The following is a 144,179-nucleotide window of genomic DNA, read 5'->3' on the forward strand; positions in this document are numbered from 1 at the left end:
TTGTTTGGGTTTGGTTTTTCTCTTGTTTTATGGTTTTTTTTTTGGTTTTAAGTTTTGGTTTTTTGTTTGGTTTTGGTTTTTTTTAAACTTGTTGCTATGAACAGCTAATTTTTTGGACTTCAGTATGAAAAATACTGTGTTCTGACATTTTTCCATCCGAAGAATGGCTGCCATTCCTCTGTCACCCTTCCCCCCAGGTTCACTGAAGTGGATCAGAAGAGGCTGCGTCAGCCCAGTGCTGCCTCCTGGGAGTGGTACCTCACAGACAGACACCTCAGTTTTCCCCTCTGGACTAGGCATCACTTTCTGGGATGCGCTGTGGAGTTCAGATCAAGGGAAGAATCACACTGCATTAGGAGAAAGGGATTTTGGAGAGAGCTTGGCTTAGGGGAGCAAACAGGGGCATGAACTGAGGCATTGGTAACAAAGCACTAATAGAGAAATGCTGTTAAATTGCTATGAAACACTTGCAGTTTTTGCAGACTCAGAAGTGAAATACTAGAATTGTGTTTTAAGAGACCCATGTCAAAATACTCTTACGTGTACCTGATAAAAGCAACCATCATGGAAAAATCTGTTTTCCTGACAGAAGCTGCAGTTCTGCACGAAGTTCCTCTTCCATGAGAAAATTATTCAACCAAAAATTCCCAGGCAGCCTCAGAAAACATTTGAGAGTTGCTCCCTGTTATTCAAGGGTACAGTACTCTGCCATCAGAGCCTTCCAAGCCCTTCAAGGGCAAAAGAAACCCAAATATACCCCTGTAATCAACAGTGTAAAACTCAATTCAGTGGCAACGACTGACGTACCTTATCCAAAGCACAACTACAGAAAACCTTAGGTTTTCCTCTCCCCAGATTCCCTTCTTTACACAGAAGAAAACCGTGATTAAGACCAAACAGGTTAAGTGGAATCCCCTCCAAATCCTTCTTTTGAAGCCTACATTAATCATCAAGCCTTCTCATTTATTTTGGTAGAATGGTGACATTATACAGTTACGATACAACAGCTAATCATGCTGGACTCTCTACTTGGGCTCTCTGGTACTCTGCTGAAGTTAGAAATGTGATTCAGAGGCAGCTCTCGAGTCACCTTGCCACTCTCAATCACACAAGCGTTACTGCATATTCTGCCTATTTGAAATACCACAGCAACGGTGCATTACAAGAGGTAGGAAAAACTTCCGGATGGCATTTACAGCATTTAAAAGAACTGCCAATTTTCTTTCCTGAAAAAAAAATATTTAGCTTGCTCAAGATGTGAAAGTTCTTTAAATAAATAGAACAGCCAACTTATTTAACAAATTACAAACTTTGATGAGCAAATTTTTGTTATAGTACCTGCTAAATTTCCTAGTAATGCCAAGAGTCTGTATGTATGTACAAGTTTGAATTATACAGAGCATAAAACTTTCTAAGTTAGAATATGAAAGGAGACACGTAAACCAAACAGTACATCACCACCTAAGATACGTAGACAACACTTTTCTATGAATATCTGAATGGCTTTTATAAACTGGTTTTTAGGCAGATGATCATTGTAGGTCCCTTCCAAATGAACTATTCTATTCTACTTTAACTGACTTCTCTCTCATTCATGTTCATCCCTTTCTTCTCCTGAATGGCCACTGTTCTGGAATTTTTAGAAGAAATTATACATTTGAAACAGACACTGAATGCAGAAATTGCACTCAGTGATCCTAGGAAGGAATTACTGAAGCAATGACAAACATCTAACACATCTGCAAATTTCCCATATTTATATTCAATCCACAAACAGGTAAAAAACCCAGTAGGTAAAAACAAAGCCACAGCTCTTCAAACAGGAAAAGGAGGCTAGCTTTCACCAATTAATTTATTATGTCTTGTGTATCTTAAAGCACAAGTGGTATTTTAGTTTCATAGCATGCTTGCCTGAACACAGAATTAATCATCAACATAAGGTATGGAACGCTTAGATTAAATGTTGTCTAGGCTCCAAAGGTAGAAGATTCATAAAGGTAAAAATAACGACCACTGGACAGAATACAGTCCTGGCCTCATTCTGAGCGAATATCCTTCTGAATATCAGCTGCCTTTGGAACTGAAAACGGCAATGTCTATAAAACTTTACTACAAAGTAATGCAAGAGATGAACTGGTAGATTGTCACAGTTCTACGAAAATATATAAAAAACTGTGCAGAGATATTTTATAGGGAAATGGACAGGATATGTTTATATATACTTCAGCTTTATAATTTATTGCATGTCTGCTCAGTGTAAGTATACAATAAAGGGAAAGGATGTTTCCAGTTTAGCAGACTCACAAAGCCAAAATGCATGAAAATAAACTGATCCCTGAAAGTCTAGTAAATTTTTGCCTACTATTATCTGTGAAATATATTTGTCAAAATATTTTCTATTTTGTAGGTATTTTCACACAACCTATTAAATGAAAATATTATGGATTGCTTAGAATCAATTTAACAATTATATCCTGTATATTATTAAAGCATCAAAGAAACTTTTAAAGGTATATGGTGCTAATGTTACCTGTTGACTGTTTGACAGCAAAGGAAACGCAGGCTCCACAAAAATCTAAGCAAATGCTGGACAAATCAGGAAAGGTGGATCCAGTTCACAGATGTTCTTTGCTATCTAGGCCAAATCACTGAATCAACCCACTGCTGTAGTCCCTTTCTTTGGGTGCCAAGAGTTGCTTCTGTGCTCACGTAAGACAGTGAGAAGGCCATAAATACATCAGGCCTTGCTAGGGAGATGGAGGCCTTGTGAATTGCCGCCATTAACAGCGGCAATTTTAAGTTCTTTAACGTAAGTTATTTATATTACTTTAAACAGCTTAAGCTTCATGTTCAAATGGTCAGTGAAAAACCACCAACATTCAGAGCTACCAAGACAAAAGTTAATTAGCTCTCTGGTAAGATAAAACACAGTACTACAAACAACACAAAAGGCTTCCATGAGCGTTCATTTCGATTTCTTTGTAAGCTCCCTTTGCCAAAGGAAGCACACGTTTAGCGACCATTCAGGCAACAAGGGCTGTTACACCCTTGTCAAAAGCACGTTCCAGTTATACACACCCAAGCACCTCTGCCAAAACCGGCACCCCTCCATACACAAAATCTCCATTGTACGAGGTTGGGTTGGTGGGACTTCTCATTAGTGAAGTAGAAAAGTGCCTGGGGCTTCACAAATTCAAACTAATGAAACAATAGGTCTGTTTCTACCATATTGGAGGACTGACATGTGAGATTACAAACCCTATAGTTTTAATCTTATGCCTTTACTTCCACAAACTCTCCACTGAAGGTCTTTCCTGGAGCAATTTATGTTTGCATCTTTGGCATAGGAACGTTCATCTGAAAAGCCTTCCTACACAATTAAGAATCGCAGCAGGAGAACCAAGGAACAAAACAAGACTGTACAGCTCTACAAAGTGACATGTACAGCTCTGTCCACAGACCACGCGTTTTCCTGATTTGTTAGTCAGCTCAGGCCTACGTGTGGAACAGACTGCACAGATGTTCTTGGTTGGCAATGTTTTCTTAAAAATGCAAAGTGAAGTGGCTGGCTCCGTTCCTGATGCACAGTAACTTTCCAGGCTGTGAGAACATCAGCAGCCTTCAGTGCTGGGATGACCCCACTCCTCTCCCACACAGGCTGTCGACGCCAGCCCTGGCCGCTGCCCCTGCTGTGCCCGCTCTACTGCTGAGTATCTCAACCTTTGCAGCAGAAAATGCAAAGTATAATGTTTTTTTTTCCCTGACTGATGAATGACTTTTTATAATTACTGTTACCGACCTTCTCTGTTGAAATACATTTTCAGATGCAGTACACCTAAAGGTTACAGTAGATATTAAAATGAATCAAGTAACTAAACAATGGTAGTAGGTACCGCACTTAAAATAACCATAAGACAATAAACAAATTACAAACTTCTAAGAATCACCGCTGTTATCCTAGATTTAATTCCAGCCCCTCTGTTATGAATTTTGCATTTTATAGTGTGCAAAATTATAGAGTGATTCAGTTATCTGAGTACATAATGGCCTTCCCAACCTGGCAAAGGCATAAAACCCTCAAAAAAAAAATTCAGTATACATACTTACCCATGCTGCTGCTGTCATTCTTCCAATTTGCCAGTCGAATGACTGTGTGAAGACTTCAGAGCAGCCAGAGGATTAACTGAAAGAGAACAAAAATATGTTCAGTTTACTCATAAAAAACCAAACAGGTGCAAGAAGACAAATGAAAAAAACACTAATTCCATGAATTCAGGCACACTTGCTAGGAAAGTCTAAGATAATTAAGTATTTCAGGATTAATATCCCCCTCTTCCCATTCATTACACTGAAGGCTCTCTGGTATCCATTTCCTATTCACAGCGGTCAACAGTATTTCCCAGGACACACCATTCAAATATTTTCTTTTCTGCTTAGACCTTCATACACCGTGCCTGCTGAGAATCTGGACCACAACACCTATTTGCTGGAAATGTATCTAAACCATTTTATGAACAGGTTCAAATACACTCACTTCCCAAAACACAGAAGCCTCTCTTATCTCTGTCTCATTTTCTCTTCCTTTACCATTCTCTCCAAATAAAACTTTGCTGTTGAAGTACGGAGGTCTAAAGTTCATGCTTATATTAGTAGTTGCCTAAACATTAGCACTGGGAGAAAAAGGAAACCAAAACCAAAACCAAAGCACTCGCAAAAAGATGCCAGACATGTATAATGCAGAAATTGGGGAAGCTCTGCGCTCATTTCCATGTGAGGAAAGGAGCGGAACGACAAGTCGTCTTTGTATCGCTGGAGTTCAGCGAGTAGGCTGCTACTGGTTATTGCTAATCATATATCTAGCAACATTAGCACATAAGGTCAGCAATTAAACCGCTAAGGGAATTGGCATGCATAATCTAGCTTCACGTTAGGAGCTATTAACCACACAATTTAAGATACGAACTATGGAATCACCCAAAATGAGGCAAAAAGGAATGTGAAAGACGACAACCCTGATATCACCCATCACCCAGTGCAGACAGGACACGAAAGCATACCCTAACTGCCTTTGAAGAGTAATTGTTTGGGTAATTATGTTTTAGCTGCAGAAATGTCTGTTGAAAGAAGCCCCCGTTTTCAAAGGTGAGCCTTGTCTCCCACGAAGCTGAGCCAGTAACAGCCAGAGCTCCTAACTGGGGGTAACAATACAGCAAATTTGCCTTCCTTTTCCCCCAGATCCCCAGGCTCATTCATTGTAAAACAGTTCTCTCCCCAAGGGGCTTCACACTTTGTTATGATTCAGTGTGCAAAATTCACAGGCAAGCGATTCACAACCGTGCTGTCGAAACTCTGGAGAGTAAGAATGAAGGGGGTAGCAGGGATGGGATGGGCGGGAGCAAGGCTCTATGCTGCGTGAACATTCCTCCTCCAAAGAGACTAACATATGAACGCAAAAAGCAATTCTTTTTTCTCCTCTCTCCATCCCTCGCTGCATCCCTGCAATAACCATGCTGCTCCAGTGCAGCCTTTTGAGAAACAATCTCTCTAGTGAGATTCGCATCATGTGTGATGGTTTTTAATGCTGCTGAAAACTCTTGGTAGCAATTCAGTATGTCTCTTTGGTCTTCCTTCACCAGAGAGTTACAGTCTTACCACAACCAGAAATGGCATTAGGACTCCTGGTTTATCTGCTTCCTACCTAAACAAAGTCTAAATGAAGCTGTTGACAGAATTAAAGCACTCAGTACAGCCAGCTGCAGAGAAGAATCCTCACCACCGAGGCACAAGTAATTATTAGTAAATTATGACTTTATTCTATTGCGATCTCCCTATTTCTTGCTGGAGTTCCATCATACGCATGGTGATTAGAACATACCTGCTTAAGTTTTAGGTTGCTTATTTTAATAATTGAAATGTTTAGGGTCCTTTAAGGAAAATTTATTTTCTGTCTCCCAAGGAGAAGCCATAATATTGATGGATATTGCCTTACACTCATTTGTAAAACGAAATGCAGCTTTTGCAACTTTCACTTTGATTCAACTTCTACAGTTTACTTTATGAGAAGTTTCAAAAGATAAGCGTGTGTTACAGAGATTTGTGTTCTGCATCTGAAAGCTCCAACTACACTTTCTAATTAAAAGCCTTAAGTGACAAATCCATAGCTATAAAAAGGAACCCAATAAACGTAGCAACATCATTTTACTGAAGAGCCAGAACCCAGTTACCTGATGCAACTTTTGCTACAGACTGAATCTCAGCTCAGAGAATGCTAAATATGTCATGTTTTTTGGTTTTTTTTTAAATGACAGTATTAAAAAGAAAATAAATTTCCTGATTCAAACAGAAAAAATAATGTAGGGTCAAACACTCACAAAACTCTACTTTTTGGCTTTGTCAGTTGCCTTTCAAAAAAAGAAAGCCTACTCAAAACATTCACTTTTTTTTTCCAATTGTATCTTCTATACTGCCACTGAAGCCTCTGATCTGAAAATTTTATTAAGTTCGCTGATGGGTGGTAAATGTTTTCTATAAATACCCCTCTCATACTTCCATACCATTGCTTAAAAAACCCAATACGGGACAGAGACTGAGAAGTATTCCTGAAGCTGTAGGCCAGGACCGGCACCACAGCCAATGCCTGCGAACATGGGTACTGCTGCCTGTTGAAACTAATTAGCTGCTCCCGGCCCTGCCTGGTTTCTCCTCCTAATCCTCCTCATTGAAAGGGATTGCCTGGCTATGGGCACGCTGCCTGACAGGGAACAGGGCCGGGATCCTGCGGCAGGGCTGGCTGCTGCGCTGCTGCGAAGGCATCACTTGGAAACCTCGTTAAACTGGGAGGAGGGTTTGGGGCAGGGAGAAGGACAGTGCATAACTTCTTGTGCTTTCCTGCTCTTCAAGCTTCTCCATCAGCCTCCCCAGCCCCTGTCCCCTCTCCCACCCCATCCCTCGCCGCTTTTAGGAATGCAGCACAGTGTTAGATGGGAAAACCAAACTGCGGAGCTGAAGCACCAACAGGCAGGGATTCAATTACTACTTACCAAGCCCTCCACATTACAGGGCTGTAGTGAGGAAAATGACCGCTAAATTAAATGATACCAAGTGAGTACAACTATCCTACTGGAGGAAGGATCTTAACAGTATAACAAAAATACCAGAGCCCAGCTAGACAATTAAGTAATCAGAAGGTGCTTGTAGTTCTTGCAAAACACAATGTAAGATAAAACACCTGCTGACAGGTCTGTTGCAAGTCTTTTCAGACCCCTCAAGCCTTTTCTACAAGTAGTTTCTAGCGAGATCTTGTTCTGGTTGTTGGGTTTCCCCAAGTGGATTGTCATTTTTTGGAGCCACCTTCCTAGCCATACCAGATACACTTCTCATTTACAGTTCACTGAGCTGCTTGGTTGGTTTGGTTTTTTTGGACAAGTTTCTGCATTGCCCATGTTATCTGTAAATAACCAAGGCATGCTAAGAACTTCAGTATCACATCATCTCTATTGCTAAGGTGGAAGGACAGCAGAATATGAAAACATCAGCCAAGTTCTCTGGGAGAAATATGCTAAACCTCAAGCACTGTGTAAATGAAACATTAAAAACTATTGTTGTCTCAACTAAATACCTACTTACATGCACAACTTATCCACAGGTTCAAATAACTTTCATTTTTCAGCTCACAAAGAAGTGCCTTTCACATTCATAATACAACACAAAGACAAATTATTCAACCTAAAAAATCAGGCACTTAAGAAAAACAGGCCAAAGGATGTCAGAACATGTTAGTTGCTTTTCAAAAGTTCATCAGCCCATCTGAAACAGGATGCTGTGGCTGAATGGCCAGTACCAGGAGCTTCAGAGGAACCTCAAAGGGTTTCCTCAAGACAGCCAAACAATAAACCACACAATAAAATCTCCTTTCTTAACCTCTTGTATTAAAAACTTTTCAGGAATGCAGTCGCAAGATTACGTGAAACTTCCTTTACTGTTTTACATATTATATACAGTTGATGATTACTTAAGCCGCTTATCTATTTGTGAAGGTAATACAAGCGGAACATCATGCAGAGGTGATATTTTCATGAAGTCTTCTATGCTTCTGATCCCTCTGACTCTTCTCAACATTTTATATTATGTGGAACAAACGTCTGGCAATGCAGGAGTTTTGCTTATGAACCAAGGCACTGAAACATTAAGATTCTTCCAAATATTTTGAGCTTTTTAGGCTTTGCTTTTTATTTGTAGTGTTGTCACGCTGGATATATAATGGGATATTCTGTCTATCTTTATGAATAAGCAGACTTAGAAAAAATCTCACTAATCTCTTCATTTCAGTGAAATCTTGAAACAGCTAAAAGTATGTGCTGGGGAAAAACAAGTAATTTCCTTTCAAATAGATGTTAGGTCTCCCATTCAAATGAATATCTCTACCTCCTGTTATGGGAGAAGGAGCAAATGGAAGGGCCCCCTCTTGGCTTCACAATAACAAATGACAGAGACCTTTTCATATCTGTTCTTATTTACTGCTTCTCCACAGTGAACCGTATCAATCTTTTCACTCTTTCATAAAATTTTTTCCTCATCCCTAATCTCGCTTTTTATCCCTCCCTGGTCATTATGCTTTAATCTGGCAGAAAAACTCATTATGAACTAGATGAAATGACTCGGGAGTGCACATTTTAATAATGTGAGAGCAGAGGCTTGCACAGCTTACAGAGAGATGCATTATGCTTCCTCATTTCTACATCACAAATAGGTATTTTTAGAGATAATTTAGTTCAGCATTACCAAACAAGGCACTTTAGCCAGGGCTATAAAGGACACCAGAAAAGATGCCTGAATGTCAAAAATCTGTGGCATCATCCTCAATCTAAAGCAGTCAGCGGGGAAACCTGAATGTGGCGTACTTCATCTTCACCCCAAAATCTGCCTAGCTATTCAGGGCAAAAAGGGGATAAAAGTAAAAAAGTTTCTGCCTAGCTACAAGAATTTGCAGTCTCACTCGATGTGGTGTCTTTCTGGCAAAAATCTTAGGAAGCAATATGAAGCACTTCTGCATGCTTTAAAATCTGCTTGGTCTTCCTTGATTTGTTTGCGCACATCCAGAAGATCTGTCCTAATCAAGCTGATCCATAAACGTGAAAATTTACAGAGGTAATGACTGGCACGGACACATCAACCTGCAAATGCCTCGATCTGGGGAAAATACAGAGGATTATCAGTGCTAGTTCGAGGGAATAAATAGCAGAAGTGAAATCATTAGAATTAGGGCAGTATTTCCCAAAAGCACAGGTAAGAAAGGAATGGTTCTAAGGTCATCAACCACTGCAGCAGGGGAGGGAGAAGAAAATTAACATATTGTATAACACGGAATTTTTGAGGACTATTTTGCCGTAAGGCAGCTTAGCCCATTCGCGAGATAAGGACAGCATCTTGCCTTTGAAAAAACTCCTGCTGATAAAACCAAGAGCTGAAATCAAGGGGCTAAAGAGCACACTGAAGTGCTTTACTGAGTAGGAACAGACTTGTGCACGTGCCTAAATGCTTCACAAAACATTTGTTACCGTTGACAGGGACTGAAGATTGCATAAGTAATAAATAAAGTCCTTTGAGTATCGCCTAGAAACATGCAAGCAGCGCACTGTGTTTATCAGTGATCACATTCCAGATTGGCTCTACAGTTCCTCGTGTTTCAAGAACCAAAGCCATCTCTCAGAACTGGAAGAAGGTTCAGCCATCCTGAGGGCACGTCCTGCATATTTCAAGATACCTGTTTGGTTTTTTCCCCCACCCCTCTGCTACCACCGAACAGACCAAAAGAAGGTTCTAGAAAGATAGAAAGGAGGCAGATGTTAGGTCATTTGAGACCTTGGCAGAAAATTCATCCTCATCATCCAAGCGCATTACTTCTTAACCATCCTGACAAGATGGTTCCTATCGCTAAGCATGACTGCAAGAGCTGAGACCCAACATGGCAAGGTGCATCTGACCTTGAGGCTTAACCTTCAGTATGCTATCATCCCTCCTGCCAGTTGTTTTGACAACACCAACATTTTGGACACTGTCATCATTCATGATACTTCACACAATTACATTTTTTTTCTGCTATAAGCTTTTTGTAACGTTAAGTGCCGCTAAGATTTGTTTTCTTTAAAGGAAAAAAAAGAGCGCTCTGTATGAACAGTAGCTTCATTTAGACAGAGATTACCCTCTCTGAATTTGTAAGAAGATTAGAGGATAAATATTAATAAGATTAGTCTATATGGGGAAATTAAAAGGACCTATGAATAACATTGCTCTGTATAATTTAACACACAGATCTCTCATGCTATTAAGTGAATCTGATTATGTATAATTTGCAAAACTGGAGAAAATGAAATAATCAAACTGATTAATAAATGAAGTTGGGGAAAATTATCTGTTCCTAGCTACTTGTTCTGTTATACCGAAGTCTGGCATCTCCAGTACTGAAGTGCACAGGTGCCGCCTCCTCCTGCTACAAACATTTCATTTATGTTTTCCCACATTAAATAAAGATGAACATAATGTAAATACTACCAAAAGAAGTAAACTATATAATGGTCCAGGTCGAAATACAGCTCAAATACTCCATTCAGTGCAGTGGAGGTAAGTCACGGGACTTTTTTTATGTAACCCAAGGTGCTTGAGAAGGGCTATGTATGACTCTTGAGCATAGCCATTACAGGATGGTACCCTGGCAACGGTACCTGTACGTGAGCTCTTCAGAGCAGAATCACACAAGCTCAGGCGTTCACTGACTAAATCCAGGTTAGCAGTAAAACAGACCGCCACGTATGCCTAGAAAACTGAGGAGCGTCTTAAGAGAAGGGGACGTCTATTTTCTTTACAAGGTATTGACTGTTCCAGGCAACAATTAAAGTGTGCATGACTACAGCAGCAAGGAAAATGAGAATTTTTCCATTATCTTCATAATGATTTTAATTTCCTGAACTTGGTTTGCATTTTATTTAATTTACTGACAGGCACAATCTTCAGTGATGCAATCTTCATGCTTCTAAAACTGAAGGAGTTATGCCAGTTATGCCATACTCTTTACTACAGATTATTTATGAAGAGTTTCCCTTTCATGGAATTTATTTTCTGCATGAAAGCAGATGAAAATTTAAATCTGGAGGGAAGGAAACAAAATAGGTAAGAAAAATATTACCGTTTCAGCTGCCTTTATATCCTAGACTCATAGCACTAGCAGGATCCCTCAAACACTCCAAGCAGGTCCATTTACTAAGACCCATAGCAATCGGAGGGTCTTTAAGCTAGAGCAGAGCCTTCGTATCACAATCTTCTCTCTAAAAGGCCAGATTCACCCTTGCACACTTCCGGCATTTCTTCCAGTTGGGACCTCCTGTAAACAGGTCATCCTGTCAGCATGGTCACAAACCAACAAATTGGAGACCGTACAAAAAGGCAAACATCTACCCACAATTGCCACTGTTATTAAGAGGGATTCATGCTCTCCAAAGAGGCAGGTGCCCTTTACTGAGTACACGTTGCATGCCTTGACATACCAATATCTTCTAAGTACATAAATTCTATGTACATAAATTCTTTGCTGTAACACATATAGATACTGGCCTCTATACTTTTTCTAATACCTATATAAACTCCACTTAAGAAGGTATTACAGGAGCTCATTTTTATGTAAGATTTAATGGCACAATCTGGAAAAGATAGCTGCATGCATATATACACACACACATATGCTTTTCTTAGCCCGGATGAGATCTTTGGCTTTCTAAGATCCCATATACAAAGGCACAGAAGAGAGCCTGCTTTAGAGAAGTCTGCTTCAAATGCGCTGTTGTCTGTCTGTAGAAAACCTGCCTGGTTTGTTACAGGTGGGTATTGAATGAGTGAGATGAGGCCAAGAAGGAAAATGGTGTCTTGCTGTGAAGGCAGTCATTGAGCTATGAAAACAGCGGGGCGGGGGGAAGGAACGGTTCAAAGATCCTTTTACAAATGAAACTTTTCACTGAAGGCCACACGAGTTCTTAGTGATATGGGTGCTGAAATTTTAAGTGGGCTGCTGCACAAGTGAGCCTTTGCTCCTGCAGAGCTTGCTTAAAATATTTAACAGTAACTTTCTCTTGATAAATTATCCTGGAAACTGCTGTATTAATATTAGTATTTTTCCCTTGTGCTTTGCATATCAGAAAATTAAATTCATGAAGCACTTCCATTTCATAATTGCTTAGTATCTTAGCAATTTCATAATTGCTTAGTATTCTAATAAGTCAGAAATCTGCAAACATCTATGAAGAGTATTATGATCTCAGAATATAGCAAATAGTTTTTGAATATTCGAGTAAGAGCCCACTTTGAGCTAACAACTGTCAGTTTAGAGTAATGCTGGTCACTTTTCTGGTGCTATGCACTCAACAAGATGCTAGAGCTATTACAGAAATAAGAGAAATATCATTGAAAAACATCTATGGAATGTGTACCTGAGGAGTTCTGCAGTGTACTGGTCCTCTATACGCAGGAGTTGTCTACATTATTAGTTAACAGTATCTGGGTTTATAGGTGGAGCTCTGAGGTTGCAGGAAACTTTCTCATTATTTGCTCAAAAATGCTGAAGCTGAATGGGAGAGGAGGAGCAAGGCTGGAGGCTGGTCACACTAATCATGACCTAAGCCATAGCCAGGTAGATGGACATTTTTTCCTTCTTCTCAGTCAAACTAGACAACTTCTTTCTCACATTCTGACAGCATCCCTTATATAAAGTCCTTAAAAAAGTCTAATCATCACACAAGATGTTAAGCTCTTTGGGATACATACCACGTTTTCTCATTTACTTAGGCTCTGCAGAGTGCAGGCTCAACGAGGCTCAGATCTTTGCCGGCATCTTTGAATGTCACAGCAGTACTAACAGAAAATGCAAACAAAGTCACTGCATAAACACTAACATGCAAGCAGAAGAACGGCCCTGGCAAAATGAAGCCTCATTAGCTATCAGCAGAGATGGGGAGAACCTACTACTCAGATTGAAAGGGTTCAACAGTTTTCAACAGTTCAACAGTTTCAACAGATGCAGCAAGACATCAAAATAGATTCTCCAGAAACAGGAGGGAAAGAATTACGCTGCTAATTCGGAAGTAATGCCAGCGGTGAAACTGAAGGAAGGTGATTCTCCCTCATTGAAAGTACTGTTAGAGCTCTATCATTTTGCCAACTTTGCTTCTGAGGAAAGGTGCTTTTTTGTTCTAAAAGTTCCTGGGAGAGGGTAAAACACAGCTTTCTGGGGATATGAATGCAAAGACTGAGGATAACTGAAAAGATTTTTTAAAACTTATGTGTAATCATGGCCTTGCTGCAGTTTGCAGCAGTAGCCTTGCTGTTTTCCAAAGTGTTAAGCTCTCATTCAGCGACACGAGAATCCTCACTGATCCCTTAATAGTAATGCTCTAAACCTGGCAGAAAACCTCATACCCCTTCAGGAAGCAGGAGATTGATCCAGCCATAGACTAGACTACCCTGATCGCCACACTGTGAAGAACATACAATAAAGGACAGAGAAAGCGTGCAGGAGCTGGCAGCTGCTGCAGTCACACCCAGCTTACAGAAAGAGGATATGGCCAAGGTTGGATGCCATTCTGCCCAGGGTCTTGAAAGGATCTCCTGCTGCGGACTGCTCACGTTTCCACACCTGACATAATCTATGCTTCTCTCTCTCCCCCCTGCTTCGGGTAAAGTTTTGCTTATCTAAAGGCATTTATATCTTGTGTGCATAAGCCTAGTGCATAAAGCAAAATCTGTTCAGCACCTTCCAAACCAGAGAGTTTCAGAGGACAGGGGAGCCAAGAAATAGAGGAACACTCTGCCAGCCTCTAGTGAAAAGGAGGAATGATAAAGAAAAAGGACAAACCGGCAGGCATTAACATGTTTGTTTTCATGAGTTATTTTACTTAGCTAGAAATATTTCTCATAGGCATTGATGCAATTATCACAGAGCAGAAAAGAGCTTGCCATTTATGATAATGTATGGAATTATCACTAATCACCCACACATGCGTGGGTGAAGGCTCACCCTAATCAAAGCCAACAGCTTCCAGCATTGGGGTACAAAAGCAAAGAACCTAGAAAACTGAGGAGGGAGCTTTACATAAGTGCCTGCTCCAAGGTATGAGCTGGGAGAAGCTGTTACACGGTCACCGATATGCCAGGAGACTGTGTTAGCTCTCAGTGCCGCATGCCCTCTTGCCAAGAGCCGAAATAAGACAAGCTGTTAGCAAGTCTGGTATAGTTAGCTAGAGCAGCGGGTGGCAGGGACCAACAAGGTATTGCTAAAAAAAAAGCAGGTCACCACACAAAACCCGACAGCTTAAACCAGGCTGTGCTACCCAGCAAGCTTGAACAATCCCAAGCTGGAGTCAAGCGTTAGCACAGAGGCAGAAGAAACCAGCTGGTCTAAGGCTCGTCTGAGCAGACAAAAGAGCACTAAAAGCATTATAACCGAGGAACACAGCAGTGCATGCTGCTCTGCCTACCAGGTTACAGTTGTACTGCGGCCCTTCGGTATCACTCCTGTTTGCCAAGCTAACCTAAGCATGCGAGCATGGGAGATTAACTCATTGCCATCAGAATGTGTGGTTAATTTTCCTCAAGTTTCTAGACAAGAGCTCAGCTAATGCGGTCACAACGGTGACGCTCAATCTGAAACAGCCTTTGGCTGCTGCACACCAAGCGCTAGCAGAAAGACCACCCTTGCGAGTACGTTCAAAGCACCCAACCAGCATTGTTATTTTGCTGGTTCCAGCTGGAGAGCTGAACTGAGTAATTCTGATAGGAAACCCTGGACACCAAACCTGTTCCTGGTGCTGAGGGCCAAGGCCAAGCAGCAGAATATAAGACAGGACTGAAGGAGAGTGCAGAAGATACATATTTTTAATTTTATTTTCCCTTGAGTCTTAAGCCTAGCTTTAGAAATCCAGGCATTTCTCAGAAGATGGTGACTTGGTGTCACAAACTCACCTAGTGCCTGCCTACAGAAGGATGCCACAGCTTTCATCACTGTTACCACTTCTCATCCTTTCCACTCATTTCTGCTTCACCGCTGAGGGAGCTGGTGAATAAATTAGTTCCATTTTCAAAACTAGGCTGTGTCATTTTTCTTGAGTGTTAGTTCCTAACCGTATTTTCCTCTTTCTGATACCACTATCAATTTCAGGCCGATACTGAAATCAGAGGAATACAGAGAAGCCCTCTTCACTGAAGTCAGTGAAGCAACAGAGATGTATAATCAGAATCAAGCCCATTAAATACACAAGATCAAACTTTGCCTTTCCTTTGTGTCTCCTGAATACAAGGAACCAGGTGGAGGATTTGGAGTGTCTAAAGCAATGCTCTGGTTCAAACACAGCCCTGACAGAAGCAAAAATCCACCGAGTTTATGGAGCACGAGAGGTCAGTTTTGCTACTGAGACCCACAGCTGTGGTTTCCAACATCCTTTTTGCAAATCCCCAGGTGACTGTTTTCAAGGGATTCATAAAACCTGCAAAAGCTGAGGAAAGGAAGCAATGTTCGGGGAGAAGGTGCAAAAGGGTATGTGCACATCAAAACAGGTCAACAATTTCTGATTGATTCAATTTCCTCATTTTTTCACAATTTCTGTGAAGGTAGCAGCTATAAGCAACAAGTATTTATGTGTAAATATATTTATATTTTCCAATTATTTTTAGATATATTTTTATATAGACATTATACTTTTAGAGTAATATATATTTATTCTGCTATTGTTTTTCCCTTTGAGAGGAAGGCATATCCCTAACCCATTGGACAGCAGTGTGGCAGTCATTCAGAGCGAGATCAATTCAGGATTATTACAGTACACAGCTACAAGCAATTCAGCAGTTTGATATTACAAAGCCATGCAGAGTTAAATTAATCCCTAGCCCAGGAAAAACGTTCAGTGCAATCAGGAGCTGTAGCTTGGAGTCGCTGCCAAATCCTATTCCCCAAAATGCTATTCCCTCCAAGTTCAGTGATTCCACGTGACTTTCCTCCAGATTCGCTCGGCCACAGTGAGAGTTCAACAGTGAGTTTTCAGGTCTGATCCAGTTTATAGTTCAGGCATAACATGGTCAAAAAATTAACTGCCAGAGGCCAATACAAAAGCAGAGCTCTCCTTCCTTACTTTGGTTTCTGTCAAGGAAATACAGCATGAGGGTATTTCCTGCAGCAGTGTTGTCAGTTTGGAGGTCATCAGTAGCAGCTTTTGTACGACTGCGGCGTAGGCTGGAAGCTGCATGTAGAGAAACAGCCGTAAAATAAGACAGGATTTCAAAACTTAACATAGGGCATAGAAGCAGTTCACCAAAACAACGTTGCTTTGGTTTAGTTCTGTGTGTGTTGTTGGAGTTGTTTTTTTTTTAATAAATATTTCTCAGGAGCTGCATGTGAACTTTTCACCACAACTGAAATTAGCTTTTTTGAAACTAAAGCCATTCTTTTACTCTACATAATGAAGCTGGTACCAAATAGGTCTGACTGGACTAAAGCCTGTCACCTGAAGAAAATATACAATATAATGACATCCAACAGCAGCATTAGTTCTTCTCAGAAGCTCGGGCCACAAAAATAAACTGGTTTTAGTTCAAACATCCTTCACACTGTTTTTCACAATTTCACTTGTATTTCTTTGCAGACATTCAAGTCCACTAAAGAGTAAATGAATGAGGAGTCTGACTCTGCTTTCCTGAGTGCAGACCTTATGCCAATGTTAGTCTAGACCAAAATCTAAAAAAATCTCCAATCCTCTTCAAATACTGCTCACGCCTCCTCTGTGACTGACCTTGAGGGTGACTCAATTTTTGATGCAATCAATGCTTTTTATGCTGTCAGATGTAATGACAACATAGCTACAGTGATGGTACTTGCTGATGGGTGACGCAGGATTTGATTTGCCAAGACAGACACATTCCTACCGCACACCAGCCCGCGATCAGAGTAGGTAATATGAGCAAAGTAAGCTTTCCAAATCACACACGCAGCAAGCAATAGCAGACAGAGGACAAACTCTTTGTGAAACTTTGTTCACAAAGCCAATGTAAGCCCACAGTCAGAGCTGTGCTACATGCTACAGGAGCAGTTTGGCATCCAGTCCTGGAACAGACCTAAAAGGCAAAAACCTTCTACGCTGATAATATCAACTGAGGCGTTACACAGATGAATCCCTGGTTCAGTCATTTCCCCTGCTCACTGGGTCTTCTGTGGGGGAGGCAAGGTTCACCTCTGTGCACGTCACGTACTCGTTTCCAAAAGGTAATGCTGAAATCTGACAAGTTCAAAAGTGAAAACAATCCAAAATGCACGTTTTCCTCAGGCTTCACTGTGACTGTCGTTACATTGCCAAGGAACTTCAGTTCTACAGCAGCATAAGCGTCACCAGTTAGAATAATTACAAAGGTATTAGCAAGGCCACAGGCAGCTCCCGATGAGTAAAAAGATACTGATATTGAAAAAATGGTTCTGTTTGTCAGTCAAATTTAGACTTTGCATCTTGTATAATCCAGCACATATTGAGCCGGTCAGCATGTAAAATGGTATGTGACAACCTGTAAGGGAGCATGTGATTGATTACTGTGACATGCCAGGGCAAAGGCTGGGAAAATGTAGGATTTTTGGATGTGTTGTGTGTGCCTTAAGTCTGAGCTGCCAAACTTCTCAGTCCTTGGCAACTTTATTTCCTTCTGAACCTCAAAAGATGAGTGTTCTGTTATGTATGTCATTTGTTAATTAGAATACTTTCATACACTTCCCCTTCTCAAATGTATTATGCAAAAATCTGCATAGCTCCTCGTGCCGTAGTGCACCTGAAAATGCAACTGGTTATCATTCAACAGCATCATTTTCAGCTAACACCGTGTGGCTGTGGTCACTGACCTCTACAGTCAATACTAAGGAGAAAGGCCTTCCTTGAACTATTACCAAATACTTGTCTAAGTGTCTGTACAATTTAAATGCCTACCTCAAGAGAAATCCCATTTAATGGTCTGTCTGCCAGGTACACTGTTTAAACAGCGGTTTACACGTATTTCCATTCCTTCCATCACATGACACTGACAATTAATTCACAAACATTTGCTGCTTGTAACAGCATTTGAAACAAATGCCAAGAATAAACTGTTGGAGAATTTCAGCAAAACAGCACCGAGTTCTAATTAAGACAAACTAATCAAAACGACCGTTTGCCTTATAATAAGTTGTAAGTTGTGTCTTCCCATTTAAAAAAGCTGCCTCATGGGAGAGTGTGGAGAAGACAGAGCTGTCCCACGGCGTGCAGCTAAAGGACAGGCACTGACAGGCACAAGGCATAACACGGGAATTACCGTTTTTCACCGGAGAGTGGCCAAACACTGGGGCAGAGGTCCAGAGCAGCTGAGGAGTCTCCTTATTTGGAGACATCCAAAGCTCATCTGGCAAAGGTCCAGAGCAACCTGATCTACTTGGACGGCCCTGAGCAAGCGGTTGGACTAGGGGCCTCCAGAAGTCTCTTTCATCCTCAATTGTTCCTCAATTCTGTGATTCTAAATAGAGCTGGGAATAGGAATCCAGAGAAAGACTGTATTGATTCCTTTATTCCCTCTTCCCAGTAAGCACCTGAAGCTAGTTCACAGAAATGGACACCTTCCTTCCAGAGCAGGTTTGAGTCAATTTGCAAAACTATTTTTCACTCCAAATACTTTTATAAAATATACGTATATGAGGATGGGGGCAAAAAGGGGACGGGACAAAGTCTGTACATTGTCAGCATTGAAGTAAGACTGCTTACACAAGACTGCAGCTCACACTGAAGTGAAACCAGAGGACAGAAATGGAAAGAAAATATCTTGGAGGAAAAAAATCTGGTGGAAATCTGATGAGAGTAGATTGGTAGTATATAGAAAGCAGTTACGCGATAGCTGTTAATAAAAGAGAAGGCCTTTCTGGACTAGTTTTCATACACAAAAAAAATTAGTACTCCTATTATTTGACTATAGACATGAGATGTCTATACAGTATGAGACATGGACAAAAGTGTATGGGAAACTCCAACATTTTAAACTGAATTATCAGCGTGAATTGGAACATCAGGCCCTACACGTTGAATATGTTGTCCTAATCAAGCCTGCCTAAGGATCAGCCTTAAAATATCATCAATTGCCTATGAGTAGAGAGAAGTGCCTCTCAGGACTTTAAAAGCCCCATTCTGTGAAATATGGCTCCTCAAACACTTTCAAAATAGGCTCCAAAATAGTGCAGATCTTTTAGAAGTATTTTAGGTGCTCCTGAAATGTAGGCAGAAGTAATACTTCTAGCACTACCATTCAATACTTACTTGGACGATTTTTTAAGATGGGTGATTTGTAGAAAGAGCTAAAGCTTCTCAAATAACAATAATAATTTAAAAAATATATCGCCACACCTAATATCGAAAGCCAATAGACTTTGTTAGTCCAAAAGCCACCACCCAGAGATAGGTCTAGACCTCTCTGCAGAGCCTTGTTTTTCTTAGTCTTTATGTTTCGACTGCTTAAACATTTCTATAGTTGCCACTAAAATAATCATATTTTGTAGTATGTTGCTGGTTAGTGTGTGAATCTAAAGATTCTTGTAATTATGCTAAGGTTCACAAACCACAACTCAAAGCTAACATTTTTATCCCACCATCTACTATTTTCTTACTAGTCGCAAACAACACAAATTACAATACACTCAAAAATTTGCTGCTACAGACAAAACCAAATACATACTGTAAAGAACACAGCATGAAGGAAAAAGGCTAAAACCCATCTCTTTGGTAAAACGCATTCCTTGAGGATAACGCTGTCTTTCCAAAGGTGAAGGAGTAAGCACAGTACTTACTGAGCTGGGCAATGACAGGGAAAAGTAAATGAAAGGAGAAGGTAGCTTCAGCTTCTTTTAAAAATCAGTGCTTTACCTTTGCTGTCTCTGGCAGGGAGGAATAGGGAATAACTATAGCTTCTCAGAACAACATAATGGAGACTTAAGCTCAAGTCAACAGCACATCGGAGACCTTTCTAAAAGAAAGACTAAAATAAAGTATGGGGGATTTTTAGCTTAGTTTTCCTGGGACCTTCCTCCATTTACTCTTCCAGCAAATTCTTCTTTTTCCTTTACTCCTCTTATTTTTCAGCACACTAGAACCAATATAAGCATTAAATATTACTGGCAGGTGTGAAGAAAGTATAACTTCAAATAATACAGTTACTTTCTACAAACACGATGCCTTTCCTATGCCTTCATTAAAAAAAACAACAAACCCAACAGTTCCTGACTGCAAATGAATGAGCTGACAGAACATACGGCCCCGGTCTGAAACAAGAGATGGCGGCAGAATAAGACAAACACCCTCTTCATTAAAGTAACTCCGGCACCATGACTGGGTTACTCTTTTTGTAAAGATAATGTTTACTTGCTGTGTAAGGAAACACTGTCCACACACGGTCTGTACGCCACGTCTACCCAGCAATATAGCTCAGCTCACGCCTGTTACAGGCACATCAAAAAACTCTCAATAGAAAAAGAAAGCAACTTTCAGCCCCACTTGAAATAATGTAGCTTAATCTATATACTCTCCACTGTATAATCTAGCTGAGAACAAACAAACAAAAAATAGCCACGGAATTGATCTTTTCCTGCTGTTGCTACTTCAGTGCTATTGTCCTTTTAGTGAGTTTTGTAACACCTCTGGAGGCCTGAGCAGCACATTCCTTTTCCAGCAAGACCTCTTCAGAAATCAATAGCGCCTATTCAAGGGATTTATCGCGTGATTCTGCAAAATCCTTTCACAGCGACTTGCATAACTTGTTAGGGAAACTGTGTGCAGCATTATCTTTACAAGTGCTCGTCTAAGATTTCAGAAACAAAACAGTCTATGAAGGGATGGTACTACAAGCAGCACATAAATATCTAATGAACTGATGTCAGATTTTAAGATAATTTTAAGAATGACACAGTGGGGAAAAAATTTTTGTCTCTCTGGCCTCGGGAAGGGCATTGCCACATAAAGGCAGAATACCACTTTACGTGACTGGGAGTACTGGATTCTTTATTATTTTAAATTCAGTGCCGCTGTATCAGAGGAAGGATGAGAGAACAGTTAGATTTCTGATCAATAGCTGTCATCAGCAAATTCTCAGTGCGATGCAACTGGAAGGGATGGATCTGGTAATAAAACATCTAATAATTTGCTCTACTGAAGAATGAAACATGACCCAAGCCCAGCAAAGTCATGGTTAAGCCCCAATTAGAGCAAGTATGTAAATCATCTTAGTTCATAGGTCCATCTGCAGCACTTGGAAATGTCTTCCCAGCCCAGAGCTGTTACTGCTCTGCCTCTCTCTGATTGCTGACAGTCCCTACAGGAACTGTTACTTAACGTTCACTGGGCAATTGAATGATTCCAATACTTTGAGCACAGTAGTTGTGTTTTAAGGTTATCTTTCAGACACCTCCAGGTGACACCGCAAAGCACAAGCACAGAGGTAAGTATAATTTCCTCGTTGCTGTGAGGACAAGTGATCAAGTGCTGATTTGGGACACACAAACCACAGGGTATCCAGTATTAACTGTCTCAGAGAGTACTGGACAGGCAGCTCTGTACAAAATTGTTCGCTTTTTCCTCAAAACTCTTTCCCCCAATAGTCAAACAGAACGAGAGAGTTCACAGAGATCCATTTGTGAACGTAAAATACTAAATAACCTGAGAGCAAAGCCTGTGGCAAACCAAATTTAGGATTACCCAGCACGGACAGCATTGTGTTCGCTACTAGTGAGATTCAGAGAGAAGAAATCATGCTTCCCCAAAGGCAAAGAGTGTGCTTGCAAACAGGACAATGGAGTTGAGTGTGAGAGTGTCCCAAGTTTGCCTTGGCTTTGAGATGTAGCCGCCCAAATATTTCCATATACGAGCTTCTGGAAGAGTGCTGGAGGATCATTAAACACAGGAAAAGCCAAACTTCACTATAACAGTTCTAGTATTTAATCTTTAAACAGAGAAACTCAAAGTGACCATGGCAATGGAAAAGTAAAACAAAAAAATCTGTACACAGCTTTCTGTCTGCTTATTGTGTCCTCAAGACGACGAGCGCTAGGGCAAGGTCTGCCCAGTCCACTTCAGTCCCCAGGAATTTCTTTCTCCCATTGATGAGGCCAGACTCTGCTGGCCCCACCTGAGCTGCAGGCTCCCAGGAGGGCGCTGTGTCTCCCTTGCCTGCCACCTCTTCCCTTTGAGCAGGACCAGCAGTTCAGCTAAAGAAAGTGAAGACCTTGCTCTCTCCCTTGAAAAGTCTGCATGTCGTTGGGAACAAAGCCGGGGGGAAAAACCCCACCCCACTGCTCCATAAAAAAACCCCAACTGCAAGCATTACCCACCATCTCAAGTACATTTAGGAAGCATTTGGTTTAGAAAACCAAACTACCATTATGAAGTATTTATGGAAGAAAGAAAAATCTTTCTTTGGAGAAATAATATTTTAAGAGATAGTCACAGTCGGAGTAAGAAGGCAGTTATTTATGTATTTCTGATAGTAGTTTCTTGTGCCCAGTGGCAATGCTGATTTAACATGTCAATCTTTATTGTTCCTCCCCGATCTCATTTGTTAACTTTTACTGATAGAACTAATCATTAATTCACTTCAGATCATTATCTGGAAACCATTTTAACGCAGCAAAAAACCCTCCAGGGGATTGAAAAGCACATTCTTCCAAGAGTTTATCTAATTATGAGAAAAGTAACAAGGATAACTCAAAGAGACCACTGGCCTGAGATGTTAAAATAACAAATTAATAGGCTGCATTCAGAAATATAGAATATATTGATCTTTGTTCAAGTATTAGCATCCAGGGAACTAAAGCATATGAAAGTAAATCATTATCGCTTCTCTTGCAGAATTCTTAAGGAACAAAAAATGATTAATATTCTTCGTTGCAGATGTATTTTTAATTACATTTAACATTTTGGGACTATCCCCACATACATTCATTCCAAAGCACTAAAGCTTCATAGTGAAATATAGTGGAAGGTGAAAATTAAAAATAGAGAATTAAACATATGAAGGCACTGAATAGCTACAGCATTCTTCTTTCATACTCAGTGTATGCTAAGGAAACTGTTACAGGCTATCGCTGTTACTGCCTGATACAAAGGCTGCAGAGACACAGACGTGCATTGCCTAATCTCCCCATCTTCCTATAGTGGATGGAACAAAAAGGATTGTATAGAACGGCATGGCAGAAATAACATTATGCAGATGATTTTAGGGAGAGAGAAGAGTGGAGTAATCGCAGTTTGTCCCTTAACACTTGCACTTGCTTTCACAAAGGAAATCTTTAAAATTCAGTACGTGTTGTATTTGATGGTGTTGAAAAGTAATGAACTGTAATAATATGTGCATAATAAATTTGACATGGTCAGGGGTTCAATCAAAACTAAACTACTGGCTACATCACTTAGCAAACAGTCTGTATATATCTAAGAGAATTCACTCATTTGGTTCATTACCTAGTCAACAAAACTCTCAGAGAATGAAATGAGTATAAATAAGAGAATGAATCATGCAAATGTAGCATCAGTGAAATGCACACACCTAATCAGTAAATTGAGTCTATTTTTTAAAAGCCATATACAGCCAACCATTGCTACCCTCTTTCTTAAGTCCTTTGCTCAGTTTTGTTTAGGGTACTTTTGCACAATGAAGTTGAAACAAGTTATTTATTAAAGATTTTCATAATCTCGATTTTTTTCCTTGTTATGTTTGCTATAAAAAGAGCAGGGAGATATAACCAATATACTTGAGTTCTGTTCTTTACAGCCAACGTTACTCTGGCTACCAGTTAGAGCTATAAAACCATGTGCACACACGGACTCGCTGGCTGGCAGGAAAAGCAGAGCATAGCGACCCAGTCTTTTTGGAGCTAATACGATACAAAATAGGTCTTGAAAGGAGCTCAAGAGATCAAGTTTATCTCTCAGCATCAGAAGGAGGGCTGGAACCTCTCTGCTAAAACCATGAGTGATGTACGTTTATCTAACCTCTTCTTAAAGGCCTCAGGGGATGGAAATACCACAAGTGTCACCGAAAACCTATTCCCAACCTATCCCCATGCTTCAATAATCTTATCACTGGAGAGTACCTAGTCTCTAAATCCACCCTGCTGCTCTTCTTCCAACCCTTTATGTACAGCTACTACACAGTTTCCACCTCTGCCCCACACTGTTGTTACAGATGCCACCTTTCCTTAGCTTGCTTATGAGAATGCCACAGGAAAGTGTCAGAGCTTTCACTGAAGTGAAGCTACAGCATCTTACATTTACGGGTTCTTCCACAGCCACAAGGTCTATTAACTGTCATTGTCAGTTTGACATGATTTCTTTTTGACAAATCCACATTGGCCGCTACTTACCACTGTATTATTTTTTAGTGCTTGCAAGGCCTGAACATTTGTTCCAGTATTTTTCTGAAGATGGAAGTTAGGCTGGCTACTCTGTCCTGTCCACGCTTTTTTTTTTTTTCCTCTTATTTTTCTCCTCTTTCTTTCTCCTTTTTCTATGATAGGGTTTATGCTGACAACCTTCAGCCTTCTAAAACTTCACATATGTTTCTTTTTCTTAAGGGCCTAACTCTAAAGTATGACAAGAAAAATCAACTAAAGCAAAATAACAAAACCTAAAACATCAGTTCCAACCCCCAGCTAACTGCATTTCCTTTAAACCATTCTTCTCTGAAGTATGCACCAGCAAGCACCCCTTTTAAAGGGCCTACCACACAAGCCGTCTGGATTTATATTTCAACTATTAAGCTGCAAGACAGCATATCTCTAAGATACCATCTTCTTTTGAGGGAAGGCGCATTTCTCTGTTCCTTGATGTCAATATCCATCATTGGCAACAACATGCCATTAGCTCCAATTATACACAACAGAAAACCAGACATGTAGTATGTTGAAGTCTATTATTCCTTTTGAATACATAATACAGCTGAAAGAGTTTCTGACAATGCCACTTCCAACTTAAGCATCAGATGTGGTAATCTTACTCCTAACCTAGATGACATTTTACATCATATGTCCTAGGGTCAGTTTGATCAATGAGAGTCCTACAGTGTCACTGACAAAAGAGATTCGTGATTAGCAACAGTGATTTTGTTTCAAGACCCCAGAAGTCACTTGAAATACACACTTATATCCACAAATAATCAAAGACTTTTCTGCCTCTATTGTTTCCATTAAAGTGACAGTGCCAGGCAGCTACAGGAACATTGGAGAGTGAAAGCAGAGCAAAATGGTCTCTGGTTATAAATGACTGACTTGCCATATTACTGCTTCCCATTAAATTACTTCACATTTTTAATCCAATTTACATTATTTCCGTTGATGAGTACATCACTACAATTGAACATGTTTAAATGACAGTGTTTAAAAATAACTTGTAAAGAAAAAAAAGTGGTGGTTGTTGTTGGGTTTTTTTCAACTATTGTTTCCCAGCAAAGACACAGAGATACTAGCCTAAATAGCTTTCTGAGAGTTGTATAAACTCCCGTAGTTTAAGTCAAGAAGTATGCACACCGCTGCACGGTAAGCAGGGCATCAGCCACAGGGATAAAGAGAACGCTGTGCTTCCCTGTTTTCAAGCATCCTGTACACTCCTGCGGTTGACTAGACGCTTGCCCAGGGCAAAGTCTAAAATTTTCTCAAGCTTTGGAAAAAATAGATTTCAAAGTAACATACTGCCTTAATGATTTTTTTTTTTAAGAAACAAAGTCTTTCCAAGATATGAAACAATGTAAAATATTGTATTAAATGAGTTTAAAGACTAACGTCTCAGGAAGAGGGAAACCTAAATACTCACTAAAAACACTAACATAAGCAGAGAGATGCACAGCAACTCATTTTCTGCCAGTTTCTGTAAACCAAAATAAGCTTTACAGCTGTGTAAAGATCTTGATTAAGCCATGGGGAACAAGGTGAAGTGTTGTAGCGAAAGATTAGTTCCTTTGTGCAGTTATACTAATAACAATTTAAACTGTGGCTCACTGTGCACAGATGATGCTGCTTTGACAGAACCAAGCATGGAATTTATTAGGGGCTTAGTGAAATGCCAGTCAAAACCAAAGTGACAACAACTAACTGACAGTCGGGAGATTCAGCTCACTGCTGAATGCTGGGGATGATGAAACCACATGCAACTTGAGATGGCATATTTTGATTATGAAATGAAAAAACAGGAAAAAAAAAAAAGCCCCAGAAACTAACATGCCCTGGATAATATAACATCTATGTCATAAACTAAAAAGGAGTTAAGAGATGTACCAAGACATGCACCGAGGCAGCAAACCACACCAAGGCTAGTATTTTAGAGCAATTTGACTGGTCTATCAAACAAGATGTCAGGATCCTATCAAGGCTTCACAAAGCTTCACAAAGAAAAATTGAAAGGCTTGAAAAAAAATTATATAATCTCAGAGCTTTATTTCCTTCCTGTAGTTTCAAAATATATGAGAAAGTAAATAACAAAGGACTACTAAAGAAAAGATTTGAAGAGCTAATAAATGCTGAAGATGTCTGAGGACACTTGGGTCAGCAAGATGCTTTACTGGGGACCAAAGAAATTTTTGTCTAGGATGGTTCCATGAAGTTCGGTAAGCGATCAGTGATCTGACCCAGGCATTAGTTTCTTCCACTTCTAGTATGCGTAGAAGAGGAAAGCCTGCTCATATACAGATCCAGATCCAGAAGGCCTCCAACAATAATGAAATCGTTCTACATTGCTTTTCAGAATAGGTTGTTTTCATGCTGAATTTTATCTGCCTCCCCCCAACACACACTTTATCCATTAAGCTAGTAGGAAATAGTTGCACAGACTTTGCTTTTGACAAACAAGAAACACCTCCGTCCAGCTTGCTCAAATTCCCTAATAAAAACGGGCCTTCTGTAAAGAGGCCAAACCAGGAAGTTTCTGCAGATTTCAAGAAACTGAAAAGGGTGATTAAAATGGAGATTGCCCTGTGGCCTCTATTGCCACATGACCCTGTACATTAATAAGCTTGTTTGTACAAAGCGTAACACAAAGGATGTATAATGGCATTATTTTCTTCATCACCCTCTGCCTCCTGCCTGCTCACTTTCCTTGCCTCTATTGGATATTTATGGCACTTTTAAAAAAACCTAAGGTAGTAACTTACCTTCTCCCCTTCCATCAGCGTTCAGCGTGGATTCGGAGGTAGCCAGCAGCACTGGTTTTTGCCTGCCAGCAATACTTTTTATACTGCAGACCTAACTACGCTAGCAGAAAGCTGCCAGGTACTGAAAGCAGGAAGCTTTATGATATGCTATGGAGACAAAATACAGACACCAAATCCAGGTCTCATTACCTTTGTATTTCTTAAATCCGGAATTTATGTGACGGGTGCAAGCACTTGAAAGACAGAAGGGCCTAGAGATGACTGAGTGCCCTGACCCTGTCACTCTTGGCCGGTCAGTGTGGGGGAAGGGGTTCCTCACAGGACACTCTCACTTACGGCCTAACCTGCCCTGTTAAATGCAGCTCTGAAAAACCTCGCAGGTATTAACCTTATACTCAGCACAGCAGTTCAGTGTTCTCATCTTCTCTGCCTGTGAAGGTGCTAGAGGTAGAAGAGAGTAATCTGACTGAAAATTTCCAGAAAGGATAAAGGACAATGCCTAGGGACAATATTTTATAGAAGGCCCTGAGCTGGAAGGGACCCACAGGGATCATCGAGGCCAACTCCTGTCCCTGCACCGGACACCCCAAATTCTTACCCTGTGTCTGAGGATGTACCTTAAGCTGAGTGCTGATAATAAATACAGTTTTTGTAAACTCTACAGAAAATATCTTTCCACAACTTGAATTGAAGCAATGACAACCAGTGCAGGGACTCAGTGCCAATGGGGATATTCACTGGAGAGTTTTGACTCTTACTGGAGAGTATCAGCTTCCATGGGAGGATTCATTATGAGAAATTTAAAAAAAAAAACAAACAAACAAAACAAAAACCAACAACCAGCAAACCTCTTTTTCAGGCCTGTGATGTAGGTTTCAGCCCCTCACAACATTGTCAGCAAACCTACTAGTCAAGAACAAAAGACAGCTGTTACTGCTCTCCTTCAAAAAAGTACACCATTTATCAGACACTGGCAGCTCCCCTCCTCTCCTGGATTTATTTTGTTAAATCTTACTCTTTTTTCAGACTACATCTAACAAAAAGCATTAACAGCACCCTGCAAAATACAACATCATATTTCTAAAGAATACAAGACTGCAAATGCACTATAAAATAACCAAAATTCATTACTACATACTGTGGTTATTCCAAGGTTGTTTTCAAGCAGAAGACGACACATGACTTGCCAAGATTTTTCAAAAATACATAGTTAATATTTAATTGTCTACACAAAAGAAACAAAAATTGTCAGTCAACTGGAGGTCCTCAGAGATACTTAGATGCTGGAATCATCATGTATAGATGCTTGAAGATTTGATGGCTTATTATGTGATTTCCCAGGTCAAATGCTAAGACTAGAGGATCTCCTTTCCCTCATCAGCTGCCTAACCTATTGTACAACCGTGGCAGATCGCTATTATCCTGCCTAGCCTAAACCGCTTCTCTTTGACTCAGCACACTGTACTAAGCCCTATACTTCCACGGGGCTTCCCACAATCTGTTGAAAAGGAGCAGAGGTAACACTGTCCCAGAATGAAACTCTCTCAGTTTTGCTGGCTGATGTTCGCAGCAGTAAATCCCAAAATAACTGGACTGGTGGGAATTTTTTCCAGTTCTGTCACATTTGCTTCCTCCCCATTCAAACAGGGCTTTTCTAAGAGCAAAATCATTCAGTTGGCAGAAATTTCTACATGCCCTTTTCCAAACCAGGATTTCCCCATACGCCTATCACTGTCAGGGCCTAGCAAGCGTGTTGGCTGTCTGTCAGACAAACATGTGCACAAAGAAAACAGTGTCCGTGACTCAGTTTTCCAGAATGCACACTTGAATCATTTTTCTAAGAAAATGCTGTTCAAATACTACGATGAGCAAAGGATCCCCAATAGATGTTGACTTGGCTCCAAAAATAAAGTTAATTCTGTCTTAAAGCTTGTGTTGGCACAGTGCAGCAACTGTGGAAATATGAACAGTTGCTAAATTTTAACCCCCAGCTTAATTATCTAAACAAAATTTAATGAATACATGATGAAGACAGTATCATGCACTGATCATTATTCCTTCCTCCTCCGTTTTCTGTGGTCGCACTGGGGATATTCAACAGTCATGGCATTAACCAGCTTAAAAGAACAGTATTGAGAAAAGTTAATAATTTTTAAAAAAAAACAACAAACAGACAAAAGAAATATACAATATGATAATGGATTTGAGAGATTCAGCATATTTTCCTGCAGAATTTAAACCCTAATTTTGTCAAAGATCCTTTGATATTACAAGTCATATAAACATACACAGCTCCTCTAGGTATATGTGCAAATAAAATAAAATTCAATTTCCAGAAATAAACTCCTTTTGTTTTCCAGCCCCAGTATTTTTTCCCATTCTTGAACGCTCCAGAGAGCCACAGGTCCAATGGCACACTGAATTGTTATGAAGAAAGAAGGTACCTAACATGAACTTGACAGTAATAGCTATGGTCTGACTAGAAAGAACAGCATTTGCTGAATAGCTAAAAATTAAAACAAGTTCCACAATTAATAAACCATGTATCTTTGAACTGCGCTTTCAACATTTTTGTGGAGTTTGTTTTAGAAGCTAAGCCATTACACTTGGCTTAATGTATTTTAGAAAGCAAAAAAAAAAACCTCATCACTTTTTCAAGGGTGTTTTCTAATTCAATTATCAATCGCCATTAGAGTATCTGCATTGGCACTAACTCCGATGAGGAACTCCTGCTAGCGACAACTGTACAATCTCCCTCTCCAAATAGGAAACTTTTTTAGAAAACTTGGGATCATTATAGAACCAAATTCTGCCTTCAGTACTACTTGTAAATTACCTCGCACCTGCTTACAATGCACATTTTAGAGGACATGTAGTGATATACCTTCAGTGTAACTAAGGGAAAAAGGAAAAAGGAATACAAGGACTCTTATTTTGGAAACAGTTTTCACTGAAATTCCCATTTTAAATTAAGGTTGGGTTTGGGTTTGTTTGGGTTTTTGTTTTTGTTTTTTGTTTGTTTGGTTTTGTTTTGGTGAAAAATGCTTTTTCACTTTGCGAGAAGATTAAGGTTTAGTAAACTATGTATAGACCATAGCTGCCTCTAATGGAATCCATAAATTAAAAAGAAAGAGGGCCGTGCAGAACAGCCCAGAGGACCAGTGAGGACCAAGCCTGAGAAACACCCATTACTGTAATTAGGAACAATAGGTTTTATAAGCTTACTATCTTTTTTTCCACCAGAGCAACAGTTCATTTGTTCAAGTTTAATGGTTTATTATACCTTTAATTATAACAGTCATTCCCATACCACTTCTACTTTGTAAAATTATCTCATATGGTGGGTGACTGAAATATTTACTCGCAGAGGAAACACTGGCTGAATGAGATTTGGGAATTTATTGCTGTGTAAATGAGGTCATGAAAGCCTCAAGAGCTCCCTGCAGGATGACTTTATAGTAGAACTACAATTTTGGAATATACATGCGGGTGATAATTCTAAAGCCACAGAACATTAGACGCAAAATACTGACATGGGATTTTGATGGAAGAAGCTGGTGAATTTACTAGAAAGTAAACAGAAATAAACTCTAGGCAGATTGTCTGTAATTACTCAAGATACCAAGAGAATGTATTTTTGAATCACATTATGACAGAAACGTTTAGAGAAATATGTGGATACTTATAAACAAACGTTTAAAAAGCCTTCTTCAGACACCAATTTCTAATGTAGTAAACCTTCAGGTTTGCTTTTCTGTCGCAGAAAGCTAGCTGGAGTACAGGCAGTGACTCCATGTAAAGCGTGAGCTCACAATTATAAAAATGATAGTCTTTTGCTATTGCTGAAGAGTCACAGGAATTCATTTCTCAGCTTACAGAAATCTCAGCATAACAAATTAATGCAACAAGCTAATATAGCGGATCTGGATTTGTGGGACATCCCAAAGGGAAAGCAGGCCTTTCTATTCATGCTTTAGATGGCAAATATCCTTATAACATCTTGTGTCCTTCATTGCAGGCAGCGCTGCTTCTGAGACTCAACAAGACTGGAGGAACTTTACCCAAAGACATGAAGGGCTACCTAGGCAAAGCAGCTGGGACTCTTCTCTGTATCTGGATGGGTGGGTTTTTTCCCCTCCATCAAGATGATACACCTCAATCACATGATTATTTACACTTATAAAAAAATCAACATAAACCTTCATTCTGCAACTTCCTTGATCTTAAGGAATCCCTGCCATCTCTTCACAGGTCAGGAAGAAATTGTCCCCAACTACAACAAATCCTCTGCAGGGAAAGTTCATCTTGTTATCAACAGCGTGCCCTGGCAGCCCAGAGGGCCAGCCGTGCCCTGGGGGGCACCGAGCCCTGCATCGCAGCCGGGCGAGGGGGGGATTGTCCCGCTCTGCCCCGCGCTGGGGCGGCCTCACCTCGAGCGCTGCGGGCAGCGTTGGGCGCCGCAGGACACTGGGGGTATAAAGGTACTGGAGAGTGTCCAGAGAAGGGCCACGGAGCTGGGGAAGGGTTTAGAGGGGAAACCGTACGAGGAGCAGCTGGAGTCCCTTGGGTTGTTCAGCTGGAGCAGAGGAGGCCAAGGGCAGCCTCATGGCGCTCTGCAGCCCCCTCCCGAGGGGAGGAGGAGGGGCAGGGCTGGTCTCTGCTCTCTGGTGCCCAACGCCAGGCCCCGAGGGGACGGCAGGGAGATGTGCCAGGGGAGGGTGAGGCTGGGCATTAGGAGAAGGTCCTTCCCCCAGAGGGTGGTGGAGCCCTGGCACAGGCTCCCCAGGGAGGCATCACGGCACCAGCCTGGCGATATTCCAGAAGCACTTGGACACGGCCCTCAGAGACACAGTGTGAATTTGGGGTGTCCTGTGCAGTGATGGGAGCTGGGCTCGATGGTCCTTCTGGGTCCCTTCCAGCTCAGGGCATTCTGTGATTCTGTGAAATGCTAGCTGGAGTTATGTTCTAAGCCCTCCACAGAGAAAATTTCTGCATCATCCTAATCAAATCACTCCCCCTGCAGATTAAGGTGATTGACTATAAAAATCTGAGCAGTGTTCCATTTTAGTTAGAGAGCTCCCACTCTTTTCTTTTTTTTTTTTTTTTTTCCTTTTGCCTATGACAAGTTTCCTTCAGGGATAATGTACCAAGGAAAAGCAAAGAGTTATAGAGAAACAAAGGATAAAAGCAATATGGGGAAGGAAGAGTTGATAGAAAAATAATGACAGCAGACAAGACGACACAGATATATGCCTTCAAGTTCCAAGCTACACTGGACAAGAGCTCATTACAGCTTTGCTGATGCTCAGCTTAGGCGCTCTCTCTTTTGCACGCACACCAAAGCAGCAGACCACACGGCCCTGCTGAAAGCAATCAAACAGAGATAACTAAGTGCCTTTCCAGAACAACACAACAACAAATGCTGGGTGACAGAAATGATTAACATAGTCTTGAAATACTTGGAATAAGTTAAGGACTGTGAGGAGAAAACTAAGGGGGATCTAATTGCTGTTTTCAGCTACCCAGTGGAGAAGATAGAGTTTGGCTCTCCTCAGAGGGGGGTAACAGAAAAATTGTAGAAAGGGAAATTGTGGCTTGAGCATAAGGGGTAATAAAGACGAAGTCCCCAGTGAGGGCACTGGGACTAGTTTGCCCAGGGGCATGTTAGAGTATCCAACACTGGAAATATTCAACACTCAGCTGGACAAAGCCTGGAATAACCCGGTCTACATTCAAAATCAGCCCTGCTCTGAGCAAGAGCCTGAATCTCCTGACCCTCAGAGATCACTTAAACCTTAAACTCTGTGACCTGAATAGGGTGCTTTATACTGCTGATGGAGGGCTAGCCCCACTGTTTTCTGTGTGCTGCATGCAAATCGCATTAGAGGGAACAAACTCCTATCTTCAGAACAAACTAAGTGGTCCTTACTGAATCCGTGTGAGGTTTATGCCTCTCCTCTCTCTTCCTGTCTTTCCTCTTCCCTCTTTCTTGCTGTCTCTCCCATGCTCATAACAAGGAAACGAGTTTGCCTGTCAACATCTAGATGTCTTTTCTGTTCTGGGGGGGCAGAATGTCATTCCAATGGATTACTTTAATTCTTTGTCTCTCTAGCAGAAAGAAATGTTATTGCAATAAATACCAGTACATGTATTCATTAGTCTAAAGGCACAAGGTCACTGAATGAAGTGAACCAATGATTGAGGGACAGAAATGATATATTCTCCTGCTGCTGTTTCACTGCTTGCAAATGAGTCAGCAAACATGACCAATTATTTTTAAGTGACATCAATGACAATCTCTTAACAGGCAGTGCAAATTTTAATAATTAATATGAGACAGTAACACAAAATAAAGGATAGGAGAGATCCTTAAAATACAACTAATCCAAGTCTCAGTTACACTAAGGACTTGTTGGCTACCAAATGAATGGAAGACTAGACTCCAAGTCATTAATTGTCTACTATCATCTAAGAGATGCCCCGTTCTCACCCATGTGTTACTCCAGATAGGCTGCCATCATCTTCACCTCCACCCTTGTCATTTGCGGCTGCCGTTGGAAGTGCTGCAGCAATTTCAGTGGAAGTCCAACTCTTTGAATGCCCATGGCATGTAGTAACTGCTTTGGCAGGCCCCCAGAATTTTCCAGAAGTACAAAGCTGACATTGAAATAAAATGCTATGTAACTATTTCTTTATCAGGAAAATCCCGAATGATATTTTAAGGGACAAAACAAGGTCATCTTACTATTTCAGGGGCATCTTTCTATCTCCCTCACTTTCTCACTCGATGTTAAGGGTTTCCTGAAAAAAATCTACAGATCCTATGAGGCTGTAACAAAAAACCATAAAGGATTTTCCAGGGTATTAATCAAATGTGGTTATTGTCAGTGTGTCCTGAAGAGAGAGAGACAGTAAAACAAGGAAACACTCCTTCTAGGCACATTACACAAGAAGAGAGACACAATATTAAAGACAACTGAAAACTGAAACATCATAGAGGAAAAGCATAGATTTTTTACACTACACATAATTAACCCGAGATGCTCGCTGACCTAAAGGATCAGTAAGGTCAACAGCTTAGTAAGACTTAAAAGGAGGATTAGCCATTTATATTGGTGCTAAGAATTTCCACGGTTGCTTCTGATAATGTTAAACATGTATAAAGCATATTAATCCATATGTTTGGGGTATGACACAGCTGCTTGCTGCCAAGGGTTAAGAAGGAATGTGATCACCCTGAGCAACAGTGATACTGGAGTAGGCAACCCAATTTTTTATGTTAATTAATTGAAGGGCTGGAACAGATTACATTTCTCCTCTCATTAAAGTCTATTTCTTGTCAGGGTGTTGTATCTTGGTGAGGTATAAAAGGGTTTGCGAGCATCACTGACATTGCAAGTTATACTTATGGCAATCAAACGGGAAAACGCACCATGCAAAGTACACAAATGATTGTGTGGACTAGGCTAGAGGAAGGTGAAAACAGGAAGTTGTGACTGAATAATTCTTTCTAAACTTGTTTAAAAAAAGAACAAGTTACAAAATAGTATGGAAACCTTCTTAGCAAGGACACCAAAGTAACAGACTATGTTGTCTTGATGAGAGCATTCAAACCGAGAGACAGCGCAAGTGGCTTTCCAGAATAATAAGACAACAAAAGACAATGCGGGTGAAATGAATTAACACAGTCTTTGAAATCCTTGGAATACATTAAGGACATCTAGAAGCTGACAAAAAGGAAACTGGAACTGAAGTTGTAACACAAGCAGACAGGCATTTATCATAGAATCATAGAATGGTTTAGGTTGGAAGGGACCTTTCGAGCCCATCCAGTCCAACCTCGCTGCAGTGAGCAGGGACATCTTCAACCAGATCAGGCTGCTCAGAGCCCCGTCCAGCCTGGTCTTGAATGTCTCTAGGGATGGGGCCTCCACAGCCTCTCTGGGCAGCCTGTGCCAGCGCTTCACCACCCTCAGTGTTAAAGATTTCTTCCTTATACCCAGTCTAAGTCTACCCTCCTTTAGTTTAAAACCATCACCCCTTGTCTTGTCACAACAGGCCTTGCTAAAGAGGGGTGAGAAGAGAGGTTACGAGTGAAGACTGAGGCAAAAAATTGTTGAGTACCTCAGCCTTCTCCTCATCTGTTGATACTAGGCCACCATTCTCTTTCATCATGGGGGTACGCTTTCTTTGACTTTCCTTTTCTGGTTCACGTACCTATAGAAGCCTTTCTTGTAATTCTTTGCATCCCTTGCCAAGTTCAGCTCCAGCCATGCCTTGGCCCTCCTGAACCCATCCCTACACAAGCCGGTAGCATCGCTATACTCTTCCCAGGATACCTGGCCCTGCTTCCACTGCCTGCGCAGTTCCCTCTTGCTCTTTAGTTTGACCAGCAGGTCTCGACTCAGCCATGCTGGTCTCTTCCCTTCCTTGCCTGATTTCTTACACCTGGGAACTGAAAGCTCTTGGGCTTTATGGAATGCATCCTCTAAAGATCTGCCAGCTCTCTTCTGTTCCCTTGTCCCTGTCTATTACCTGGCTCAAGAAGTTATCCTCAACACATTCTAGGAATCTCCTGGATTGCCTACAGCTCACCATGCTACTTTTCCAGCAGCTGTCAGGGTGGTTGAAGTCCTCCAGTAGGAGCGCAAAGCCTCCTGGAGCTGGAGGAAGAAGGCTTCGTCAGTAGGCTCCCCTTGATCAGGCGGCCTGTAGTAGTCACCAACCACAAGGTTCCCTTTGTTGCCTCTGTCTCTGATTCTTACCCATAAGCTTTCGACCTGTTCATAGCTTTTCTTCAGGGACAGCTCTTCACACTGTACCAATGCCTCCACCCCTCCTTCCTTGCCTGTCCCTTCTGAACAGCCTGTAGGCATTGATAGCCACATTCCAGTCCCACCAGGTTTCAGTACAGGCGACTAGGTCGTAGCTTTCTAGCAGCATGGAAGTTTCCAACTCCTCCTGTTTGTTTCTCATGCTGTGTGCATTAGTATAGAGGCATTTCATCTGGCTGTGGGCTGTGCCTCCTTACTGGAGCACCCCCTGATACCCTTGAGGTGTTTCATTGGAGTTTCTTTGTTGGCTCCTACTACCTGAGGAGCTCCCAGCTCATCACTGCAAGACTTGGACTGCACTGCAGTGCCCCCAGCACTCCTATGGGCAACAGATTGAGGGCTCATACTGGCAGCCCGTCCCTCTAACCATAGTGCATTGTCCCACGGTTTGTCACAGGCAAGCCTGATATGTTCCCCCCTCCCCCTTCACCTCTAGTTTAAAGCCCCGCAAACTCTTGAGCGAAGACCCTCTTTCCCCTTTAAGAAAGGAGTCTCCCATTTGATGCCAGCAATCCCAGTGCCGTGTAGGCCATCCCATTGCCAAAAACCCCAAAGTCGTGTCGGTGACACCAGCCGCGGAGCCGTGTGTTCCATCACTTGAATGGAACAATAATACAAAGCCTTTCAACTCAGGAGGAGAAGTAGTAAACACATTTTTCGCAATTAGCAGCAAATTCCAGCAAACTGGCAGTCATACAGCACAAAAATGTAACTTCCATACTGAGTTGTTCAAGGAAAAGAATAAAGCTAATTCCTCTAACATCCAAGAACACTAGCAAAATTCCCTAGACCTGTGTCTGCGTGACAGTGGGAAAAATATCACCACAAAGGCTGGGCACACTTACTAAGAGAACAACAACAACCAGAAAAAAAAAAAAAAACAACATGGCAAAACAAGGCTTATTTCTTATGTCAGAACAGTGACATTAGCTGTTCTCTCTGAGGAAGGGCACTGCTTCACAAATACATGTATAGAATCACCTGGAATTCCCTAGATGGAGTTACACTGAAATGTATGTGCACTGAGAGAAAGGTTCATTAGTTGTTCAGCATGGGAGAGCATGGGAGAGCATGCACAGATGCCATCTTTGGATCTGACCACAGTTTTGGCATAAATGGCAATTCTTTGGGGTTCCAGCTGCTGTGGCCGCAGCCTGCGCCTCTACGCGGTCACCACCCACAAGAAGGGCTGGGAAGCCCTCTGGACTGTTCCTACGGGAGGCTGAGACTGCGCAGGGGAAGAAATTAAATGAGAAACCCTTACACCACTTTGAGGCGACTTCCAAGTTACAGCTTAAATTATACAGGAAAAAGTGTCATTGAGCATAGCAAAAGATAACCGGCATGAACAAACGAATCAAGAACAAACATCAGTATCATCTCCAGATTCACTTTGGAGATCAAAAGAATACAAGTAAGGAGTCAGTCCGTCAATCTACACATCTCAGCACTGACATATGTAATAAGTTATTGCAAAAAAAATAATGGCATGCATTACTAATGCAGTAGAGAAATTTGCTAGCTTATACAAGAATTCATCATGAAAAATTTCCTTAGGGCATGATTATATTGTGTACGTGGCCTGGATTGAGTCCTACTGAATTTGTCAGCTCATCTCTTTGGGCAGAAGAGGCCTACTCTGTGTTCAGACCCCTGTGCCGAAACAGAGAAGATGAATAGCAAATCCACTGTGGCTACTGACAAAGAAGTTGACAAAGTATCTGATAAATACTGTTAGCATTCTGCTAAAAATTCACTTTATTTTTGTTACAGCTGCTGCCTGAGGCTCTTCGACACACACTGCTGGCTGGATTCAAACGGCCAGTGGCCGTCAGTGCAGAGAGGAAGGACAGAACCAAGCGACAGCCAATGCTGTTTAAGCCAGCAATGGGGGGAAATCGGTGTCTTGGGAATTATATTCCATTACTTCCCCTCATTTTGAGGGGCAACTCCGTAAAGGTTGAAGGTGGCTCTCAGCAATCGCTACAGCTGATTTTTCTTGCCCTTTCATAGTAATGGTTAGGTTGAATTTCAACTACTGTATCCCATAAAACCATTTAAAGTTCAAGCAAGCCCAGGGAATCACAGCATTAAACTTCAGAGGGACCGGTGCTTTCGAGGCCTGAGTGGGGGTACATTCCAGCTTGGGCCTTTAACAGTTTGGACAGGAAGACTCTGCAGGTTTGAACCAAAAAGTTGAGCCATGCTGCAAATTAAATACCAATATATCCTTTTAAGAGGTCAAATTGTAAGAGTCTATGTGCATATTATTTATACCTGAGCATATGCAAAGGGTGGAAATCTACTGGAAGCAATTAAAAGTGTCTAAAGACTTTTTAAGAGGAATTTCTGGGAATAGGTGTAAAATTGAATTTTTTGATTGATCCCAAGACCTACAACAATCTCTTACCTGCAAGCTCGCTTAGAAATATAAATGAAAATATTGGCATGTATGTTGAATCCACATCAAAACAGTTTCTTAAAAAACAAAACAAAACCCCAAACCCACCCCAAACTCCCATAGGTCTGGTACTTTCTTTCTGCAAAGAATTGCATGGATTAAATCTTGAATTTAAATAATATTCAAAAGTTACAAGAACGTTTAAAACCACGTTACACAGAAGTTTTCAATGCAGTTCACACATCTTGTCTCCAAGTGCAGCTAGTATCCAAATATACAGGAAATCGTGCCGTTTGGAAATGACCTGCTTCCTAAAGATGTTTCTTTGTAAGCTCCAATAAATAGAGGTTGGCTAATCTTCAGAAACATGAAATACTTCTCATCTTACATCCCACTGCTTAGCCAGGTTAAAAATTCATAGTGTTATGTATTTCCATTCCTTTAGTTCTTTCTCTCAGAACAAAGGGATTTCAGCTGATAATAAGTAGTATTTTTTTTAAAAAAAAAGGAAGATCTACATTATAATACAAGATACACAAGAGGTTAACTGGCTATAAGCCATAAAAGGCAAATTCTACCCAGGGAAGTGGCAAAAAGGCAACACGTGGTGGGCTTCAGCTCATCTAATTTTAGATTAACTCAGTACAGGGGTCTACATCTGAATCAGTCTTATTAACTGGATTAACTTTATAGTCAGTAAATACAGACTTTTTAAAATTTATTTTTTAAAATACTCCACAAAAACCACGTCAACCTTGTAAGATGACTCATACTCTACAGGCTGGCATTTTCGCATGAATCAACACAGGCTGCAGGATGTGGGAGCAGATCACTATCGTTTAAAGTCAATTATAAGTTGTACCTTTAAATAGTATTGCCGTGAAAGTAGAAAAGACTAGTATAAATATTGCAGTCACTGCACCACTCTGCCTTCTGCTTAATTCAGAATTTATCCTCATTCACTGTCTTGTGAGATTGGCTGCACTAAAACAAAACCTCCCAGCCAGTGACTTTGGAAAGCTACGCAAATTTCCATCACTACAGTCACTAAGAAATACTATCTCTACAGTGCAACAGGCCTTTTATCAACTATATGATTGGTTATAGGTTAATTACAAAGTAACTTAAAATGAAATCCTTTTAATTTCTTTGCATAAAAGACACCTTCCCTTTTTACCCAGCAAAGATTTATGAACTGTTGCAACAAAAATAATTATTAAAGCAATTAGGAATCCTCTATGGATTAAAATCTCTGGAAGTCTCTGTAATCCTTCTGAGAGTGAAACACGTTTTCATTGTGTTGCATTAGTATTCTGACTCTTAGGCATGAAAAGAAACCTTTAATCTCCTCGTGCCCTACGGATTCATCATTGTATACTGAGAGTTAGAATGGCCTCAACCTGTCTAAGCATTTTAAGACATATTAGTGGATAAGATAACCTGATCCCGAACCCTGACTTTTCTTCATTGGTATTTGCAATCAGCACTAGCAGGACAAATCCACGTACAAGCTCTATCAAAAAATATACAGGAATATTGCTCTTACAGATCCCCCGACACAATTATATTCAATTTCTGTTTAGGATCCTCGGGGCCACCTGATGGGTCCCCTCCCAATATGCAGTTCCCACTCCCTGCTCCGACTGAGGGGAAGCCTCTGCAGCTATTCACCCAGGTCAGTTTTTCCACCGTGTGACTAGAGGGAGGTCTGCCAGCAGAAACCTGGGTTTGGTCCAATAACTGAAAACATCTTTTAAAATGTATTACATGCCCTATACCGTATCACGATACTTCACACGCAGAGGTGGTGACAGCTTCACTTACGCTAACCAGTACCTGAGCTGGTCCCCCTGAGGACTGCGCCCAGGACAGCTGGGGGCTTCTTTTCCCAAAGGTGTCACCTACAAAGACGACTCAGAATTTAATCCTAGCTCAAATGGTTAGAAAACCCACTCAGATATGGGCCATGACAAGTAAGTGTGTAGATGAAGCCAGTGCTTAATTCCTGATGTAGAAGCGTAACAGCACAACCCAACAGTTGCTCAGGCAGGCAAAATACTACCTCAGGGGAAGCCTGCCCATGGACAGCGCAGGGAGCGATACAGTGACCCCCTGTTCTTCTGCAGGTTGCACGCTGTGGGAAGAAGGTCCGCGTACGCATCTACCCCCTTCAGACTATTGCACATTTCACCTGGAGGCATGGGCACATCACAAAACCCCTGGGAAAGGGTGTAAAGTGGAAAGAATTAGCCTGCGTGTCACAGTGTACGTTACACCAGATGACGAATGACAGCAGGGGAAATTTGGCTTCTAGTTGGAAATGCTGATCACAGTGTCACACCTAATAATCATCCTTGTTAGTGGAAAATTATCAAAATAAGCAGCTTTCCTGGCATTTCTGAGTCAGGTCATTTTCAAGTGTCACTGTGTATTACACTATAGGAAAAAAAAATATCACTCTCCTGATAATTTAAATCTTTTCTCCAGTCTTTTGCGAATCTAAAGAAGATGCAAACATGATACTTAACAACTTCCTACGAAGGACAAATTTTTGTTCTCTACTGCTAATACGTTGGCACCGGCAGCACGGGGATGCACAAAGTCAGTGCAGCACGCCCTAGTGTGTCTGTTCAGCGGCTTCGTGTCCCATCCTTGTTAAACACTACAAAAAATGTATCGGTGAAATAATTTTTAAAAGACACATCTTAGGATTCATTCTCAGTATACGATAGACATAGGTGATTTTTACTGACTCTCAGGAGAAGCTATACGTATGTACCTGAGGGCAGAATTCAACAGCAACACCAGATCAGAAGAATGAGTTTGAGAAGCTTCCTGTGAAACGATACGAAAGGAAGAGTAAGAGAAACAAAACGCCACCAGGCTGATATCTGTACAGGTGTAAATACAGAGGCAGCCCCTGAAACCAACAGCTACCCTATAGTGGAGAAGGAGGCTCAAGGACTGTAAAGAAAGCTCATTGAATAATAAGCTCCTAACGGAATTGATGGGAAATGCCAGAGTAAATTAAACAGTGTTCAGGGGTATCAAGGAAAACAATAAACTTAATAAAAACAACGTCAGATGCCTATAAAGCAACTGCACGGGGGAGATGAAAAATTGAATATTCAGTCTGTACAAACAAGCCATGAGCCATCCCACAGAAGCACTTACTCTTTTTACCTGAAACGATCAGTCCTGCAGATACCGTCAGTGAAACACCTGCAGCTAGCAGAAAGAAACCGCAACACCTCATCCCACCATCCACCATAATTTCTGCACTTGCCTTCCCTGCAGGCCGGGATGACTCACTGGCTACCCCAGCATAACTGCCTCAAACGATGTAATAGAATAAATTGTTTTGAAAGATGAATATCTACTAAGAGATTAGTGAAAGACAGGTACCGCAGTCGCCCCAGCCTTCCCTCTCTCCTCTTTGGCACAGCCCAGCTGCAAGCACCGCCGCAAACACGCACGCTCCCACGTCTGTCCCCCCAACAGGAGACACATCCCACCTTGCCTTCTGCTCTTCCTAACCTGAAGGAGCCTACGACCCCTTCCTAACCAAGTGCTGGATTGCCCATTCTTCCGGGAGCGCTTTGGGAACAATGAAGGCCTTTTGGCAACCAGGTGGTTTTCTTCTGCCATGTTTTTTTTGCAAATAGAGTAAATTCAAGGCCTAAATAAATGAGCTTCAGACGTGTCACATAGTTTAAGTATACACCCAAGGTTAAAGTCAGCATTTGAACAGAAGTCCTGGTTAATTCCACAGGGAACACAATCGGAACTCCCTGCGCTCCTTTTTAAGTAAGTGCTGATCTCTCGCCCTCCTTCTTAGGTTTCCCAGGGACAAAACTAATTTATTGATGAGTGACATGTAGATGTAGAAGAATGGTTTTATAAAATACAGAAGATGCACCAAAACAAATTGTTGAAGTGCCTATTACATAAAATGAGAAAGTACTGGTTAATAATTAATGTAATAATTAATATAAATAGTTAATAGCAGGCTCAAGTCATGGCCATAATTTTTGCTTTTATTCCAGTCAGTCAGACACTGTACTACACATTTAAAAAATAAACAGCCATTTACATTTTGCTTTGTCACTAATCAATCCTATTTAACTTAAAATAGGATTTAGAGAATGCAATCATTTTACTGTGACAGAGCGGTCACCCATCTGAACAGAATCGATTAACAATACGACAAAACACAAAAGGCTGCAAATGTTCTCCAATCATCACTATTAACTGTGCAGCAAGATGTAAAACAGACCCATCAACAGCAACACACTGGCATTAATGACAGCTTAATGAAAATGCAAACTCTGCACTGCGTACTGCAGTGAATAATTTGGAATTACAAAGTATGACAAATACAGCATATAAAAAACGTGTTCAACATCTGCTTCAATGCTCTACTGTGAGATGATGTGTAACTTTTGTTATAAAGTAAAACTAATAATTTATGCAATAGTTATATCACACTGGGAATCTATGAAAAATTTCATTAGAAATGGCAAGGGCCCAAAACCATAATAACTAAGTAGTAATTAAAGTTACTTGATTAACTTATTTTCCATTTACAACTGCATTTCATCTCAGAAGCTTCGTGACATGTGGTCTTGGAAGTTTTATTCCTGAAGAAAATTGCAGTTGGGCTGTTTCTTCCCTCTGTGATTTCGATGCCAAATTTCTCCACAAGACTTTTCCAGCTCCCAGTAACTGCTACAACAACCTGCTCCACGGACACTGCTTCCTCTTCTCTGCCTTTTGCCTCCGATCCTAGCCTACCCTCACTATCCTCTCCGGCATCTCATGCTTTTGCCTCTCAAACAGCTTTTCATGAAGGAGGCGGAGCACCAAGCCAGTAGCAAAGCAGTCACAGTGCTACAGGATTAGGGGTAAGGCAGAGGATACCTAGGAGTAAGCCTGTAAATGCCACATTTCCACAACGTGTCATAGCCAGGACGGGGAGGCCAGGGTGGACCGCAGCGCACAAGCACAGAAACCAAGAGAAATGCAACAGAACTTCACTGCAGAGAAAAGATACACCATATTTTGGGATTTTTTAATGCTTGCATTGGAGTTAAAAACCAGATGCATCGTTTCACGTTCCATTTTAATGCAGTCACAGCCAACAGGAGCACAGGCTGCCCAGAGAGGCTGTGGGGTCCCTTCCCTGGGGACATTCACCCCCCGCCTGGACGCGGCCCTGTGCCCCTGCTCTGGGGGTGCCTGCTCACGCAGGGGGTGGGATGGGGTGGTCTCCAGGGGGCCCTTCCAGCCCCGCCAGTCTGGGATTCTGTGATGTAAGAGATGACTGACTTCACTGAAATCTCAGAGTCATCTGCAGTAAACAGACAATTCTCATGTTTCCAGACCAACAGCCAAATGTATTTTCCATGTAAATCTTACATGTTTATGAAAAATATAGGCCCACAAATTATATATTTACAGTTATTCTCATTTCGCTGTGTTTCTTTTACATACAAAAGTTCTCATGAGGCTATGCTATAGCATCAAGTTTTATTGCACCTGGCCATCTTCCCTCTTCTGTGTGGCAAGAACATCAAACTTCCCGGCCCTTCTGCAGTGGCTGGCTTTCTAATGCTATTGGATATGTAACACCTCCTGTCAGACTTGACTGGGCTCTGTTTCACTCCTAAAATACACTTTCTGGGTGCCAGGATGGCCAAACACAGCTACACATACTTCCTTAAAAATCAGGTTCTTTACACAGAGTTCTTTGTAATGGCTGAGAAGGTTCCCTGTTCCATTAGCCGCACTTTCGGAACGACGGGCCAGCACGCTAGATGGTCCGCTCCATCAATGTGGGAACAAGTGTGGCAGCCTTTTGACCTGCGTGTCAGAAGTTCATCCAAGAGTTCCCAAATCTCCCATGACAGAGCAGAAGAGAAATTAATTTAAAAAATACCTGATAGCTTTCCTTTCAGAAACAAACCAGTGCATTAGATTGGATCTAAACAAAGGGAGAAACAATTGTGTTCTGCTTATGGACATGGAAAGACCAATGCCAGCACGTAATATAAGGGCGTGAGACTTGTTCACACGAAAAGCACAAAATGATCATAAGTTATGTCTACCAAAAGTTACATTCTAGTAATTTTATTTTTATCTTTCTTGAATATGCACAATAAGTTCACACAAACGTGAAGACATAGATAAGAGACTTCCCCCTTGCAAAAAAAAAAAGGCACACAGGAAGCTCACCTTGGACTTCATATTGCCAAATCGAAAGGAGGTAGGAACTTGACACGCTTGCCATAGATCAGTAGTTTCCAAATTTTTGGAGAGAACACTGTGAACTCTTATTCATGACCACTTTTTCATGAAGCTCTTGCTATCATCAAGGTTTTAATGAAAATAACAAGAAATTGGTTTCCCCTGCAGACCAGCTTTGAATTTCTTTGTTCAGTCTCAATGACTGCCCTTTGGGAATGATTGTCTTTAATAGTTAGAATAATATAGCAGAGGTGTTCAATATGGGTGTCAAAATTTAGGCAATCAAGTAGTCAGCCTGATTTTCCAAAAGGCTATGTACTGACAGCTCATTTTGAAGTTACTTTTGAAAAACGTGGCAATTTTAGGTCAGATCAATGGAAAAAAGGCCAGTTTACTCCCATGGAAACAGAATCGGTCTTTATTTAGGTACCTGCATTTAGGCATCTGTGACTGAATGTTGTTATCCTATGCTTAAAAAAAAAAAAAACAAAAAGAGAGAGAAAACTGTAGGAAAATACCTAAAAGCTCTATTAAATTTATTTTGTTAAAAGGATGATGGTTGCAGTACGATATAGTCCAAGAAAATAACTAACAGTCAATTAAATAAAAGTGTCCAAGATAGAGAATGTAAAACATGCATCACACTTTCTAAAAGGCTCTGTACTGAATGCCTTCACAACCTTCCCTGCCACTGGACCAGCTTTTCTTTGACACTGCAGTACTCCAAGATCAAAATTGACCCTACGTACCCCACTCATCATGCAAAACCTAGCTCCTTAGTTTCAGAATTTTGCACAGACAGGTTATGACACAGAACTGTTCAAAACAATACATTCTAGCAATAAAATCTATTCAATTCCTTCTTGAGACAGAGTGCCATGTACTAAGGTATGACCAGAGGAATGAAACAATCTTAAAAAGATTTTAAGAAATCTTCTTAAAAGAATCTTAAATTGTAAAGAAAAAATCTGTCTTGTTTAAGACAAAGTGGTTAAAAGTCTTCAGGTATCTCGGTCTCATTAATCTGGAGACTGGCTACAATTGCCAGTGTGAATCAGACAGAGCTTCACAAGCCACAGCGTTTTTGCGGGAGACGACAGCCTGGCTGCAGACACAGTCGTCTTTTCTCTGTCGCCTAAGCCTAAGCAACAGTTCCCAAAGACGCAACCCTCCATCGAGGTCTGCTCAGCGGGCCGGATAACTCTGCCTCACCTGCAAGCCTTACGCTACACCTAGCAGGGTATACCCTGTTGGCTGCACTCCTTCAGCTGCTCCCTCATCCCAGTGAGACCAAGCTCCCAAAGGCTGTGTGTTTTCCTAGGCTCTTCCCACGGACAACGCAGGAAGGCGGACCGGAGCAAGCGGGAAGAATGGAAACATTCATCGTGCTTCAGCTCCTTACCTAGTAGAGATCTTTTGTGAGCAAGGAGGACAGGTAGGCCACTGCAATTACCTGCCGTAGTTAATTCCTCCTCTGAAATATTCTGCCTGAGCTCCTTCTGCAGAGTTACTCTGTTGCACAGAAGTCAGAAGATGAGAAAGGGAAGAGGCACTGATGCAAAGAATAGAGCGATACAGCCACTGGCTTGAAACGCAGAAGCACAACATTCAAGACACAAAGTTAACGGTAAGATTTTCAGCTGGGAGGTGAGTTAGAGAGTAAGGCTCCTTTAGAGACAGCAGGGCTCTGCTTGAGGAATCTCTAACACAAGTCCGTACCCATCCTTGCTAGGACAAGCCACAAAACACCGGCACTCTATAACTGGAGGGAATTTTCAAGTATCCCAGCAGAAAGAGATTTACTATTCTGGTTTGCTGAACAGCTACTAATGGGCTGGCCAGACCGTTATCCTCTAGCACCAGAACCAATCAAATTAATAATGGAAACAACATATTCCTCAGATGAAGCACTTAGCTGAAGATATTTTGCAGTCTGAAATAAAGAATGCTTCATTAAGTTTTTAATGAACATATTTGGGCCAAGTCTTGAGAAATACTGAATATTTTTACCCAGCATTTGCAATTAAAATTCAGTCCACGTGGCTGGTTAGATGATGTGCTATCCATTTCTGCTCCTTGCTGACTGACAGAAATAGTTCCAGAAGAAACTTGTCAGTCAGAGAAACTGGTTTGGAAATGTCGGAAGTCTCTTTGGTTCCCTGCCCCTCCAGCCCATCCACTAGGTGTTCAGGATTTATCGCTGGGAGGTTTTCCTTCAGCTCAGATGCTAACATAAAACAAGCAGGTGTTTGTTGGCTGTTACCATAGCAATAGCAGGCAAGGAATTTTCTGACAGCACAGCGCTTGACATCGTGTTGCCTCTTTAGCTGGCTAACAAATGGCTGATTAAACAGCCAATCCATATGGATAACTGACTTCGTAACCGCTTGACCCAAATCCTAGTTCATTACGTGGGATAGAGTGAGGCGGTGGGGAAAGGACCTGTCCCAGCACAGCTCTGCTGCAGGAAGGCACGATTCTTATTTGGGAACCAAATGAACAGCGGGAATGAGATCAAACTCCTGTATCTGCACATACTACTTGAGTGAAATATACATTACATTCATTATGATATACACACACAGAGGCACACAAGGGGGTGTTGAAATTGCCATGTATCACAAGGCCAAACGCCTTTTGGAAAGAAAGATTTCCTTGATTGTAAGATGGGCTCAGTCCCCTCACTGATCCCCTGCTGCACAAGAGAGACGAAGAGTGTTCTCTGCTGGCGCCTGCAACACAAAGTGGCAGAATGGGTGCAACTTTTCTGCTTTGACCATCTCAGATAACGGGATCCTCCTCTTCACCCTCACACAAAACCGCCCACTGCCCTGCTGCCCCGCCAGGAATCACACAGCCATCTCCTCTCCGATTGCTACGCACTGCTAAAGCCTTTTGCTGGGGAGAGGAACGAAAGCTTTGGCCAGGCAAGTGGGGTGACGACTAGGGGGTGCTGCCCACTCTGCCTCCCAGGCTGGAACGAGGATGCCATACAGGTACTTCTGAGGAACACGCGGCTGCAAATGAAAGCTGGGGCGCAGGGGGAACGTACAGCGCCGTGGAAAAGCACCAGGGGCGGCAGCAGCACAGGGAGGGCTTAAACCAAGTTCTGTAGATACTAAGATTGATGTCTCATGACTTCAGGGGTTTTTTTGTTGTTGTTGTTGCTGGGGTTTTTGTTGTTTTGTTTCACTTTTAGAATCTCACGTTATTGATGCATTACCCTCTGCTCGGAGGCACTGCACAGGCTCCCCAGAGGCAGCCTCAAGGCTGAACTGAAACCTCGCTTAAGTCACTGAATGTGCTCTATTGCCATGCAAAAAATGTCCTCTGCCCTCTTCCACAGCAACAGTAAAATATACTTGTCACCACCTCATTTTCCACCTTAAAACAAAAGAAGTATAAGCCGCCTGCAAGAAGTAGGATCTGTGTAGGGACAATTTATTTTATGTTCAGGCAGGGTTTCAAGGAATAACTCACAGAAGTGGGAGATCCATAGAAGATTTCATCTTATTTTCATCTTCTTACAATCTCATCTTCATCTTGCTTTAAAGATTCCTTCTGTCCTTCCTTGCTAGAGGTCACGCTAGCAAGCATCGGCTGGTGACACTGCGATGAGGTATATATAAGGGCTACTAAATCACAAACGTGGCACCTCTACTCACTAGCACTCTGCTGGTGTTAGAGTGTATTATATTAGCAGAGTGTCATCACTCTGGTGATGAATTAGTGTGAAACACCAGCTGAAAGGACTTTCCTGCTTGGTGTACAGCTCTCATACTCTCAGCAGCAGGAGGAACAGCTAGAAATATGGTTCATGTAAATATTCATACAACCATTAGCACCAAAAACTAGAGGTTGTTTTTTGTTTGTGGTTTATGAAAACCAAATTTATTGAAGTCAACTCCCGTGACTGTCAGTGGTCATTTGTAGTCCCTGTGAAGCTTTCGAGCAGCATTCATATCAGACTGTTAACGTATGATCCAGTTTGCCCATTTTGACTTGGGCCTATGCCAGACTAGACCCAGCATTCAGGCAAACTGAGCCATCACACTGCCTCCAGTCCAACCACAGTTCACAGGAATTTATGCATACAAGTCACATTAGCCACAAAATGACTCACAGCTGCAAAACATACCAAAAAACCTTTGTGACAGTTGTCCACCTAGATGACTGTAGGGCAGAACTTTAAAATATATTGTTTATTCCTTAAAATTGAATTATTTTGTTCTGGATGGAGGTTGGCTTTGAAACGTTTTACCATGCAAATGTCTGGTGTTATCTGTTACAAACCTAAACTACTTCTCTCCCCTCGAGTTTGTCTTTACAAACAAACAGAAGGACTTTGCTTATACATGAAATCACACAACTCTGCCATTTACTTTGAAAAAGGTAATAATTGATACCAGTTTGTTCAAGAACACCAAGTACTTTACAATCTCTCATCAGTTAAAACACTCATATTTAAAAATAAAAACAGGAAACCAGAAATTGAGCACCTCAGAGACATGGCTCAAACCACGGTCAGGTTTAGGTGCCAGGAACTACAAAGTCACAAAATTAGTAAGAACAACATCTTTAGCAGCTTTTAGCCTTGTTGGGTAGCATAACATGTAGAGATATTTCAAAAGCTGAACTTCAGCCACTTCAATAACTCTAAAAGGACACTAATGAACTCAGATTTATGCTTACATTTCAGTTCTACACATTTTAAAAATGCATATTTTTCTGTTATGTGTGTTTCTGTCTCAACATTACTTTAAAGCTATGAAAACACTGCAGAAAGTGGTTGACCCCGAGCCAACTCCTTCTATGTTATGTTCTGCCTACAATTATCACTGCCAGTTGTCACAAGTGTCGTTTCTGACTGGTCCTTCAGAAGGTTTTCATACCTGTGAGATTACTGTGCTGGCAGCTGACCCGTTCTTCCCCGGGAATGTTTTTGTCCCTGAAGGTCAGAGACTCCATTTGAAGAATTTGTAATGAAAAGGCATTTGAAGAATCAACATTTCTTGGTGCTCCAGACACATTACTCCCCAGACCTCTTGCTGACAGCTAGTATTAAAATCCTGAGCTGCCTCTCTTGTGTCAGGCAATTGAGAGGCAAGGCAGGCTCAACAACCAGTACAAGGAGGAAGAAGCAGTTTTGAAGGCATTAAAAACCTCAGAAAACTCTCAAGAGATTCTGACTATCAATCAAAAAAAATAAATAAAAAAAGAGAGGTAGAAGGTTTCAGACAGGTTTCAGGCCCGCTAATACAAACATGTGAGAAATGCTAACAATCTGCTAACCCACCATCTGCCAACAAACGTGGGTGACAGATCCAGGAGGTGGAAACAAGGGTGAATTTCATGAGACACAGTAATTTGGCAAGTGAAATATGAGTTAAATTGTGATGAATACCTATGTCTGCTTCTGCCCTTCCTTCCTTGCATTTAGTCACCCATCACAGTATGAATGCTTATGCTTGTTTGTCTCTTGAACCATCTTGCAAATAAATGGTCAGAATCACAGCAATGCAATACTTGTCTAGTTCCTTCTGTACAAGACGTACCACCGCTGTAATCCTTGCTCGCAGAACTAACCAGGCATTTCTACCTAAACATATATTAAAACTTCACTCCTTACAAAGAAGCTAGGTTTTTTTCAAGCACTTACATTTCAAGAGTTGAGATCAAGATTAAAAAACAAAGACACAACACCAGCCTGACCAGCAGGCACACCAATATCCCAAGAACACAAAGATAACAAACACCACCTCTGACAAGTGACAGTATTTATATCCTGCTACAGTGCAGTACACTGAGAATCTCAACAGAGTCCTTCCAGCAGGATTGCAGTAGCATGGTGTTCTGTCCTCAACGGGGAATAAAAAAGAAAGACAGCAAGCATGCCTGTACAATTTAACACTACTTGTAACCCAATCTACTTGCTAACTGCTGATAAAGGGATGTCCCCACGACTGCCTCCTTCCCAGCAGCTCCACATTTTCCCAGAGATTAGCTTCTGTGAGCCAATCCAACAGAAAAGGAATTATGCCAAAAATTCCCTTGGTCAGCTTTTCAGGAAGTCAGACAAGTGCCAGTGCAAGGAAAGTACTGGGAAACGTGTGGGATGAAGTCTGGACTGCCTCTTCAGTGGCAGCTGTAGTGGCTCCTCAAGCTACACCCAAAGGAAGCAACACATCCGAGAGCGTCTTGCCCTGAGACACATTCTTTCCCAGCTGGACTTATCTTTTCCAGTGCTTTCATCTCCCTTGTTTCACAGGAAACAGCTTATTCCTACCACTTCAGACCACTTCCAACAGGGAGACCTCAATAATTGTACACACGACCAGCAACTTCATACTGTCTTCATACACAGCAAGGAGAAAAGTCTAGAAGTCTAAACTGATTGCTCAGTTCCACTGGATGTTCGGCAATCCTCATGCAAAGCTTCCAAACACCATCACGACCTACTTTGTCTCAACATTGCAAGAAACGCCAGCATGTTAGCTCCGCTCTAGCACACCCAGCTCACAGTGAACCCATACACTGATATCACTGATCTGAAGAGAAAACAAAAATCCCTCAGCCTCAGCCTTACCCTCACCTCCTGGGTTTCACGCACCATCTTGGGGACCATCTACTAGGTTCTCTTTTTGAAAGTCATTCCTCTAGATCTCAAAAAAAAATGTAGGTCATCTGGTTAATCTACCTTCACTGGGCCCCCAAGCCAGGAAGCAACTCAAAGGTCTGGCCTTCGGTGTCTGTTGTCAGCACACTTGCCTTGGCCACTCTTCTGCCTCCTCCTATTGTTCGCTAGATCTGCTGATCTGGATGAGAGGCGTCATCATCGTCGTCTCCCAGATGCTGCTGAAAACCCAGAGGACCAAATGCCAACTTTTCATCCCTGAACTATTTCACAACTTCCAGCCACATGTAGAATGACTTTCTCTACCAGCAGTCAAGAGGTGAGATGGGAATTTCCAACAGCACAGCTTTTGCGAAAGAAATTTAATCAGCAGAGATTGAGAACTTCAGCAACCAGAGAGGCAGCTTCCAGACAAGAGGAGGACAGAAGGTTTCAGGGACAGAATGCAAACTAATTCAGAAATGGACGTGCATGTGCACAGGGGTGTGTGTGCGTGTGCACGTGCTGAGCAAGATGGGGAGAGGTGGTAACAGCTTCTTCCAAAGCCACTAAAAAGAACACCTGAGGCTGTATCAACTCATACTTTAAAATATACTTCTGACAAAATACAAAGGTTCAGGCCTTCAAACAAGTACTGGGCTGACAGCATCTGAAATGCTGTAGCTGTTCTGGTTTTTTGGATCAATTTTTAATTTATATCTCCTCTAACAGTCATTCTAAGAGGCATTTGTAAATGAATTAACCAATAAACCAAACTCATACTAGTAATTTATTTCTGTATTTACAAGCAAGATAAAGTGTTTAAGGTGCCATCTGAATTAATAGTATAGGATTACACAGAGATTAAAACAGAAAAAGGAAAAAATGAGAGAGGAGGAAACGGTTTTGAGAATTTATGAGACAAGTAATTCTTTTCATCTTATTCAGACTAACTTCAGCTATTACTACTTTTCTAGCAAATAGAAACTTCTCTTGATGCTGTACCATAGTGACTGCCAGTAAAAACACCTTCTGACACAGCACAACGCTTGTGCTGCTGCCTCCAGCAGTGCCATAGATAAATATTGATAATTATTACCAACGATGGAGGCTGCAGAAGCAGCAGCAGTTCATGCTTTCATCCTTCCCTTCTCAAACAGGGGACCCCAGCATCACACCTCAATCTTTCTTCCCACTGTGCACCCCAAACTTGGGCTCCAGCTTCCCAGCCCTTGTCTTCTCCTTTTCTCTTTAAACGTGGCTCTGCCTCCTCAGCCTCAGCCTCAAGCCTCCCCAGCCCCAGATCTTCAGAGCTTTCTCCCTCCTGACTCCCTGCTCCTTCACCTCTGCCTCAAGATCTGAACTTGTAACTGCTAATACACACAATGGAAGCCACTGGTTGATGGCAGTTTAGAGACATCACCGTCACAAAGAGGTGTCTAAAATGGGAACAGAGCTGTTTGGGAAAAAATCGAGGCTTAATTATGTTTACTGAGTAATTGGCACCAAAACCTATGAAAATGCAGCAGGAGCATTCATACAGCTCCAAGCACAATTCACCTCCACTGCCAAAGAGGACTTTTGGACACATCCCTAACATAAATTCATCATTATTATCACTAATGCATTTAAATTGCCTTTTATAGCCTCAAAGTGGCTCAGTAAAAATAAATTAAACATGAGCATATTTCTTACAATTACTTTCTCATCACATTGCTAATCATATTCATTCTAGTGAATAGGGTTATTTGAATACTCTTAGTTACATCATTGTATTGAAAGAAAGACAGGACAAAAGAAATTTTCATTTAGAACTGGGAAAGCCATACAAAATGTATAATTAAGTATTTCACAACCCCTCACTATAAACAGGAGTAAAAACAAAATGATGGGTGTTTACTTGTCGGAGTGTTGTCAAAATATGACAGCATTTTAATTAAAGACAAAAAAAACTGTAGGAAGAGAGAGTTGAAGGAAACAGTAGTATAACATATTATGACTAAAAGAAATAGAAGATATATATTTGCAGTAAATCTTTGACTATAACATCATATAAAGTTCTAAAAAAATTCAGCAATCTCATTAATCTGTAGCTGCAAGAACTACTCTAATACTCCCAAGTAATTTTCTCTTCCACAAAGACCTTCTATTGGGTCATTTCATTATATATCACTTCATGAGAATTCAGTTTTCTGCCTTTGTAAAAATAAGTTCTCGTAAGTGCCTCAGACTTGCTGAGCATGCACATAAGATGCAATAAATGCACCAGTCCCCATGCACAGGTGCGAACACACAGCACCTGCACACCAAAGCCACCGACACACCACTCTCCGCCTGCCTTCTTCATTGCAAGCGCTGCGTGCAGATCGTGGTGCTGAATTTGTGCCATCAGAATCATTTCAGTGCCTGTGGATTGCCATGTCACGCCTGGCTGAGTGAAAGCAAAATTAGATGGCAGAGATAAAGCCAAACAACAGAAAATATTGGAAGCATAACTTACTCTGTGTATAAATCAATAGTTCAGAGTTCGATCCAGTTTGGAAAAAATCCATTCTGCGAATCACTATAGAGGTGAAAATATTGACGGTGAACTTTGGCCGATGTCAGTTAATGTAGTGCCATTTTCTTTGACATCTGTAACAGCGTAGGCACAGTCTGATGTGTTTTAAAAAGAAAATACATGTTCCTACCTATGCGATTCACCAACGGCACTCAGCAGATATCAGAAAAAATTTACTGCAAGTTCAGAATGCTGGTTCCAGCCAGGAGCCTGGACTCTTTGATGTTTAGGCACTGCACACAGCTTTGACAGCCAGGCTGGCTGGTCACTCACTCATTTTTGTTGAAATCCACCCTCACCAGTATAGCACGTGCTGACCACTTACAGCAGTCCTAACAAAGTCTCAAATACCAAGAGAAGAGACTTATTCATGAACTACATAAGCAAGAAGTGCTAAAAGAGGTGTTACACCACCAGTCAGGTTGATTCATTTGTCCAACTTTATTTAGGGACAAAATAAACATTTTTTCAATCAATCTTCCACCAAAAGTTACATCTGCTTCCCACGGGGCAGTCTGTCCCAAGACAAACAATGCCACTTAAGCTAACTTCAGAGAGACCTTCAAGTAAGGTCCTACAGAGTTATATATTGGCCCTACTTCTATCCTAAGTTTTGCCAACAGCTTAGGTGCTGGAACACAGGATATAGCAATGGATAGCTCCAAGCTGGGACAGACTGCAAACAATTTGCAGCACAAGAACAGAATTCAACATCGTAGATCAGGGAAGCGATCTCAAATCAAAGAGATGAAGTTCAATTTTAAAAATAAACAAACAACAACAACAACAAAAAAAAACACCAAGAAAAGAAACCTCTCAAGAGAATAATCCATTTGGGAGGGAGGAGCCAATGCCCACATATACTACGGGCTTGACTGTGAATCTCAAAGATACAGTAATTATTCCACTAACAAAATGAATGCAGGGGAACAATATGATGTTGACAAAGGCAATGCTCAGACTGTGGTGCACTAACAGAAAGGTTGGGTACCCATTCACTTGCTCTACCAGGGCCTTAAGAAGCCATTTTAGAGCACCACACTGCTATAAAATTAAAAACCAACTGGATAAAGTCCAAAGGGACCATCAAGAATAACAAGATGGTTAGAAAGCGTGATTAGTGACACAAAATTAGGATTTTAAAAGAAGACAATGATTACCAGCATTCTTGTAACCTTCTAAGTATTTTAAGAGGGCCATAATCAGTAGTCCTCTGAGTTAACTATGATAAGGACAGAGGAAAAGTCTCAATATGCTTAAATATGAGCAAGGAAAACCTTGTTAAACCCAAGTGGTGAATCTCTCAATCCAGAAAGGTGGTGGGACTTCCTTTGCTGTAAGATTTTTGAGAGAGATTATATGAAAACTCATCACACACAAAAAATCTAGGACAGAGCTTCTCAGCCCCCGGTTTACAGACTGCTGGCATCTGCACACATTTTTAAGGGGTCTAAGGGCGCTAATCGAAACAGTCAAGCTTGTGAGCAATAGATTTACTGCAGTGGAATACACTTCTGTAACAAGAAAATGGCTGGTTGTTGGAAACAGAAGAACACCTGGAAATCCATGGGGTAGCTCATTTCCTGGGGTTGTACTTAACCTTTTTATTAACAAAGAAGAGCACATTGAAATTCAGAGAAAGAAAATCGGAGACTTTTGGGCCAGTGGATACTCCTGATTCTGATGACATCCAGGAGAATTTTCCTTTTTACAGCTATTATACAACTGTGCGTCAGGAAGAAAGAGTCATGGGCTGTTAAGCAAGCAGGGACATTTGTATGGTTTTTATAGCATAAGGGAGGATTAAAGTCCATGTTTCTTCTAAAAATTTAAGCCCTGTGTTATTCAGAGAACATGTTTCTTCGCAAGCCATTTCTACTCTCCACTTTATCCCACCCCTTCAGTATTTTTAGAAAACAAAGTCTCAGGAAGGAAAATCCTATTTGTCTTCCGTGCCACTGCAGACACTGGAACTTTAATGTGCTACTTTCTACAGGGAAATGGCTGAGAAAGAGACAGATGGCCCATTTTGATGGAATAGAAAACAAAAGCTCAGCTCTTCTACCTGAGGAATTTTCAGCATCTGAAAGTCAAAATATTTAAGCTACAAGACTTCTGAAAAATGAATGCAAACTAGGAATTTTCTATAACATTAAACACCGGTTACCGTGAACACAGCATTTATGAACATACAATCCAAGCATAAAATGGAAGAATGAGGGTCAAGGTGAGGAAAGATCTTGTCTGACTGAACAATGGGTAAACAGATCTAGATACCAAGTGGGAGGGATGACAGCGAGGTCATTAGACCTTTCAGCGTGTAATAGTGTTTTTAATCTTACAAAAGATTAAGAAAATAAAGATAGATTTAAGATCTAGATTTTCAACACTAACAGTTTTTACATCTCATAAGTAAGACAACAGTCCTTCCAGCGCCTTAGCTGAGTTTCTGCGAGAGGATTCACTAAGCAAGGACCAGGGAGCAGGCCCTGAAGTGCCACAGCCTACGTATAGATTCTTCTGCGTATACAGCCCTGATGGTCACGAATGGCGTTAGTGCTGGTTCTTCATTAGGCCCCCTGGACCTGAAAACACAATCTTAACACAGCACCGGGAAGCCAACGGTCAGCGCTGGCACCTCTCGCGTGGTTTCCTGGGCCTTGCCTTTGCCATGTTTCTGCCTGGAAGATGGCAACTACTTCTATGATTTTTATTTATTATGTTTCGGGTACCTTAACTGCAGATGGCATCTTTAACAGGTTTCTTTTTTTGGTTTTGTGCATGATACAGCTCCATCTACAGTGAAATGCAGCCTAAACTCAACTGAGAAAACCACAGGTTAGGGTGGTGCATTTGAAGGCTGCTCTCACAAAGCAGAACATATTTATCAATTGTCGGGGTACTGCCACATAAAATACGAGTAAGCATCTGTATCTGTTAAACTTTTGACTATTCATTAAATACATTAAAGTACACGGATAAAACTCCTGTTTTATGAGAAAGATTTGCATTTTGCTAACAAAATCATTTCAGACCTGCAGTGAAACAAAAAAAACCCCCACAACCCCAGCGATAATATATTATGTGCTGAAATTTGTTCAGCATACCAATCCCGGAAAGAGTGCCTTTTGTTGGTAGCTTAGCTGAGCTAAAAATTTACTTTTCAAAGAGTAAACCATACAGGTGATAGATTGGCAATGAAGGGAAAAAAATCACGGAAGGAAAATGATGGATGGCATATTCTAGCAGGATTACTAAGAAAAGATTATCCTTCTTCAAAATGTCTTTGTTTTCCTTGGATAAATGGAGAATGGGAGCCAACAATTAAAATATCAAATCAGAGATTTTGCTGAAAGATCCTATTGTCTTAAATGCTTTCTTATTAGTTATTAATGCTGAATATCTGGAGAATAGCTTTCAACAGGAATTTTGGGTAATACTGAAGACAATGATAGCGAGTGACACTCGCTAATAAAGATCAGTTGTGAAAACATACAGTCTGATTCCCTCCTGCCTAAAATGACTATAAGAAGTTAAATCCAGTACAAAAAGGTTATATAATAATTCTATAGGTAAATAATCAATGTAAATAACCACTCGGCAGACATAGCAATAAAAACAGCTAACGTGACTTGATACTTTAACGAACCAAACCACATTGATTAGGAGAACTAAAGCTAATTTGGTTTATCATTTTGCTTTGGCACCGAGGGAAGAACTGAAAGACAGGAATTTCCTTTCCACTCACACCCACCTTCATCAAAGGGCTAGAGAATTTGATTATTCCCCTAGAAAGCAGCTCTCAGAGACCGACTGCTGCACAGCATAATCTTCCTGGTTGTATCTTACGCTGGACAATTATCTCCCATGTTCACTTCCCCTACCTAGTACAGTTTGGCGCTTCTCTCCCTCCCTGAACGCATCTGCGGCCCCTGTGAAGAAAAAATGAGGATCCTTCATCTGGCCTCCCTGCACTCTGATTTCTGATTCAAAGGACGTTAGCAGGTAGCAGACCCTGCTCTCAGTTTGCTTGGCTTGCGGATGGGGATGGGACGGACAGAGAGAATAAGAGTCCCAAAAATATGTAGTTTGAAAACTGCAGCCAAAGAACCCCTCTCTTGCAAGCTTATGATGCCCTTTCAGAAAAGTTCCTGCGCCCTTCGTATAAGGCTTTGTTTTTCACCACATGCTTAAAGCCATTCCGTGAAGCAACATAAACTTCCTGCATTTCTCCTTTAGGTTTAATAATTTTCCTGGAAACTGCAATTTGATATTTATAACTACACATACCAGACGTGGCAAGAATAATGGGAGATCCCATTTCTTTTAAGTTAATGGAGCTGGTGATATAATCATGTCATTAACCAAGTCTGGCTTCAGCATTACCGTCTCAGCTAGAAAAGGAATTACACTGTCTCTAAGTCACGACCTGGAAAAATGCTACACAATTCTATGCTTGTTTAAGCTTTACTGAATGTATTTATACTATATCTAACTTATACTAAAGACCTGCATGATCATGAGTATCCTCTGATTTAAAAAAAAAGATTAAATTTTGAGAAACTTAGGTATTTCAGTCTTTCTGATTTTTAATACTTTTCATTAAAAAATAGATGATTCTGATTTTGAGACTCGCTGGAGACTTGGAAGATAAAATCATGAAGGCTGTACTGGTTAAGACCTTTGCCTAAGACTTCTAGAGGTCCTGCTCCATCTCGGACTCCTGTGTGACCCTGATTCTACCGATGTCTCTGTGTCTCTGTTCCAGCTCTAACATGAAACCAGCGCTCCCTTACTTCAGGGGAAAATGGTGAGGATAAACTCACATGTGCTACATTAATGGATGATGTCAGTCTACAGGAGATGAATATGGGCGGTTTGCACGCGCTAGCTGATTTCAGGTCACAGGACCTTAAGGTGACAGGCATTCCCAAGGGTGCAGGACTGCCATCGCTTTTCCTAGGAGAGTAAATCAGGATGAAGTGGCACAGTAAATGACAAATCAGGCAGCTTGCAGACACCAGCTGTCAAAAAACAGAGACTACAACCTTGTCTCAACCTGCACGTCAGCACAGATGGCTTAAATGCATGCCCTAAAATGGTGTCCCTTTACCTACCACAGATACACATCTCTGAACAATTTTTGTAGGTTAGAGATAATATTGCTGTATTTTGTTCAGACCAACGCAAACATTTGGAAGCAAAATTATCTGAGGCACTGTACATTTGCAACACTCTGCAAGTATAATTTCACTTTTCTTGGCTCTTGAAACTGCATGCATTATTTTAGAAAAAAAAAATGAAAAAATAAACATAGTTCCCTAGACTACAGAAAAAAACACCCGTACAAAGAGAAACCAGAGGCAAAAAGAGCTTCTAAAGTTCTTGTAGCTTCAGCCTAGACCAGATAACTTCCTTTGCCTTGCAAATTTAAATTACTTTGAAAAAGGTTAATTGTGATTCTTTCCGTAATCTCTGGGGTTTTGCTGTTGACGTCAATTGCAAGCTACCAAGTACTCCTCCACAAGCAATTACAAATTGCAATAATGTCTGCTCAGGCTTAGATCAGACATTATCTATATTTTCATCTTTTTAATTGTACTATCCAATAATATTGCTCTCATTTTTAGTTAGAATGCTGTGTTCCTTAGATCTAGACTATATTACAGTTTCATAGTTGGCCTCCCCTTCCTCAGTTCGCTGAAAACTATTAAAAAGAATAAAAAATAACTACAGGAAGAAAATGAAACTGATTCCCCATTTTTTTTTAAAGGCTATTACTTTTTAATCCAGAATAAAGTGCTGTTTACACAGTTTTCAAGCATTCTCTCATATTCACACAAGAATTCTTGGAAGATTTTTGTTTCTGCCATTCTTTCACTTGGAGATTTCCTTTACGTTGCCCTACTCCTAATACCACAAGCTGCCGATGAATTATCTCGAGGCCCTTCACAGGCAGGCTGTTGCACAGGAATAAACGAGGAACCTCTGGACAGCCTCGCATAAGAAAAAAAAAAATAATTTCATCTGGTTTACGCCAGTCTGTCACTTAAAGGGCACCCCAGACCCCAAGTGTACCTAAAGATCACCTTTAACCTTCCAGCAATATGACAATACATACACACCCATTATGAGATTATGCATTTTTTTCCTCTCTACTCACTACATTAATTTAAAATTATTTAACATCTAATGTACTTTCAATTAATTTTCGTCTTTGCCTGTGCTTTTTAAAATCCTCTGACCATACTTATTGAAAACATCTCTTTTTAAGCCATCCCTTTGAGAAATATTAATGCTCCCACGTGTGTCTTATTCAGGACTTCTGTTGACCTTGTGACTGAGAAAATCTCTTTCTTTCTCTACCAAACAAAAGCAGACTTCTAAAATAAGAGATTATCTTTTGACAACATCAGAATATCTTCAATTCCATAAAGACAGGAATAAGGAAGCCTATATAATTTATTTTAATAGGAAGCTTGACAGAGGCTGAAGTATTCATTTTTATTGAATAGAAAATATAAAACTAGCTATACACTAGAATGAACATCTTGGGAAGAAAAGCAGCAGTCTGCCTCTCTACTTACTCTCCTTCTCCCATCTGCCATTCTAAACTCCTGGCAGGTGTTGTCTGTATTAAATCTTCAGGCCTTTACACAACACTTAGTCCTGCATTAGCAACCCTGTGACAAAACCTTCCCCACGCAGCCATTCCGAGCTATCCTCTTAGTCCACTGGAAGCACTCCTTGGAATAGCTCAAGGTTGAAGTCAGAAAAAACTGGCCCAAGTGAAATTTATATAGCTTTCCGATCCAGCCTTTGAACTCAGGCTGTGGCTCAATAATACCATAAACCCAGCTTTAGGGCTCCTTGTACTTCATCAAAAGTGCCACAGCTGTGTAGAAGTACCGATCTGGAATAAGCTCACCTGCTGACTGGGCACAAACTCACTCTGCCAGTTCAGGTCTGTTCAAAAACTGATGAATGGTTAAGTTAGCACCAACAGGCTTTACAAAGGATTAAGCATCACCTGCCCACCTGCAGCCAGAGTAAAGGAATAAAGCCAGCACAAACTCCATGTCAAGTGCTCCAGCTAATGTGAAAGAATGGCTACCACGTGCACAACCCTGCTTCTGATCAGATTTGTTTTGCTGGAGGCCCTGCCAGTGCACAGATCCAAATGTATGATCATGGAAATCAGAGAGAGAAAAGCTTCTCAAGGGAAATTCACCCAGGATCAGCAAAATGGTTCTTCTGGACCTCAGCACCCCGGATGTACGTGGGAAGAACCTTCGTTTGCACTTCAGTTCTTTGGCATCTCACAAAGGACAATGATAGGGACAGAAAACTGAAGGAAGATGTATTACGTGGCAGCCTGCAAGGCAAAAGCACCATGAGCCCAGGAACTTTCGACATAATTTCTCCCAACAGAGCAGTTCACTTGGGACACAATGACCTCCTGGAAGAAAGATTTTTGTCACCGCAGCTGCTGCCCACACAGACTTACTGCTTCTCTGGGCCTCTAGAGGCTTCATCTCAACAGAAGGCGGAGTAAGATCAAGGCTCAGTTCAGGGTAAGTTAAATCTCAACAGACGGAAGAAGTTGAAGTGATTTGTTAAAGTTTCTAACATTCAGTTTTCAGGTCATACATCATATCTTCCTACACTCCACCCACTGTTTAAGAAAAATATATTAGTGAACTTTAAATAATAAAAAAATCTCTGGCCTAGCTTCTAGACATGCTTTTGAAGTATTCAGATCACTGGATTATTTTCAGTTTTAAATTCTTTGTTTCCCAGGAATAAACCAGTTGTTGACAGGCCTTAAACAGGATGCGGACAGGAATCACATTCTAGGGCGAACCGGCACAGGGTCTGTCCTTGGGAATAAACCAGCATCAAACGCAAGTGCTCAGGCCCTGCACCAAGCCCACAAAGCACAGCTACAGCCACAACACGCATGAATTTTAAGAGATTAACTATGTGTTCTTTATGTTCACTATCTTCTGCCTGTTATTTTACTAATTTTTGTACAGTGAATTACAAATTTATGACCTGCACACCTAAAGCGAATCGGATTCAGGTAAGTCCATCAACTTACATGCTTAATAATGTATTCCTCATGCAAACCAGTCATTTCATTTTACACGTGCCTGCGTGACTACTGCAGAGGAATAAAACAACATCTGTTCACAGCAGTACTGAGGCAAAAGGTGGTTTCATGAATTTTCTCAGCATTCCGTGGAATGAATGTCCATCAGTTTACATGCATGGTGTGTTATTACAGCCTAAGAAATTCAGCACTTATTTAACTGATATTGACTATTTCATATATACTTCATACTACCAACTTGAACAAATAATATTGTCTACTTCTATTTGATTTAAAATCAGATTTTAAATCCTTTCCTTGCTCTTAAATTCCTTCTGAAGTACTAGAGCAGAATTTTTCTTTCAAATCTATTCTGTGGATCTTTAAACCGTAGTGCAAGTCTTTTCCCATACTGCTACCTTTTTTTCATGCAGAGAATTGCCATTACCATGATCGTACATTACGATGATGTTTATACTACATATCTCATAGGTCTCCAAGCATTCTTGTGCAGTTGTGTCACCAACTGAGAGGTGCAAAGAAGGCAGTTTTACTGCCCTGCTCACAGCAAGGGCTTCCTCGGCCTCCCTCACACCAGCACTGGCAAACACCCGGACCATGCTGAGCTAGCTCAGGGATGTAAACGAAGAAAAAACTAATGGCCCCCAAAAAATGTGGTTTCAGTGTAGCAACACGCAGCAACCAAGTGCTGAGGCAGGCTTGCACTGCTGCACTCACAAGTGAAAGGGAAAGGCAGAGACATATAGATTAGTTAGGCTTAAACACAGGTATATAACCACACCTAAAGAGCCCGTACTGGCTGCCAGGGTTTCCTGTTTAAAACAACAGCATAAATTAGACTTCCCCTCATCAAACAAGGATGCCGTGTAGCGAATCACTGTAGACATTTACAAAAACCTTCTAGATAACTGAGCAAGAGCTGTTGGTCTTCTGTTGCAACTGTGTTTTTCAGATTCAGTGCTCTAGAAACGATTACCAACAGTGTGCTGACCTCAAAAGCAAAGCCATGTTTGTGAAGAGAGATCGCATCTCTTTTTAGACCCACTGACACAAAAGACATGCCAGTGTTTGGTCATCTAAGTGCCTTGTCAGGTGCAGAATGGAAAAAGCCATCTTCAAGTTAAATGCCTGTCAAGAAAATTACTCTAAATTAATTATGTGTCTCAAGTAGAGAAATCCGAGAGAAGCACATTGGTAGCAGCAGTGAAACAGGACTATGTTGGGGTCAGAGATTATGCAGCTGCGGGGAGGACAGACTGGTAGCCAGGGAAATGTCATTAAAGTCAGGAAGGAAAAAAGAATATTAAGTCTATATTGCATCATGTTATTCTGTACATAACTGACAGCAATTCTTCATTAGTATTTCAAGCCTTCTTTAGCAATCAGTGAAGTGTTAATTTTCATTCTCTTCCATACAAAGAGGCTAGTTTTCAACGACAGGTTAACAACAAATAATTTAAAACTTGATCAAGGCTTTTTGATTGCCTGCGTAGTCAATTTGGCAACTCGAGAAGCCGAAATACAGCCCTGGCAAGGTTGAGAAATCCTGTGGTTGCAGCAAGGAATCAGAGAAGGTGCAAAAGCAGCCTATAATGATCTAAAAACAAAGGCAGAGGAAACAGCTTCAGATCAGCCCATCAAATACAATTATACCGCACAGAAATCTGAAACAAGGCTTGGCTCGCCAGGCTGATACTGCAAGGCCATGCTGCTTTAGCATGCAGGCTGGAATCTAGGAATCCACACAGTGTAAATGTGCCTTTTGTATTTTACAGAAAAAAAAAAACCCAAAGGCTCCAGGCTCAATAGTGTTGAATACCTGCTCCTCCCAACAATTTTAGTAGAGGTTGTCTCTCAAGATCTGTCATCAAGTATATAAACTATTGCTACATCACCACTGGAAAACCTGGCGTATTTTGTACCTGCTTTGAAAAGTATTTTTCCTATGCTGCATGAAGATGGGCTCACCAGTGCAACCACTTCAAATATCCACCTTCCATTACATTGAATTTCAGGTTGTCAGAAATAGCCAACACGATTCACCAAGGGAAGATCATGCTTGACCAAGCTGATAGCCTTCTACAATGGTGTGACAGGCTGGGTAGGTGAAGGGAGAGCCGTGGATGTTGTTTACCTTGACTTTGGCAAGGCTTTTGACACTGTCTCCCATAACACCCTCATAGGTAAGCTTAGGAAAGGAACGTGGCCCGCAGGTTATCCTCCACCCTAGTGAGGCCGCATCTGCAGTGCTGCGTCCAGTTCTGGGCCCCCCAGTTTAAGAAGGACACGGAACTGCTTGAGCAAGTCCAGCAGAGAGCTACAAAGGTGATCAGGGGACTGGGGCATCTCCCTTATGAGGAAAGGCTGAGAGACGTGGGTTTGTTCAGCCTGGAGAAGAGAAGGCTGAGGGGGGATTTCATAAATACCTATAATTATCTGAAGGGTGGGTGTCAGGGGGATGGGGCCGGACTCTTTTCAGTGGTGCCCAACGCCAGGCCAAGGGGCCACGGGCACAAGCTGGAACACGGGAAGTTCCCCCTGAACATGAGGACAAACCCCTTCCCTGTGCGGGTGCCAGAGCAGGGGCACAGGCTGCCCAGAGAGGCTGTGGGGTCCCTTCCCTGGAGACATTCACCCCCCGCCTGGACGCGGCCCTGTGCCCCTGCTCTGGGGGTGCCTGCTCATGCAGGGGGTGGGACGGGGTGAGCTCCAGAGGTCCCTTCCAGCCCCGCCAGTCTGTGATTCTGTGAGTTCAAAACTACAGCCATACTTCATTGAGACACTAAGGATCTAGTCTCTGCTACCTCTCAAGGCTTTTCAAGCTATTGTATTGAGAGCTGGTGCCTTCTCCCAAGTGATTCATGCTTCATCCCTTCATAATAATTTATGTTTAATATATACAGGATATCCACTGACCGACTAGCAGACACATTCATTTCTAGTCTGCCAGGATGCATCTTTTAAAGGTAGTTTCAATACTCAAAATCAACATCTTATTGGAAAGGTAAAGACTAACCATGACATGTACTCCAATATTCTGCTTAATTAAAAAATCTTGGGATTTTATTAGAAGACTTCAACACCTTCTTAATTGTGAAAGACAAGAATGGTTGCTTTCTTTTATATGGTCAGAAATAATGCTAAGTTTTCCATATCTCTTTATACTAAACTATGCTTCTCTGAGAAGCTGAACATACAAGGATATGAAGTTTTTACACACAAGCACACCCCCATTTTCTCTCTATAAATAGCAAATTGTTCTCTCAAATCAGTCTTCTCTCTTTTCATAGAGTCTCTGGACATAATTTTCTCTCTTCCCCATCTTTTAATAATGTTTCAACCAATTTTAAACTCACTTGCAAGACTTTTTCATGGCTTATAAAATCATGTGTACAGAACTTGAATTTTTATGGGTCTGCAAAATAACAATATCTAGGACTGTAAAATTGGCAACTGTATGTAGTTAAGTGCAGGTCTGTATTAATTACAGCTAATCTTAATCAAAGGCAATAACTTTCTACTATTAACAGAAAATTAAAGATGGGAAATTGACACTGATAAACCACTGCTTAGTTTAAAACTTCATTTAGAAAAAATTTAATGTGGGAAGAGAGAACAGTAACTGATTTTCAAGTCAGTTTTAACCTCAAAGCACCAAGCACTGCATTGGTGTGGTGCTTTTTATTATTACTTATCTTGGCTATAGCAACTTTACCCTGCTCCTCACTGCTTTGTACCCAATCCCAGTTAGCAGGTAAACACTAGCAATACAAAAAGGCCTATGTGGATGATACAACAACTCCTAATTGTTTCTTGTCTAGCATAGTTCCAAGATTTTGAAATTAAATTTATAGGACAATCTCTACATCTTTATCCATGAAGACAAATTCTGAATGTGTCTCTGGATTTGTGTATGTTATAAAATGTATTTGCATATTAGACCTAATTCAACAGTAGCAATGGCTCAGCAGACCACTAATGCCTGACAGGATTTAGACCAAGAATCAGACTGGTGGTGGTGGTGTGGAGTTAGGTTATGTTGAGATCACCATGAACCCTATAAAGAAGTGATCCTGAAAAGAAAGAAAGGACTCAAGTAAAGCTGAGGGAAGAGAACTACTCTTGGGACAGGAACAACTCAATGTGCAAATACCTGGACAAGAACAACTGGAAAGACAGAAGTTTTGTAGAAAATAATCTAATCTTTCACAAACTCAACGTCGATCAGCCTGCTGCAACACTGGGAGGATCCTTCTGTAGGACTCATACTTTCCCCTCTGATTTTGCAGGAAAACACTCAAACAATGTGTCGCTGTGTCTCAGCTGGGAGATGTAATTACCAGCAAAGGGACTGTACCTTCTGTAACTGCCTTTGGCAGCTCCTGAATATTCAAGTACTGCTGCTCTGTTTCAGTGCAAAGACAAGGGGCAGGGCTGGGGGGGAAAGCAACCTTAAGCCCACCTATTTGCTTTTGGCCCATTTCAGTTGAAGTCATTCATGAGGTGAGAGGCGATAAAGTACTTTTCTAAAAGCTTCTTGACTCTGACTGCTCGAGTACTTTTCAAGCCAGCTCCACGGAAGAATCAAACATGTAACCTGGAATCAGCATTTTGAATTCCCCAGTTTGGCTTTATATTTAAGTGGTGTAAGAGTATTCATACAGGCTGTAGTAACTGCTCAGAAATGGTTTGAGGTTTGGTAACCTCTGCCTGGGAAGATTTCAAACGCAGGCTGTCCTCCTTTCCAACCTGTATGACACGAGGCATGGAGATTCAATGCACTCCAACCCCTGGGCCAGTTCACCACACTGAAGTGTCTCTAGGTACATATTACAACAGGCTTGAAGTTGTACTAAACGTTGGTCTAGACCTATTGCCTTTTGTATTTCCTTTTTCAAACTATCTGCCTTTTTTGGATACATTTCTACATGCTATCACTGACCCAAAAAGGATAAGAAAATAGAAATAGTACTTTGAGATATATTGTAAACTTCAGGAGGAGGTCTCTGAACTGAACATTACGTTCTTCTCCCTAAAGCAGTTTTATCCCAACCTAATTACGATACCATACCCTACACTGAGGACTTAATTTTTCTAGCATGGTGGTTCTCTGCATTAGCTGTAAAAGACTTCTCTAGAGATTTATCATGAAGATCAGCAGTTACAAGATAACTACTCACAAGTTTGTAGGTAATAACCTTAAATGTACTGATGTCATAATTTAAGACTATGACAGATGCCTCATTCACATTTTGGTTCTCTGTGACGTGTATAAGGAGTCAGCACTGTTCCCACACCTGTGATCCACACGCAACATACAGCACATGGGAGCTCCGTAAGCCTTGTACTCACTCTACTCAGCTGAACATCCAGGCTTTGCCTACAATTTGAGATGCCAATTGGCCTCAAATGACTCATTATTCACCTAAGTATGGTTAATTAGCAGTAACAACTTCACTGAAGTGTTAAACAGAGACATTAAAAATGAATATTTACATTTACTGTTGAAATTCCAGGTTACATTGACGTTACATAACATAAATAAAGAGGGAACTGGATGTATCTCACTGGGGATATACCACATATAGCTTCACATATTCTCACACGTTTTTTCTGGGAATTCAGAATACCATAGAATCATAGAGTCATTAAGGTTGGAAAAGACATCTAAGAATATCAAGTCCAACCGTCAACCGTACCCCTTTTTCTGAAGGCATCAAGACGGAAATAGAACTGCACAGGCAGAAGACAGAAAATCTGCATAATATACAGAAATATACAGAAATAAAGCAACCCCAAAATAGGTCGGCCAGAATACTTCTGCTTGAAAAAAGTCTCTGTGCCCCATCCACCTTGAACTGACAAACTGCCGTTTTGCAGCAGAACACATGGACCTGCATTAAACCTTCTGAGTAAGGCTAAAATTAGAAGGGTTCTTAAGGGGAAGAGGGGTTATGGTATCCCAGAACGGCACATTACTTCTATAACCACAAAACACTCACTTTGAAGTGTAAGGTAAATGCTTTTACTTGGATCTGTCCCAACACCATGCAGGGAGACTTACAGTTACAGACGGATTCTGAATTCGTATTCTTTCATGATGTGTGTACTTTCTTCTAGCATTTGTATTTTCTTGGTTGGCTTTAATTAACTTCTTTCTATGCTCATAATCTTAGAGAGGATTTTCTCTAAGCTCTTACATCTCTAGCCTATATTAAGATATTTTAAGCTTTAAATCTTTAGTACATTTAATGGATTTAAACCATTTTAGAAGGACGGAAAGTGTACTAGCAAAATGCACCCAAGCTGAACATTTTCACACAAACTTTCTACTTGAGACAACTTAAGTTATTTTAAGATAGCCTAGTAACTCCTGAATGGGTCCAATCACAACAGAAATGTACTTTTTTTCCCACGGAACAAAACGTGGCAAGCTGGGAAAGAAAAAGATGGGGAGCATGGAGAATGGAACAGAAACAGCTAATGCAAACTGAAGCGTAAAAAGGCTGCTGCAAACAGTATACAGAAGGTCGTCTTCAGGGAAGGAGCTTCCCGAGTACATTAAATTAAGAGGTTGAGCTATCAAAACATGCTGGGAAAAAAATGAATATGATAACACAAACATAGCTATAGTGAAAGGTAGTAGTTACAGGTGAAGGTTTGAAATGAAGTGCAGCCATTTAAGAAAAGCAATGCTTCTCTGTGGTACTCGACGGACCTGGCTTTAAAAATTCTTCTCCATCTGTATTATCCATATTTCAAAATATTTGTTTTATCTACAGTGACAGAGCAGGTTTTTCTTCTACTTGCTGTCTAATACATAGAGCGTTAAAAGTGTAACCTTAAGAATTACCTCCCCACCTGGAAATCAGTCCGTTCAGAACACAACAGAAGTCATTTCTAAAGATAACTTTCTCTTTTAATCTGCTACTTCAGGAGGACTGAAAATACGGTCCCCTACTGTCTCTGCTCATTTCCTCTTTTTTCCCCACACAGAGATCTTGAACTAGACGGAGCAATCGGAACGGTGTTGGCACCAGCTGAGTGCACGGCATGACAGGCGCAAGTCTTCCTGTCCCAAGTGGGACAGGAAGATGATGTGTATTTTGAGGATCAACTCCGTACAGCTTTTGGAGCTATACTCACCCTTCAAGCAATAGTTCAAGTTCTCCTCCTTTTGAAGAAGCATTGCTCTCCTTTGTAAGTACACTAAGGCTTGACTAGCTCTCTCTTACTTCAATATTAACATAACTGGAGGAGCACAAGCAACACTGAAAAGGGAGTTTAATCATCTACCATTCCTGCTCCCTGAGCTAACCACAGGCACAATTCTTGACTTTCATCCATTCATCTATCATTTAGAAAGGAACTATCAGTTTTGTGCTCAGCCATCTGTGCACCATGAAAAAAATCTGCACTAGACATCTTCCTGACCTTAGCTTTTCCTATTTATCACCACCAGGATCACTGTAATCAAAATGCTATGTTATGGAAATCATAATGTCTGATTTAAACTGTCACCTTTTTAAAAAGTAAATTACACAAGCATTATCTTATTCGTCTAATAATTCTATGAATTGTGTAATTCACACATTTGTGAGTTGTGTAACTTACACCAGTGCTGTTCTTGCAAATGCATGCAGAATACCCACCCTGTAACTGATATTACAGCGGTCGGTGCTGACACACGGAAATAAAGCCATGGACACCCTACGTGGCTGTGTCAGAGACGTGGAATATGGTGAAGCTCCCTGTTCAAGCTTCATGTTTCTGTTATTTGATAAGTGTTGCCTGTTACAGTAATTCATTTGAACAAATAAATCCCTGGGTAAAATACCACTTCCCGAGAAGAGACTTCTTACATTAACACAGTAATGACTAGGATGAAATCTCTCTGTATATCATATAACGTGGAATGAAATGAATTGGTAGAGGATACACACAATAAGTAATCTCAGTTTTTGAAGTGCTGTGAGTCTGCATCTGCTCTTAAAAGACATGTTAGATTCCCAATTTTAAGAAAAGTAAAAATCATGTGTTAGTTCTCCTGATGCCCTCAGATATCAGCTGGAATCTAAATAGATAGAAAGTACTGACCCACTGTTTTCTGCTGATGTTGGTAAAGCTCCTGTCTTCCAGTGGTATCACACTAAGTCTGCAAGAAGCAAAAAGCCACTGCTCCGACACCACTGCGGGCTTCGCGACATTCATTTGCAAGGACTCAGATAGGAGGCAGGTGCTTCAGCCTCTGCTCTTGAAATGAGCAGGTGCATCTCAGAGCAAGGCGAGCACTGACAACCGAGAAGCCTATAACCTGCACAGGGGCTGCTACTTGAAAGGACAAGCTTTAACTTCCAGTCAAGCTTGTGGCTGGCTCTCTATGGTGGAGGGTAGAAGGAAGCATAACGAACCCCCACTTATATGGCCTGCCAGCCCCAATTTTGTTTCTCACAGTGCCTTTAAACTACTTCAGCATTCCCTTCCTTCCTTCTGAAAAGGAGGTAGAGATGATGCCATTCTGCCCTGTTTCAAGTAGATTTTTGAATGGGTCCTGAAAGCTTGCTAGTGTAAAAGCAATATAATTTGCCCTCTGGATATTCAGAGTCAGGGCTTTCAATCAGAAAGACTTGAAAGCTGTAATGTTGTTACTGTATTTTCATTTTAAGATCTCATTTAGCAGATGTATATGATTTTGCTCTGAGGGACCCCTGGGCTGACTCAGCAACCAAAGGAAAACTTCGTTACTGGCCTTCTATGCTGCCACCTAAAGTTCCTAAATCTGGAAATATGAGCAAGCTGTAAGCACATATAATTTCCACAGTTACTGTGTCGCATATTCACACCAGGGGTACAGGTAAATAGACACAACAAGGACAACCAAAAAGAAATTGGAAGTAGATGTAGCATCTTTGACACTGACCGTAGCTCTGACCCATCCACAGCCCCACCAAAATATTCCTTTTCCCCAGTGACCTGATGATTATAGTTTGGACCAGATGACATTTCAGGGTCCCTTCCAACCTGGGCTGTTCTATGACTCCATGACCTGACGGCACTCAATATGTGGCTGGGTGCTCTGGTGTACTGAGAAAACAAAAAGTTATTCTTGTTCTGAGACTGTTGCTCACCTGCGCAGCAAACAGTTTGCTCAAAGGTCTTCCAAGACTTTTCTAGTGGCCTGTCACCACCCTCTGGAGCAGTGTTACTTTTTTGCTTTCAAAGATATCTGCAGGGGCGTCTAAAAGCAAATATCCAGTGAAAGGAAAAGAAAGATGTGTAAAACTAGCACATTTGCATTGCAGTCTGGATATTTTAATTGGCCTTTTTTAATCCATAAGAGGTATTCTTGCAAATTGCACATAGCTCAAAAACCAGGCATTGGGTGCAGCGTTTATTTACCCTGTCTTGTTTTGTCTGCTTCTATATCAAATCAACAGCCTTTCCTGACATCTCTGTAGCTAGTATCTTCAAATTCACATCACCCAGTGATATTTGTGTTACCTTATTCAAATGGTAACTGTGGGACCAGATGCCTGTAGGAGCCGCTCCCAGTGACCGGTGAATGAAGCTTCACGTTACCAAAGCCACATAATTACAGAAAAGCAACTGCTGTTTGAAAGAGAGGCGATCTGTGCGAGCCGATCTTGTGCTGCAGTTTTGCGGCACACAGGCATGTCTGTGTGATCCGTGTATCTCCTGCTGCTCTCTTTCCATGTCAACATCCCGTTTCCAGGACTACAGTTACCAGAGGCCCTCAAAAGAGCTGGATAACTTTCACGCTTCACCTTTGGTTGGAAAAAGGTCCCAGTGTTCTTAAGATGGGAGTCTTTGCAGTTACATCATTAGCTATCCCTTGTTACATGGAACGCAGAGTGTTATGAGCAGCTACCATCAGTTTTACATTTTGTGCTCACCGTAACACAAGAGCTGTGAGACTGTAGCTGCGTTAAGAAGGGCACTTCTGTGTCTTCAACACTCGTACCGACTCTTCCTGGGTTTTCAGCTGCTAGCTCGTGCCAGTGCACCCCACTGATGTGGTTAGCTATAATGATAACCTACGTCTGTAAATATAAAAGATGTTTATAAACAACAGCTGTCAAGAGTATGCTTTTTACAGTGCTGCTGAGTAAGCACATCCAGATCGCAAGCGTTGAAGGTGCCCCGCCGATGCCTACCTCACACTCCCTTTCAGCAGCGCTAGCGCTTGCACTGCAGTGCTCGGCCGCAAGGCATCGGCGACGTGTCTATTCCCCAGCACGTCACAGAGGGCTCATTTCCCAGCAAAGCTACCATCTCTCCAGAAATACCCTGATGCAGCAAGCGCTCCTGTCGCTCAGCGAGATGCGCACACTGTCACGCCCGTGGAGATGCAGCTCTCACCTGTGGGGACTCCATCAACTGGAGAGATTTGCTGATCCCCGCGAGCCTCTGCTGCCACCCCCACGGCACCCAGTGCCAGAGGCACGCCAGCCTGCCCTCTGAACCCCCATCCTCCCGCCTTCAGGCACCCCCGGTACTCAGGGCACTCACTCCTACTAACAGCAACCAGTTTGAAACTGGAAAAGTAACCAGGAAGCTTACCAGTTTTTTCATGTTGTCGGGAGGCAAACAGAAGGAAAAATAAACTTAAACTACTGTTTCGAAAGGACAATTCACATGGGAAAAATACTGCTAAGAAAGAAATGCAGTTTTCTGCAGGTGTCACTGGAAATATTGTGCTATTAGAGAAGCTGACAACGTATCTAGACCAGTGCTTTCTGACACCGCCGGAGAAGAAAGGTGTGTAACAGAAACGGAAAAGGTTCACAGAAGGGTAACAAAAACGCCACAGATATTTAGAGCCCTTCCACATGAGCGCACCTCTTTCGCTTTGAAATTTTAATTTAAATAGCGAGTTAGCAAAATTGATTAGCCGTTCTTAGCCTTCAAACAAAAGCACTAGTGCGACAGATGAAATTAGGATGTAACGCCGCATACGGCCGATAAATGGAATCTTCTTCGGGGAGTGCATGATTTTCTTGTGAAATTCTGCGCCACAAATTATAAACGAGATATAAAATGCAGCAGAATTTTAAAACTAAGATATTTCCTTGTTACACTATTCTAAATAAAAATAATCACAAAGGACATTCAGAAATAAATCAACAGGGCCTCCAGGCTAAGAAAAATGTCATCAAAAGTCACATCATTACGTAATTAATATTTTATTTTCTATTTTTTTATTTTAATATCTTTGAAACACCTGACACTTTCCTGCTGTCACAGAGAACATCCTGGACTACAGTGACTTATATTAGGCACGGTGCATCCAAAATCTTTTGCATTATTCAATGAGAGTCACAACAACGCCTTACACTTTCCCAGCTAAATACAGAGCTGACACACCCCAGCCCAGAGCGTTTAAAAGGACAGGGGAGCGGCAAAAGTTCCGGGAGAAGGAAGAAATTCTATGGCCCCTGAGAAAGATTAATGAGTTTTTCAGTGTAGCCATGTCTTGGGACTAGTCAAAATCTGTGCTAGGAGTAGATTTTTCTTGCCATATGAATAACCTATTTAACTTCTCTACACCACATTCGTGAGGTGAACCGATACAATGGACAAACACAAGTAAAACTGTACACAACCAACGAGTACCCTGCTTCACCCAGTGACAGACAGGCAAACGGAGCAACTCGCCGATCTTTGGACAGAAATACTTGTTTCACTGGGAAGTGCTGCCTGCTCGGACTCTCACAAGATTAATTAAGCAGCGTGCTGGCACACTCTGTTTTGGAGGGACAGCTGAAGTAGATGTTCTTACAAAAAGAGATTACCAGGAGTTATTTTCAGAAAGCAGTGAGATTGATTCTAAAAAGCAAATGTGTAAATTATAAAGTGAAACTAAGGTAAGTTTTAGTGTGGCAAAAGCTTGTTTTTATTTTTGCATATTTTTGTTACATACACAGGAAGGTAAAAAGCCTCAAGCCCTGCTGCATGTATCTACCCAGACTTCCAGCACACGTTGGGCTAGGAAGTCCACTCTGTAGGAAGGCTAAGATTAAAATTCACAGCTGTCCAAGTGTTTGTTTCTTGAGGTGGGTTTTAAATAAGAAAATTGCAACTGCTCAGACAGTCTTCATTTGTCAATGCTCTTCTCAGAGATCAAACAGTCCCAAGATCTTACAAGAGTACGTAGCAAATAACGAACATACTTGCTTACTATAGACCTCAACCCCATTGACTTCCACCCCTTACAGAAAGGGATAACAGCTCCCATCACATTCCCTGTGCACGCTGCCATCTGTCAAGTGCTAGCTATGGGCTAACATTGGCTTTCCAAAACTTTATTATCCAGTGCTGCTAATTATCCCTAATGGAACTAAGCAAAATGAAGTCTTTTTTTTAAATTGTTTTTATTTGGACATTACTTCTCTTGAACAGATTTTAAGCTGTGGGCAATGCTGTTCTCTGTTGTTCTGTTCTTTTGCTGAGCTCCCACTGGTCCAGTTCTATTGTTAGCAAAGCAAAGCAAAACCACAAGGATCATTGGCTAGACCACTTTATATAGCAAAACACAACTTGCATGTCCTGACGGGAAGTGCATCCAATCACCTCTAGGTTTTCTGTATTGCTGTCTGCTACCAAATAGTTTTATTTTGCTCAGCTCGCCTTTCGGAAATAATTTCTAGAAAGCTTTTCACTGAAATTTTGCTGCCAGACACCAGCATTTATTTCCTCCATCACTTCCTAATAGTTTATTTAACTCCACCTGGTTTTTGTTTTGTTCTTTCTTCTTCTTCTTTCAGCACCCCGGCTTTGGTGGGATCCTATAGAGCCCCCATTACAAATCTAGGAGTAGAGAATAGGATCACGAGACCCTTTACAGGTAGCTATACAGAGGCCAAGAGAGCCAAGTGGCAACCCGTTACCGCTGTGCAAGCCATTACTCTCCTTGGACAAGCTGGCACTGCAGAAGCTTTCACGTACCTCTGAATGTGGTGAACGCCAGTGTTGCTAACTGTGTTTTTTTGCCAGATCCCACCTCTTTTCCTCTCTGTTCCTTCTCCTCCCTCCCCACTCAGGTTCTTCAGAAGATAACCTCACCCTGTAGGATAACTTGAGTCAACAACGTCACTTTTTCTGAAAGGCAATTATAATTATACGTGAGAAAGAATGACCAAGTTACCAGAGAGCTGATGAAGTTCTAGACCAAATCAAACCAGGATGGGTTTTATCTATATATATCACCTTCTCTTTTTTGGGATAAAACCCAGATCTCAGAGGAGTCAGAGGAGAGTTCAAAAGAAACAGAGTTGAGCTTTTGCTCTTGACCATAGTTACAGCCTGTATCATAAACACACTATTACTTGAACCTGCTTCTACATTAATATTTAGCATTTCTGACCTTCTCTTACATCTTTGAGCACTTTCTACGTATTATCCAAAATATTAATTGTGATGGGATCTTACTTGTTAGCTTTGTATGGGAAGGCATATACACATGTTGTTGACTAGGGCACCATTCATCAGACTGCTAGGACTTAGGGCAACATTTAAAAATTTGAAAGAACATAAGTAAAAAAGGCAATAAATGGAAATGCAGATAATTGAATGGAAATTAAAATTTAGATTACATTAAAGTTGTATGCAATCTGAAGTGTATTACGTTCTCTCTAGGGAGAAAGGAATTTTGTATCCTAGTACTTGTAAATGCAGGAATTACAAAACCCATGCTTACACTGAATGCCAATAGAGAAATAAAGAATGGTATCCATTCAGAGAAGTACAGCCAGAAATGCTCGATGAAATAGTAGAATCTAAACAGAAAAAATATCATATTTCCAGCATGACAAAAATATAGACAAATAGTAATGTATCTGAAAAATAAGCCTGTAGATTTGGGGGGCCTTTTTTAGCACACACTAATGTTTTACTTTAGAATGAGAGCACATCAAATTTCACACGTCCCTCTAATAGGCTTCTGTGTCCTTATTCCCATTTGTGATACGTTGATCAAAACTTTTCCTTTGAGATGTTTCTGTAAATATTCTTTCCTGAAGTACTCCTAAAGATACCTATAAAGATGCCACAGGTACCACCTACTTGCAGGAAATGATACATTGGCTTCTCATGTCCATCCTATTTAAGAGTCCAAAAAGTAAAACTTAAAAGCAAAAGAGTTTTTCAAGAAAAATTATTATTTTGAAAACATGTTCTTTAAAGCAAAGAGAATGAGGTCTTAAGATTATTACCGAGATCTGTAGGAAACTGTCAGTTCAATATTCCATGAGTAAAAAATGCAAAAGAAATTAATTTTTAGAACACTTAGAAAAGGAAGGATGGACCAAACAGAAATCATAAAGTCACTACTTATGGTTCTGGTCCCCCTTACCTCGACGGGGTGCATCAGAGCTGCAAAAAAAATAAAGGAAAAGGGTGACTAGAATGATCAGAGATAAGAAACTGTTTCTGACCACGCAATGATTAGATCAGCATCCTTCTGCCAGGAAAACCAACGACAGAAGGCTATAAAATCGTGTATGGCACAGCAAATAACTGTCACGGATCGCCATCTCTTCTTTCATGTGAGTTGGAGGATATTAGAGTAAACCAGTAGATGTCGTTCCTGATTATGTTGTCTGAAAAATTCCAGCAGGATGAGTTAGTGAACTGAAGATCATCACATCTCCAATTTTAGATTAATGGGATCTATATAGTTAACTCCCTGTATACCTTAATGCAAAGTGCCCCACAGCGTGCAATAACCCTCAAGAACTCTCATTGCTGACCTCTAGTAACAACTGTCACTAACTGGACAATGGCACCTACTTCCAACAGGCAAGAAGAAAGAAGATACGCAGAAGATGCAAATAAATTAAATTCCTGGGAATTTACCTTTATTTTTCAGACTGTAATCTAGACATTTCAATTCTTAAATCTGAACAGCCTGATGGTAGATTACGCGCCTCCAGGGTGCTAAAGAAAAGCATCCTGAAGTTCCACTCTCAAACATAATTTTCAGATGTAACATCCACATGGCTAGCAAATTCTGCCTTGCAGGAGCAGGAAGAGCAATCCTTATCAGAATGCCGTGAATTGCATCGGCCATCCTATCGACGCCATTCGGCCTGGGTCAGTGGCTCTCTTGGTGACACTTATATTCTATAGGAGTGCAGCAACGTGACCTCCGTGGCCAGTGAAGCTCTCCACCCCTACAGATGCGTCCTCTGCTAGAACACAGATGTCAGTGTCGGCGATACTGGATACTCAGGTGTCCAAAGCCAGATCTTTAACCGTCTGGTACAGCCAGCCTTTGACATCAGATTTCCTAACAGAAGCCAGGCTATTCCCAGCAGTTTAACCCTCTAAAGGACTTCCTCACTGACCGCATTAATCTCACTAGCTGAGATACAAGTACACTGAAGTTTCAGAATAAAATTTAAATTTTTATTTTTTTTTTTCCATCAAACTACTAATCTGCTGGAACTAAAGCTACCTGCAGGATTTGGGTTAGTCGGGATATACAGCTTGCTCCAAAAGAAGAGAAAGCTTGAAGACATTTTCTGAAAATGCCACAGCATCTGCCACAGAAGTGTCCCCATCCCCAACTCGGAGCGCTCAAGCAGAATTTCTTCAGGCATGTGCCTGACGGATCAAACTCACTATTTTTCATTGTCCGACCCTGGATACATGGAGGAAGGGAAACTGCAAGCAAGACAGATTACATGACTTCAAACAGCAAGCTGAGGCCCTTGAACATGGAAAAAGTCCTCTGCTGTGCAGAAGGTGAAGGAAAATTAATGGTCTCAGCTGGAGTTCTGTGATCTCTTCCCATCTACTTTAAGGCCTATTCGCAAACAGTTTCACTGCAGCTTAAGCTTAAAAGGTCGACTTCTCACATAATCTTAGCTTAAGGCTTGGAGTGTTTTAGTTCAGCTTTGAGCTGGGTGAAGGGACATAATTTCAATTTCTTACCACCTAAAGTGCCCTATTATCAGATTAAATGCAAAATATAAACAGCAGTACTCCAGTGTACGCTGACTTGACTTATGCTTTGTGAAAATTCAGAAAGGCAGAAACCAAATGAATGTGCAGGGGCATATTAGGAAAGAAAGAACATAAAAGAAATTATTTGTAATTCCCATTTTCTGCACTTAGATTCTTACAACTGTAACTGGATTTTTAACCTCAAAATCATGACGCAGGGAAGGGTAACAGATATTTGAAGGGACTGCTTACAAAGAAATAAAGTTATAATGAAGGTTATATAAACAAACTGAAAATTTTAAGGAGACTAAGTTAAGTAATGCAGAAAAATTTAACGTAGCTGGACAACTTACTCGACTACAACTACACCAGTCTACTGCAATGCTACTGTTCACTAGAGCATCCAATTAAAGCCAGCTTAAGTGGAAAATACTAATACACTGTTATGGGGGAGAAAAAAACCCCAAAGCTCCCCATAAATCAAACATGCTCTCTCTCACATGACACAGTTTCCAGGATCAAATGCCAACTAAATTTTAAAGCACACATTTCCCAAACAGTAAATTACACTAGGCAAAGGACACAGCCCAACTCTTTAACATGAGTATTCAGAAAAGCTTTACAAATACATTTTATACCCACAAGACAAGACTTGGGAAACCCCCTTTTGAGTGCTCTGGCCATCTTAACTTCCAGGCAAGGTAAAAAACACGGTCAAGCCTGCTCATTGAAATGTCCTGAAACAGCTGCACAACAGGCAGATAACTGTGGAACTGTGATTTAGGGTATCTCCCAAAATTGAATGTACCATAGGCAATTTCAAATTATTTTCTGTTGGCATAGTAATAAACAAATAGTAACTGCTGATGTTAACCAGGATTTCCAGGAGGAGCCAGTGACCAAGGGCAGAAAGATATGAGGGATGCTACACTAGGGCTTATGGGACTCGTAGCTCTCCCATTCCCTCCCTTCATTAATCCATCCGCACCAGCCAGTCTGATCTCAATGGCTGGACTGGGCTCTGCCCCTAACAAGAACCTGTGCTCCGGCTCCCCGTGGATTAGGCAGTCAAGGAGGAAGCAACTACTTCTCAGTCAGCAAGCTGAGCACGGAGTCAGCTTCAGCTAAGCTCCTCCTCCCAGTCTCCCTGCTCCGGCTTCGTCTATTAGGACTCTCCAAGCTTTAAGATTTACTCAGGCTCTTGCAACACGGGGAAGAGATCTTAGATCTTAACTTCTTACTTCCCTACTGTGCCTCAGTGACGGGGTCTGGGCAAGTCCCGTTTCTTTCCTTAGCTTTCTGAGCCTCCTGCCTTTGCTGATATATATCTGTAAACAACAAAGGCCGTGCTATAAACAGACCCACATTTTCTCCTTGCTCTCAATACTGAGTAATTCCAGACTTTGTGAGGCGCCAGGCAGGGGCACAAAGCACAGGTACTAAAAAGCTGCAGTGGTACTGGGGAAAAACAGTAACACAGGAAGCACATCGGTGCAGCTGCACCTTCTGTTTCGTTAGATGTAACGACGTCCCGTCAATGCGAGCGCAGGGCAGGGGCCGCAGGACGGCCGCTGTGCAAGGCAACACACAACAGGCCGGCTGCTGGAAGGCAGCCGAGTTAGAGACCTTGAGAAGCACTCACGTACACTTTGTCCACACTAACTCACGGCAAGCGGAAGCTGAATTCACTTTACAAGGGGATTGTAGAACACACTTAAACTGACCAACTAATTCTCTGCAGGAGTTGTGTTGTACGAATGCAAGGCATTTTGATTCAGACAAAGAAGTGAGAAGTACACCCCCTCCAGTGATATTCTCCAATATCCACAAAAAGATCCTGAACCCAGATTTGGAGACGCGGCTGACCAGCTGATTAGTTACGGTTCTGCGCACCACAGTCTCGATGGTATCCTGCTGATTAGAGACGCTGCTGAGCCCAAAGGCGCAGCCTCCTGTGCCTCCAACGTGTTTGCACGTTCAAGAAACGGAGCTAACTTTTTAATGTGTTTATCTTCAGAAAACATACAAGGTTACACCCTCCATGCATAAGAAATATGTGTATGATCCTTTTGTGAACAAATTACATATATAATATACACATATTTGTATGCTTGGTAGCAAAATGTAAGTTTGGCTGATAACGTGTAGACTGTCTCCAAATTATTCTTTACTTATAATTAAAAGGCTCTTGAAAATCATGACCACACAGCAAAGACTGAGTGAATAAAAAGGACGTATGTTCTTGAAATGTATCACCGCAGCTGCAGTTAAACTATTTAGTTGGACGGTATCTTGCATGTTAATCTCTATTTTAAGATATTAACATTGATGAAGGAGATGGAAACAGTAACAATCTTAATTCCCCTCTCAGTAAGTCTGAATCTAGAAAGGATTACCATGAAGAGTTAAATATTATTTTCTGGTTCTATGTCTCATGTATAAATTCATGTCAAAGCAAAGAGCACAAGTTGGGAGGACATAAAAAGATAACCAGAGCCTCCATCAAATATTGTGTTTGTTTATTGTATCATTTAGATTAAGATAACTTTCTCGTTGCTGTAGCACTACAGGATTGTTTTCTCTTCTAGGCTGCAACAGGCACATACTGACTGCTGACTTTTAACAACAGGCTATTGAATTTTGAATTGAACAAAACAAAACCAAAAAATCCTGTCTAAAGCTGGCATGAAATTAAACCACTCAATGTAAAGCTGCTATGACATTATAATTTGTGTTGTAGAGATCCGTTCACCAGAAATTTCAGCTGCGGTGAGCAAGACCCTCTGGGCTTATGCATACAAAGCAGTTGTTGTGTCACCTGTTAAGCTTGTTGTATTAGGCTCACAAGGAAGAACAAACTCGTATTTTACCAGCTTTAAGCTGGAAGCCAAGGATAACGTTCATTTTTTCCCCACAGAGCTAAAAGCACATTCAGAGCAAGATAATGAAACGACCTAGTGATCCGAGAGCTGTTCACACGACCGCCTGCTGTGCAAGAGCACTCTAAAGAAGAGAGAAGGTAGGATGCGGCGTGGTGAATGGGACTGGAAGTACAGTGCCACAAAAAAAAAGTGACAAAAGAACAATTAAAAGTGTCTGCTGTAATGTTTTTTTGGTTTTGCTTCAAGGGACCGGACTGGATCATTTCTTCTGAGATGACATATTGGCCCTTTAAGCCATAGGAAACCTGGGGAAACAGACTTTTGCTTCTAGAGAACTGCAACACTGGAACAAAGTAAATCCTTCCGGAGTTGTTGCTGACGGCCACACAGACCACCCCACTGCAAAGTACCGTGCGAACTGCAGGATGAGCAGTCTGCAGCGTACTGCTTCCCCTTTTCCTAACCAGCCAGGGCGGTTACGGGAAAGGCAGCCGGTATTATCACCCGGCTCCTCTTTTCCAGAACTGTTTGCCTGCTGTCTTCTCTTGAAAGGGTAAGACCAAGATGCTCTGCACTGACCTTCCCATTGAGAACACCGGGACACAGTACAGCCCAAAGCAACCTGAAGGAGGCTCTGCTACTTCTTTCTAAATTCTGTTGGTCTAAAAAAAACTTTGCTACAGATTTAAGCGAGCTTAGTCTAAAGGAAAAGACAAAAAAACCCAAACCTGACTGAAGTATAAGATATTTATGGGACTGAAAAAGGCAGGTGAGAACGGTTGTACTTTTAGGAACAAAATGAAAAATGATGAGCGTAAAGACTATACTCAAACCGAATCTGCCCTAATATGAGGAAGGAAAGCAAAAAACCAGTATCCTCAGCTAACCTGGCTCCATTGCAGATACACAACCTCAGTTAAATCTAGTTTTCAAATATATTAACCGTAACCACACGCCAGAGAAGATATATCCCAGAAATGAATAATTGATCTACACATTAAAGCAAGATATCCTAGTAAAAAAATTATTTTAAACACGGAGCACCCAAATACAAGACTTTTGTTTCTGGTGTTTTCTGAAACCTCAAGCCATCAAAACCATTCATTCACAGAAAAGACATTGCCAACATGAAAAATGCTTTGAACCACATTAAAAAATAATTACTGTCTTTACATCATACATAACTGTGGCAGGCTGACCCTGGCTGGGCACCCGGTGCCCACCAAAGCCGCTCTGTCACCCCCCAGCTCAGCTGAGCAGGGGAGAGAAAATATATCAAAAGGCTCGTGGGTCGAGATAAGGGCAGGGAGAGATCGCCCAGCAGTTACCGTCACAGGCAAAACAGACTTGACTTGGGGAAATTACCTTAACTTATTAACATCAAATCGGAAGAGGGCAATGAGAAATAAAATCAAGTCTTAAAACACCTTCCCCCCGTCCCTCTCTTCTTCCCAGGCTCACCTTCACTCCTGATTTCTCTCCCTCCTCCCCACAGCGGTGCAGGGGGATGGGGATGGGGGTTGTGGTCAGCTCATCCCACGTTGCCTCTACTACTCCTTCCTCCTCGGGGGGGACTCCTCACACTCTTCCCCTGCTCCAGCGCGGGGTCCCTCCCACAGGAGACAGCCCTCCAGGAACTTCTCCCCCTGGGTCCTTCCTAAGGGCTGCAGTTCATCACAAACTGCCCCAGCGTGGGTCCCTTCCAGGGGGTGCAGCCCCTCAGGAACAGGCTGCTCCGGCGCGGGTCCCCCACGGGGTCACAAGTCCTGCCAGCAAACCTGCTCCAGCGCGGGCTCCTCTCCCCACGGGGCCACCGCTCCTGCCGGGAGCCTGCTCCGGCACGGGCTTCCCATGGGCTCACAGCCTCCTTTGGGCACCCACCTGCTCCGGCGTGGGGTCCCCACGGGCTGCAGGTGGATCTCTGCTGCACCGTTAACCCTCACGGGCTGCACTGGGACAGCCTGCCTCACCATGGTCTTCACCGCGGGCTGCAGGGGAGTCTCTGCGCTGGTGCCTGGGGCGCCTCTACCCATCCTTCTTCACTGACCCTGGTGGCTGCAGAGTTGTTCCTCTCACATACTTCTCAACTCATCTCTCTGGCTGCAACTGCTGTTGTGTAGGGTTTTTTCCCCTTCTTAAATCTGTTCTCCCAGAGGCACTACCACCATCTCTGATGGGCTCAGCCTTGGCCAGCAGCGGGTCCGCCTTGGAGCCACTGGCATTGGCTCTATCAGACACTGGGGAAGCTTTTAGCAGCTTCTCACGGAAACCACCCCTGTAGCTGCCGCTCCACTACCAAAACCCTGCCACCCAAACCCAACACAGTAACTCCTGAGAATGCGTTCTGCTACACGGAACCTTCTTAGGTCACGTACTCTTGCTTCAACAGTACTCACTGATCCATACAAATCACACGCTGTCAGCTGCCTCACTGTGAGCTTTCAGCAGTTACAGGGAATTATTTAAACTACACTTAGGATTATCTACTAAATAACTGAAGATGATAAACCATTTGGAGTGGGAGGAACCAAAAACATAATGAAAATATGTATCAAAATCTGCTGTGTCTCCCATACAGTATTTCACAAATGTCCAGTTGTACCTTACGTCTTACAGGGACCGTGGAACCTCTTTCGTGTCTTCACATGAGCTAACTCGCACTTTATTGAGCATTCTTACGAAGAAAGCCTGGCATGCCTTACATGAAACGAGCCCAGAAACATATCTTTAAAAATCACCTCACTGATCCTTCCTATAATACTCAGACCGGTGTGCATGTGGGCTTCCCACAGAAGGGAGATAAATCAGTAATTTGCCTTCACACTATATAAAACTCATCCAGATCTGGATTGATATAATAAGTGACTGTATTTTTTTCTCCACTACCTTACAGCTGAAACAGGGAAAAGACATTCCTGCTTTTAGAAAGGCAAAATAATGCAATAGCCTAATATGTAAATTTGGTATTTCATGCCAACCTATGGCATCAAAGCTGCGGTATGTTTTTTTAACATGCACTTCTCTTCGGGGCATTTCCTTTGAGTTTTCAAAAACAGCCTACTCTTAAGCATCAAGTTAAATAATAACTGAAAATCTGAATGTATTAAGTGATCTATACTGAAAGCTGTGAAAATGTGTCTGGACAGGATTAATTTCTATTTCCTAAGAAGGAAAAAAAAAAATTATCTATGCTATCTCTCAGTTAGTCAAAAAAAGAAAATTATGTCACCAATACGAACAGTTTCAGCAGAAATTAATTTTGAAAGTGTACATTCAAACAAAAACAGTGATATGTTATTAATTTTGACAAAAAACTTGATCGTTTTGTTATATTTAGTTCTGCTTACAGTGTTCACACTTTTCATTTAAATCTTTCTCTGCGCTGTATGAGAAGCCGAGGGACTTAATCTTTTTCTTTTCTTTGATTTGAATACAAAGTGAATATGAGGTAGCAAGAAATTTTTAATATTGTTGATATATATATATTAAAAAAAAGATTTAAAATGTTCTCACACAAAGGTTGTGCCTCACCTCACCAGGTTTCTGTCAGCCAAACACCCTTTATCATCAATCAGCCTACGTATTCTTGGTATCCAGCCTAGAAGAGATGACCTGCACTATTGAAATACTGTTCTTTCCAGTGACAATAAAACTAAGAGAGCAGATACATATGTCTACATCACAGATATCTGAAGCTTGATGAGATTAATGCAGTAGCAAACATTACATCTGAGGAAGCATTAACATCTGTCACCTGATGATAGCGCAAATTTAAACATACAAAGGTGCAACTCTGCCATGACTGCTGCGGTCTGGCACTAAGACAGACATCCACGTTTCCCCTCCACGCCCCAAACTTCCTTCTACAGTCAAATGACCAGGCAGCAGCAGAATGTTAGATCATCTCATTGATCAAAGGGGGAAAAACCAGAGGATTTCTTTCTGGGTTGTTTGTCTTTCTGTCAGATCAACGGCGTCAACCTACCCGCGGTACCTGTACAGTTGCTGCATCTGGAACAGAGTGGGAACACACAGCTGGGAATTAGAGAGGAGAAGCTTTCAGCTAGGTCAGACCAAATGTACACCAGTTTGCTAGGGCTAACTATGCATATTAATATTAGCTACTTGGCGAGGAGAGGTTGTCCAGAAAACGGTCAGACAATTTTGGTTCTCACAATACTGGGCTTTGCAAGGTATCAGCTCGGGCTCGTATTTCTATTTTGCCCTATTCACACTCTCTCTGTTTTGTCTTGGTAACATTTTGGAGAGGTCTTATACTGAACAGATGATTTCAGAGAGCTGGCAACAGAAGAAATGAGATTTCTGCCTTTTCCGAAAATACTGAAAAAAATGTATGAGGTGCTTTCTCCTGGCAATGTGAAGGGCGGGTTCCAGCAAGCAAACAAAGAGCTACAAAGTAGAGTTGTTATGAGGGTAAGAGGAAGCTTGCCATTAAGCTGTTTCCATTATGGTATTAGCACTCATTTTTAGATCTAAAATTAGGTTTCAGTCTCCTGAGAAATTTAACATGACCTGCATCATCTTGAATATTTTGGAAGGCAACAAAATTAACAAACCGCCAGTAGCTTGTACAACAGGACTTTATTTCATCCTTTACATGCTCCAATACTTGCTAGGATCACAAGATTACTGGAAGTTAAATGTAAGGAGTGAGCTTGCCATATGAAAACATCTACCCTCAGGCAGACCTTCTTATAGTAGGCTCATACATACAACAAACCAACGCTCAGCTTTCTTGTACAGAGAGAACTTCATTCACTGGCCTACATAGCTCAGTTCTTTTCTGGTTTTGTAATATCTGAGGAATAATCCGTTGGCTTTGGTAGGCATAAAACTGTAGCAGATGTATTATGAATCACCCTACTGACTCCTAATTATGTCTTTCCTAACTTACAATTTTTCATATGAAAGATTAAGAAGTAATCATTTGAGGAAACTGTTGCAATGGAGTGAGAGGTGTCTACAGTGCTCCAAATGATTATGTTTATATCATCTTTAAAATAAGAATGAAAACTGTTTTATCACCTGCTGTGGGTGATTCACATTCCCAAATCACTGAAATCAAGACATTAAACTATCTTTCTAATAAAGGGACTTTCTCTTTTCCTTTAAGAACGAAGAATTATTTTAATGCATTTAATTTTAATAAAACAGCACAGCAGAGCTATCAAGAACTCCACTGGTAACTACTGCAATCTAGTGGCAAACACCTAGTTAGGTACATATCATTAAAACTAAAACATCCAAAAAGGCTACATCATAAAGTCAAGAAGAATTATCAGCTTGAGAAGCAGGACTTGATTTTATTAAAGAGCATCGGCTGTTGTATCTAAATGGCTGTTTGGACTCATCTAGACTTAAAACTCCACTCTGAAAGGAAAGTTGGCTTGAGTCATTTCTCACAGGAGAAACTGTCCCAAATTAATCTCATTTCATCTGCAGAAATAAAACCTCATGAGTTTGGGAGAAATCTGAGAAATTCCTTCTTTTAGTTAGATCAGATTCCCATCTCCAAAGCAAAAACAAATCTTACAGACTCCTACGTATTTCTCCAAACATACGGAGTAGCTCGTTTCCTGTAGAGCCACGACCACAGTACTTCACCTCAACAAGTATCTGTTTTACTCCCCCACCTTCTGGTTTGTCTGTTTAGATGGAAAACAATCTGAGCAGCAGCACATTTCCACTCTGGTACAGTAAGAACCGTCACACTGTGTAAAGGCACAGGTCCCCGCCGCCCAACCGCACCGCTGGCACTGGCCAGCGGCGAGCACCCGAGGCAAAACACAGGGCAAGGGCATACCCAGAATTACTGTTCCCCGCTGCCAGCAATCTGTGGCTCGGGGATTGCTGAAGCTGAAGACAGGACGCACAGACCGCTGCGCTTAGTATTCAACTGCACGTGCTCTCTACAGACATCTTTCACCTGCACGTCATCCATGAGCATGTTTGACCTCTTTGTACGTTTGTATTTTAGGCCTCCAAAACATCCCATCATGTAACTTAACTATGACAAGTCAAAATACATGGTTTTTGTTTGTTTGTTTTAAACTACCTGCCTGATAATTTTACAAGGTTGCCCTGATGCTTTAATTCCAAGGAATAGTAAGAAACTATTTTCTAGTTATCTTCGCCCTCTCCCCTCACCATGATTTTCTAGGCCACTTCTATCTCTCCTTATTCAACTTTTTTCCCGGGGCAACAAACAGCCCAGTCTATTAGCTTCTCCTCCACCACTGTATAGAAGCTGTTATATGTTTTTCTTAGTCTTCTCTGCATCTTTCCTATCTCTGCCCTGTGACCTGGATGGCCAGAACAGTACAAGTACACCATGGGATTGGGTAGCGGCACATGGGATACACAATCACGTTTGCACAACCTGATACTGTAACTCATTATAATGACAGCTTTCAAGCAAAAACCACCATCATCACATCCGCTTGCTAGGCACTGGGGGTTTTAACATATGCTGATGTAACCCACCGTTTCCCTGCTTTGCTTAGAACCAAAACAATACGTTCCACACATCACACAAGTGTCCTTACTAGATATGGGCTCCAATTGGACAATCTTTTATGCAAAGCTGTTCAGCAGAACGCAACACAGATGTAATGGGGAGGAGATATTGGCAGGATGAAGAATTAATATACTTACTTTCAGCACCTCTGTGCTGGTAAACTTCAGCCCCAGGAGAAACCAGAAGACAGGCATATGCAAATGCCACAACCTCTTATTTTGCAAAGTGAGTGGAAAGACTAACAGATTATTTTGACTACATGAATTTCTAACAGCAACTAAAACTCTCCACAGAAACCGTGCAGAATCTAGAGGTGATAGCAAAAAGATGACTCCTTTTATTCCTTATGAATTCCATTTATCTCATGTTTGGTCCTCCCAAAGGCACTTTCCTTTGACAAAGTCCTACCTTTCAAGTAAATAAGAAAAACCATAGATAACAAAGATAAAAGAGAACTGCTTATTCGCTATGGACATATGATTAGAGGAAAACTGTGTGTCCTGGTGATATTCCTTCTGGCCTCACACTGCCACAACTTCCTAAAGGAATTACAACTGCTCAACACCATCTTCTCCTTCCTTTCAGTAATTTCTCACCTGCTTGTTCTTAAAATATGTATAAACCCTGAAAATACACTTAGATAGTAGCTCTGCGTAACAGAAACTGCCCAATATTCTTGTTTCATGGCTTTGATGTGGAAAGCACCGTTGCCAATCCCCATTCCCCTATTCTCCCTATCTGTAACTGCTTCATTTTTTCTTGCAGTTGTTGAATTCCAATTTCTGCAAGTTCTGTTGGACAAAAATAAATATTAAAGGCTACAAAAAAGATAAGCAGGCAATATGGTTCTGCTCTCCTCATGCAAAAAAGCTCAGACGTAGGAAGTCTGCATCCTCCAGCTTAGTGTCACAGCACCTCCAAAAACTGCTTAACTTTGACCCCTGCTATGAAATCGCCACAGCTGAAGTATTAGGTTCAAATCATTGATACCTATACGAATCAGCAGCTATTGAGTAGAGCTGTGCCATGAGAGATATGGGAACATCCAAGTTTTTCAATAATTGATAGAAAGCAGAGTTTTTTCAGGTACACGAAGCCTATGGAGCACAGGACAGAGGAGGCACAAGTCTTCCCTATGTTCTGTCCTCAAAAAGCTTCCCGCAGTACAGAAACCTCTCTGTGATTCCACCCATGATCGCAGTTAAAAACAACATACTTGAACCTCAACTTCTCTTGCTAAAATAACAGTCCAACAATAGTGGCTTTGTATGCCTGTGATCACGTCAGAGAGCCCCAGCAGTTCACAGACGTATTTCATACTTCTAGTAAGCGCCCGCTGATGCTCATTTGCTCTCTAACTTCACACATGCATGTACAAATAAGCCATACGAAGGCTGTGGTTGAGAAGGAGCAGACGATATATTCTTCACAGCATGTCTAAGCTGGCAGCAAGTAAATCAATGTTATAATTTAACGAGGCTGCCGTTTCATTCCAAACAAGTTCAGCTGACTTTGGTTCGCATCTGGCTTAAAAGAAAACTTCTACTTCTTTTGTTTTGCTATGCAGGCACAAGTTTAATGAAAATAAAGTCAAAATGGTGACGTACATTAGTGAAGCTAAGAGTGAGTAAGATAGCAGTAAGTGAGAGGAAGCGTGGAGCCACAGAACAGCTAAGCCATGAAATAACTCCTAGCAGTAACATAACTCAGTCATGATTTTAAAACAGACAGAAACTCCTGAGGCAGCAGCAAATAAATCAAAGAGGCTACAAGTTCAAAAGCTAACTCTGTATATATGATTCAAAGACTGCACGCTGTCAAGTATCAACAGTACGTAGTATTTTTGCGATAATCTGGCCAAAGGGTTAATGTAATAAATGGTGACAAGCTCACACAGTCAGTATGATGAGAAATATAGGCTCAGCTTTGGCCTTAGATGCATGCCTGCAACTCTCATTAACGTCAGGCAGACCTAGATGCATGTGTCTGCTGTCAGAATTTTGCTCTCAGACGTTTACCATCAGAAAGCCTTTTGAAGCCCTTTCCTTCATTACTAGTCAGCCTTCCACCTCAGCAGGCATAACCAGAGACAGCAACTTCCTTAAGCACTCCGGGAAGCTACTGTCTTCATTTATCTACACAACTTTATCGGGCTGCTTTTTTTAGTATGCGTGGATTTAGTATACAACAATACACCTGTTGAGAGATTTCATCTTCTCCACAGTTTTCCCAATGACACTTTAGGAAGTTCCATAACTACACAACGACAATTCCTACTCAGCAGGAGTGCCGCAGGGTGGTAGAAGGGAAATGATCTTCCCACCTTCCGACAAGTACCTCAGCACTGACAGGGACAGCACGCGACCGTGGTACCTCCGCCAGGGCTACCGCATTGTTAGAGCGATTTTTCTGAAGCTGCAGGTGTGGGCAGCAGAATTCTGAGAGGTAATAATGTCCAGCATAGTATTGCCTCGAAAATGGAATAAACTTGCCAAAGACCAAGCCAACAAGGCATTAGGCTGCTTACTGAAGCCAAGGCAAGAGCGAGATTCATAGTAAAGAAAAATAATAACAAGATATTTGACAACTAGTTATTTGTGCCAGCGTGTTCTACACACTGCTTCTAGCCTTCAGGGATCTCATTGGCTCGGTTACATACTACAGCGTACTAAGTGTAGTACATGACATAGAGCTGATATAAATTAAAAAAAAAAAACCACACACATGAAATTTGCTAAAAATATCTAAACTCTCCTCCAAATACAATATGGGTTTTTTATTCTTCTCTTAATTAAGTTGCCTTTGTTTCCATACAGTGGCACAGTGCTTGTTAGCGAGGAGCATATTTTATTATATCCAACAGCCCACATACAGGCTTCTGGTGGGCTGACCCTGGCTGGGCACCCGGTGCCCACCAAAGCCACGCTGTCACTCCCCAGCTCAGCTGGGCAGGGGAGAGAAAATATATCAAAAGGCTCAGGGGTCGAGATAAGGGCAGGGAGAGTTCGCCCAGCAGTTACCGTCACAGGTGTCGTGGTTTAGCCGGCAGCTCAGCCCCACACAGCTGCTCGCTCCCCACCGGTAGATGGGGGAGAGAATCAGAAGGGTAACGCTTGTGGGTTGGGATAGGAACAGTTTAATAATTAAAATAAAAGAGCAACAACAAAAATGCAACGGAAAGGAAAACAATGAGAGGTGCGAAACCCGGGGCAGGGAGGGGAACGGACCACCAAAACAACCCACACGTGACGCAGCCACTCACCGCCCGCCGACCTGGCACCACCAGTCCCCAGCCGCAACTGCCCCCTCCCACGCCAGCTGCCCCGTTAATGTACTGGTCATGGCGTCACATGGTACAGAATGAGCATCCCATTGGCCAGTCGGGGTCAGCTGCCCCGCCCATGGCCCCGCCCCTCCCGGCCTCCTGCCCACGTGGCAGAGCAGGGGAAGCTGGAAAGTTCCCTGACCACCACAGGCACTACAGTGAAGAGAATTAACCCCTCCTCAGCCAAAACCAGCACAACAGGCAAAACAGACTTGACTTGGGGAAATTACCTTAACTTATTAACAATCAAATCGGAAGAGGGCAATGAGAAATAAAATCAAGTCCTAAAACACCTTCCCCCCGTCCCTCTCTTCTTCCCAGGCTCACCTTCACTCCTGATTTCTCTCCCTCCTCCCCACAGCGGTGCAGGGGGATGGGGATGGGGGCTGTGGTCAGTTCATCCCACGTTGCCTCTACTACTCCTTCCTCCTCGGGGGGGACTCCTCACACTCTTCCCCTGCTCCAGCGCGGGGTCCCTCCCACAGGAGACAGCCCTCCAGGAACTTCTCCCCCTGGGTCCTTCCTAAGGGCTGCAGTTCATCACAAACTGCCCCAGCGTGGGTCCCTTCCAGGGGGTGCAGCCCCTCAGGAACAGGCTGCTCCGGCGCGGGTCCCCCACGGGGTCACAAGTCCTGCCAGCAAACCTGCTCCAGCGCGGGCTCCTCTCCCCACGGGGCCACCGCTCCTGCCGGGAGCCTGCTCCGGCACGGGCTTCCCATGGGCTCACAGCCTCCTTTGGGCACCCACCTGCTCCGGCGTGGGGTCCCCACGGGCTGCAGGTGGATCTCTGCTGCACCGTTAACCCTCACGGGCTGCACTGGGACAGCCTGCCTCACCATGGTCTTCACCGCGGGCTGCAGGGGAGTCTCTGCGCTGGTGCCTGGGGCGCCTCTACCCATCCTTCTTCACTGACCCTGGTGGCTGCAGTTGTTCCTCTCACATTCTCACTCCTGTCTTCCACTGCAATTGCAGAGGGTATTTTTGTTCCCCCTTGTTAAATATTAGCACTGTCTCTGATGGGCTCAGCCTTGGCCAGCAGCAGGTCCATCTTGCAGCCAGCTGGAATTGGCTCTATCAGACATAGGGGACGCTTCTAGCAGCTTCCCACAGAAGCCACCTCTGTAGCCCCTCTCTGCTACCAAAACCCTGCCACCCAAACACAATATGCTGCTCAACCAAATGATGTGTAGGTGCACTACTATAAAGAGGGATTCCTCATGATTTGAGCCTACTGCTTTCTACGGCTAAAAATCTTTTGGCAGAAGGGTTTCTAATCATCCGGAGGCTGAAATACTGGTGTATGAAAAAAAAAAATCCTATCTAATCCTCAGAAATACACCCAAGCTTTTGAATAGTCATTGTCTTAATGCTCAGAGAAGGAAGAGAACATTTCATAACAAACTCTACCCTCCAAGAACTGTTAAGAGAAATATTTGCAGCAGGAAACTTCAGGATGAAGGTAAGTAATAAATATAAAATGAAGCTAGAACTGCAGGGGAGGAAATAAAACACCTGCAAATACAGTAGATGGGAATTATGTGCCTAAAGAAGTGAACATTCGTTATAGATTCTTTAAACGTTTTCTTCTTTCTGTGGAAAAAAAACACTGCAAAAGGTCATACAAGCCAAGAAACATTATCCCTGCCCAAACAAGTTTGAATTTTTATAAAATGAACTTTTACATGATCTCCAAAAGAGACCACTGTCATAATTTAGTCTCACCTCCTGCCTAAAACCAGCCAATTTCACCTCTCATTTGTGCAGTGAACACACAAAACTATAACCTGCTGTTGAAAAAGGCCCCTCTCGAGAGAAATTCATGCTTGAGTGAAAGACTCCAAGTGATGGAAACCAAACCACATTCTCTAGATAAGCTGCAACTGTTATTACTATCATTGATAAAAAGGTGCATGTTACTGCTAATCCATTGGTCTGGATTTGGCTTCCAGAGTTCCACAACACCATATGGCATTATCGAACAATCCTCTCTTGCCACAAACCTTCCCCATAAATCAGGGGAGTGTGTGTAGGCAGTGATTGAATTACTTGCAATATTTACTTTGGGTGAACTTCATAACTTGAGCTTTCCAAGTGTCTACTAATTCTGGCAGGTCTTTTCAAAGTAGGTATTCTAAAATAGAACAACATATTTCACCAACAGCTTCATAAACACTTGCACAAAAATAATACCACCTTGATGTTTCTACACCATCTTTCTAGTGTTCAAGGATCTCATCTGCTCAGGTAGGTATTGCAACATGCTAAGCCTATGTTCAGTTAAAACCCCACTACTTCTCTCACTAATTTCCAAACGGTCCCCTATTTTGAAAAATACTTTTTTTTCTTAGATGTATGGCCTAAGAAGTCATCTTAGGCTTTGAACAACGTTCAAACATGCTCAGTGATTTAATACATATGGTGTCAAATGAGTAAAATCCAAAGATAATTAGATGCCCCATTTGCAGAACAGACTCCAATAGCCAGACTGCAAAAAGAATCTGAAATCTCAAAAGAAGGAAGGATCTGAAGTCCCTGACCACTAGACAGAAGCAACCTATGCCATGCCAGGCATTGCCATATGGCAGCACCCCGGGAGCCTGGCACATGTGCCTCCAAGCACTTTGATCCAGAGCCCAGAAGTCTCTCTGAAAAGCTTCTGTTATTCCAAAGCACTATGCAGTGATTAATGTTTTCAAAATAAATGCCAGCTACCAGAGGAGTCAGTAGGAAGGTACTAGGACAGAGCATTGGATTCCAGTGACTATTTCCATGTTTACTTCTGAGTTTTCTAGGCAGATGTACCAGAAGAGCATGGTCTAGAAGCCAAGATAACTCCCCCTGCTCTCTCATCCCTGCTTTCCAGATGAAAGCCCTGCATAGCATCTCCTCATTGCCTCCTCTTTTACCAGCCATGTGCTCTCTGGGACATGACTTTGGACATCTTTTCTACACTGATGCGTCGCTCTAGAAGCACCATGTCGAGTGCCTTTTCCCCACAGGAAGCTGGTTCTACCGGCAACTTCCAAGGAAGGAGGACATGTAGCTTTCAATTCGCTTAGACTGGGGAAGGTCACACAGTTCTTCCTACCTTCTTTCCTTCTTCCTTTTTTTAACAAGACAACAATTAAAATTGGATTTTGTGAAATGTCATGCTTCAGGTTTGTCTTGCACGCTGAGCACACTCACCGCTGCAGCACTTTTAGTTGACTCCCCCTCTCTCTTTTTCAATAATCCTAACAGGATAAGGCAAGAACTGCCCGAGAAACTACAACTTCAGCTGCCTGGGGGACAACTCAGAAAAGCACCCGATGTGCGGTGAACATGCGGATCAGAATTCTACACATCAGTACTTAAAACATGTCTGTGTCATACATTAGGCTTTCTGAAACTACATTAGCAAGGGGCAAAATGTAAGGCGAGCAACCCTTTGATCTAAGCCAACTTTAGGGAAGACTTAAATGCACGGTTTTAAGGAAAGATTTATAGAGATAAATATAAAATTACTCTTGGTAAAATCCATTCATGCTAGATTCATCTAACAATTTTCTTCACAAAAAAAAACCCCAACCAGATTTGTTCACCAAGAGACTTGCAAGATTTTTGTTAAAACTGGAAAGATGAGATGTAAGACAAGAAAGTAAAAACATGATAAAATGATAGATGGGAAAAAATAGTACTTAATTAAGAACTGTGACGTAGGTAGAAGCTTACCAGAAGATGTCACGGAATAAGCTTATTTACATGGTCTAAGATCTGAAGCATCAGCCAATTTAACAGAGCGATTCAATGAAATCTGTTACAACCAAAATGGCAACTTGGAGAATGGCAAGGGTCACCCAAAACTTACAGCAGGGTTGTACGCACAGATGGGATTTAAAGCAAATCACACACCAACAGTTTAATTGTGTGCACATGCACGCGCGCACATACACACAGAGGTTAACTGGTAATTAAAATATCCCTTTTCATGAGTTTCATTAATTACTCACTGTTATGTGCTGGCATTCATCAACGGCCGGCCGGTGAACCTCGCAAAGTCAGGCCTTTGAGTCCTCATGAAATTATTGATGGACAATCCTTCAATCCTCGCAAAACCTACCCCGAGAGGCGTCCCAGCCCAGGGGGAGATACTGGGTCACACCGCTGCGATCCCGGAGCGCTCAGAAGGCCTCCCTTTCGGGTCACTACTTATAGGATCTTGGGATGACTGGCTTTGGCCAGTATTTCCCATTCTGGCCACAATTTGTGCTGAGCCATTCAGGTACACAATTCAGGCGGCCGAATGCCCAGGTGTGGCCAGGGGTTGCCTGGCGCCCGAGTCACCGCACTTGTGACCAAGAGAACAGCACAACAGGGCTTATCCCGAGGTCTCAAGTGGCCTGGGCCGGGGCGGGCTGCACCACCACAAGGAAGTTTTCTTCTTGATCTTCTCCTATTAAGTGTTTTCATTAATTACCATGGCCTAAGAGGAGGGGTACTTAAATCTGCTACGATACAGACATAGAAGTCACCCTTAGTGTTCTAAGGAATACTGTTGTGGGACAGGAAATCTTTGCTGTTACAAGGAAATGGGGTAAAATGTAGTAGTTTAAAAAAAAAAATCAGGTCCTTAGGAGTAAGGAATGATAAATTCTTTTGAAGAAACTCAGAGCTCAACAACTGCAAACAGAAAAGGGGAACGAGATTTCAATAAACTGACGGTGATATAGAAAAATAACAACTTACCTTGTTTTATTTTCACAATACCATGTTGTAATGAAATAAGATCTCTGTCTTAGAACAAAATCCCCCAAAAGAATGACAGTCTGCCTTGTTAATGGTCCATGACGGACTATTTAGTGGCGCCAAGTTTAAGCAAAACTAGGGTAAAGATAATTCTGGCAGGGGGAAATCACGACCACCTGGGACTCAAAGACCACCCACTCAAGAAACCCTCCGACACAAAAGGTTACAGAAGTAATAGTCTCAAAAATCACAGTGGGCACGTATAGTCATTTGCATGGGAGGCGAAGAATTGTAACCAATCATTTAACAGAATGGCAATGAATCCGTATTAGATTATTAATATCTTGTGCACAAAGAACTGTTAGTTTCTACCTACGGGGTGCAGGTTTGTACCTGGCACCCGTACCTGCACATTTACGTAACAAAGGAAAATACCTCGATTCTGTGTGTAAATTGGGTGACGCACACCGGGTGGAGAGCCCCAGGCTTTTGGGACAACAGTAAATATTTCTTGCTTTCCGATTGTTTCAAAATCATGAAAGTTCACGTTTAGATATTCTGGTGGATAGTTATACCAAAAACAAAAAAGTAAACACTGAAGCCAGGAAGTGAAGCATCTCGGAGCTCTGCATAACACCTGTTTTAAGTATAATGCATATTTTTAAAAGTAACAAAATTGCAAAAGCTGTATTCTTTAAGAAATTTTATAAAATTATATCTGTAGCCATTATTCATCCAGCCCTTGAATCATTTAATTTCCTCCCGAAGATAAGTTATTTTGACCTGTTTGAGAGCATTCCCTATGTACAAAGAGCATACCCTGATGAACCCGATTTCAGTGGTGCTTCAGCTGCATTCCTAATAATCTTTTCAATATTCCTTTATTTTTAACTCTCTGCTCACATAGGTACTCCAGTATTCTTCATGCAGAAAATAAAATTGTGTAGATATACTTGGAAAGTAATGCAAACCTTTACAAGTAAGCTAAATGCTAAACATGGTTTGTTTTTTAACAAAGCCAGTACTGACAGCAACGACCTCTCCAAGAGTCCTCGATATTTTAATCACTCAAGCGATACTGACTGACTAGAATAAGATTTAAAACTTTCAAACACAGGCCACGACCCCCCACATCTGCTTTTGGTTGACAAAGATGTCCTTTCACATGGAACTGCAGAATTGCCATCCTGCTGTGTTGCTGTATCTATCAATGAAAATATCCAAATACTAATCATTAGGCCTATCTAATAGGATCCAAACTTGAAAACACTACTCAGATTCTTAGGAACCGGTCTTAGGCAGCAGTTACAAACCCTATGGAATGCCTAGGAAAATGAAAACTCTAATTATTTCTTGCTTTTTTATTAAAAGTGTGTTTAACATACATAAAAAAACTCCACACCACCCCCAAACAAATTAAGAAACCCACTTTTTCCTGGGGGAGCCATAACATGTTTATATTTCTGTATAAGCTTTGTAGTATGGAGAAAAAAACAGCACTGTCAACAAACGGCATTAAATGGTACGTACAGATACTAGGCATGGCGAATGACCACGCGCTCGGCTTGCTGACAAACACAAACTTCATCCAGTGAGTAAATTCCGTGGAAATTATACCTGCCTCTTCCATTACCCTTCCTCTACAAATCCCAACAAATACTGGTATTTATTCTAAAATAACACCCAGGGGGAAACACCTTAAAAAACAAGAACAGGTTAGAGGCGCTTATAAACAGAGCTGATATTTGTCTATTGCTCTTCCCATTTCAGTGGTTCGACACCGTAGCCGTTACAAGCCTTTTGTTTTAAAAGTTATAAAGAACCACACAAAAGTATTTTGTGACTGACTCAACGCGGCTGCGAATATACTCAGGTGTTAAACAATACACTGTATGTCTGAAGGACTTTTTTTATTGTTCAGTATAGCTTTTGTCACAGGAATGTACCAGAAGTACTGTTCCTTTCTTAACGGGCTATGGATATGAATGGAGCTTGAGTAATTAGGCAAAAATACTTTTTTCTTTAATCTCTTAAAGGTGATTTGAAAGGCGTCTCTCTTTTTTCTTGTTAAAAGTGGCAACACTGAAATGAAATTATGCGAAGGTTCAACAGGATGTAATTTTAAGAGTAAGAGGACAGTAGAGTTAAACCGCTATGGCAGCTGGCTTGTTTTCCTCCTCAGTTTCTTCTCTTTCATTTTCTTAAGTAATTTTAATAACCGGCCTTTTTAACCTAATTTCCTAGGGATCACGTCCTGGCTATGAATGGAAACTTTAAACAGCATTTGTTTCAAATAATAATATTTAATTACTTTCTTCTTTTACTTACACAGCAAAAATTTCAGAATTCACAGATTTTAGGAAATTAGTTCATTTTAGGAACTACCAGTCTCCTTCCTCCAGCCTTGCTGCAAGGATTGTAATATCACAATACAACTTGCACTTTGCTAACCTCAGCTCAAGCAAAGAATGAACATTATGAGCCCTTTGGCATACTGGCATGCTGTCAGCAGCACATGCAAAAAATGTTATTGAAATCACCGAACTGTTTATGAAATAATTAGAAGCTAAATATTGTCTGCAGAAATCACTGGGGAAAAACTTTATGTAATGGATAAAGACAATAAAATGGAATTGTTCATGGAAAATTAATGACCAGAAAAGAAAGAAAAAAACAGGTCAAATAAATTACTAGCAAAGAACTATTTACCAGTTCAAACCATCGCAATAGGGAAAGAACAGCAATTACAGCAGTTGCTGCTTCAGGAGATCAAGCACACATACGACGTGGAATGTTTTAGTTTATAGATTGCATCTATTACAATGTGTCAGAATAAAACAGATAATTGTTAATCCCCATTTCCGCAAACATTTAATGTTCAACCCTAATAAAAGGACCTAATTAGATTACACTGATAAATGCAAATCTCTTCAAAATAGCTGTAAGCAAATGCATGAGAATAGATGGTTTCCAATGAGACTTGACAAGCGGAAAGCAGATGGCAACGTGGAAGACTTCAGTTCTCCTGTAAGCCACGTGCTATAAAAGCTGAGAGATTTATGTTTCAGGTTTGGTAACCTTCGCCAGTTAAAAAGATTTTGTATCATTTGAACAAAATTACCATAAACAATTAAGCGATACCGTGCATGCTAGCAGGATACTATGGAGTTGGTTTAAAAACAGTTCTTCAACAGATGTTTTGTCAGAAAGATAAAAACATTTGAAGTATTGGAAAAAAAAACGAGAAAAATATTAGAAATAATACAGCTGCTTGGATATTCACTATGCTATCGTGGCAAGCTGCTTCTGCCCTTGCAAAAAACTACACCTATGAAAACACACCCTCTTCCTTACCTCAACACAGATTGACTCCCTGTAGCAAAGGCTTACTATCAGAAGCTGATCCTTGCCATGTTTATTTAAAAGGCATCCCTGGTTCTTTGCAAGCATGTTTCCTATTTGGTGAGCAAGGGAACAGACAAGTGTCTGCTAAACTACCAATGTGAATTTTTAATGTAGACTTAGACATGTATAGTGTGGGAAAAAAGGAATACAAAGCGGAAGAAATTGATGATGAATTACATTAAGAAGCCCAAATAAAATATGAGACAAGTTTTAACATAACTCTGGCTGAATGAGCATTTTCCCGCCTGGAAATTACAGCCAGCAGGACATTCAGCCTTGTATCTTCAATGAAACAAGAAGTAAAGCCAGGAAAGAAAGCTGCAAACATTGTGAGCCATCAGAGGGTCTCTTGGAGCGCCTCTGCTTAGCCAGGATACTGTCAGAGGACTTCAGCTGTGCTCATGAAGGGTTCAAGTTTTTTTGACTGTTGGCATTTAACTGAAGAGCCAGAACTGGCTGGCTATAAGCTGCTGGACGGCTATAAACAAGGCAGGAGAGGTGGCGGGGCAGCCCTGTACGTTAGGGAGTGTTTGGATTGTGTAGAGCTTAATGATGGGGATGATGGAGTTGAGTGTTTATGAGTAAGAATCGGGGAAGGCCAACAAGGAGAATATCACGGCGGGAGTCTGTTGCAGAACACCCAACCTGGACGAAATATTCTAAAAGGAGCTGGGAGAAGTCTCACAATCGCTCGCCCCTGTTCTTGTGGGGGACTTCAACTTACCAGATGTCCTCTGGAAATACAGCAGGGAGGAAACAGCCTAGGAGGTTCCTGGAGTGTGTGGAAGATAACTTCCTGACACAGCTGCTGAGGGAGCCGCCTCGGGAAGGCGCTCGCTGGAGCTGCTGTTTGCAAACAGAGAAGGGCTTGTGGGTGATGTGACGGCTGGAGGCCGTCTTGGGCACAGTGATCACAAAATTATAGTTTTTGATTCTTGGAGAAGTAAGGGGGGGGTCAGCAGAACTGCCACCTTGGACTTCTGGAGGGAAGACTTTGCCCTGTTTAGGGGCCTGGTTGATAGAGTTCCTTGGGAGGCAGCCCTGAAGGGCAAAGGAGTCCAGGAAGGCTGGGCTTTCTTCAAGGAGGAAGTCTTGAGGGTGCAGGAGCGGGCTGTCCCCATGTGCCTGAAGACAAGCCGGCAGGAAAGCAGACCAGCCTGGCTGAACAGAGCTTTGGCTGGAACTCAGAAGAAAAAAAAAAGGAGAGTTTATGGCCTTTGGAAGAAGAGGCAGGCAACTCAGGAGGACTACAAGGATGTTGGGAGGTTATGCAGATTAGAAGGGCAAAAGCCCAACTAGAAATTAATCTGGCCGCTGCTGTAAAAAAAAATAATAAATAAAATAAAAATGCTTCTATAAATACATCAGCAACAAAAGGAGGGCTAAGGAGAATCTCCATCCTTTACTGGGTGCAGGAGGAAAACATAGTGACAAAGGATGAAGAAAAGGCTGAGGTACCTAATGCCTTCTTTGCCTCGGTCTTTAATAGCAAGACCAGTTGTTCTCTGGGTACCCAGCCCCCTGAGCTGGGAGACAGGGATGGGGAGCAGAATGGAACCCCAATAATCCAAGGGGAATGGCTAGCAACCTGCTACACCACCTAGACACACACAAGTCTATGGGGCCAGATGGGATCCGCCCAAGGGGACTGAGGGAGCTGATGGATGTGCTCACGAAGCCACTTTCCATCATTTATCAGCAGTCCTGGCTAACCGGGGAGGTTAACTGGAAATTAGGAAATGTGACAAGAGAGCCAGGAGGAGGATCTGGAGAACTACAGGCCAGTCAGCCTGGCCTCAATACCAGGGAAGGTTTTAGAGCAGATCATCTTGAGTGCCATCACACAGCATGTACAGGACAACCAGGTGATGAGGGCCAGTCAGCATGGATTTAAGAAAGGCAGGTCCTGCTTTACTAACTTGATCTCCTGCGACAAGGTGGCCTACTTACTGGATGAGGGAAAGGCTGTGGATGTTGTCTGCCCGACTTTAGCAAACCCTTTGACACTGTCTCCCACAGCATTGTCCTAGAGAAGGTGGCGGCTCATGGCTTGGACGGGGGTACTCTTGGCTGGGTAAAAAACTGGCTGGCCGAGCCCAGAGAGTTGTGGTGAATGGAGCTAAATCCAGTTGGTGGCTGGTCACGAGCGGGGCTCCCCAGGGCTCAGTGTTGGGGCCAGCTCTGTTTAGTGGCTTTATCAATGATCTGGATGAGGGGATCGCGTGCGCCCTCAGTGAGTCTGCAGATGACACCAAGCTGGGTGGGAGCGTTGATCTGCTGAAGGCTCTGCAGAGGGACCTGGACAGGCTGGATCGATGGGCCGAGGCCAACTGTATGGGGTTCAACAAGGCTCAGTGTCAGGTCCCGCACTTTGGTCACACCAACCCCAGGCAGCGCCCCAGGCCTGGGGCAGAGGGGCTGGGAAGTGCCCGGCGGAGAAGGCCCTGGGGGTGCTGGCTGACAGCCGGCTGGGCATGAGCCAGCAGCGTGCCAGTGAATGACAGTGAGGTGCTGGAGCACATCCAAAGAAGGACAGCAAAACTGGTGAAGGGTCCAGAATACAAGTCTGATGAGGAGCGGCTGAGAGGGCTGGGGGGGTTTAGCCTGGAGAAGAGGGGGCTGAGGGGAGCCCTTCTCGCTCTCTGCAGCTGCCTGAGAGGGGCTGGAGTGAGGGGGGGGTCGGTCTCTGCTCCCAAGGCACCAGGGACAGGGCGAGAGGGAACGGCCTCAAGCTGCGTCAAGGGAGGTTCAGATTGGATGTTAGGAGAAACATCTTTACTGAAAGAGTTGTCAAGCACTGGACCAGGCTGCCCAGGGAAGTGGTGGAGTCACCATCCCTGGAGGTATTTAAAAAGACATGTAGACGTGGTGCACAGGGACATGGTTTAGCGGTAGACTCGGCAGTGCTGGGTTAACAGTTGGACCTGATGATTTTAAAGGTCTTTTCCAATGTGAATGGTTCTATGATTCTACGATTCTCACTGGACAAAGACAAAGTGAAAGAACAAAGTAAGGAGGGAGACAGTTCCACTGTCTCATTGCAAGGAATCCACAGCAACGTGCTCACTGTCAAAACAGCCTACAAGGCCAACGCCTGTGTCTCTAGGTCACATTTTTCGGTCTATGAGGATCCAAGCTGTGTTTAGAAAAGCAGGGCTTTCTCATGCCTTGTCACACCCCTCCAGCACCTCCCTTCATCTTGAGCTGGCAAACGTGCCCCCTTAATGCAGAACAAGACCTGCACGCCTGGGACCCTGCAGGCTCTTCCACCTGTGCTTGCCCACAGATGTGTATGCCTATCAGTTTCAATTAGGTAACTTTCATCCTACTTCAGAACTGAGCACCTTCTGCTTGATCGTTTCCCACCCCTCAGTTTTTGCTGCACCTATTTTGCCTTTCTAAACACCTCTCAAGGCCTCAACCCCGAGTAAATTGCAGAAACTAATCAGAAAGTAAAGGTGAGCTCTGTCCATCCTTCCACAAGCTACCCTGTCTCTATTTTATTTCCTCCCCCCCTCAGTTAGAAAACAGTAAGACTGTTCAAGTTTTGATCCAGTAGTTGGAAAATTAAGCAATTAAAGCAGACAACATCTGTGGACAATGATTTATCAAACATTGTTTCAGGAACCAAAGTGTAAATTGAAGCCAACTTCAAGAGCTGGAGGCTTAATATATCTTCTGGAAAAAAAGAAGAAATTAAGAAGAGAGAGAGAATGAGTCTTCACAGAACCTAAACCTCCTGGCAATTAGAAATGGGAAGATATTTATAGGTATGATGAAGAACAAAGAAGAAACCATCAGAGCAGCCTAGAAAAGGGATCATTTCAGACAACTAATTTTATTTTAAATGAGTACATTGTTCCGCAGCGATTAAGAAATACACCATTACAGCAACAGTCTAGTGATTTGACTTTGTGTATGTCAGTGAATTTAAGCTATGTGATCAACTCCTGTAGCACTCAACATTTAAAAGTGTTTTTGAGGCAAAAATACAACGTTGCTGGTAAACAATGATACCTCTTATAATCAACAGCCAATGTGAAGGTGATTTTGTGTCATCTTGATAAAACAATTAGTCACAGACTGCTGACAAGTTTCATGAAGAGCAAGTTTTATTTTCTCTTCTGCAAAATTAAGAGCATTAGAAGGAATTAGCGCTCCTCACTGATCTTATCAAGGATTATATCAATATTTGAGTTTTTTATATCAGCAAGCTCCTCATCCAAAATAATGCAAATGTTGTACACTGATCAGCTTTTAAGGAACAATGAAGCAGCTTGAAATACCAACAGTAAATGCTTGCAGTACTAAACGTGTGGTTTTGATGGTAAATACAAAAAGGTTTCTCAGATGACAGCTGAAAGATAATTATAATAATGCTCTATCTGATACAGCTTTCTAAGCACATCCCCTGTTGACAGAACATGCATAGGTCTCACTGAAGGCCTCTGAGAGGGATTTTCCCCTTAGAACAGAGCAGAACAATAAACAAGACATATTGTGAATGTGTTGCAGGTCCTGCAATGCATCTGATTTCAGCCCGTTTAAAAGGGATTACGTACTGTGGCCGCTCTTCGAGGAACAGTCATGGCACTTGCCGCACGTTACAGCTACGGTGATTGCCCGCTATCAACGCTGAAATCGCTGCGGAAGAAAACCCGCATTACTCTCCAGCCTGGATAAGCTCTGGTGCAATACAGGTCACCGCAGTGCACCGGGCAGCTGAGCTCTGGTCAAGGAGCGAGGCAGCAAGAGAATGGGAACACAAAACCTCGACGCCTTCTCTTGGGCGACCTGAATCACCTCCCAGTTTGACACTCATGTCACAGGCAAAGCCCTGTATTGGGCTACGCTGTTACAGACCCGTTTTGCGGATTATGCCTAGCGCCAGCTGCTGTGACAAGAGGTATCCACCAGGAAAAGACAGTAAGTGTTATGGCAGAGGGGGAAGGAGTGCAACTTCCCGCACTTTCACCTGCACTGCCCCGTCTCAATGCTCCTGTAACGCGCCCCTTACCACAGAAAGCTGGGAAATTATGCATAACAACCGTGTTACTATAGAGGATGCTATCAACAAGAAAATAACATGAGGATTACAGCTTTGCCTTCATTAAAAGAAAAACTACTGAATTATTTGGATATTTAATTCAAACTACAAAAGTTCCTGGCTTTTGAGGGAGTTGAAGATTCTGGTTATTATTTCCAGTTTGAAGCGTTCTGAATGGCACACACACTTTTTACACTAGTTTTGTAAAATTACTTATGAGTTTGAGAGCTTCAAGCCAATCCAGTTTGGACAGGAACTCCTATGCATTCCTATTTACCAAAATTTCATTTTTCCATTTTAATCAAGTGCTTGAATCAAACTTTGTAACTCCTTACTTTGGATTTTGCAAGTAGTTAGAGGTACTGGAGATGCAAGCCAAAACCATAGCCATCATGTGTTCCTTGCAAACACATAAATTAACCCTCCTCCATATAACGTGCATATTGTTGTGTGGCCTGTCCCAGTATTTTCTCCTAAAGTAAGACAAAACTGGAGCGCTGAATTTTTGGCACGACCATAAAGACTTTGATACTTTTACACACTTGCGTGGAGGTAGATCCAAGGGCAACACACCCAGACAAGAACAAGAGCAGAAGTCCACCTTTAAATTGAGATACAAACATCTTCCAAAAATAGCAGTGTCACTTCAGGTCCTCCTTTTGGCCGTTGCGCTGTATGGCACGGGCCCCACGCCACAGAGTCTGGGAAGAGCTCAGGAGCAGGTTTGGAACCAGCTGGGGAGGGAGGCAACCAGAGCTGGGTGGGAGGTGCGGCACCCCAGAAAGGCAGCGAGAGCTGGGCCCCGTGCTCCAAACCGACACACGGCTTCACCAATTCGATCACAAGTGACACCTCACCTTTTTGAAGGGCAGCAGCTCCCAGCTTCTGACGAGTTCGTACCAGGACACACCACGTTAATTTAGGTGAATCAATATCCAGCACCCACCTTTGGAAAGTTGCCAACCTCAGCACAGTACAGTTAACTTTCCTTCAGGCTTCTCTAGCGGGTGAACTGACAAAGGAGCTGTTGGCACAGCTTTCAAGGGACCTGCGTGTAAATCCCCCAACCGGAGGAAAAGTCCTACAGTCTTTGATTTGGCCTTTACGTTATACCCAAGTATAAAAGTGGCTGCAGCAACTTCTGTGAAATAACTCCTAAATGATGCAACTGATAAACAGAGTCAAGGCAAAAATACATTGTTCTACAGGACGCATGTTTATCGTAAAAGGGAAGCCTTTACAAAGTCATCATATCAATATCAGTGAGATACTACTCAGACAGCAAATGAATACAAGAGTCTTCTGGCAAAGGAACGAGAAGGCTTGCCTTAGAAGCGATCTCTTGCAGTGCACAAGGTTGCGTTAACTTCCCAGTAATAAAATTCTGCTGAGCAAAGGCAATACACAGCAAAACCCCTCTTCTTGAGGAACAGTCCTAGGCTTTTATCCTATTTTGTATGTGTCTCTAAATTCATTGAGATAGCGTCACCGGATCCAAGCAAAAGCAAGCATGCAGAGTCAGGACAACTGCAGAATTCTTGCAGAACCAATCTCTCTCACACAATGAGGTTTCTACATGTAGTTTCTCATCTTGCTCACCTAATGCACGTGGCTTAAAAAGAAAAGACCGTTGGCGCTGTTCATGGCATTCCTTCTTAGCATCGCTGCTGGTCTTGCCTTACTGTATGGCGCACACAGCAACTTGCACACACCGCCTCACTGCAAACACTGCTGCGTGCACATCCTAGAAGACTGCAAGAGAACTATCTAGATTGTTATGAACAAAGCACAAATGAAAGCTCCTCAAGAAACAGCAGAACCGGGGTTAAATGAAAAATCTGTGTTGGTAATGAAGACGACCCCTCCCAGCAGTACAGCTGAGGAACGTGCTGATGTTAAGACCAGACATTCTGCATTCTGGCCAGAGCACAGCACTGATGGACGCCCCGGCATCCTAACAACAGAAGAACGACAGCAAGCCTAGCAGAGCACATCACATACACCGTTCTTTTTCCAATAAGCAAAAAAAGACACCTATTTCAAAAAAAAAAAAAAACCCTACAAAAAAAGAACAATAAGAAACCTAAGATTTATGGAGACTGAAGAATGCAAAACCCTGAAGCAAAGCACCATCTCCTGTCAACTACTGACTCACAAGCAACACAAAAGACCACTGCTGCCGGTCCAGAAGAACCCCAGAGACACGACACGGGCTCGACCGCCAGCATCCCTTCCTCCCTCCGTCACACACAGTCAGTCCCAGGTGGACCACTTGGGCAGACGTGGTTCAAATGCTTGTGAGCGTTAGGAATGTAGACCGATGAGAGAATGAGTGAGAACAGGGAAAATAAATCCGTTTAGAAATTCCATAAAATAAAATCACTTTCCCTTTCCTTAAGATCACACGATTAGTTTTGTCATGATAACTTTCTAAAAGAACGACTAGGTTCTATTTTATATGTTAAAAAGCAAGCAACTAAAATTTTCTCACTACCTTTGAGGCTTGCAAGAAACTGATAAACATGTACTTTCACTGTAAAAAATTAAGTTTTCTGAGTCTACTGTGTCTTATGCATTTGCCTTAACTGGGCTGATTTTAGCCTCCTTAAATTTAGTCTAATTTTTTAACTTGGACTTTTATTTGTTGCAGAGTTTCTCATAAAAATCTGCAAACGAATTACAAACTGTGGTTAATGAGCTATGCATAAACCTTCTCTTTTCCTTTATCATTCTTACCATCTGCTTTGGCTGTTTTATTATCAGCCTGTAAGCTAATAATCTATCTCCCTTCTTTCCTATCTCACTTGGAAAAAAATAATGAAGAAATCCAGAAGAGGTTTTTAAACTCCCCATTTTCTCTGAGGTTTCCCTGAGTGGTGCCCCATGGTCCAACCTGGGTTGTGCTCCCATGTCCTCCTCTGCAAAATCCCAATCTCCAATTCCATTAAAAAAGCTCATCAGAGTTCCAAACCCCACCCCCAAGAAAGCAGCACTACAGCAATTGCAAGGTTCAAATCAATCTGTTTTACCCTAGTTCCTCATTGTTATAAAGCAGTCCTATCACAATCTTTCTTCACTACAGTTTTGATGTAAAATATGACTACAGAAGACTGCAGAGAAAAATTTGCAGTATTTATGACCTTTCTATCCATGTACCAGAAAAGTGTTCAACCACAGCCTACTTCCTATTCACTACAAGTCTAATATATGCTTTGATAGAGATCTTCCTTCTCTTCCAGTTCGGGCCAATAAGTTACATTTTGGTATGTCCCATCACACAAGTACCATTTATATGGGGCGTTAATCTAATTAAATTAAAAATTCTCTCATTTTGTCTAAAAATATCATTAAAAACATCAAGCATTCTCTTCTGCACTAGGCTCGTACTGCATTTCCATTTGCTGTTGAAATCGTACCCGGTGAACTCGCTTCACTTCACTATTACCCCTTTGCACACACACCTGACTCAAGGGAATTCGCTATACTCGGAGTTACACACCGCTATTACAGGGCTAGTCTATGTGGAAAGAAAATGTTTCCAAACAGATTTTCTGTGCCTACTCATTACATAGCTAATCGTTGCCTTAAAGTGGACCTCAGGAAGCTGAGCTAATATTTTTAATAATAATCTCAGGGGAAAAAAAATACAAGGACCCTGTGTAAAAATGACAAAAAGTGCCCCTGAACACTGTTAGCTCCTAAGAGGAGCAAGCTACATCATCTTGTCTGTCTTCAGCTAAAAACACTGAAAACTGATAGGACAAGAATGAGAAAGAGGACCCAGCCCTTTAAAAATTGATGAAACAGCCTTTGAATTCACTGCTATAAGAAATACAGTCATTACTAGGCAGGTTAAAGAATAGCGTCATCATGGTCCCTCCTTTCTAATTAAGCCACTGTTTTTGGAACTAAGAGTTAGATCACATTTGTTCTTCTTTGTAAGGGAATAACTGACTTGAAGAGAAGTTGGAAAAGCCAGCACTAAGAACTAGGCTTTATTTAGATGAGTGTGAATTTGTGAAAAACTATCACAAAGTGAGCAACAAACAGTCAAACGCTAAGCTGAAAAACTTCTTTTGCATCCTCCGCGTATTTCCTAGTAGAGCTGCTGTTCTACTGTGTAAGCTCTATAGAGACTTTAATCCACTTCACTCCTGAAAAGGGGCACGTGAGTGAAATTATTACATTTTCAAATGCAAGCTCATGGGAGTATAGCCTGGTGCTGAACACTGATACTGAAATGAGGAAAAAAAAGAAAAACAAAGCTTGGTTAGACATTCTGAGGTCCCCATGTTTGCCTCAGGCATGCTACGTACAAAAGGCGCCTGGCAGGCTTTGTGTTATGAGGCCATGTATTTATTCGCCTTAGTCAACTTGGTTTTCTTACTTTCTTGTGCTCTGACATACATTATAGTACTTCAGCAAATACACAGTACATGGACAAGGCTGGCTGCTTCCCACATTTTCTGATTTATTATTTGTTTTATAAGCCAAAAACAAGCCTATGTGAACAATTTGTATTTATTTTTTAATTTACTCTCAGTACATTCCTGTGAAAAAAAGAAGTTTATCTTCCCAGGTAGGTACAGAAACAGAGTGCATGCACCTTATTCAAGCCGCACTGAAGTCCACAGAAAGACCGGGGACAACATTCATCTCTCTCAATTGCAATGATTTAAAAGTTGTCTGGTCTAAGGTGGTTGCAGAGGCATCCGCAATCAAACACAATTCTGTCTTCGAGTAAGATTCATTGCTCTCTGCATGCACCAGTCTCTCCCTGTTGATTATAAAGAGGACCCAGATGGGTAGTTTAGGTCAGGTATCCAACTTTTAAGACTGCTGCAGTTAAGTGAGATCCACTGCTATTGACTTAAATGGAATGGATTCTGACAGAAAGTAAAGCCACACAGGATTCTATGGCAAAGTGCCATGATTTCTGAATCTCCAGTCCTGTACCTTAACCAGTAAAGACTATCGCTCTTTGTCATAAATGAGCTTTCACCAAAGCAGCACGCAGAACAAAGGCAGAACAAATACAAGGGCAGAACAAATACAAAATACCTCAATTAATTAAAAAAAGGGACAACTAATATACAGATTGGCTATATTTCTTCTTCTAGAGTCATAAACATCTACTACTTTTGCCTCCTAATTAATCTACATTTATATTGTGTCAAGTGAACTATACACAGTTCGTAAACGAGGCACCAGAACATCAGGCTTTCTCCTGGCCGCTGTTATTAACACCTGGAGGTAGGTCCCACCCCTGAATTTACAGAGCAAATACTCTCACTGCAATTGTTTTCTTAGTGTCAGAACACTTATACCTATTTGCACCATGCCAGGTAAGTTGCAACTTAGCAGTAAGCAGTACCGCTCCTGAGACTGACTAGCCCTGACCAGTCTCAATAATTAGCCGTGGGCCAGAAGACCACGAGGCCCTTTTCCAGCCTGTTTTTCCATACCAACGAGAATGCAGGCTGGTATAATTCATATATCGCAATACTTTGGTTCAGAGAAGGGCAGGAAAACAGGAAGAAGCAATGCCTTCCAGTTTACATACTCCATCCCCCCAAAAAACACTGAAAATCACAGCGAAGGGCAGCTCCGGAAGAAATCGGCAGTCATTAGACAAGCTCTGCAACTCTTTACAATGGTGTATAGAAAGTTTTCACCCAGGACAATCACCCAAGCGAACCATAAAGAGAAGGCCATAAACATCAGAGATTGAAAACGCTGCTGGGCGTTCAGTGACTGACCAATGCGGTTTCCAGAGAAGCTCCTACGCCTGCGGCACTTTGGACGGAAGGGTGCCCTGTTCTTGTTTCGCTCAGAAAGAGAAGGGCTCAGTTGAGATTATGCTTGTTTTTTAAACAGACCTGAACCCTGTCACAAAAAAAACCAAAACAAACAGGCAACCAACCAACCAAAAACCCACAACACAAAAATGTTCCAAAACCCAGTGCTTTTCCATGCAATCACACCGCTCATTTCTCCAGCTCAAGAGGAGAGTTTAAGCTCTGATTAAGTAGGACACCCTTATAGCTATTGATTGTACAGGATCTATAATTGACATATTTGACTGTCCTATCTCTTTCTCATCCAGTTTTAAGGTCTGTTGTACACTAAAAAATCTCAGGAATAAAGCTGTCACTTCTGTGATCTCATTTGACACAGGTTTTCCCTTGCTTGTTGTTTCATGCTGCAGTTCTGCACTGCTTTTCCCACTAGGCCCTTTAACTCGCTTCCACCCAGCTCAGCTTAAAACACAGCTGCTTAAGTACGGAAAACTTTGAAAGACACCTTGGAAGCAGTTCAGAAGCAATCTTTCTGCCATCAAATTTTTGCTAGTAATTGAGAGTTTCAAAACTTCTCCCTTGTCTGGATATATATAGTGCACCTGTACTAGGTTTTAGTTCAGATAGGATTGTGGTTTGAGGGGAATCCCCTAAGTGCCCCACTTACCACATGCAATTCACACGAGGAATGGGTCTCAGAATGCATGAACTGAACTTATTTTGGAGGTATTCAAACCAGATGCGCTTCCTCTGCTGATGACACCAATTCAGTCTAAGGGCTCACAGCAGTGGTAGCCCAAAGTACACCTCCCCAAAACGCTGTGGGTGTTGGGTCCTCAGCACCAACTGCCTTGCTCTACAAACAGACGTGCTCCCGTGGCACACTACTACACGCCAGTACGGACACAGGCAGTCCTATCTTTGCTTCCTGGCTTGGAAGTTATTGTCCTTCCAGAATCTTGCCACTTTTAAAAGGCAGGAGGCCGTTCAAATGCTGCCCTCATTTGCCTGGTTTGTTCCGACAGAGAGAGGCGAGATCTCATCCACTCCCCAGTACCAAATTACGGGCTATGAAATATTAGCCTTTATTATTTTCCTCAGGAGAAAAATACTCCTGCAGAGTGTTGAGGAAAGAGAAATGAGGCTGCCTTCCTCTTACTAAAATAATTAACGACGGAGCTCCAGGCTTGCCAGCCAGCCCAGCTACAACCGGAAAAAATAACCAAACCAAGTACCGACACCCCAGTTTTGTAGTACCAGCTGTGGATATGAGTGTCCAAACAATGAGGTTCAAAGGAGTGACTGATTCTCAGAGAAAAATGTGCCAAGCTGAGCAAGACCTTGGCAAGGTCTAAGATGACAGAACTAAGAAAATTCATGTTAAAATATACCGCTTTTAATATTTACACCCTTAACATGAAAAAATCCCCACAGTCAACGGAAATTTTAAATGGAACTGAAGCCATAGCAACCATGTGAAGCCAATCTTTAACCTCTCTGGTCTTGAGTCACATAATTATAATTGTGTTAAATGCGATGCCCTTTGATTCAAAAATATCACCATTACTGTAACGGAAAAAGTAATTAGTTTTTTTAATTAATGAGAGACTTTAAAATGCACGAAGGGAAGCATTAACTTGTTTTTCCTGAGCTATTAAAATAATTGTATAAAAATATCACATAAAGAAGTCACATCACATCATACATCTAGTCCTTACGGCTCTGCTAGAAGCTATGCTTTAAGGTACTAAACACAGATATTTGCACATCACGAAATATTTAATCATCCAACTGGACAAACTACATGCTTATCTCTGATTCACTAAGGATAAATAAAAACTACGGTTAAAAAAGCAGTTTAACACAGCTAATGGGAAGAACAGTGTTACTGTAACACACGCCTCATTGCACCTGGCACCGCTGGTTCAACCGACAGCAGCCTCAGCACAGGCTTGCGGAGCAAAGGGCTACATAATAGGCGCCTATTCTCACAGGATTTTAGAAGCCTACAATGCATACATTCACATCTGAATAATCTATAAAACTGACACTTCTAAAGTCCAATATATTTCACCTATTTAGACAGGGAGCATGGGACTACACATTAGGCCACAGAAGCATCTATTTCTGTCCACTACCTGTAAGGGAACCGCATATCACTAATCCATGCACAAATGCTTAGACACAGGTAGTAAGGATTAATAAAATGGTCCTTTAGACTGATTCAACGATTCAACAATCTATACTATTTCTTGCAAATTCTCTCTCCTAAATGCAGATCCTGAAAATACTCTGGGTGATTACAGAAACAAAAGTAGCTTCAGAATCATGTGGAAGGCTTTACAATATTTTCAGGAAGTATTTCTGGCTAAAACAGAGATTAAAAAGTGCCATGGTCTGCTTGAGGAAAATAATTCTGTAGAGTAAGCGAGGCTGAAAATAATTTAGTTGCAAGTATGGCAGCTTAGTTTTACAGAATCTCCTGCGTGGGACCAAGTACTCCCTGGTGTAATGTCACTGAGTTCTATGTCATGATCTTACTTTAAAATATGTTGGTTTGGGGTTTTATTGTTTGTTTGGGTTTTTTTTTTTCTTCCCCAAAATGGGCTGAGCAATTCAACGGGCGTACCTACGGGTACAAAAGCTAGTACAGACTTATTCACTGAGCCCAGCCATAGGCAAACACTTCTGCCACCGCACCATGACCTATCCTAGTAAAAGAACTGTCAGTGTTTTTATCATTTTAAAAGAAGGAACATCTACTCTAACACTAATGCACCATACAACTCTCTTAAATTCAATAAGATACTTGAAAGGCTCAAAAATCAGAAAACAAAAATACAATAAAGATTCCATAGCTATGGTACAATTGTACACTGCTAAAGGTTAACAACGCTGCTCTAATTTTAGAAGCTAAATCAGAAGCTAAACATTTATCATCAATAAAGTACTTGTAGATGCTCTCTAACTGAATTCATTTGCCTGGAGAAAAGTGGAGAAAAAAAAAGGAAGAACAGAGGACTACAGGTTAATGAGGTATTTAAAACAAGAAATAAGAATTCATGCTTCTACTTGCATTCTCTAAATTATTTTATATATTACAATACATTGTGTATCACAGTTCTGGGTCTCCAATTCTGAGACTACCCCTATGACTTAACATTGTAAAATCGATCCTGGCAAGTCTGTCAACAAGGGAGAAAAAAACCCAACAAATTGAATGTCATTGATTAAACCTGTAAACAAGAGGTTTTGCATTCCTTCAAAACACAAAACACACAAATGGAACTCAGCTGCCACAGCAAAAAGAAATAAGACATGAAAATAAGGCCTTGCTTCAGTAGGTGTATGAATCAGGCATATTAAGCAGATATGCTATGACACCGATCTTAGACTTAATGCGTTTGTGTATGCATCAATGACAGCAATATTGTATACTCTTCTGCTTCAAACAAAGCAAGCTTCACTGTCCTTAATCTCCAATTATACTGCTGTCCTCTCCCTCGTCCTATAAAGGAAAAATAGACTAGATAATTAGAGTTTTCAAGAACTTTTTCAATGAGTCTTGAAAGTTAAAACTTTGAAAACGGGACATCTAGTGCTTGTGGTGCTCCAGAGCACATCAACAGCCCTCCCACACTCAAGAACAGAAGGACAAGGAACAGCAACTAAATCTGCAGAAACTATACTCAGATGCCTTTAATATCCTAAAGTGACCCTACTCAAGGGAATGTCCCCCTCGCTAAAGGCAGTCATGATTTCAGGGCTGGAAACTCAATGTCAAACTGAACTGTACAGGTACCACCCACTTTCTATCTAAAACAGTGGTCTAGTCACAAAACGAGACAAATACAAAAAGTCTGCAGTAAGTACTGCAATTAATCTGTTGCCCGCAATGATTATTCTGTGTTTGTCCATGGAGAGACCAAGCGTTCACTGAGCAAGAATTCCTCATTTAGTCTTTTGTAATCACTGAGTCTCTAATAACACAGATGCATCCTTCATGAGGAAGGGAGGGAGGGAGGAAGGGAGGGACAGACGGATGGATGGATGGATGGATGGATGGATGGATGGATGGATGGATGGATGGATGGATGGATGGATGCATGCATGCATGCATGCATGGATGGATGTGTCCCACACATATGCCTGCCTCATCTAGACATGCTGTTGCAGGGTCATAACTGGAGCTGTGTGGTTTTCAAGAAGTTTCTAAAGGACAATCAAAGAGCAGCATTTTTTCAGACTCTACGAGCAGCACTGGAGCATTTATTTGGAATACACACAGCCCACAACCCTCAAAATCTTACCAAAGAAAGTCTGGGAGCTGATGAGAAACAAAAGGTCCCCAAACCACCAAGCAATCAGCACAGCCATTAACCTTCACTTCAACAACAACCACCCCAAAAGCGCATCCCCCCCAGGTTTTTCCCACTGCAGAGGCGGCAATGCATGCATAATCACATCATTAGAACAGCCGAGTTTCCTAACTAATTCTTCAAAGATTATGTGTGATTTCCTCCTAGTTCCCTGCAAAAGCCTTCACACATTATATCTGCAAGGCTGACAGGCTTGCTTGGGGGCTCACAGATCGTTACCTGCTGAGACCAATGAGTTTCATTCGGACTGTAAAATCACTTGCAAATTCGCAGCTGGCAGAGGGTCTCCTTAGCTTCCCCCTCTGCTGAAAGCAAATACGCTGCCTCACAGAGGTGAGCACACCCATGTTATGAAAGACTGCACGACTACAAAACACTAAATGGGCAACTCACGTTCCTGAACGCCTGGTCTCTCTATAGCCAAACACAGAATAAAGCCAACTGGAAGCCGAGTTATTGGAGCACTGTTTGCCTGGTGGCGGAACCCAGCCCAATTCCATTTACCTCATCGCTTTTCTCCCTCTGTACATGCAGAAAGTGCCTACCCCAACAACTAGGAGACTTTTTCTCCACCTACAAGCGGTCTAACATCTAATATCCGAACTACTGCAACCACCTGTGTGTGTCAGGATGGAAGGAGTGGGGACCAGAGGGGAATCGCTCAAGGGACGCTGCCCGATGTGCCTGGGCAGAGCTCTGTGACGTGCAGCCCCACTGCCACGTACACCAAGCCCATGCAGTAAAATGTGAATTGCGAAACCGAAGCTGGTTCTAACAAGGCTGGAACGTGCCAATGTCTGTAGCTCCTGTAAGACAGTGTGTGTGTGCCTTTTTGTAAGCTGAGGATACTAGATCGCCCACAGAAGGAAGAAGGAGGTCTCTTGAAAACCCTGAAGTCATTTATTCCCTTTTCAAATCAGCTAGACTGAGGTCTGAGTCACATCTACCGTTAATGTAAGACAACCTCATGCCACTGCTGGCGCTCTGGACAGCAAAAGTTAGCCCTGCATCTACAGGGTTTTCCTGCTTGCAGCCAAGGCAGGCTGGTGCTGCTGAGAGCCTTCAGCAACCTGACATAATCCAAGCGAAACCAAAATGGGGCTCTGAAGGGGGCTGACAAGGGAGGGCAGGATTCCCCCTACCCATTCTCCTGACCAGTTGCAGGAGAACCAAGCTGGGATTTCTATTGCGTATTACATCAAGAGAATCCAACTGGAGCGAAAAGGACAACTGGGAGCACAGATGTCCAGCAATAACCAAACATCACTATTTACTGATGATAACCTGTAATGAGTTCAACCGTATACTTCACACCATTCCAATGACACTATAACTAATGGAATAAATGCATAAATCACTTAACAAAATTTCATCTCACATTCAACCAGCTCTAGTTCAGTGAAACATTAATTTTGTTTTTGTCTGAAATACTCTAGATGAACTGTGTATATCAACTTAATTGCAACTGCAGTCTTCGTGAGGTTTTTTAATATATCTCCCACATTAGGTTTTAATAAAATATTGAAATGTGTGAAGAAATGGACTTGTGCTCTCACTTTTTTTATTGAGTGAACTTAGACATTACCTTACAGAGTGCCTCAGTCCCTAAGCCACCTCCCCACTGCAACATTTAATACAAATACTTCGTTTCAGTATTACTTTACAGCATCTTCAATCTGACATAGCTGCAATTTATGAAGTACAAAATGTAATTATTCCATAATATGACACTACCTATTAAAAATTAACAAAATACAATTTAACTTTAATGGTATTGCTCATTTATATCTACATATAGCTTATTAACTGTTGCTGGCTTCTCAGTGGGGTAGGCAAGATAGGAAATGTTTTGATTTATGTAATAATTAGCATAAGGCCAGGGGTTCTTTCCATACTTAAAGGGCATTTCTTCTCTGAAGAGTGAGTTTTGCCTGAAAAGTCTTGCAGATTCCATATTTCTCTCCTAAACTCTGAGAAATGGTTTCTCCTCTAAACACTGAGAAAAAGTTTGGGTTACCAGTTAAAGTTCTTTTTCTAATTTTGAATCCTGTAACTTCCACCAATATCCAACTGGGTTTGTTACTTCTCCTATTATTAAAACTCTAGTGCAGACAAATATTACGTACTTTGGGAAAAAAGTGTCTCTGGTTACAGATATTGGGCTCATTTGAAGCCTGGATCTTCAATGACTTAAAAGGGAATTATCACATTCAGTCAGGAAAATAGAGCCCGTGCATCCTTCACCAACATGTGTATTTGTCACAGATGATTTAGGTTGTTTGCTCCATGATGGAGAAGCAGTGCTTGGCTTTGTAATTGAGATCCTTACTTAGGTTCTCCATGGGAAATCATTTGCAACGAGATTCAAAAATTCATTGCATTGAAGCAGGTAATTTGAGAAAGTGTGAACATAATAACAGAATTAGAGGTTATGTTTCCTGGATCAGTAGGGATTTTTTCAATAAATGACTTTTAATCTTTGTTTTTATGAATGTAAGAAAACTATCCACATTATTAAAGACAAAACTCCTGTTCAGGCTTTTAGTGACACCTTGCAAAAACCTGCATAAGGCAGCCCTTCTCTTCCTCCTCATTAATACCTTCAGGACACCTGGGATTCACACACCATGTGCTGATAGACCCACACACCCTGCTATGTTCCCAACAGCTCAGTAAAGTCTGTATTTTGAAGCAAATGTTTCGAGTATTATTGAGCATTAATGACAAAAAAAAAGAGTAAGTTTATAATAGAGAAGTGGTTTTCATTATTTCAGGAGATACCTAAAATGCACATGAATAAGGAAGAGGAAGTTCCTTATCTCGTTCTGTCAGGATGCCACCACAGCTACCTAATACCTCCTGGTTCATGCCAAAATGTTCTCCTCTCAGGTGGGTCTCACATCTTCTTATACTTCACTGATGCTTATTCCAGATTACTACCCCAATAACATCGCACAGACACTCAACGGCTCTCAACCAGCGAGGGTGAGCGCTCTAAGCAGGCCACGATCGTAGTCCTCTGCCTGTCAGTCGATTCTCTGGTGCTGCCCAACCCTCTGGCTCTCCTGCAGCCTGTTTTGTTCCACAACCCTGACACAGAATCCATCTTCCATTATTTGTGGGAGAATTCACAGGTATTTTCCGGTTTACCTAGCGTAATGTCTTAGACCAGAAATCATCTCACACGACTTCATGACAATACTGAGACTTCCAGAAATTTTAATTCCCACTTCTATAGACACTGCAAATACTGTGATAACTTTGCCAACTCTTCTGTGTTGATGTTTCTCTTTTATTTGGAAGGATTTACAGTTTGATTGGCTTTAGCAAGAGGGTTATCTCGCCAAAGAATCTTTCTGACAATTTTGTCATTATCTCCCAAGAGGCCAAAAGACTTAAGTCTCTCTAAAACACGTTTTAAAACTATAATGATGCTACACCACCTGATATCCCGTTGGTATGCCACAGATGTATGGACCTCAGTTATACGATCACATCTGGCAGTCGCATTTTCTGTACTACCTCCCCATCCAATCCCATGATATGCAATCTCCCCACCTAGACAGGAAAAATTGATACACAACACTTCTGGAGGATGAATCTAAAAGTCCTATCCAATTTACACAAATAATATCACAGTCCAATTTCTGTCCCTCCTTTTATTTACCACGTTTTCTTGAACAGCAGTATTTCTTTTATCTTAATAATATTCATAGTATTCGCACTTGATGGACATTTCACTTTCCTTTATTATTCCTATGCTTCAATTTATTTCTATTTTCTATTATTTCTTTTTCACATCTTTTTCCTGTACTTTCATACATCTACAATCATCAGTTCCTTCAAGAAGGCATGCTATGCAACACATTTTCATAGTACAAAGAAAGAGGATCTCTATTCCCTCAAAATTACAGACTTATTTTTTCATAAAATCATCTCCCTTTGCATTTAGATCACACATACAGCCAGTATGAATCATTTTCTCAGCAATCTAAGCTGACAGGAAACGTGTTCATCCCAATATGATTCCTGTTACATGAAGAATGAAGATGGGCTGTTGGCAACTATTGCTGCCTCCAGATGCAAGGTTTAAACATGGTCCTTCTCAGCCTTAAATGACAAGCAAAACGCTAGTTGTACTCTAACATAGAGCACGATTCTCTGTCCTCCCACCATCGCTGCTCTGAACAGGATGGGTCAGAAAAGTGCTAGGAGATAAACACTAAGTCATATAATTCCACAGCGGGTGCGGGACAAACCAAGCTGCATCAGCCTACAATGGAAGGTGGCTTTCCTGGGGACAGCAGCAATCAAAATGGATGATCTCAAGATGCCAAAGGTGGCGCAGAAAACCAGAAGCAAGGTCTATCCTGTACACGCTGTTGGTGTCAGGAAGGTAAATGCCGGGTAAATTTTGGCACGCAACTCAATTGGCCTTTTTCATGTCCTCATACATCAGTGCTTAAGCGACGGAGAGGCTGGGCATCATGCAGCGTAACAGGACATGCATAGCTGGGAAAACGTGCTGCTTGGGGCCAGAAGACCATAGGGTAAATGGGGAAGAACTGAAAGAGGAAAGACCTTATGCTCAGACATCACAGAGTCACTTTCATAATTTCTTTTTCCTGTTGAAGTGCAGGGTCCAAAGACACTGCCGCAGGGAAGGGCTCCATTTAGCCAGACCTGCCACGCTACGGAGTTTGGCGACAGGACTTCTTCTGTGAGAAGCATTTTCTGGCAGTGCTGCTGTCAGGCTTAGCCCTGGGTTTGAAAGTCATGCAGACCCAGAATCAAGAGATGACTTAATGAAGACACATTAAAATCTGAAGCACATGGGATAAACCAGTCAGAACTTTCACACTGTTTGCAAAGGACTTCTTTAGTTTGACTGTTTCCAAATACGAGCCAGCCGTTACTTTAATATTACTTATCCAAGCACAGAAAGCTTTGACCTAACTACCAGTGGGAAATATTTATCCCAGTCTTCAAGGATTAAGAAAATAAAGGAATATGCAAAGAGAATAGCACTTCATTTTTATGTTCCATTCATTATTTTTTGCACCTCTTTATTAAAATGCTAAAAATTTGGCACAAATCGCTTTCCCTACTGTGGACTTGTATAGCATTAGTCTGAAGTTCTGAAACAGTGAGCAAAACATGAGGAAACTCCTGAAATCAAGAAAAAAGTTTCTTATATCTACTCAAGCAAACAAACAAAAAACCCTCCCATCACAGTAAATGCATGCTTTGGGTTAGTTCCAGGCAAGACAGCTATCCCCAAAGGAATATCGTAAATAGAAAATAATTGCTATAAAAACAAACCGCAGTTCAACAGGCAGATAATGTAAAATCAAAGCAACACTATAAAAGACCAAATGTATCCCACATCTATCCTAGATTCAGAACATAAAATAACATTTGTAGCTTTGTGCAGGTAAAAGAATTGATTGCTATTAGTTTTACCCTGAAGCTCTCTTCTTCACAATCTAGTAGTAAGTAGCTTTTAAACATTTATTTTCTCCATAACTCAGGACAGCTTACATAGCAAAACTTCAATGAAATGTCAAAAAACATTGTTAAATACCCAACACTCAGATCAATCAGGTTTTGTACCACTTTAATAAACAGAAAGGCTATTGCACAGTGTTTGGTTGAACAAAAAACAAAACAACAACCAAACCCATCACTGCAGATGCTGTTATACAACAGGAGTTGCAGGCCGAATCATTGCAGGAAATCCTAATTTACATCACTAAAACAGAGATCAGTAACTCGGGCTCTGATCAGAATGGACACAGAATTTGGAATTCTGTGTTCGGGAAATGCCAGAAATTGCAGAATTCACACAGCAACACTAAAACAAGATTAGCTAAACTGACGTTCAAGCAAACGTTTTGTGACTAAGCCATGTGCAGAACACAAATCACGTCCAAGGTGATTACAGTACATTATGACATGCCGAAGCCAGCTGATATTATGAATTCCAACTCTAAGTGCAAGGAGTACTTGATGTCACCCTTTAATCTTGCCGCTCTACCACTACTCATCTTGCATCAATACATTTTCAGTCTTGGGATCACCGTTTAATAGCAGTTAATGGCCTCATCTCTTTGCCACTGAGGTATTGGAAGAGACTGCTAAACAGCGGCTTGCGCCGCATAACACTTCACTTTGTTGACCTGCAGCTGTGCCTCTGAGCGATGACCGTTCCAAAAGAAATCACAGCTTGCTCCTCCTCACAGTCAGAAATTCAAATTTCTTACCTCAGTTTCATCTCTGACAAAACCTAAGCTCGGCTGACCAGTCTGTTATCTTAGGTAACAAAATAACCAAACAAAAACTGACCAACTAACCAAATTTGGTTAAAATTTTTTCTGCCACTTCGTATTCATTTGCTGTGACAAATCTTTTGCATATACCATCGCTCCTTTTTTTATTTTCCTTGGCATAACTATTAAAACATAGATATCTCAGCAGAAAACCAACGGGACTTCGAAGATGGAAAAACAAGCAGTACAAGTTACAGTTGAAAACGCCATGGTTTTAATCATGAGTGTTGAGTACACCCTCCTCACCCTCAGTACAGCACGTAGCCAGGACTATATATGACTTCTCACTGGGGAATCCGCTTTGCTCGATGATGCCTGAAGGATGCCTCGCATTATTACAACAGAGGTGACCAGTAACTCTATACTGGGTCTTGTTTGCGCTATAATACTATGTCAAAAACAGCCAACGACCAAACTGAAAACCAGACACCACAAAGGCTTCCAGATATTTCACAAATCCATCTTGTAAACATCCAGCTATTTCCAGCTGCGCAAACAAAGAGCTGCTTTTCACAGCAAGCAACCCTTGTTATCCTGGCATCGTATTTAAAGCATAGTTACGCAATGAACTTGACAAAACCAGCAGTCTTGGAACAGTCATCATTGTCTTCATTTATACTGCCTTGATGCACACTTCATGCCTGGTATGGTTTGGGCTTTCTCAAGCCTTCAAACTGTGTCAAGTGAAGGAGATATACCTAAAAAGCTCACTCACCTGACAACTAGTGTTGCCTCTCCAGAGTCCCAGTGCAACAAAAACTCAAAGGAATTTTGAAAAACGCCTGTTTCCAAGTAACTCTAGCATGCCACTTAACGGTTGAAGTTGTGTTTCTTATTTCAGAGGATGTTACTAAGCAGAAGAAATGTATCACGGTATCAGTTCTGAAAACCAGGAGTATTCTGTAGAAAGATTTTTTTTCTTACGTGTTTTTACATCTTCTAACAGAACGAGGCCCCCACCCCAACCTGATTTTGCAAGCACTAGTACTATACAAATATTGTTTTTAAAAAAAGAAAATAGGCGATCAAGAGACATGTGAATATATCTAGGAAAAAAAATACCCATTTACAAGCTTATTCAGACTCTCACATTCTGCTTAAACCAATACCTAAGAAGTCTGTCAGCTATTTCCCAAGTTGCTATGTGAATTTTTTTCCCGGGGGGAACTCAGACCTTCAGAAACTGTGACTAAGCAATAACCACCACAAAAGGTGGGAGCTTGCAAAAACTGCAATAAACGTTGAGAAGCCATCAACGGCTGGTATTAGTGCCTTTTCACAGGATATTCTAGAGACTTAGATATAGGCTTATGCAGGTTAAAAGTGGAAACTTACTCCTGAAAATGAAGTTTTTAGATTTTACAATGTGTCTGTTTTCTTGGCACTGCTTTCTTTGCTATTACAGCCTTTTAATTCTCTTTCTCATACAGCAAAGCGTAGTTTTTCTGTTGCTGAACTACAGGTGTTTTCTGCGCAGGACTTTCGCAGCAAATTCTAAAGCATATTAGCTTCAATCGCTACCACTTTATAGCACTTACATCCACTATACATCTCTCAGATTCTGTAATAAGGAAAACAAATATTGATTTTCACTTTTATCGACTTACTTGCTTTCTTTAAAAAAAAACAAATAGTGCTTTTTCCTGCCACTGTTTACCTTCTAAAGCTTAGTCTTCTAAAGCTACACACAGCCTAAGCAAAATACAAGAGAAAAGATACTCATTAAATACAAATCAGAGAGATCTAAAAGCAAATCTGAAATTTACTAAAACTCCCAATTTACGGCACCACTCCTAATATGTCTCTATTGCACATAATTTTGTACAGTGGAGTAAAGAAACCCTGAAGTGGAGCATTTGGAAGCCCAAAGTACCGCAGTGACAGAAAACACTATTATCAAAGAACAGGAAATAGACTAGTTTAATAATGAATTGCATATTTTAACTTAATTACCTCAACTTCTTACCTTATTTCAGGATCTGAAGTTAATCAATTTCATTATGAGAAATAGCTCATGGCAAAGGATAATACTCAAACATGACCTTAAAAAAAAGCATTTTAGCTACTTTATTGGACATTCATCTATCCTGAGCAAACTGGGCGCACACGGATACTCAGAGAAAAAAAGTAATATTATTAACTTAGCAATGCTGCTTTGCTTTCTATATTAAAACCATTTTTTTTGAGAAACATTAGCAGAGATAAACCTATTCCCGGTAATTTTTCGACCAAGTAAATTATCTTAACACCAGGTTTTAATAAAGAATTGTCCTTCAAGATTAGACAGAACGTATGTAAATTCCTGCAGGATCAGGATATAAATCAATTTCCAATGTCACATAACTTCTTTACTCACCATATTGTATTTGCTGACTTTGTTATTCAATGCTCCTTTTTAAGGAAGAGGAACCGCATTCCAAAATCAGAACACTTTATTGAAGGTCTTAAGATGCTGAATGAATTACATTTTGAGTATCAGGTGATGGAGGGAAGAGAAGTCTGGAGCTTTTTTCCTAATAAAACAAAGGAGAAATGGGAAAATTAAGGAAGGAAGTGCTATACGGCTAAGCAAAAGCAGAAAACAAAAAGAGTTAAAAGCAAATAAATTAATCTTATTTCATAATTTATTACAAAAATAGTTGGTGAAGAGACCAGAGCAGATTTAACACGAAGCAAGATGCTGTGCACTGCTCAGACATTTTATGCAAATTGGGTGTGATTTTAATGTGGATTGAACACTAGCTAAAGAATTATTGCAGAGGAAAGGTATCAACGTGGAATCTCACAGCTTCCGATATCAACTGAGTTTTATTTAGGAATCTACAGTAAGACTTTGAAACGAGTACACCTACAGCAACGGTACTGCAGATGAAGTTGGCTCTTTAAAGACTAATTGAACAGACAGACCCAAGCAGAGGGTACCCAAGTGTAAAAACTGAAAGCGTAGATATCTTTCTTAGCAGACGAAGAAGGGTGTAAACACATGCTAGCCTCTACAGCCGTCCCCAGAGTCCTCTGCCCTCCCCCAAATCCAACAGGTAACCCCCAGAGGCACACCCACTGACGACAGGGAGGCGTCTAACACCTGCAGCTAAGTCTTCATGACTGCACGTTCACAGGAGGCCAACCAGTTCCTGGCCTCCAGATGCAGAGAGTACCCAGCATGATGCTGACGGCCACCGTGTGAATCTCGAAGCAGCAAAACTTGGGGCTGCTCTTAACTTTCAGTTCTGTGCTGACCTTGAATGAAATTCAGTTTGACTGCGCTGACAGCTCTTCTCAGCATCCCTTTGGAGCCGAGCGCAGGCCTGGTTATCTGCTTTCTGTCAGGAGCCACTTCCATTCTTCCCTAAGTTCTCGCCACTGCTCCCAGCCTTCTATTTTCTGATCATTATTGCAACAGCCAGTTTTTAAATCCCAGAAGTTAAAGTAATCTTATTACACAAAAATCGTAACTCTCTTTTGTACAATCATCTTTGCATGGGTTGGGTAGTTGAAGGGAAAAATTATCTAAAAATTAATTAGCAAAAACCACTAATGGTGTTCTGAAGTTCACTCCAACTTTTAAAAGTTTAGTAGTGGAATGGAAGTTTCTGCAACTTCAGGAACATACATATCTCACTTTATCTGATCGAGAAACAAAATAACAGTCCTTACATTTGGCATAATGTAATCTATAAATTCGGATCTCGATTACAAGACCAAGAGAAGCGCCACGACGTAGAAACTGGGCTGACTCACAGAGAAGGTGCCAAGCTCAGTATTAAACTATGTCAATAAACACACACTTGTTTATTCCACAGCGCACATGCAGATGACTGTTTTGGTGTGCGACGACACCGAATCACCACACGACTGGTGGGGATGGGTTACTGGAATGACAGTCAAAGGGCTGTTTTCTTCTACAAGACTCAGAAACGCACAGTTTCTGTGTTAGAGCTTTGCACTGCGCCATTCCTGACTGTTGTTGAAATCCGGGATGCGCTGAAGAGCAAGGTGGTTTTTATGAAGGAGGAACATAGAAACCAAGACATATTCGACTTCAAAAGAAGTGAGAAAATGTGGCTAGCCAACTGTAAGGGGTGTCCAACTGGCTCTGTCAAATTATTCCACTCAAATATATGATTACATTTGATGTGTAGTTCCTACAGTGATCACCTCTACGGTAACCTACACCCGGGCCTTTTTTCTTTGTCTGCTACTGACTGTGTAAGATTGTCACTGCGGGGGGCTCTGCTCAATGGTGCAACACCGAAGGGGTGCGAGCAACATCATCACCCCCATGGGGGCTGACATCTCTACACATCAGAAGAGCTGGAAGTTAACTTCAATGCACCCTGAAGTTAATGCATCTCTCTGCTTTCCTTGCCACTCCAAGTCCTATCACAGGCTGTTCCCATTCCAAGCTCACAGGTGTTTCCCAACAGATAGTGAACCTGATCTTGCAAAAAATTCCTTCCCAAAGTGGGCCTTAATCTCTGTGACCTGCTCAGACAACTCTTCTCTTACTGGAAATGCACCCTCCTTGCTGCCGTCATGTAACCACCCAACGGAGGTGCAGAGAAACACACGTGAGTGTGAACAACGGGTCACATCACGGTACTTTCTGTATCTCCTCTGAGCATTAGTACCAGTAATATTTGAATGTAATTCAAACTTCAGAAAACAGAAATACTGAAATAAATTTAGAGAAATGGTCCTCCTCTTCTTTTTTAGAGCAAAATATTGTTCAGCTCTTGGCACACATTTTGGATTGTAAAGGTTTTACAATTTTGAAAAGCCATAAAGTCCCTTTTTTGCCTAGTATTTTGCTAGGGAAGACACAGAACATTTGTATGAGAAAGTGAACACAAAGTTAGAAACATATCAGAAACCCACAAAAAGAGGTGAGAAAAGGGCCATAAGTAACATATATTAAGGAGATGAGAGACAAAGCCATATCAGATAAATTGATACCCATTAAAAGAGATTACACTTCTTTTTCGCCTATTTCTTCTTTACTGAATGAGCAATGAAAAAGTAAACAAAACAAAGATTTTGGAAACACCACTGTGAACCAGTCAGCTTGCAGTCATCCCTTTGCCTCTGTCCTGACGCCTTTTTTCCCTCCTGGGTTGGAATACCTGACGAAGAGCTGGTAATTGGAACAGCGGAGTTACCTAGAAACTACTTAGAAGTTTAGAGGGCACAAACATCACCCCGAGTGTAATAACCAGGGAAGAGAAGGCAAGTTTTGTATGCTAACCTGACACTTTTGTGACACCGTGACATCAAAAATGACACACATTTGTACGCTCACTTGACAAAGGACAGTTTACTTAATAGAAAATAATTTATATGTGTCAACAAATTGAGAGGCCAAAATTGTTATCTAAGAGATATTTTCCCATTTTATCTGAAGTTTAGATAAAGAGTATAATTACTATAAAGACTAATATTAAGCAAGACAGAAACGTAAGTGGAGAGGAATGCACACCGGCAACTCATTGATTACATGACAGTATTTTACTTTGCTCAGTAAGTTTTCTTATAGAATTGTACGAAAATCCTGAACGCTTATTTTTGAAACATCACAGAACAGGACCATGCTCCATACTTTGAAATACACAGCTGCTGCTTTTCTTTGAGGCACATGTAATACTTAGATTTCACATAATACGAAAGTTATAGAACAGGTCTTTAATAAACTTTTGGGAACGAGGTAAATTCAACAATATTCAAACTAAAAATTCCAAATATACAGTTATGTCTAATTATATTTAAGAAATGACAAGGAGTATGGAGAATATGAGGGAATGACTGATCACTGTCCCTTCCAAAACAAGAAGCAAGGGGCGGGTACCCAATAAAACTACAGTTTCAGAGGGAGCAAAAGGAAATACTTTTCCATGTCGCACCGAGGGGATCTCTGTACCTCAGACCAGTAGGAGACTTACGCATATTTAAAAAGCCATTGGTCAAAGTTATGCAATAAAAATCCACAGCGGACTAGTAAGGCTCAAATGGCTGCCTCTGGCTCAGAAAGTCCCCGGGCCACTAATTATTAGCGGCTCGGACTTAAGAAAATATGAATGCCTACAATTTCAGATGTTCCTACCAAGATCAAATCCTGTACCAGGATGTAAGTCCTGATATGGTCAGCAACCATATGAAACGCCCACAGAAATTATTTTGAGAATCACGAATCATCAGAATGGAGGGAGAGGAGAGAAAAAAAGGTCATTTATTGAAAAGGAAGACAAGTTCAGCAAGAGAATGCCCATCAGGCTTCAATTAAGTATTATTAGAATATATCACAGACACAGGAAAGTTGCGGAGGAAGGTTACAGGGAAGAATGACCACCAGGACAGATAATGCTAACTGAAATCACAGGACCTAAGCTGAGAGAACACTAAATAAAGGCAACAGGGTTCTCGATTCTCTCCTCTTTCCAAAATCACCAGCCAGAAGACAGTAGGACAGCAAATGTTGAGGGATCAGCAGAGAGTGAAGTGAGAAAGTGTGCTGAAAGAAGCAAGAAAACATGCAAGTTTGTTACGGCATTGAGCTGCTTATCAATAACAGGCATTTACACCGTGATGATTCCGCGCTTCTCTCTTAGAGCGAAAATTGATTATGTGTCATTAGAATGCAAGATTACAGCACCTGTTAGTAAATTCACAGCCATATGAGACGACTGAAATCTCAAAATGTTTTTCATCTAAATGGGGAGGTTTTAAAAGGTCCCGCTGAGGCCTGAGGAATCTTTTCTACCTGAACGAACTGCAGACCCTGTGCAGCATTTAGGGCCAAGCTGTTTAACACAAAAACGCTTTGACCGACACAACCTACAGGGCACATGTAACTTCTGAAACAATTTGCACGGCCGTGCACTTGCACACAGATGGCACAGGCGGCTGCGCCAGCCTGACAGTTGCCTTGCGCTGCTTCCAGGGCACTAAGCAGCGCCGAGCACTCGGAACAAGTTACTCTTTTTTTTTCCCCCCATTTATTTTATTTACATCACTTCTTTCTGTAGATAACACAGGAAGCAAGTAAAAAAATCTTTTTTTCTTTACTTGTTTTTTAAAGTTGATTTTACAGAGTTTAGAGAAAGATCGCTGAGCCTCGGGGGTGGAACCGAAGGAGAAAGTAGTTTGCCTTGTTTTGTGATCCAGCTGCACTAAATAGCATGACGTTACTTCTGTACACATTCTGAAACCTTGCTGAGGGCTACTGCAGGAAAGGTTCATTTTATGCTTTTGTTTTCAAACCAAGCTGCATGTCACCACATCCATGAAGCTACCTGGTTTTGTAAGATTCCACAAAGAGATTATAAACGCTGTATTTTCAGCGGCAGATAATTCCTCTATACTGGCAATATAAGAAAGATCTCTAGAGAGAATTCTGAAATTGTGGCGTATGAAAGAATTAACCTGCACTATCCGATGGCCGTGAGAGAACGCCAACATTGCTTACAGCAGGTTCTTACAAAAAGCTAGTAAGTCCTACCCGTGCTCCGTGAAATGACTGCACAGGAGCAGAGCTGGGAACCGCTACGCTATAACCCGCGTCTGGTGTACCTGCACCTTGTATCCAGAAAAGAGGCTGGGAGAAAATAAGGAAGGCAGTATATCTCTATCATAATAAAGATCCGGAGTGGCTTGTCTGTCTGGGATCCCAGGAAGAGGAGGGAAGGTAAGGAAGGCAGATCTATAGGAAAATGATGGAAAGAGGAAGGCGGAGGATGCTGGTTAAGGAAGTATGTGAGACACAGGGGAGCGAAAGGGCTGGGTGCTGCTGATGGGAAGCTAAAAGGAGTGCTACAGTGTCTGAGAAAGGAGGAGCAGTCGCTGTTGGTGATTAGAGAGCAAATTAAAAATTTGGGAAACTTTTAAATTTAGAAGCTCTTCAGCAAGGTTTGGTAAAGGAATACAGCTTTGCAACTACCTACTGCATTTCTGGACACCATTCTGAAAACAAGCAAGGAATCCTCCCGAAATAACAGAATAGTACAGCTTGACTGGCACATCATGATGAGTCGTCTCTGCATATTTTAATGCCATCCCTTAAAATAGTCCCTGGGTTCCACTGCTACATTACGGGCTAATGCTGTCTGGAAATTATGGAAATTGAGCCTATGGTCCATGTCTCACATGTACTGCTGCTAATTAAGTTCTTTGTGACTTACCATTTGATTTAAAATATAGAAGGGGGAGAAATTGCCCTTTTCCCTTTCCTTTTTGGTGGGAAGGGTGATTTTCAAATAAACTTTTATGTGGTTATTTTCTAGAAAATCTAATTTCATAACTGTAAACTGTTTTTACTAGAGCTGTTCAACATTAAAGACTTCAACATTTTAAAGACATACTCTAAAAGCATATTGCACACAATCACAGATATCAAATGTAATTGTCTCATGCCACTTGCCTACAAGCATTTACTGCTCTGCACTTTGTGCCCCAACATGGCATTATCAGAAGTCAAACAGGATTACCTCCTAAAAATGTTGATCCTTCAATCTTTTAAGGTTAATATAGGGATTGGGTTAAAAAAAGTTCACCAAGAACGGAGCAGAACCTTAATGGATTAGATTAACCCCAGCAGAATTTTCCTAAGAGAAAGTAAGGTTGACCACTGGGACGTTGTTCCTGCAGTTATCATGTTAAAGGTGTCGCTGTGGAAAACACAAGCATTATTCCAATAAACTCAAAACTGCTGTAAATAGCAATGTTGCCAATGGATGAGGGGCATTCTGCAGGTGTCCTGATATTGCCTGTATCATTCACACACTGAATGGCATCCCACCTGCAGCTGTTCTCTCCATCCTAGCTTTGATAACCACAGAAAAATCTTAGAATGAATTCATATAAGTTCAAAGAAGTGGAACAACTAAATATACTGCCTTTATATGATGCGTTTCACATTCATAGGGCCTTGCCAACTGAAAAATACCTTCCCAACCAGATATTACCATTATTCTGAATGAAGGTGAAAAGAAGAAACAAAAAAATCAGTCTTCTTAAATAAAATTAAATCAGTTCAGGTCAGGAAATTTTCTCCAAATACCATCAAGAGTTGGAAGTCAACCCGCTCCGCTTTTTGCTTCCAAATATCACAGAAGGCATGCTACTAGTTCTGTCATTTCCTTCAAAGCAGAAAATCAGGCCTCATACGTATTTAATGAACAGTTTTGCAATTCTGGCCCCGAACATTAGCAAATGAGAGGTCCTCCCCCAAAATAATTCACATAAACCTAGTTATTCTCTATACTAGCTATCTCTTTATGAGTCTAGTGGTTCCTCCTTTCCACCCCAGTTTGGCTCACAGAGGAAAGAAAAACAAACACTTAAAGCAAAATTTGGTTTAGTTTAACCTAGGAAAGACTTTTTTTGCCAGCTGACGCCATTCAGTAATATTGATCTAAATTCACAAGCTGTTTTGGTAAAACGGAAAGCTGCTTTTGCAGCCAGCTTTCAGTTTGCCTGAACAAAAGTGACCCAGTTCCAGTGGGGAAACATTTGAAAAGCCCATCCCTTCTGGCACTGCAGTAAGAGATATGAGTCAGTATTGCTGCCTTCTCGTCGTCTTTACATAGAAGACTGCAGAGAGTATGAGAAAAGGTAGAGAAGACCACTATGGATGACTACAGCTATTGAACAATTGCTAGTCTAAGAGCATCTACATAATTTTTGACCCAGCAGCACAAAGGAAGACAATGAGGAATATTATAAAGGTCAATAAAATTATGGTAGTGGACAAAAGGTGAACAGGAAATCATTATTCACTATTCCTGAAGATACCAGAGCTAGGAGACACCCAGTGTAATTACCAGGAGCAAACATAAAATGAACTACTTTTTCATACCACACAACTACATTCATAACAGTCTTTGTCACAGGATGCTGGGGAGGCCAGAAACACAAGTGGCTTCACAACGAATGAGACACTGGAGAGAGCCGTCCACAGCTACAAATCACGACAGCTGAAGTACTGAGGCCATTTACTGCCAGAACCTGGGCACAGCCTAACGCTCTTCCCCTGACCTCTCACAGCCTCTTTCCCTAAACACCTGCCACGGGCCGCCCAGAGACACGCGGGATGAAGGGACCTTTGGGCTCTCCTCTCACAAGGCATTCTCCCATAAATTAAAAAAAGGCTTGAACAAAAGGCGTAGTAGAACAGTAGTGCTGATTCAAGCAGTATTTTGTACTTATTAAAGGTCACAATACATTAAATGGATATATTTCTCGTTTTCTGAAATGCGTGAAGTTTCCAATTATTATGTTACTCATACTGTTTTTATCATTTATTTTCTTAATAAAGGATTTAGACAAGTGATTTATTCAAGCTAACATATTATTTCCATATCAATTTGAACTCAATGGATACCAAAACACTCACAGTATTAGATTTAGTGACATTACCTGCCCATTTCACAGATTTCCTTATAGCATGCATCCTCCTAGAATGCTTGTGAAATGAATATAACAGTTGCCACCTCCCGTTAAATACAACCTTCAAAGCTGACCAGAACCCAGTGATAGAGGAGTCACCAAAACCCCGCGACAGAAACAAGGGCAAATAACGCACAATGCAACACAGAGGTCAGGAGATATTCTGTGCGGAGAAATGGGAAGCCGCGCGGGAGTTTGAAGTAATTCGTTTTCACGTTTCAGCCTTGCGCGTCACGCGTACAAGCTATGGTATTGAGCACACAGGGGACTGATGCTGTGCATACGCTTCCACCAACGGAACAGACAAGACACAACCCCGAACCCTTCAACAGTGCCTTGCTGTGGTCAAAATCAACACAACTTCCACTGAGACGACCACCAGCAGCCCTTCAGAAAGTTCAGCATTTTAAATAATCCAACTGAAGTCAACGGAAAAGATGAAAAAGAGTTGTGCATTCCTCGCCCAAGCACGTGCTTACGTGCGTGACGCTGAAGCTAGTAGCATCATGAACATAAGCAGGGACAAGTGTATGCAGTTCATTCCTATTCAGTGCAGGACTTAAAACGCTAAAATACCTTCCTATATTTGAATTTACATACCTAAAGTTAGGCGCTTGGGCAAATACCTTGCTAAACAAGGGATCAAATGATTATTTTAGAGCTAAATTCAGCAAGTATTTATTCTATTTTTCAAGTTCAGACTATATTTCTTGGGAAACACCCTGCACAGTCACTGTTGGGAGCACTAGGCCAAATCTGCTTCTACTGCATATGGGTGACAAAGCCAGTGGAATTACAAAAAAGGAATGTTTCTTAACATAATGTTTCAATTCTTCCAGAAATTATATGCTTGTCTTTTTTTTTTTTTTTTACAATGCAGTCTATTAAAAATACATTAATATTAAGTAATCAGGACCATAAATTTTAAAAGGAATACTTTAGTACAGATCATTATTTCAATTTCACAGTAATTCATTTGAGAAATGTTCCTAATTAATTTAACATTCATTTTTAATTGCCAAAAGATTAAATGGATTCATCTTTCTTTTGCTGCATAAGTTTGAATGTATAGCTCTAAATGCCCTTTATATTTATGGCAAGCTATTTTGTCAGTTTATTTCAGCAGAAAAAGGAAGTCCTTTTGTTTCTGCAGGAAAAAGAATAAATGAAACCTGTGGAACAGATGCAAACAGAACTGTACAATGAGCCCGTTTTTTATTAAGGGCAAATCTTACTCTCTTGACCAATAACTATCAGGAAATTTTCTCAGGGAACTGAAACTGGAAAGGGGGGACAAAGAGAGCTACTTCCTACATTTTTTGCAAACACTCCTTAATTCCATTCTCAGAAAAGAAATTTCATCCTGTTAAAACAGTAGGCAAAAGGATTTAAAAACAGTACTTAGGAGGCCTGGAATAAGCAGCATGTTACCCTGCTTAAAATTGTTTCTGAAATTGGTGTACACAGCATGGATATTCCTTGGTCTCACAGCAGTCCCTCTGGCCTTTCCAATTTCACAAATGACTATTAAATAACTGAGGAGGAAACAGAGCTGGTGATCAGTCCACAAGTGTAGAGAGGAGAAAAAAAGTTTTCCTCTATCTACATTTCCACCCCTCTCCCGTGACTGTGTTCAAAGCAGCGCTGTATAATCTCATCTACAGTGCTCTGGGAAAACATATATATATCATGGACTGAATGAGACATTCACATTAATTTGAGTTATTTATACATGGAACCATGCCTTTATCCAAGCCGATCTGGATATTTACCCACCTCACGCTCCGTTCTTTTGCATAATGCTCATGGCACGCACTTATGAGGCAAAGCCCTTTCCTGGGCAGTGGTTTGGTTTCCGTATTGGAGCAGAGGTTCCAACCCACCCACCCCACATATCTGTCAGCATCACACCAGCAGGCCCTGCTCCACCCTTGTCTCTGCTGAGCCCAAAGGATCCTCAATGCTTTTCAACATAGCAAAACATGGCCTTCATAAACTAGCTGGGCTCACGATGTCCCTTTGAAGTAACTTCTGCCTGGGTTAGGAGCTCTAAAATCAACAGGGGCAGATTTACCACAGGCGAAGCACACAACGAACAGTGACCGCACACTTCGCTCTACAGAGCGCCCTCCCGCCCTCCCACTAGCGTAGCTGTTACATCGACTTCCACCTTTGGCACCTAAACGCAGATTTCTTCAACATCGCTTCAGACCTTGACCCAGGATACGAAAGGCAAAGGATTCAGACTAGTTTGCCTTCCAAAGAACTGCCGTTTGGCTGAATAAACGACCGCCAGTTCAGCTGTGCTGGTTTTGGCGCGGGGTAGGGCGGGTGTTTAACGCTGTGCGGAGATCACCAAAACCTCTCTGTCACACACCGCATCGCAAGTTTGACCTCGTAACTCAGGTTTCCGAGTTCCCCTTTCACTGTGAAAACAGGCATCACAATTCTGACACCTTCCCCAAACTCAGTGACGCAGGCTTGGAAATACAAAGTGAAAAATCAGAGTTTTCTAAACACTTTCAGCCCTCCCAAATGTCTTACCCCACTTTCCCCAAAATACGTATTCATCAAATCACAGCGAGTTGTTTTACTACGTTAATCTATAGAAAGCTGCCTCAGCAAATTGAAGTCATTGCTTAGAAAATAAACAAATAACTGGTGTTTTAAAGCATTTTAAAATTACAGAAAACTTCATCTTTTACTTCCAGGATCCATTTCAGGGCTTGCCTCAACTCACTGAACAAGTATAACGCCTAAGTCATAAATTGCCATTTGTAAAAATTAGAAAAACATGTAATTTTATTACGCATTAAATTAACTACATAGAAAGAATGAGAAAACATTAGGTTGCCTCTGATTTTTGTTTTCTAATAGACAGTACTGCACTTAAATGAGCACTATAATTCCTAGGCTTTAATTCAAATAAACCTAATTGAGCATGGTTCACTTTGAACATGATAAAAACGTAAAGCATACATCAATGGATTTAATATTTACTGCACTACTTAACTGCACTTTAAACTGAAGCAAAAAATATGATTTGATGCGTTACTTTTTGCTCCATAAATAACAATATCCTAGTTAAAGATCATGCGACATGACACGCCAACAGTAAATTTCATTGTTTTATGTATTTGGTAATATTAATTTAGTTCCTTGCTAATAAAAGAAACAATGAGGCCACAGCTATTTAAATTGGTCATAGCAAATAAATGTCAGTTCTGCCTCTACTTGCAGTTAGATTGAATGTTAATGAGTCACAGGGAAACAAGACAAAATATGTCCACTACTATTTAATGTATCAGCATGAAACACTAACACACCAAAACTGATTAAATACATTTGAAAAGCATCCGTTTAACAGGTTGCTAATTCCATCATTCCTATTACCTTCTCTTTGCGAAGAGTACCGAGCAGAGAGGGCAGCAGCCGTTTCTTGCACCAGCAGTACTTGCACCTCAGCAAGGGCCAACCCAAGAGTTACACGCTATTTATAGCCACCTAAGATGTGACAATATTTTTTAACATAGAACTGCAAATATCCAGATTTTGTGCTAGCTTCATTTAACAAGTGTGAAATTCACACTGCTCTATGACAGTAGATTTTAATCTTCCTTTATTCTCTATCTTCTGAGCCTGATTAAAATGCAGCTCAAAACAAGCATAAGGACTATGGGGGGAAGGGAGGCCACAGTTCTTACATGACATTATCTTCTTTTTCTTAACATTTTCTTTAACAAAAGATCCTGACTCTACCTTCCTGAAATAAGTCTATTACAAGTCGCTCTAATTTGTTTTTCCAAGACAGAAAAGGACTAACAATTACACTTTCAGTTTTGGGGGGCACAGCTTTATTTGATTAAACGCTAAGACTGCCCTGTGAAGCTTTTCAGCCCCTCCGTTTCAGAGCCGCATGGAGCCTCTTCACTGAAGCCAAATATCAGAACCGCCTACTACCTCCTACCCCGAACCTGGCCCGAGCACTGGACAGCCAGACTGGGCTCAGACTCTCCAAAGCGCAGACCAGCCTCTTACAGCCTTAGAATACTACTGGCAGAGTGTCAATTTTTACACCGTTAGAATTAGAGAGCATTCTGGTACCATTCAAAAGGCCAGTTATGTGGATGGATTTCCAGGCGCTGTTGTTCACATCCTCTTTTAGATGAACCGCAGCCATCACCCGCAATTCATAACACAGCATGCAAAATATTTGGGTCCAATACATCCACTGAACTAGCTAGCAAAGCTGGATTAAACTCCTGTTCCTCTAGAAGATTCTGCACCGAGACACAAGTATTACTGTGAGTGGCAATCCCATTATTCCAGGCAATGCCAATATTCTGCTGGGATGAGTGTAAAGGCAAGCTAGATCACAGGTTCCTGTTAACCCTGCCTCTGACAGGGGCCAATATTGGATACTCAGTGATACATGAAGCACAGGTAATACTTTCCCTGAATACATCCCAGCACCTGCCAAACTGTGCTTTGGGCAGTTTTAGGATTGTTTTGCCCTCAGGACTGAGGTTTCTTGAATGAAGGTTCTTGGTTTCCTAGAAAACTATCATTCTATTCCACGTTTACAGATAACTTCACACAGCAGGACTCAAACCTATACTAGACAAGTGCTAGTCAATTTACCAAGCCAAGTAATTTTTGGCCACCTTCTTGACTACTGAATAAGCTTATTCAACTGAAAATATCTGCAGTCTCTTCTACCACAGTAACCTCTCTTGTTAGTTTGCAATTCCTGTTTCAGAGTTTTTCAGCTATTGCTTCACTCACCTCTTGCTCAGTAACAGTAGTTCTTCCCTGGACAAATCAGAGTCATCCATCATTTCCTTTGTTACTGCTCTTGTCCCCAAATCAAAGCCTGATCTGCTCAGATACCGGCATTTGCTGGATTGCTGTCATAACATAACTGACATGATTTGGAGGCATATACAAGGGCTGAACAAAGCCAGACAGACATTTTTAATACTCCAGCTCAGCTACCGAACACAAGCTTGTGCCCAGAAACTGAACATAAGCTGTTTGTTTTACTTTTCTAAGACTTTTGTCAGATACCTTGATGCAAAAACTTCTGTCCTCAGCAATGTCCTTCAAGATCTCTTCCCTGGTAGGCAGCAAGAAGTGCCTTATCTGCTATTTTTTCTACCTTTTTTTTGGCTCTCTATGTAAGCAGAAAGTTCCTTTCTTTCCCCTCCCACTAACATGACGTAATGAACCCATTTTGCTGGTTCTCCTTCTTCATTCACAAAACAGCCAAACTTAACACACCCAGCTGTTAGCCTTGGTCTTCACTTAAGAAGACTTGCTTCAAGGAACCCAGATTTTCAACCACTGTCTTCTGTTCTGCTGAAGATTTCCTGACCTCCCCGAAGCTAAACTCACCAGCCCCAAGTCCCATATACTTATCTCCTACCCACACTGCGCCCTTCCCCGAACTAACACTGCCGTGGCTGCAGAAGCCTTATAGATGGCAGCAGTGTCCAACTGAGAACAACAACAACAACAAGAAAAAACCTCAAGGCCTCCAACTGCTAGCCTCTTCCTTCCAGACTTTTACTGATGCTAGCCTATTTCTCTTTGCCTACACTTCTGAAAGTTCTGATAGAAAAAAAAAGTCGTAAGGTATTTTACACAGCCCTTTGCACTGTGCGTAGCTTTTTTTAAGTCGCTGGGACACATACAGCATTTGTTCACTGAAGAGCTTCGTGTGTCATCTTCTGTGAACTCATACAAAGAAGCCTGAGGAAGACATACTATTCTGGATTCTTTGTAAAAATTTATCTTTCATTAGCTTCCGTCTGACCTGGTCATTTTCTTGCCTGACAAATTCTAAATACTTTTGTGAGGAATAATTCTTTTTCTTCCAATAGCCAAAATTCTTGTCCCAGGTTTCAATCTTTTACAGGCTCCTTCTGGGACTTTCGTTAGCCCACTCAGATTAGTGTCTGCAGCAAGTCTTACTCTGATAGAAAGCATCCCTGATTTGGGATTTGCAAACCTAATCCTGTCTAATAAGCTTTATTACTCACTATTAGAGAATCTAGTGAGGATTCAGAAGCCCCACTGGAACAGATATTACAGAAAACACGGTCTGTGGCCCACTGTATTCACCAGATTACAACACCAGCACAGACCCAGCAGCGATTTCAGGTTCTCAAATCTCACTGAAAATGGAGATTAAGCTCCACTTTGCCCCTGAGGGTCTGTGTTGCAGCATCTGAATGTAATTAGATTATTTCTTTCCCCTACTGAAATGCACAGTCAGCACTCATCCTACCTGATTACAAATTTAACAGGGAGACATAGAACAATATTCGGGCAAATCTAGTCACAATTCAAGTCAGTACTGCAACTGACTGGTGCGAGAGCAAGCTCACCTGCCCAAAGCTGCGAGTGCAACCAAGCCGTGTTATACTGTTACTTCTTCAGTACCTGTGGTGCGGGCAGCAGGCGTTACTGTTCCCGAAGGACAGGCACAACCTGGCTGATACCGATGCACACAGACCTGAGACTCCCACGTTGCACTCTGGAACCAAAGCGTATGCAGTTCAAGTGCCGCAGTACACAGACACATGGGCCGACTTCAACCCGTACAACTTCACAACTATACCCCTATCTATGCAAAAACCAGGTAAACCATGCCATTAACGATAAACCAGTGGCTTTGCAATCAATTGCCTTTTCCACTGTAGCATTGAGAGGCCTGAGCAGCAGACAAACCCCCCCTCACACTGCGCCACAGCTGCTCGCTCGGTTTCCTTCAGGGTCCAGCTGGTAATTTCTAACAAGATCTACTCAACAGGAAACCTGCAAGCCCAAATTCTGCTGCCCTCGGAGCTGGAAAAACGGGTACCACACTACAGCCAGCCTCCAAGAGACCAAGGACTTCATAAGAAACATGGGTCTGCCTTCGTTTGGGTTCACTACGAAGGCTCACTTCACAGCCAAGGCACAGAAGCAAGTAGCTTTGGACTCTGGTTCCTGCAAAGTATTTTAGCGTACAGTTACAAAAATCAAAAAGTATCTATTTCTCTCCACTAACAATCACAGGAAATGAAAGCCACTAATTCAGACTCCAGTGATGATGCTTAAAGTGAAGTAGAATGATTCCCACACAAGATGAGTTGTGGAAATTATTTTTGTGGCTTGGATCTAGACCAGACCCCATTCTTCAGGCGTTTCTCCACTAACAAATACAGAGATAAGTTTAAACACCTACGCACATTTTAATAAGGCTCATCCCAGATCTAATTTTCTCTCCCTCTGCATTTAACTCTCACTGACATTAATGAGAACTGCTTGTGTGTGTGTGTATGCACAGAACTGAACCCTGCATTTTTACAGCTTGATTTTTTAAATGTAATTAGGAAAGCACATTGCAATGCTTAATCTGTGTGTTTTGGGAGAAATGTTTAATGGTGGCTAATTAAGGCATAAAATTTACATTTAGTATCCAGGCCCTGCAATAATCAAAATATTTGCAGAAATCACAATAGAAAGAAGAAGAAAAAAAAAGATTATAAATGGTTTCCTGGCAAGTGTTCATGAATATCTCGGTTTGTTTAGGTTTTTTCTTGCTTGGTAGGTTTTTTTGAACCAGAGTGTTGGGTACACTGCAGTTTATTAACCAAATGAAAAAAAAACCTGCCGCTGAGTGAACCACAACTGTATGCGTCTTTTCAAGAGAAGCAGGCGAAGCTGGAGGCTGTAACTTTAAGTTATTCACTACTTCTTTGTAAGAAACAGTCTGTAAACAGTGCACAATGTTATCCCAGTCAAATAATTTATTTCCTTTATCACATCTCTTTTTGGGAGTGTATTTACTTAGAGCCTAGTTCTGCTAACTGTTACAAACCTACAAAACTTTAAAGTCTCAAAACACGGTGAAGGCCACTCACATAAGACAGGCTGTGTTCTATGCTATTTAGAATTGGTTGCCTTAATGTTTTAGAAATTATCTGGCGTATAAGAAGAAATCAAAGCTTTTACAAGAGCCTCTTAAACTGAAATGAAGAATTAAACTTTGGGAGTAGAAGAATCAGAGAGGGGAAACTAAGTGGAAGAAAAAAGCCTCTCTGCAGAGCTGAAAAGAAGCAAGCATAAACCTTCGGGTTTGCTAGACTTGATGATATGTTGTTAAAACACCCCTTTCCAGCTGCATGCCTGTTTTGACTGAATGCTAATTTTATTCGTTTTAAAAGACTTCATTTTATTCAGTCCCTTTTTGGACTTTACAGCCAAATCTTTCCCCGGAGTTACCCCAGAAGTTCAGCTCTTTGAACAGGATGTTTTAGGGGTTTCTAACCAATTCAAACACTGAAAGAGAAGACAGAGGTCTAGGCAGGAAAGAAAAATCATACTATACTCACATTTCTAAATTTCAATCTTAGTTATAAACTGAGTTGAAGTATAGCATCGTAGGGTCTGATGTTCCAAGTTTTCCTACCTTCCTTACCAACTTGCTTTACAAGTTAATATCAGTTTTCCCCCCGTACCTTTCAGCTCTTCAAACACACTTTTTATTTCATTGGAGCTGTAGTCTTGTTCTTCTCCACACTAGCAATACACATCCTGAAGTCCATAATTTCATAGACACATACACAATCTTGCCTTAAGTGAGTTCATCAAGAGCAGAGATGATCTTTGCAAAATGCAGTAGGCTTTCTCTTTCTTATTCCCAGAAAAAAGTATATGGCGTTTGGATGGAATTTGGCTCGCGACTTGATGTCAGAGTAAGCTTTGTGGCTCACAGGTACTTTTTTCCACAAGAAGGGAATGGAACAAGCCCTCTTTCCTTACAGGCTGTGGGCTATATCACCCATTTCCCCATTTATCCTCTCACCTCATGCCTGCTCCCTAACATTAGCTGTTTATCCTTCTCAGTGCTTTCCTCAAGCTCCCTGAACCCCTTGCTACATCACATCGTTGCCCCTTGGAGGAGGCAGCACGCTCCGTGACCACTTTGGGTTGCACACTAGAAGAGCTTGCTGCACTGTGTGTTTCCAAGCCAGTGGACCAAAGGGACCGGTGACACTTCAGCGTTTCTCCCAAGGAAGGCTTTCATTTGGGTGTCCTTTCTCAAACAGGTTTTCATAAGGCTTGCTGGAACTTAATTTTCTTAGAGGACTCCATTCCTCTGTCAAATTTGGGCATTTCACTCAACAAGAGCAGAAGTAGTCGGGGATGGACAAGCACCAGGGAGAGGTGATTTCCCCTGCAGAGGAGGGAACTTTGATGTGAAACTCAGTGAAACAACAGATGAGGATTCCTACAAGCTTGTATTTTCATGACAGGCTTTTACATGTACATTATTTTCAATTATGAAATCCAGTTAATTTATTATCAGACACTTCAAAACCACAGTCAATTCTGATGACATCCAAACCAGCCAGACTGGGTTTTCAAAGAAGTTGAGCACTTCACACTCCTCACCTCTGCAAATCAAAGGATGTTTCCAACGTGGCAGCACTGCATATCTTTTTACAGAGCTCTGGCTCTAAGAAAAAGCAAAAGAAAAAAGCAAGAAAATAAAATTTCAAAAAAACACAGATACAACACAGCCATGCAAACAAGTGACCTACTCAAAAATGTTTTTACCATTTATCTTTATACTAGCTAAGTGTCAAAAAACACCCTGGTTCTGACACCTAGTAACTATTAAGCACGCACAGCTATTAGCTATTAAAGATCTTATGGAGACATGAAACGACAGTTTTCAAAGAATTCAGCTCTGTTGCTCTCCAGACCTTGCACTAGCATCGAGGCGAGGTCTGTTCCTCTCACACCCTACAGCTACACTGCCCTGCTGGGCTGCACCACGCTGCCCCACTCAGCTAAAGCACACTCTCTGCCACACAGACCCATCATCTCAACTATTCTTATTACAGGTGCCATGTGTCAGGGAGTCCTCAGACATGAGAAACACTCACAAGGCATTGCAGCACTCCCAGTAAGACCCTGAAAGCAGTTCCACCAGCCAACCTACCTCACGCGAAACCCATCGCTCACAAGAGCCCAATATCCTGATGTCAAGCTCTCCACCCACTTCAGGAGCTCTGCCCTGCCAGCTGGCACCATGCAGTCCACCCAGGGCAGATGTTCTCCAGCACAAACAACCTAACACACGCTGTCAGTTTGCTGGAGGCTGCCCCAAGATCATGGAGGCAGCCACACTGCAACTGTCTGGACAGGTACCACGAGCATCACCTCCTGCAACTGGAACAGCCTGCAGCAGTTTGCTAGTCAGATGCAAAAGGCAGCACTGTGACAACACCCCAAGAACCTGCTCACCTGGAGCACCATTTCTGGGCCTCTAATCTCATTCTCAAGCAGATAAGCACCGATGTTACTAAGCTGACCCCACAAATCTGTGGCAGGCACAGCAATTACCCACCAGCAAGCCTGCTAGACCAGGCACCCAAGCTGCCCTCCCTTTCACTATCCACCATTTGAGATGCCCAACACGGCAGCACAGCAGCAAGCAGGGCACAACCACCAGTGCTAACTTCCATACGATTCCACCCGAAAGGGCCGTTGCTCCTACTGTCATAAAGAGTACCATTGCATCACACCAAAGAGCTTCAAAGACCACACGTACCCCACCATCATACTATCCTGCAGGAGAGGATGCTACAGTAGCCCCATTTGTACTTTTTGACTGGAATGACAGAACAACCCTAAAGAAGATTAGTACAGCTCTTCAAAGCCTACGCAGCCTACCTGCTGAAAAGCACATTACAATGAATGGAGATGTCAAACAAATCTGTGTTGAAAAAAGACCTGGAGCAAGCCAAGTCTGAAGAAACCACAGTCAAGTTGATGAGTTACACTCAATGTACAGGGCATGTACAAGTTCTTCACCACTCTGCCTCGATTTTTACCATGTGGAAAACCAAGAGCTGCACTAAACACCCAAACATTCCCCATACATTTGCTTTGGTGGATAAGATTATTCTACAAAGATTTTTTTGAACAGAAAAAGCTGTGCAGAGACAGGCTGAGCAAACCTTGAAATTTTGAAATACTGTTGAGATTTCAATAGGTTGGAGAAAGCATTTCTTTCTTTGTTGTAAAAAAAAACCAAGCCATCTACTCTCAAATGGAGCTTTCAATGATAAGCATAAAAAATAATTTCAAAAGCTGTGGAGTTGAGAAAATTCCAAATAGCTTGGAAGTTGAAGGGCAGGGCAGGGGGAGGTAGGCTCCAACAGAGGATTAACTCTTACCCCTATTCAAATATAGAAGTCCCGCCTACTCTAGAAGTCCAGTTGAACAAGTGTGCTGTGAAGAACAGAGTCTCACCTTGTAAGAACATGAAACAGATGATCATGGCTGAACTTAGTATTGGGCACTGAAGACTTTGGTGGAATAAGCAAACAACCTTTTTGGTAACTAAAAATACATTTGAAAAAGTAGGGCCTTGCCCTGTAAAGCACAAGAAACATTCTGTTTTACATCAAGAAATCTTGTGCGAATACAGTACAGTAAATTCTATGAATAGGTGCCTACCAGTTTCCACATTGATTTGAAAGACCCAACAGAAGATATGTTAACCCGAAATCCACAGCTGCAGCTCTCAAAGGTTGCTTTAAATCACACAGCCCTACACTTTCCCCTTGACTGGATCCTGTAAAGAATATTGATGTATCCCTATTCTACGGGAAGATCTGATGTAAAACCAAAGCGACCAAAATACTGAGATATAAATCCCCAGAGTAAGCGAATTCAGAGAAAAGTCTCCGGTAGTAATCTTAACCAATCTTACAAAAAAAGATGCAATACCATCTTTTATCACACAACTGTCTGACAATGAGCAGCACAACCACATACAATATAACAAGGGTAATATTGAAATATGTCCATGGTTTTTAACCAAGTCAGATTATATTAGTACAGAGCCAGGAAATCATTTAAGAAGTCTCCTTAATACTTAACCCTACTTGTGTGTTTGCATATTTGTGTTTGTCCGCAGAACACCCTACAGATTCTCTCCCCACAGAGGACTCTGCAGGCAAAGGAAAGACCACATACAGGTTACTCTCTCTATCAATCAGATTCTCTTCCAATAGAGCAATTACAATTAATTCAGCACTTGTGCGACCTTCCTTACCACAGGCTCAGGTTCAGACATGCGAGAGGTATGTTTGTAGGCAAAGCGAGTGAGAGAGCAGCTTCAGGAACAAAATCTTTCATTGACCTGTGTTCTGCCACCGTGTTTTGCAAAAATCAAGAAATCTAAACCAATGGGGGAAACCGAGCAGACAAGAATCTTTTGCTCTAGGCAAAGGAAGTTGGATCTAACAACCCATCAGGCCTACCAGCGCAGTTTCTGAAAGCTGACTATCTGCTATACCTTAGCGGCGGATAGAAGGAACGGAGTATAGACAAGTGCAAACCAGATTCCCATCACTGGATAAATCCAGGCTTTGAGTTGTTACTGAGGTGCATGTTCACATTCACGTAATTCAGATTAAAAAAGCACTGCTTGCAACAGGAACAGTAAACAATCATAGTGACACTGAGAGGAAAGGAAAGCTACTACTGTTTCAGTTGGAAGGGACCTACAACGACCATCTCGTTCAACCTGACCTAGCCTGACCAATTCAGGGCTGACCAAGTTAAAGCATGTTCTTAAGGGCATTGTCCAGAGGCCTCTTAATCACGGACAAGAAATAGGTTTCTTTCTCAAGGAGGTGAAAATGCTGTTCTCACATTGATCACTGACTTATTCATCCAAAACACAAGAAAAAGGATTTGGAATCCCTCTCCCAAAGAAGGCATTTGTGTTTTCATTGATCGGGAGTGAGAAAGCGCATGTTAAAAGTAACTGAAAGTAAGGTAAGAAGCTGTCTAAAGTATAATAACCACTGTTTTCCCCAAAGTCAGTGGAGGCATTTCCAAGCTGACACCAGACACCTGATTGTTTTAAGTCCATACATTTCAAACCATTGAATTCAACTGTCCACAAAGACCGTGCAGCCCTAAAACACAGCAGCATGCCTGTGAAGTAAGAAGCAAGCCCCAGACATAACCCACGGCTATCCAGGTGTCCGTGGCATTTACACGCTACAGAAGCCTGCAGCCAGATCCACGACATACTAATTCAGAAAGCTCCTCAATATCTTATTGATCCTCCACTGGATTCTCCCTGAAATGGTATTGGAGTGATGGAAACAAATCCTCCAGCTGGCCAAGCCTCCTCCTGTAGAATCACGTTTTGTCCTGTAACTCACCCAATGCCCTGCAGGCAAGTTCCTGAGGCGTCCACATTTGTTGCTGCAAAACCCCCAAAAGGACGCCAACCCACAGCACCTATATTCTGAGATACTTAAAGGCCACTGAATTTACAGACTG

Source organism: Phalacrocorax carbo, chromosome 13, assembly GCF_963921805.1.
Source record: "Phalacrocorax carbo chromosome 13, bPhaCar2.1, whole genome shotgun sequence".
NCBI classification, from domain to species: domain Eukaryota; kingdom Metazoa; phylum Chordata; class Aves; order Suliformes; family Phalacrocoracidae; genus Phalacrocorax; species Phalacrocorax carbo.